Below are 118,883 nucleotides of genomic sequence, written 5' to 3' on the forward strand. Positions count from 1 at the left end.
ATATATATATATATATATATATATATATATATATATATATATATATATATATATAAAAACGTAAAAAAAACTAACATATTGTGTGAGAACTTATTGCGCTTGTTCACAGGGTATAAAAAAAACTAGACAGTACATAAGGAAACTAAATTTTAAAAGTGTGAATGTGTTTATATATATATATATATATATATATAGAGAGAGAGAGAGAGAGAGAGAGAGAGAGAGAGAGAGAGAGAGAGAGAGAGAGAGAGAGAGAGAGAGAGAGAGAGACGATATATATTGTCATCGTATCCTAAATTCTCATCTAGTATTTCATGAAAGACTGGTAAAGTAATGAGGCTTTTGAATGTTGTTGTGGACAATGGGAGTCAAATAAATATGCTACTCTGCAGTATTTTTTAATAACTGCTTGTTCCACACATACACACACCTGTTCTCTTTCTCGCGCTGACCCACAGCTGTGACAGTTATCCTGACGGAGCCTGAGAGTGAACCATTGCACCAATCACTCATGGGATGTGTTCCATTTAACAGGTGAAAGCAGCCTCTGAATGAGAAGACAGGAAACAAGTCAGGCCAACAAAAGCTTCAAAACCTGCTTGTGTACTTTCAAAACATCATGCTGGCTGTACAAACACACACTGTGTAATTAGGAAAAACAGAAATAGGGGAGGGAAGGGATGGGGATATATTTTCTATCACCGTTGAGTCGTAGGCTTTCGTATAAGTACTGATCTAAGGGCTAAACAAACACAGCCAAACTGAATCTATCAACGTCCACAAACACAGAGCGTCAGGACCAGCAGTGCGGCTTTTTGGAGCAAATCCAGCATATAGTCTACTGGAATGCAAACGACCTGACTGATACCGATTAAATGGGTTACGCAACATAATTCAACAAACTATAGAATAAGAAAAATATGTTAAACTAATCAACAATTGGTGAGACGGGACATAATGTAGGCCTATTATAAGTAGTTACCAATGTTGTTTTGAAATTTCACCCACCACATTATTTGTTGTCTCTGAATTCAGTTTCTAAACTCTCAAATACATGAGAAATTAAACACCCAGTTGGCAGACACAGAAGAGTCAATCAGTCATATTTATCACAATGCTTCAGTAGATGTTTAAGTGGCCAAATGTGTGTCGTGTGCTAACACAAACAGGCAGCACAGGGAGATAAGAGGCTATTTAGGCAGTAATTAGTAAGTGTGAGAGTGAAGCGGTGCTGCAGACAGCGGCAGCCCTGTGTGATATTTGCTGGTGTTGTGTTTAAAGGCAGCCTGAGTAAACAGTACAGGGAAGGTCAATATTATTACAAGGAGGTCTTGGAACAGTGGGACTATGGAGCGGAGGAAGAACTGACAGCTGTTTCCCTGTTCCCTGATCAAACATGACAGGATGTCAGTTCCTACATGTCATAAATAAGGACTTTGAAGATGAATTAGGACGTTAAGCACCCATTAAAACTGGAGTAAAGGATATCTTATATCGTCAATTTCTAACTTTTTTAAAATTAACTTTAACTTTTAATGATAGAGGAGTGTTAGAGATTCTCAATGCTAAAATAATTACACTAATAATTTACCAAACTGAATTTTGCTGTCTACAAGAGAACAAACGTTGTCCTATCCTGCCCTCTGCTGATGGCTATTCCTTATTACAAAGCCCCTGAAGTCAGATTAATCCTTAAAGGTGTACTATGTAGGATTTTTGCAGTCAAATATCCCAAAACCACCTGGCCAGTGTTATATATTTTGTTCAGTTAAGTTCCTAAAATATCCAAAATGTTTCCAACTATTTGTAAATTGTTGGAAAAATTGCTATTTAACTAAGGAGCCTGGACGTCTGATGGAGTCGTCTGTGAGTTGCATCATATCTGTGTTACTCTCGGGTTTTATTCTACAGAAGTGCTTTACTCTTAGCAATGTGCAAAAAGTGTCACAGCAGCTGCTGAGCGAATGCACAGAGTAACATCATAACATCATTTTAAACACACTTAAATGTATCTATGATAAACAGAACTCCGTTACCTCATACTGGAAAAGCAGGAAATGGTGCTGGCATGATAAAAGTCCTGCTGTTTGCGAGCCGTGTGTTACGTAACAATCATTCGCACCAGCTGCCTTGCTCAGCTCCTCAACATTCGGCCCTGCTCTGCTTCATACTACATTAACGTTAATAATCACATCCATGAACTTGATTTCTGCCTGAGTTCTATCCTGATTCTTTTCCACCAGCTGTGAGGTGAAAACCACATCCAAGATTCTGCGCTCAAACATTGCATCATCAAACTACACCTTTCTTTTGAATAATCGCCCTCCAGTGGACGGAAAAGTCACAAAGTGCATCTTTAAGGAAATTGTCTTGGTTAGTTTATAAACTATCAATATTCTCTGTCAAAGAAAAAAAATCACCCATTTTTTGAAATCAACTGTAATGTTTCCTACAGTATCACCAGCAAACCATTCACACCATTGTGTGGTTGAACAAAACAAACAAATACAACTGCAATGAAAAGATCTCAAGCTCTTATTTTATCAAGCTCTTTGAATGTGTGAAAGTGAGAACAGCAGTTAAATCTCCACCAACAAGCCGTTCTTAGTGGGGCACTAAAATATTGTCAAATGTGCTTGTGTGCTTTTGTCAGCCTGTGTGTTTGCGATTCACAATTTGTTTTGACATTTTTCATCTTCTGCCAACAAAGCAGAATGCTGAGCAAACAGCATCAGTCAGTCAGAGTGTGTGCACAGTAAACCATGTGACAAAAAAGAGGGAGGTGGAGGAGGTTAGGCACATGCATGCACACATAGGCCTACACAAAGGAAAGGGTAGATTCCCCATAATCATCTTTCATATTCAAAAGCAATCTGTCAAATTATAAACACATCTTAAAGCAAGTAGTTAAAGCTTGAAGCTAAACTGAGCCTTTAAACCAAGTAATAAATACACTAACTCTCAACACATTTTGTAACCATCTTGTAAATATGGACAAACTAATAAAAGGCAAACAGGCTTATTTAAATTATGAAAGACTTATTAATTATTCAGTTACTACATTTTGCAAAAAGATACCCTCTGGTCGCCACCTACTGATACAAGTAAAGAACATCCAATGAACAAACCATTAGTGCATCAAAATATTGAATTCACTTAGATTAATCTAAATCCCAAGCTCAACTGTATAATATGTAATAAAGATATGAAAATTAGAAATTACTTCTTACTATCCATGTCGCTACTGCCGATTATTACAATAATTGAATCGCATATTTGGTCGTCGTGCACCCTGTGCAATTTGTCAATATCCTTTGCGAATGTTGCTTCGCAATGGTATGGTAGCACAGATAGCCAAACAAAGAAAAAACTACAGCAGACTGTCAACAAAGCATCCAAGATCATAGGGAAACCACTGCCTTCAGTCGATTCACTCTACACATATCGGACTGTAAAGCGGGCAAAGGAAATCATCTCTGACACCTCACATCCAGCGAACCACCTTTTTCAGCTCCTTCCTTCAGAGGCGCTACAGGTCACTATCTACCAAGACCAAACGCTTCACAAACAGCTTTTTCCCCATAGCCATCAGGACTCTGAACTCCTCTCTTTAGTTTAGTTTTTTCCACTCATACACTACGCATGGTCATGTACCCACTGTATCTTGTATTATTACATGTTGTGAAGTGTATTGTCTATTTTTGTCTGTAATGTATGATGATGTAGAGCTTAAACATACTGTACCGAAAAAAAAATTCCACCTGCATTGTCGTGTGGCTAAAATAAACAATCTATATCTATCTATCTTGTCAGTCTGTATGAACATGATCGCCAATGTAAGCCATGTCACACTGTAAGATCTCAGTTGGCATTAATGTCAGACTGTACGATAGTTGAGGTGCGCTAAAAACGGACGCACGCAAGAAAACTCGTCTAACACGACGTGTTGAAGTGGTTTAGCTGTATATTTGTTTCTGATCATTACTATTTAGGCCTATGTGTTATTTTAAAAAATTATAAAAAATAAATACTGTCATGATCAAATGTTCAAAAAGTTTGCAGAGAAGGGGTCATGTTCGGGGAACCACAGCTATTTTTTGGCCTGTGAATTTAATGCACAAACCTGCGTGACCATATAGCAACTATTCAGAAATATACAGCTGAACCACTTCAACACGTCGTGTTGTTTTTGGTTTGTGTATTTTAAGGAATCAAACGAATGGACGAACTCTCTCATTACGACAGTGACTTGCTGCCACCTGCTGTTTGTTTTAGTTTCATATTAAAGATCATATTGCAGGTTAGAGCAGTGGTTCCCAAACCTGTCCTGGAGGACCCCCAGCCCTGGACATTTTGCATTTTTTCTTCATCAGACACACCTGATCCAACTCATCAGCTTATTAGTAGAGATGGCAAGACCTGATGAGGGAGACATACAAAATGTGCAGGGCTGGTGGTCCTCCAGGACAGGTTTGGGAACCACTGGGTTAGAGAGTCCAGTGAGTCAGTGTATAGAAAAATAATGTAGGACCTAGATTTTCTTTAAAATATACTTGTAAATACGCTAATAAGGCTTTTTGAGTCGTTTTTGTGGGAAAATTTTACTTCCGCATCTAAAAATGCACAAACCGGAAGTGACATAACGAGAGGGAGTGAGGTGACTTTCAACCAAAGGAAAACAATGGATCGCAATGGCAGTTCTGACGCTGTGGAAATTATAAATGCTTATTAATACTCATATGGCAGACCAAAGCCATGCAATTATGATACAATAAGGGACAGGCCAGGATTAGACAGAACAACGATCAGAGGAGATGATTTGAATTGTTGTGTGAGGAGAAACAGTGGAAAACAGAGCAGGTGAGAGAGTTGGATCATAACATTATATGCCAACACTGTGCTCAGATTATAATACTTTGCAGATAATTATCATGTATCAGGCAATCGCAAAGCTGGTATTGGTCATCTAGGACAGTGGTTCTCAAACCTGTCCTGGGGACCCCCAACCAGTACACATTTTGCATGTCTCCCTCATCAAACACACCTGATTCAAATCATCAGGCCATTAGTAGAGACTCTAAGATTTGAATTGGGTGTCTGATGAGGGAGACATGCAAAATGCGCAGTGGTGAGGGGTCCCCAGGACAGGTTTGAGAACCACTGATCTAGGAGTATTGATACCAATAACAGAAACTAATAATAAGTTCAGTGGGCAGATTAGATTTGCTGCCGCTAGGGTGCGTCTAGATTTCTAGGCTAGTTTACCAGCACTTTTTGGGTGAAACGTCCACCGGAGGCGCTAAGTGGTAATAATTTCTTCTCCATTCCCAAACTGATCTCATGAAATGCCGTATGTATGACACGCCAATTCGTATGCCATTTTGGTGTGTTATCAAGACGCATAATCGCTTTTTAGCGTGTTTATCAACGCCGTTACATTCTACCCCCCTACACTGCCCCTACCACTAAACCTACCCATCACACACACACACACACACACCCACACAGCCCCTAAACCTACCCATCACACACACACAGCCCCTAAACCTACCCATCACACACACACACACGCACACACACAGTCCCTAAACCTACCCATCACGCACACACACACAGCCCCTAAACCTACCCATCACGCACACACACACAGCCCCTAAACCTACCCATCACACACACACACATACTACAGCCCCTAAACCTACCCATCACAAGAAACATTCTGCATTTTTACATATTCAAAAAAACAATTTAGTATGTTTATAAATCCATTTACCTTGTGGACACACACACATATTCAGACACATAACTCGTAACTCAATCCCATCCCTAAACCTACCCATTTGTGTATTATAAAAAACAGGATATAACAGGCAGATACGACTGCCTGTATAATTTATTCAGAAAGTACATAAAACCCAAGTGTTCCGAGGCCAAACGATTGATGTGTGTGAAGAAAATCCCCAAAAGCGCTCAGAACGTCGAGTCCGCCAAAGATTAATAATACATTTCAAATATTGCCGCCGGAAGAAACGTCACGTCAGCTTTGACAGTATTGGCTGTCGTGTGTCTCGTGACCGATTGCGTCACTACGTCCGCTTTGATTGTAAAATGCCATTGGCTCTCGTGTGTCTCGTGATCGATTGCGTCATTCTATACTTGCCCTGTGTATCATTTGAATTAGAAATATGAATGAACTGTTCACGAAGGAGCGCGATCATCATTTCAACGATCAACAATCAACTCTGTTCTTCACATGAAGATATCGCATGACTTCAGAAGACCTAAAATGCAACATGAGTTAATACTTTTATACAGTTTTTTGGTCAGTTTTTGCAATAAATACATGTGACTGTACATTTATTTGCCTGTTATGTGTTTTATATTGTTGAGAGTTGGTTTAGGATAGGAGTGGAGTTAGTTACTCCAAAATATAAAATTAGACTATAAATATTCATTCTGTGAGATCAGGTTGGCGCGTATATGTTTACGTGAAGTCATGATGTCATGTTGCCCATCTGGAATGGAGAAAAAATATTACCACTTAGCGCCTCCGGTGGACGTTTCACCTAAAACGTGCAGGTAAACGTACCTGGAGGTAGGCTACATATTTCGGGTGTTGCAAAAATGTAGGCAGAGTCACGAATTTCCAATGAGCCTGGGTTGCAATGTATTGATTCCATCATGCCATATTTTTGGATCAACGCAACGTTCATACTTTTAATAAGGTTGCGCCTGGACATGATTTTATGGAAGTAGGCTAAAGACTACCACCACTTAATAGAAAAACATGATCTCGTTTCAAATGCATTGGTCAATATGCTTGCGTGGACTTCACTGTATATGTGCACTGCTTCCTTTCCATGAGAAAATATCAAGCACTTCCATTTCAGAGTCCCTGTAATCAGATCTGTTGAAGAAGCTGTTCATGTTTGTTAGATCAGGACATTTTACAACACAGTAGGCTAGTTAGGGTGATATGACTTAACCAAGGGGGTAATCTAGCACTCGGAAAGCGTTCCACCCATAGGGGCTGCCATTGCTAACCAAGCCATCACCTGCTGTTAGCATCCCATTGACTGCCATTCATTTTTGAGTCACTTTGACAGTGAAGAACTTTACATCTGAGACGTTTAAAGACTCCATTTGTCCATTGTTTATTTCTAAAGAAACACGACAATGCATAAAAGGCTCCATTACCTTTTGTATCTTACACTATCACCCCGCAGAAGCTGTTTTTGTAAAAATAGGCTAACTATTGCGTCATAACCAATGCGACTCTGTCGCACAGTTGATAAATTACCGTATAAGACCTGAGGAGATGCTCGCAGGCAATCTTTTACTGTCTATGAGACAGTCGGGGGGACGCGGAGACATGAAGTCTGATAAAGTCAAGGGAGAAGAATTGAGAGAAGCCCATAGTGAGCCAAAAGCAACGGGAGAACATATTTAAACAACGTGATTCAGATTTCACTTTCCACATCTACTAGAAGACCTACAGCTGTCAGACAGGAGGCTCACGTCACATCTAAGTCCTCAAGCTCAGTCTGAGCCTGCGCAGTTCTCTCAGCCATCAGGAAGTGAGTGCTCCTTTACTGACTTCACTTAACGCCGTAGAAGTCAATGGGATAGCTCTGTCCATTTCTTTTACTGTCTATGTACTTAACCTGTGATATAAGATTTTGGCCATATACATATCCAAGTCCTTCATCACAGACAGTATCAACATCATAGGCTATACTTATTGTATTTCGGCCAACCACAAGGTGTCACTGTGGCCTCAACGCTTCGTTCTCGCCTACTCTGAGCTCGATTGCTATGTCTGAGGTTAACCCCGCCCTCCTCATTACCCTACGCACGAATAAATGTAGGAAGAAATAAATGCATAAACAAATAAATGTAGAAATAATTAAATGTAGAAATAAATAAATGCATAAATAACTAAATATATAAATAAATAAATGTAGACATAAATAAAAAATAAATAAATAAATGTAGAAATATATAAAAGAATAAATAAAAATATATATGGAAATAAATAAATATGGAAATAAATGTATAAATAATAATATATATATTTTTTTGCATTTCTATGTATATTTATTTATACATTTATTTATTAATTTATATATTTATTCATTTATTTGTGCTTTTTTAAATTTCTGACAGTAGTCAGATAAATATGTATTTATTTATTTTTAATATTGGCAGCTTTGACATCCCATAACATCATATTAAACACACTTAAATGTATCTAATATAGAAATTATAAATAGAAATGAAAAGGCAACTGGCAATACATTTTAGGGGATTTATATTGATGAATATTTGAATTGGAAAATGCATATACATTTCATAAAGATGAAAATTGCTAAAACTATTGCTAGAATGTGTATTAAAAAAAAGTAAGTAAATCAGCGCTCATTATTTTTTACAGTACAATTCTCTCATTCTGCCATACCTTAGTTATTGTGTAGAAATTTGGGGGAATAATTACAAATCAAACATTAATCCAATCTATTTACTCCAAAAGAATGTCATTAGCATTGTAAATCAGGAACAATATATTCTGCACCAACAAATCTTTTATTTATATAATGAAATAGCTTGAAAATTCACGCCCTTGTTGACTTCACAGGCTACAGCAGTTGTGATTTACAAGGCATACAATCATCAGCTCCCTCAGTCTCCAGGAGATGTTCAAGCTCAGAGAGAGTCACTATAACCTCAGAGGAATAGGTATTTTTCACACACAAAAAAACAGTGAGAACAAATAAAGCAAGTAAATGTATTACTGTCAGAGGGGTACATTTGTGGAATAGTTTAGATGATAAATTAAAAGGGTGGTATATAGTAAAATTATTTAAAAAAATGTACAAATCTAGAATCATTGAAAAATATAAGGGATTAGAATTATAAAATAAATAAACAAATAAATGATTAATTAATAGGATTATTATTATAACAAAGGTGTGAACTAATGGGAAGATGATTACCCTTATTTAATTTCAGTTTTTGTTAATGTAAAGTATAGTATGTATGACTTTGTTTTCTTCTTGATATATTGTACTATGTTAAGAGGGTTAGGCATAATAAGTTCAGATTTCAGCCTTGACCCTTTCGGTCTTTGTCCTTATCTTTGAAATGTTGATTATATAATTTAATTTAAAATGCTTTGTTCTTTTTAATTTTTGTTTTGTTTTTTTGTTTTATTTTGTTTTTGTTTTCTCTTTGGATGAATGACCGAATAAACTAATAAACTATATTATAGTATATTATATTACTATATAAATAAATCTCTGTTACCTCACACTCATAACCAGAAAAGTGGAAATGGCGCCGGCGACTGTGTCCCTTCATGATTAAAAGTCTCATTGCTCGTGAGCCGTGTGTTCTGTAACAATCGCTCCAGCAGCTTTGTTCAGCTCCTTCAACATTCGGCCCTGCTCTGCTTCATACTACAATAGCATTAATAATCGCATCCATAAACTTGTTTTCTGCCCGAGTCCTATCCTGATACTTTTTCACCAGCTGTGGTGTGAAAACAACATGTTCACATTCTGCGCTCAAACCAGGCCTCATCAAACTACACCTTTCTTTTGAATAGGCGCCCTGTCAGGATGTCAGCACAGGCTTATCATATGGATTCGACATCACCGCCAAAAACAGTGAGTAACAGTGTTCATTAATGCCTGATCTGGGATCAGCGATTTCTGATGTGTAGCTAATCCTTAAAGTTCACACAGACTTTCGTTCTAAATCGTTTAATACTGTCAGTCCTGCCACTGGCCGTCTTGATGCATCAGTGAATCAAGCCAGTGACTAAAACCAGCAACTTCACGTCGTTTCTGTTAGAAGTATGAAAAAAATCTGTTGTTTAAATGATTAAACTACAGAGAGCGATCAAAGAACACTCTTTATAATGCTCGGATCTGTCAGTCACACTTGTCCAAACTGCCATGAAGTTGCTAAACAGAAGCTCTTACTGCATTCATGGCGATGTCGTGTTTGTTGTTAGTGTCGTGTCTTTTCCCTTTTTATAAAGACAGAGGACACTAAAGAAGAGTCAGAATCATAAAGTCAGGAACGGAAAAACTTGCATCTCTTTAATGCTCACATTGCACTCATACATTCTCTCGAGCGCACCTCGTCATCCCCATGACATCACATGACTCCACCCATTACTTATGTATTAATGTAACAATGCTTAATGCATAACACTCCTTCCCCCAAACACAGAATGTCCTCTTTTCTTTTCTTTTTTTCCCTTTTTTTCAGGAACAGGTTTACTTAGACATCTTAAGTCAATTGCTGAACTAAACTGAAATAAAGAACTTAAACTGTCAAATTTCATAGTCACATTTCCTTTTTTTCCCCTCTTTTTTTCTATAAATCAAGTCTTTTAGGTGGGCGTGTTTCCCTAGTGGGATAATGGCATTCTGCGTTTGACATGTTCTCTGAAACAGCTATGTTGGATCCTGGTTCTGATTGTTTTTCCAATTTTTGCATCAGCGGAATGTTTTCAGTCTCGGGTGTTACAGGGCCTTTTTCCGGTGTAAGTGGTGTGTCCAGTGACTTCTGGAATCACTGGAGAGTCTGAACAAACAGTTGGTGTTGCAGACTCCGCCTTAGTAGCAGATCCCAACAACAGCTGATCCAAGTGTGTTCTCCAGGTAAGCTTGTCAGCTGTTAGTACAGTATATGACACTGGTCCTGTTTGAGCTATCACTGTCGCTGGTACCCACTTTGGTCCTGAAGTATAGTTTCATGCCATAACATTTTGTCCTGGATGGAACAGTCTGCTTTTAGCCTTCCTGTCTCTCCTTTGAACTTGCTTCTGTTGCTGATGAGTTACCACCTCCTTGACAGTAAAGGTCTCAGTAAGTCAAATCCAGAGCGAAGTGGACGCTTCAACATCAGAGAAGCTGGAGAAACCTTTGTTGTACCATGGCTGGTGTTTCAGTCGGACAACAGGAAATCGTTCAGGCGATGCTTAAGGCTCCTTTTGATGTCTTTAAGGTGTGTTTGATGGTTTGAATTATCCTCTCTGCGAGACCAATTGTGGCTGGATGTCACCGGAGCCATTGTGACTTGCTCAAAGTAGAAAATGTCTTCCTGCTTGCTCTCGGGACATGTCACGGGTAATGGTAGTCTTGATAGACCATCTGCGTTTCCGTGTTGCTCTGCCTTCCTATATCTTATTTCATAGGTGTGTGCTGATAACAGCAGAGCCCATCTGTGCATTCAACTTGCTGCCAGAGAGGGAATACCCGTGTGTGGCCCAAGGATGGTGGATAAAGGCTGGTGTTCAGTTAGCAGTTTAAACTGCCTGCCATACAGATACTGGTGAAATTTATGAACAATAAAAATGATTCCCAAAGCTTCTCGCTCAATTTGTGCATACTTGCTTTCTGCTTTGTTTATTGTGTGTAAAGCAAAAGCTATTGGCCTTTCTTCTCCTGAAGGCATGATGTGGAAAATACCAGCTCCAACCTCATAAGGCGACGCATCACAGGCTAACTGCAGAGGGAGCTTTGGATTAAAATGGGTTAGCACACCGGACTTCACCAGAGCTTTCTTAGCTTCTTGGAAAAGTGGTGTCACATTGCCGTGTCCATTCCCATGACTATTTACTACACAGAAGTTGGTGTAGTGGTTTCAACAGTGTTGCTAAACCACTGATGAATCGTCTATAATAATTCAAGAGACCCATGAACGAGCGGAGCTGGGTGGTGTTCTGGGGTGCTGGAGCCTCTAGTACGGCTCTTAGTTTTGACGGTGCCTTGTGCAACCCATCAGCATCGATCAAATGACCAAGATATTCATCTGACTGCTTGAAAAACTCACACTTGTCTTTTCTCACTCTTAAGCCATATTGCTTTAGGCGCTGGAGTGTACCATCCAGATTACTCAGATGCTCCGCTTCAGTTTTTCCTGTTACCAATGTCGATGTCATCTAAGTAGCACTGCACCCCTGACAGGCCACTTAAAACCTGGTCCATGGCCCTCTGGAATAGCGAAGGGGCCGATGTGATACCAAAAGGAAGACGTTGGTATCTGAAAAGCCCCTTGTGTATAACAATTGTCAATAACTCCTTAGAGTTCTCATAGACTTTCATTTGTTGGTAGGCTTGACTCAAATCAAGTTTACTGAACCGCTTTCCCCCTGTCAAGCCAGCAAACAGATCATCAATGAGGGGGAGTGGATACTGGTCAGCAGACAGTACCGGGTTTACTGTAATTTTAAAATCACCACAAATTTGAATTGAACCATCCTTTATAAGCACGGGTACTATACGTGTAGCCCACTCACTGTTAATCACTGGTACAATGGTTACGAGATCTTCCACAGCGGCTTCAACTTCTGATCTGATAACATATGGCACAGAACGGGCTTTGCAATATCGAGCTTGGCTGTAATGTCCTTCATCATGCCCAGGTCATCCCTGAAAACATCAGCATATTTTTCTAGAATGTCCCTGAGCTCAGTGTTTTCCTTTGACACTATTCGCACTATCGGCTAGTCCAGTTTCATAGTTTCCAGCCACTCTCGTCCAAGTAAAGCTGGGTAGTTACCTTTTACCACATACAGTGGCAACGTTGCTGACTGACCATTTAATTCCACTTCCAAATCAATTAGCCCTCTTATAGTCACAGGCTCCCCCGTATATGATCTCAACACTATATTGGAGGACTTTAAGCAGACATGTCTGAGGGTTTTGTGGTACACATCATCTGATACGATAGAAACAGCAGCGCCAGTGTCAACTTCTCATTGTGTCAGGAACGTCTCTTTAATGCTCACATTGCACTCATACATTCTCTCGAGCGCACCTCGTCATCCCCATGGCATCACATGACTCCACCCATTACTTGTGTATTAATGTAACAATGCTTAATACATAACAGTTAGTTGTGGTGAAAGCATTTTGTGAAAGAAATAACGTTGCAAAGTTCACTTGTGTTTATTCAGAGCTCTCAAATACGCACGCGCGGGCATGCGCCCAGCAGATCAAGAAAGAATTTCTGCCGATGGGCATACGTTTTGGTCTGGTACAGACCCGGGACTAGTACTATTATATATAAAAAAGAAGTTTTACTCACACGAGTTTGTTGCACCATTCCTGTCGGATCCAATATACACTCTCAGAAAAAAAGGTACAGTGCTGTCACTGGGGCGGGACCCTAAGGTACAAAAGTGAAAAGGTACATCTTTGTACCTTACTCACCCCCAAATGGTACATATTAGTACCTTAAAAGGTACATATCAGTACTTTAAGAGTGCAAATTAGTACCTTAAAGGTACATAGTAGAACCTTAAAGGTACATATTAGTACCTTTCCGGGTTTGTACCTTAGGGTACCGCCCCAGTGACAGAAATGTACCTTTTTTTTCTGACAGTGTAGAAGGCACAACAATGTGTCTGCAAATCCAGACCTTGAGGCTAGTTTACAAATGATTCTGCAGTGAAATGAAGCGAACACACGTATGGTCTTCCCCAAGTCAGCTGGAACTTCATTAAAAATAAATTAAGTATCACACATTCCTAATATCAGGATCCAAAGGAAGCTTATGCAGCAACTGTTCTTCCCCAATACTATCCTCACATTGTTATTGCTGCTGATGATCCAAACAGCTCCATGAGTCGGTGGGCGGGGCTACTGAATTAAATGTTCTGTAGAGGTGTGTTTCGTAGCGCTATGACGTAAGAATGGAGCTCCACTTAATGAAACCACACTTAAATTGCTATGCATGCTGAATTTAGCAGCTAGGATCCTGACTGGAGTCATGATCTGCTAGTGTAAGCTACATATACTGAAGGGATGTTATTTGTCAAATGTGTCCCCCATTGATAAGCAAATATGACAAATGAGCGTGTCCTGGTAATGTGAAATGTGCTCCTGGTCAGATTCTATGTTGACTTTAAAATCTTTATACTTGCATATAAGGTATTGCATGGTTATCTGTCTGTCCTTTTAACTTTATACACTCCCAAACGCCAATTGCGCTCCTCCCAAACTGGTCTTTTGGCTGTCCCACATGCGTTTGCGATCTGTTGGGGACAGGGATTTCTCATCTTAGGCTCCTTGACTCTTCTCATAGTACAGAATCACAGAATTTATGCATTTTAAATCTTTTAATTTTTTTCTTTTTAAGATCAGCTTTTACTTGATTGTTTTAACTTTTTTGTATTACAGTTTATGTATGTTTTGTATTTTTTATTAATTCATGAAACACAATACATACATTGAGAAATAACAACAAAACACTATAGACAGATATAAGGGGGGATGGAAAAGAAACAAACACAACAAACAAACAAAAAGGTAATAATTACAAGAAAATAAAGAGCTTGTAATTCGAATATATCTTTAGGGAGTAGTTAGATGTTATTTTAAAGGGTATTCAGTACTCCCCCACTCAACAAACCGCCATCCAGCATACCTGTTGTACTCTCTCCTCTTTTTGTTGTTGCATATATTCTTTAACTTCTTTAATTCTTTAATAGATGTGAAAATGCCTTGGACTTTGTGGGGTAGACAGTAAGAATGTGTGTCCTTTTATGCTGGAGTCAGCTGGACTTGACTTGCTTTGTATTTTTATGTCTGTTCTATATGTTTTGAAAAGCGTTTTTAAAGATGCTATACAAAATAAAGCTTATTTTTATTTTTAATTAAGAAATAATGGACTTTAACCTAGTAAATATCAGGCATGTAATGAAGGGATGTTAATTGTCAAATTCCAATACACACACTTTACTGTCACCACTTCTCCATCTGACAACGGGGCATTTCGGGCTTTTAGTAGATGTATTCAGAAACTTATCCTGAGAAGTCTGTCATATATCTGAACTATATCTTGAACTCACAACTTTTCTATTGCTGCTTTCAGGCTGTAGAGGGCAGTGTATATGAAATAATCTGATCTGATCTCAATAAGGAATAAAAACAGGGCTAGGCTGTAAAGAAATAAATATTTTATTATAAAGATTCCTGGGAACAATAAATAGTTTCGGTTTGGTTTGGTTACACAAGGTGTGACCTGATGTTATGAAAATATGTAATACCACCCACACTCTTTTTTGTTGTTGTTGATACCACATACACTATTCTGCAGTTTCATAGAAAATAAAAAATAAGTATGATAAATCATGGTTGTCACTGTGGACTTTGGCAGACTCTGCATACAGGTCATTTATTTTTATTTTTTTAAACAAAAGTAAAATCAGTGCTAGTCCATTGTTTCTGTGATCTGAGTACAAGTGTTTGTCTGTGCATTATAAAATAATTAGGGCCAGGTTGAACGCACCTTCCCATTGGCTTAAAATACGCCCTGAGATTACAACCTAACCACACATGGTTGTTGAAAAAAAGTTGAAAAAAGCAAAACACACCCACCTAAATGGTGTCCTCTCTCTGATTCCTAAATCTGATTCATTGATTGACTCATTGTGAAATCGCTTCATTTCAAATGGTCCTCTCTTTCATATGCAGCTTATGGACGGACAATCCATTTAAATGACCTGATTCACAAAAATATTTATTTATTTACCATCTATTCCCATAGGTATTTTAATCATGTACATACAATTTGAATGTTTCTGTTGTATCTAGTCTACATTTACCTTTTCAAGCGTACTACTGTAAAACTAATCATGACTGTTCATTCATTCAGTGAGTGTGTTTCTATATACTATAAAAAATCTGACCAATATTATCTACATTGTCCTAAGATTCAGTGCCTTTTCTTGCTCTCCCCTGAGAAGTAGTGTTCATGCAGTTAACACATTCATTACTCTTTGCAATCTCAGGTTGCATAGCTTCAGAAACATACAAACCCCTCTTGGGGATTTTTTATCATGTAATAAACATATCTAGTAAGAGTGCTAGATATTTTTTTTATAATAACTTTGGTAACTTGTGCAAGACTGCAATCAATATTTCAAGAGACTCCTTGGAGCTTTTAGTGCTTGCATTTCTTTCCTTCGATCTTTGTTGGGTGTGTATCTGGGTGGCTGTACAGTAGAGGTAGAATATAAAGACATATGATCCCCAGACTGATGCAGACACAGACCAGACCTGCTCCAATTGTGTTGTTAAAGGTGATGGGTGGAGCACTGACCAGCAGCTGTGACTGTCTAAGCATCATGTCAGTTTCAATGGCCTTCATCTGGAAGTGTGTTCCGATTATTGCACACACGTGGAACAGCTGATGACTGTGGCCTATAGGGGTCAGAAGAGAGCCATTCGCATGAGAAACACTGAATGAACATATGATGAAGAAATACCTGTGGCTGTGGACCAGGGGTGCTTCTCAATATCCCTCCTCATTTCCTCGCTCCTCTCCTCCATTCTATATCCCGAACATCGATCGAGGTCAGCCATCTTGTAGGACTCAACTCTCTAATTGCACCCCGAGGAGGAGAGGAGTGAGGAGGCTTCATGAGGAGTCGTGAGCGAGGATACACCGGTGTATGCTTTGAGGAAGTGTTTTATCAACTAAACGTGACAATCCCCCAGCCCCCCTTCACATCTTGCCACAGTTTTTAATACATTTTTATTATTATAATTATCATTATTGTTTACACACTGTAAAAAAAAAATTTTTTTAGAAGAAAAGTAACCTGGTTGCCTTAAAATTTTGAGTTAATTGAAATTCAAATTTTGAGTTAATACAATGAACATTTTTTGAGATTCGACAACCTTTATTAAAATATTATTAAAAGATTTTGTAAGCATATTGGGTAATTGTGTGTGTTTTATTTCTGATGACGCAGGGACACATGCCAAATAGTGCTATTTTCATGATGTATCAAATTTTTTATGTGGTTCAGATACAATACTATTTTGAGTTTCTATTTATTAAACATATTTTCTTCATTGTATCAACTCAAATTGTTTTTTTCAATAAACTCAAAATTTTAAGGCAACCAGGTTACTTACTTTTTTAAGTTAAACCAACAAAGCAAAAACATTTTTTTACAGTGCATGTACAAGACGTAAATGTATGTCAAATTACAACAATTGTAATATGGCAGATGCAGAATTATATCAAAGCACAAGAAAATTAAACAAACTGTAATACTACACAACAAATAAAAAGCAGTTAATAACTGGAAATAATTCATTGTTAATTATAACTGGTAATATATGCTGTATTTTTTGGAGGTTGAAATTATTACAGTATAAATATTTATCTTTAATGTTCAAGAATCCCGACAAGCAAGCTAAATCCAGTGGTGTATCTAATCAATACTTATTTAATTGATGTATTTAAATAATGAATTGATGATGCTTTGAAGTGACGCTAAAAGGTTCAATTCCTTCAATTTTGAGGGAAGGAAACAAGGATGCACAAATAAGAATATAGAAGCACCCCTAGGAGATACAGCCGTTGCCAGATTGTACTACCAAGGCTTACCGGACATGCACACATCAGTACTGCATCAATTTTTTTAAACACTAAACACCACATATTTGCATTATTTTAAGGGTTGGGCTAGATGTAGATATTATTCAAACGCAAGCTGATGATAAGCAGCTCATTTAATTTATTGTCATTTTATGGCAAGATTTTGCATCACTTCTGACCAGTTCTAGCCCCAAACGTGGATCTGACAGAGTCATTTTCTTAAAGCTGCAGTATGTAACTTTTTTGTTTAAATAAATAACAAAAATCAACTATTGCGTAATTATATAAGACATCAGTGTGCACAACTGTCTCCCTATCTTCCCCTGAATCACAATGGTAAGCTTATAAAAATGATTTATAATGATTATAATTTGAGCGGGTGGGTCTGATTTCGCAGGAAATGTCAGCTTGAGGTCATTCACCTTTGCATGATTACGTCACATCTGTTTACAGAAAGAAGAAGACCTGGCTACAAAACATTGTAATTTTAGATGGCATCTAGAAATGTCTAAACGTCAATCATTGTTGACATCTGGGGAATCACCTGTTGTCAAAACCAAGAAACCAAGTAAATACTGGCATGGTTTTGGCAGGATTGTGACAACCAGGGCTGATCATTCTGACAGCTTGCAATTTCAACAAACACCATACAGCTTTAAGTATGGTTTTTGAATTTTCTTTGTAAACTTTGATACTAAGTTGACACCCATATTTCTGTGTATAAAAAAATACAGCACAGACATGCACTGTACATAATATTCATGTTGTCATTACTCACCTATGAAGTCAAAGCGTCCAGGTGCCAGTCTCTCAGGTAAGTGTGTTGCAAACAGGAAGCCAGTAAGAAATGCGAGCAATGTATGGTGAACGTGAAGGGAGTTTGCCTCATTATCAGTGCAACCCTCACCTACACACAGAAACAACTAGAAAGAGGCAAAACACAAATGATTACAGGTCACACTATGAAGTGTATTCACGTTAAACTAATTAACATACATATTTCTAGAAACTTGATAAAAAAACATTTTTTTTTACATTCCTTTGGATATTATATAATTTAACCTGATTGATTTTGTCTGAACAGACTTTGCATTTGTGTGGATGTATGTAAAGAATGCTGAAACTTACTCTGTAGAAGAGAGGAATGTTGTCAAACATGTAAGGGTAGGCAAAGGCAAGAATTCGCAGCACCTTACTCAGCTTCGGGCTCGTTTGCTCAGATAATCTAGGAAGTGAAAGACACATTTTATGTTCACTAATGATAACATCAGTTTCACTGTTGGTGGTGAGGTGTTATGTAACAAACAGAAGTGGTTGATTTTTTCATAGTCAGAATAACACACAACCACATTATTAACCCAATGAGGTGGAACTCCTTTCAATGAATAATATTATAGAGCATTTGTTTAGAAGTCATTTAAAGAAAGACATAGAAAACCTATTAGTGAGCATCAATTCTGACACATTATGTTTTTAAACTGTTACCTTTCCTCGATGTCATGGCTATAGTGTAGGAATGGTAGTCCAAGCCTTAGCAAAAAAGTGGAAATAAAAATAATATTGATCTATGAAGCTGCCATGCTGTATCATGTTTATAACAAGCCTGGTTTTCACACACTTACTGTAGCACAGACATAATACGTCATTATTTAAAATGTAGAGCATTTTCTATTTTGGGGGGAGTTACTACTAAAAAGTAGGGTATGCAACATTAACTGAATTTTCAGTAGCATGATAAAGCTATTTTCATAGTAGTTTAACTTTTTCCATTAACAACCTACTTTATCCAGCGCTACATTTCTAATATCTAATTTACTGAAGAAACAGTAAAACACACTCATATAATTAGTCCTCTTTCAGATCGATTCATTTTAAAGAATCAGTTCATCCCTAATAGTCTTGTCTTATATATAGGCTGCATTCGAATACTTCAGTAGGAGAACAAAATGTGTAAAGAGTAGTTTAAATCCACGTTCAATAAACGGTAAACAAACTACCTGGATGACCTACTACTTCCAGCGTGATTCTGCTGGTAGTAGGTCACACATGACAATCACAATGAATGTTTTACACATTCATACTATACTGAAGAACTGCTCAGAGAGTGAACACTATTTCAGACATAGCCATTACGCTTGAAAATTTATCTTTCTAGTGAATGGGTTGGTATTGACAACTCAATTAAATAAACAGATTGACAGAAATGATTCACCAATTATATTTCCTAATTCTTGCATTATATACTCACAGGCTTGTGAAAAATTCAGAATTGGCCTCCATTCAGTTCATGAATTGGAATTTAAATTGAATTGACTCTGCCCCACAGGAAGTAGAATTAAATTCATGACATTTCAAAGAAATTCCACAGTCACTCAACAGAAGAAATGTGTTGAGACTCACATACATTCAGTGTTAGGAAGGTTACTTTGGAAATGTAATTGCTTACCGTTATACAGCAAGTTACCCGTTATAGATGTGGTTTGGATTACTTTATCAATGCAAAGCAATTTCCTTTTAATATGATTAGTAACTAATTAAATTAGACATTTTACCTCAGTAATACAACAGTTACATTAATTTTGTAATTTAATAACACAATTTCATTACATGTATCTACACTGTAAAAATATTACACAGTATATCTACTTAAAAAAAATGATGGTAACAATATTACACATAATATTTAAGTAGTTGTTATGATGAATTAAAGTAGCCTAGAAATCTAGACGCACCCTAGCGGCAGCAAATTTAATCTGCCCGCAAGTGTCGTCTAGGAACTCTCAATACCCTTCTGAGCTGTGTTCCTCAAAATCTGGACGGCCCAATCACATCGTGTATAGAGTCGGCGGGCGGGGCCATAATGACAACGGCCGAGTTGCGTTTGCGTGCTTCTAGTAAACACAGAAACTGGCGAACAGCGGTCTTTCGAATCAGCTCTGACCGCGACTCTGGAAGACTTGGAGTTAAGCTTTTCTCTGAGAAAAGAACAAAGAGCGGCACTGAAGTCATTCTTAAAAAGGGAAGATGTGTTCGTAGTTTAGCCGACCGGATACGCCGAATGTTTAATCTATCAGCGGGCTCTGCTTCACCTTCATTGCTCTGGTTGGTGTAGCGCTATCCTATCGCGTGCAGAGGGAGTTTGAAAGACAACCGTTTATCGCGCCCCTCGGATTGAGCCCTGTCTATGGTGAGTTTCCAGACCAAACATCTTGATGTGGGTCTGGCTTGTCAGGCTAGAATTAAAGGGTTAATTCACCCAAAAATGAAATTGATGTCATTAATGACTCACCCGAATGTCGTTCCACACCCGTAAGACCTCTGTTCATCATCGGAACACAGTTTAAGATATTTTATATTTTAGTCCCAGAGCATATGCAGTCAATGCCCACTTTACTTTACATCATCAAAGTAGTCCATATGTGACATCAGTTAGTGAATTAGAATCTCTTGAAGCATTGAAAATACATTTTGGTCCAAAAATAACAAAAACTATGTATTTATATTTATTGTCCTCTCTTCCATGTTTCTCCAAAAAGATTCAAACGGTTAATGAATCAGTGAATCGATTAATGCTTCGGGTCCCCAATGTCACGTGACATTGGTCTTACGGGTGTGGAACGGCATTGGGGTGAGTCATTAATGACATCAATTTCATTTTTGGGTGAACTAACCCTTTAAATATTAGTGGAATTTGTTTGTTTTTATTTAAGTTGACTTTTATATTAATATTAATTAGAGTAAATGGAAATGACCTGTTTATATTTGACTTACAGTTATGTTATTCAATTAAAAGTCTGTTTGATGCTGGCACAAATAGAAAGAAACTTGTTATTGCACTAGCATTAGCAAAGTTATTACTCATTGAACAAAACAACATTATTCTTCATAATAATAAAAAAATAATAATGCTTGCGGTTCTTCACATCACAACCTAACCATAAGCTCTATTCTTCTGCACAATGGTAACGGTCAAGTCTTCAACATAACTGAAATGATTTCAAATGTCAAACATAACTGATCATTATACATTAACAGATGTTTCCCTTCACTCAAAAACACAATATTAATATTATTGTGTTTTAATATTCAATATTAATCTCCATTTCCAGCCATATGCAAAGCATGCTGGGAACTAACAATGGTGTCTCTAAATAAAACGGCACAATTAAGTAATCTTATTTTCCTTTATTTTATCAGCTTAATCAGTTCCTCAATTCAAGCCTCAAAATTGATTACATTTCCTTAAAAACTTTAGGAAAGTGTATCTCTTGGTTTTATTTATATAAAACACTGAACTACAATTTTCTTAAAAAAAAAAAAAAATATATATATATATATATATATATATATACACACACTATTTTTAATGATCAATATTTAAAAAAAAAATGTTGTGTGTGTGTAAAAAGTACAAGACCCATGATTAATTTTTTACAGTGTCACTCCTCAACCCTGCATACATTTTGTTCTAAAATACAGATAATGATCAATTTAAATAAATTAACCCCTCATTGTTGTTTAATTCATTTTGTTCCGATGATATTTCCATTTCAAAGTAATAAAATAACACAAAGTTGTTATCATTAATTCCAATGCAAAACTCACTGAGCTACACTGATGCGTCTAATTCTCAATCGCTCCTCAAATGTTTTATCATTGAGTCTGCAGCGTTCTGCTCTGAAGATCTTTCCTGGGACACTAAAGATTCTCTCAACAGGTGCAGAAGAAGCTGCTATGGCAAGATGGACATGTATATGAATTTCTTTGAATTTTTCTTTAAATTAAATTCTACTTCCTTTAATTCAAATTCGTATTGTAATTCTACATCCTGTTTTTGACATCAATTCAAATTCAACTCAAATTCAACATTTTGTTTTTTGACTTATGTGTATAAATTGTTTTATACAAATCAGGGTGTTTTTGTGGTATTTTGTATAAATGATGGGTCCACATACTCACATAGTTCTCAGCAGAACTATATGTAACCCACAATTATGTAAACTGCATTTATGTGATCAGTATGTTGGTGTGTTAGCAATGAGGATACATGGAATGAAATGCAGCTTTACCTTGAGTAGCAGGCCAAGCTGGTTGAGAGGATTGTGTTTAGTACAGCTACAGGAATGTAGTATGAATGAAAGGTGCTGTTCACCCATGCGTCAGGAAAAACATATGCAGAGTAGCTGATCGCTGAACCTGTGCATCAACATGCAATCAGTCACATACCGGTAAATACAACTCGTGCGTGGGGATGATGGTAATGATGTGTGAAACTGTGTCCAGTTGTAGTGTGATTGCATAAGATCTTTCTTGTTTATTAATACACACAAATATTAGTTATTAGTTAATAACCTCCAAATACTGTATCTAGGTACATTACATGTTGTCTGTATTGTATGCATGTATTTTATTGTGTATATGTATTACTCTGTCAAAATAATTAGAGAACAACTAAATATATACCATGGTTCCATACCAGATTTGGCTGATACTAGAGATTTTTTATTTTTTTCTCATTTTCTCATTTAGATTACCTTTGTCATCATCTAAAGCTTTAATTTAAATTAAACTTTAAAAATGTAACCTTAGTTCCCTGAATAGGGAGCGAGACGCTGCTTCACAGCTTTTGGGAATGCCTCTGCGTGATTCCGTTGTGACGTTATAGACCCGGAAGGTACAGAGCATACCGGCAAACAGACACCACTAGCTTCTGTAGAAAGGCTGAAGCAAGATGCAGGATGGTGGCAGGGTGATGCAGCGTTTCGATCCCTATTCAGGAAACTAAGGTTGCAGTCGTAACCGAGACGTTCCTTTTCAAGGGAACTCGTGCTGCGTCACTGCTTTGGGGTACCCACGTCCCCATGGGAGCCAGATGCCTGTCTGTGATATTGTCTATGCAATTATGAATTAACACAGAGCTGACAAAGTTACACACGTCGCTTGCTGAAGACAACATAAGCTAGCAGCGTCTGTTTGCCGGTATGCTTTGTACCTTCCAGGTCTAAGACGTCACCCGCCTATGACGTTCCGTCTCTCCGTTGGACTGATTACACACGTGCTTCACAACGCAATCACACAGAGGTGTTCCCAAAGCGGCAACGCAGCGCGAGTTCCCTTGAAAGGGAACAAATAATTTAATAACGCTGTTAAATGTAATCTTTAGCAAATCTCAAAATATTTTTTCCATACTGTAGATTAGAATGTTGTGATGCCCAAATTCAATTTCAAACATTTAAAATGGTTGATTTTAGTGTCTAGCATTTTATTTTTGATTTATCTACACAACACATAGAATTGTATTCATTTTATTAGTTTATAAAATGGTGGATTTTAGTTTCTAGCATTTTAATTTTTATTTATTTACACAAAACAGAATTTTCATATTAGTTATATGTATTAGTTATTAAACATTTAAGTAATTATTTGTTTTTTTAATTTTATTTGTAGGTTTTATTTGACCCAATTTATTTTCATAAATGAATGTACAGTATTGTGATGTACTTCGTGTTAACTGTATTTGCATAAATTGGTTCAAAAACCCATTGTGTCTTTTAAATATTGCTGTACAGAGTCTTGAAGCTTGAACGGTGTCTTTATTGCAATATTTTCTGTAACAAGCCAGGGAACTAATAGTGTGTAAGTGAATGTGTCTGTGTGTTCCTCTCTTACCGAGACTGTACAGACTGAGTGCTCCATAGTCAAAGAAGTAACAGATATGGCGAGAGCGGGTAGACATGGAACTGAAGGTGTGGGCACAGCTTGAGGCCAGTGGATACACACAGCAGGAGAACAAGAAGACCAGCAGAGGCCACGTGTACGAATCATACCACGCATCATCCATCAACAACACTGTCATCAACTTCCAAAGAAAATACCTGTGAGAGAGAGAGAGAGAGAAAGAGAGGTGGGATGATGACAGACAATGTTACAACAAACAAGTTATACAGTAGAACAATAATTCCATGAAGATTTCCGCAACTGGAATCAATGCATGAGATTTAAAAATATACGGTTTCAATCCTTTGATTTTTTTTTCTCTCTTTTACACAGTAATAATTTTGGAGACAATTCTTTGCATGGTTTCAGCACCAGATGGCTGAATCTACATCTTAGCAAGTGAATGTGTTATACTGTGGAAATGAGAGACAAAACAAAAGGATTAGGATGACAAAGCCTTGTTAGATTGTATTCAAATGTTTAACCTGCCCTGACTTGCTCACAGAGTTTTTTTTACTAGGAAAGTAGGTGGATGGAGAAACAAACAGTTATCAGTTTCTATAGGTCTGTTTAATCTCTAATCTCAAGTTGAGCACTGGTACAACTTGATTCTATACTATACACAATATGTACAGCTAAAACTTTAAAGTATAGATGGTAGAGTTTTGTGAAGACTTGCATTCAGTGTTCCCATCCCATTTAACCTTTGTCTTGCGGTCATTTGAGATAAAAATAATAATAATAAATACAATTAAAATATTGATTGCAGCCACAAATAGGATTTTTTAGAAAGATATATATATATATATATATATATATATCATGGCTCTTCTATCAGCCCTGCCCTAAACATTTTTTATATTACAAGGTGTCGTACTAAATCTAGTATTTAAATCTCAGAATTCTTAAGTGATGAATTTTACAGGTCTGATTTACTCTTGTTTGCCTTCGAGAGATCAGAGAGTTATATATAACCAAACATTACACAGAGTCAAGTTACAGATTCCAAGTTTTGTCCTATTGATTTACTGTCGGTTGGCTGTGTATTTAACCATTGTGTGGGATCAGAGGGTGTTAGCTTTGAGATATGGCTATGGCGTGCTTTAAATAGACAAGTAATGGAAATGTTCATAAGCTTTCGAATGATATATAGTTTGTCAACATTAGATCAGGATAAATATAGGATATAATTGTTTTAAACATGCAGTGGCAAATGGGCCAGTGACACTTAAGGGGTTAAGTAGATTTTTAATAACAATATATATATATATATATATATATATATATATATATATATATATATATATATATATATATATATATATATATATATATATATATATATATAGATAGATAGATAGATAGATAGATAGATAGATAGATAGATAGATAGATAGATAGATTGATAGATAGATAGATAGATAGATAGATAGATAGATAGATAGATAGATAGATAGATAGATAAATCATCTAATATTTTATTCTATATAGGTTTAAAGACTATTTTAATTAAAAAATATATATATATATTTATTAGAAAATGTGTTCCATTTATTATATGCCCAAGAAAAAGTTTGTATTTTCAAGTCTGTGACTTGGTTGTGTAGTTCTTGTAGTTCTTGTAGAGCACTGGTTAACATGAGGCGGGTTGAGACATATTACACAATGACTGAATGAGTGAATAAGGTTTTAAATTATCTCAGATCCATTCACAGACCTGGATGGGCATTCGTTGTCTGGAAAAATAAGCGGTGCAATGATAAAAGAATCAAAGTTGACATAAGCAACTCTCTAACATGTTTACATCTGGAGAAAGCTCTGGTGAGAATCACGCCAGGAGCTCACCACAGTGATGGTAAACCTTCTGTGTTCACCCAGCGAGGTGAACTCTCCTAGGAGCGGCTCAGCTGGGTTAACTCTCGCTGAGGGACGTGAGAATCCACTGTGGAGATTCTCATTTCAAACTGCTGTAATTCTCAGTACACCGCACACACATAGTCAATCTAAATACTGTTGCTATGGAACCCAGTGTTGTGTCACCGTAGTTGTGTAAGTTCATACTATTGTCTGTGAGTTATAGGATAACAAGGTTTACTGTAAAAGTCATACTGAGAAAGTGGCAAAGAGAGGGTAAATGCTTATATATAAGAGAAAGCAAGCACGAGAGATAACAGAGATTGCTTCACTGTACCAGGTTGGTAGGAAGTGTGTCCAGACATTGAGGGTCTCATTGGTCAGCTGAAAAAGACTCAATACACAGTCTGTGGCCGAACTACGAGGGTGTCGATATCCAGAGATAATACTGTCCTCATGAAATGCCTACCATGGGAAAATATTTCATTTGATTTCATTTAATATGATAAAGACAAGCCAACAAAATAATTCAAAGCATTATGATTATGATGATATGTTTGGCTACAGACCTTCAAACTGTTGCACATCAGGTTGCACAGTAATAAAAGAAAATACAAATCCAATGATTCTTCTGTTTATCTACTTCAAGAATACCTCAAACTAGTTAAAATCCCACAGTATCTGTTTGTTGTTTTGTGTTAAATGAATGAACTTACTTTGGGCACCTGGTGGACGGTGAAAACACGCTGTAGTTTGATCAGGCTGAACATGTTCCCCAGATGAATGGCCCTCAGTGCCTGATGCAGGAGAGAGGCAGATACATAAACGCACGGCCCGGTACAGAGGCAGACAAATGCATCACAGACACTCTTCCACTCTACCTGATCAGAGAGCGGCCCGGTTAGCCCTGCCCTTGTCATCACACCTACAGACATCAACACACACACACCTGCAGCACTGAATACACACCTGCCACAAACATACACACATACCTGACACACCGGCTAGGTCAGAATGTTCACAAGAGTTATTCAGGAGCACATTGTTTTAAAAGTCAAGATAGTTTAACTCCAAAAATGCACATAAAAACACTGAAAAGTCCTGCGTAGAAGTCCATTCCAAAGTTTGGGGTCAGTAAGATGTTTTGAAAGTAATGTATACTTGTATTTAGAAAAATATTTAAAAAAAAGACTTTTACATAAAAATAAAACTATTTTAAATCCACACAAATATAAAGCAACACAATGGTTTTCAACATTGATAATGTGTCTCGAGCGGCAAATCAGCATATTAGAATGATTTCTGAAGGATTAAAGACTATTTTTACCGAATAAATGAGAGACGTCATACAAAAACATACTGTGCAGGTTAAACAGGTTTCTCAGTGACTTTAATTTAAGTGTAATTGTCTGACTTAATCAAGCATAACTAACACAGAATAACAAAGATTTGCATTATTATATTTCAAACAAGTTCCCCACTCCCCGGGATTGCCAGTCCACATTGAAGAACGGGCTTGTTGTGACCCCACTTGCTCATTCTGGGTGGGGTGTTTTAGGCAGTTTCAGTCAGCGCAGGTGAGGTTGTGTATGAATGGAGGGTGTGAAAGAACTTATACAATGCTAATACATAACATGCTAAAACAGAGCAATCATCGTTCTTCTGTCTGTACGAAACCGATGACAATGCAGAAATGTTATTTCCAAGAACACATCTTAAGCAAACTGTAATGATGAGTAATGAATTATGACCTCTTGGCAGAAATTGGAAGTACTGGTACAGAATGACTGCTTAAAGGGACAGTTCACCCCAAAAATGAAAATTCTGTCATTTATTCAATCTCAAGTTGTTCCAAACCTGTACACATTTGTTATGTTGACCACATGGGAAGATACATTCTTACTATGGAAGTCAATGGTGCCCTCAAAGCGGCCTGGTTACAAACTTTCTTCAAAATATCTTCTTTTGTGTTCAGCAGAACGAAGAAACTCATACAGGTTTGGAACATGATGAGGACGAGTAAATGATGGCATAATACAATCGCCATTTTGGGGTGAGCTATCCCTTTAAAGTGTACCAAATAGACTTTAGAAATAAATAAAAGAATCAAATGTAACAATATAAAATGTGTTCTGTTGAGAGGTCACACTTGATCTCATGAGCAAGAGAGAGAAATTGCATTTAATAAACAGGATCAGTATTTTTTTAACATCCTAAATGTATTTCTATCTATTGTTGAGCGTGACATTTTTTGCTCCCTCCCAAGAATAATAGCACAATTACAACAAATTAATATATTGATATTTGGATAAATGTGATACACAATATACTATCAACCATATCCTGTGGAAATGTTTTCCCATTGAAAACATATCAACATCGCCGGCATGTTGTGATTTTGGTGTGCAGATTTTGAAATGAAACGGATTACTGTAGGCTAAAGCAGACGATGCACAATATGCTTTAATATTACAACAGAAGTGGCTTTCAGTGGTTATGCAACAGTTAAACGGTAACTCCAAATGTCACCCCATGATGGCAGCATTTTGTCATTTAAAATTATTAACCACGTCTCCCTCTATACGCATCGTTACATATTTGTCAAAATTCCAGTTGTCAGTTTTCATTTTAGTTGGAGTTATCTTTGAACGTCTCCCTGAACTCGCTTGCATGAAATAAATGTAACACAATGTAAACAAAAGTTAGAAACATTGAAATGCTGTAAATACTAATTAAATAACTATTAAATAAGACAGGAGGAGCAGAACTAATGCTAATTTGCTACTTTGATTTTTTAAAAAGAATGTTACCATTTATTGTATACAAGACCGTCTTGAACATAACAGGAGTTTGTCTTCTAAGAAGTGGGCTGCAAATGGATCAAGGTATTAAAGGCTATATTTAAGGAAGATATTCGCCATAACACTGGCACTTGTCCAGTCTTCCTAGATTAGCAGAGAAGGACATTTGCTTTATCACTGCAGCAACTCTCTGTCCCCCCTCACCCTCCTCCTCCCCTGTTCAGCTCAAACACTTTTCTTCTGCTTCATTAAGTGTGTCTGTGTGTTTATGTGTGTATCATCTGGAGGGCAAACATGAGAGGATGTTTGTGGGAGTAAGAAGGGCTGTGTGTGTGTGTGTGCGGCCTTGCTTGCTGCATAATTAAACATCAGCAGCAGCAGTGTGGAGGCCAGATGCAGACAGACCGAATCAAACAGGGCTGCAGAGGGCACGACCTATACGAACCCCCAGACTGGTACAATATGCTAGTGTCAACTCCTGCCTCCACATCTGTCTGTCTCTCTCTCTCTCTGCAGCGCTGATATTTTTGTCACCTTGAACACAGTAACAGTAGCATGGGTAAAATATATCAGGACATGTACCAGATGAGAAGAGTCTGAACTCTGCATAGCTGAGGTATTAGGTCATAAATGGGAAATGACACAAGTGTGTGTGGGAATCTCTCACGGACACAAAAGCACACATCACTCACTGCGTCCTGTTACAATGCCAACCCAAGCAGACATCGGGGAGGCAGACATGAGTTGAATGTAATGAAACACTCAAGAATAAACTGATATTTGACAGCTCAGTGTTAACCTGGGAATTGCTTTTTCCTGTGCATTGCAGGTTTGTGTGAGCGAGTGTATCTCTGAACAAGTGAAGTTTTAAAAAGACACTTTGTGGCAAGACACCGCAGGTAAAAAAATGAACAGATATCCCCATACTTCCACAGTCGACTGACCACCAATGATAATGAAGATAAATCATTTGTATTAGACGTTTCAATGTTTTTGAAATGTTCTGTTTAAATAAGCAAATGAGTCAAATGCACTAATGGGAATTTTCCAGGAGTTATATCAATTCTGAACGTTGGATAAAGCAAGTTTCTTTAATTTATTCTTTAATTTACCATATCATACTTTTTTATCACTTCATAAATTGGAATGATCCAGAAAAATCACCTTGTTTTACGTATATATATATATATATATATATATATATATATATATATATATATATATATATATATATATATATATATATATATATATATATATATATATATATATATATATATATACACATACATAATTATATATATATATATATATATATATATATATATATATATATATATATATATATATATATATATATATATATATATATATATATATATATATATATTAAACTATGGCTGTGCAAGTATAGTATCTCGCCTTAAAAGACTAAACTAGGGCTGGGGGAAAGATATCAGTTTTTCTTAATCTTGATTCTTAAAATCCAGATATTGATCTATACCGCTTCGGTGGTGCATGATCCCCGCTGCTGAAAATACAGACTTGCAGTAAAAGTCCAGCTCTTTTACCAGGGTTTGCAGTCCCATCAGAATTTGAGAAGACAAAAACAGCATTTAGCATTATATAATATTTCTTTTTAATTTCTGCAGGTTTGGTCACTCCAATACTTCACGTATATATTATTTTTCAAGTGTTCATGAGTTTAGGCTACAGTTTTATAAGCCTAATCAATTAACATTCTTATAACGCTTTTAATTTACAAAATAAATTATTATTTAAATAATGCCCCTTCAGAGTAGATTGTGTTGACTATACAGCATAGATGAACTGCATATTTTGGGCTCTGAGTTTGAAGTTAGATGGTTCTTTATAGTTGAAAGCACTACATGAAAATCTGAAAAAAAAAAAAAAAAAAAAAACTAGCTGCGTATAGACCATAGACCACAGACCACAAGCGTCAGCTGGCTGAGTCTGGGTAAAAACAGTGATAATCTGATCAGACATCATTAAAAGATGAGCTCCATGGGCGCCTTCACCCACAGTGTCTACCAGCGGTATGAGCTCAACTAATGCTGGCTAAAATAACATACAGGCTACTGAGAGAGACAGAGATAGGACAGAAGAATGAGAATGGAGTTTAATGTGCCGGATCAGACCCCAGGCTGCAGTTAGTAATTAAACCGCAGTGTCCATATGTGTGACTGAGATAGAGAGAATGTCGCAAGGATTATAGTGAACAGGGACATCCGAGATAAATGTTTTTGAAGGGCGATGCAGCAGACGCCTCAGGCAGTGTTCAACACTGGTCATTTCTGCTCAGCTAGTGAGGGAGTGTGTATGAGGGACCGGATTGGACTTATTGTTATAAATTAATCAAAATGAGTCATGGGACTAAATACAATTATAGCTGATTATAAACCACATCCTCTCTAAATAAAAGTCAAAAATGCTGCTTTATTAAAAGAAAGACAGACAAATGTATGTATAAAACGAAATGCCTTTATTTATACAACTTTAAAAAAGCAATTTAAAGCACAAAGACTTTAATAAACATTTGTCCTTCATAAAAAAATGATCGCACATTGTGCTTCCTTTGCAAAGTCTGTACAACCTCTGGGTGTGCAGCTGTTGCGATCCAGTTCAACCATTTATTGCATACACATGAAATACACCTCACATGTTAATTTATAACTCAAGAATAAAAGAAATAAAAAGTGACAAAAAAAGAAGAGGGAAAAAGATCAACCACATTTCTACCGTTTTACCATTCTAAACTGCAGCAGCTTGCCGAGGAAGGCTTTGCACATTGTCCAGACTGGGAAAAAATATATTAAAACAAAAGAGAGAGAGAGAGATGAGAATAAATTAATTCAAGAAACTATACTTGTGCTTTAACATTGCTTACTCAAAGGAGTTCACTCAAATGCAAACAACGTTTGGTAAACCCAACTCAAAAAGGAGGCTGCTTTGAAACAAGGCTTTCAAGATCAGAGACGCTGTTCCAAGTCTCTCTTTTCCCTTTCCAAATATGTAGCGCCGAGCGTTAGCTCAACATCGAGATTTGCACACATCCCCATAGATAGCAGTGATTAATTAAATTTCCCTGTTCCCTTCTACATCCACTCCATATTATACAAATCTAGACTGGAGGTGACAAAAAAAAAAACAGTATCAAAAGGCATTTCTTCAGAGGAGGAAGGCATGTACATTCCACCTCAAAATGTTCCATTAATCATACCATCTTTCCAAACTAAGAAACAAAACAAAAACAAGAAAAACTAGATAAACGATCCATGGTCTTTCGTATACCACAATACAAAAACTAAAGTTTCAGATAAAAATAACCCAAACTTTAAAGACTTTGGTACAGTATAAATGAAATGTAGCTTTTTGCCTCGCTCATCTCCCCTTTAAACATACTTCTGTAGACAAGTATGAAATGTGCATAGTAAAATCCATATCGGTGAAACTACAAGCAACCTGATTTTCAAACCAAAAAAGGTCAACACAAAGGTATGCCACCAGGCTTAAAGCACCCATAGCCTCTAAAAGCTATCTCTGCTAAACAAACCAGAAGCTTAGAAATAAAACATTTAGAAATGTCAGATTTTTCTTCTCTGACATTTATTTTCTGAAACTCTGAAGCCAAAAGCCCACGCTGGAATGTGAACATCTGTGCGAGATGGTTCTGAACAGCAGGTTGCCAGATAATGGGATGATATCTCGGCATCTTCTCGGCTGTAGTTAGGCGAGATAGAGATCGACAGGATTCAGCCAGGTGGAAGTTTTACTGTTGAGGTCAAGTGGCTGATCGCTCAGAGAAACATCAGGAAGTGCCGCAGCCAAAACTTCTCTGAACTCCAGAAAATATTTCCGTCTGCACTAGTCGGAGGACTGCTGAAATTATTATAGAGATGCGAGGAGACGCTTTTGGATAAAAACAGATGCTAGAGCCTTGCGTGCAAACAGAAGGACTGATCATCTTTTGCTTGGCTAATATGCTAATTATTGAAATGGATGTGAAGAACAAACAGACATGCTTTTGCTCTTTTTGACATTTAAAACAATAAAGGGCATTAGATGTTACCTAAAAAATAATATTACAAAAAAAATCTCCTTGTGAATAAAAATTGAGGAAATTGGTACAGCTACAATAACCTGGCACTCAGCAAACAAAAGGTAAAAATTCCCTTATAAAATGATTCACGGCCACCAAGGCATGAGTGAGAATAACTTGATTGATGTGAGAAATTAAGTCACAAGTCATCACATGGTTGTCTAAAGGCATCCTCACCACACATGCATGCCACACAAGTAAAGTGCATGACCAGTCTACATGTAGCACAATTCAACTGAGGTTTGACTTCTTATGGGGATGAACACAGGCTACACGACTGTTCAGACTCCCTCTGATTTCTCAAAAAGCAATCTAACTGTTCTAATCTAGGCTTTGTGTTAAATAAACTAGGACAGTGGTGTCTTAATACCATAGCAATGTTTCCTGAAATCTGTTGTAAACATGAAGCAAGTGACCTACGACCAACTCTCTAAAGCTATAAGTACATCATGGGCAGGAATGAGCCGCATTAGTGATAGCTCAATCAGATTGTGTCGAGGTTCTGACCGAGCGAAGGATCATGAAATGCAGACTGAAGGCTGGACAGTGGGTTGAACAAAAGGCGCTGCGTTTCTTTCGAATGTCAAACCAATCAAGTAAACCTTCACTACCCACTGAAATATAATAATGCTACACTTGAGGAGGACATTTTCAACGTTTTTCTCCGTAGCTTCTATGCATTAGCGTTCTGCTCGCAGGCTACGCACTTAAATGACTATTGCAGCTAAAGTTTGTTCTCTATGATTTATTTTCAATGTTTTTGCCTGTCTGCTGACTATTTTCTGAGCTTTACTTTTGGAAGAAGGTTCTGAAAGCTGCTTTGCAATCCCATATCTTGACTGAAGTGTGCCCAAATGTGGCAAATCTCAGCAGACTGGTTTCTCACTCAAAAAACCTGCAGATTTAGAGCTTTGAATATTAAATACATAAGCCCTCCCTCATCCAGACACATGCTGCAAGCAGCTGCGTTTGTACCTAATTAAAACCTCAGCACAGACACAAGAAGCACTGCAATTACTGTCTCAAACAGAAAAATCAGAGGGCAACCGAAGTGTTCGGCCAGTTTTCTCCACGCTAGACACGGCGGCCCTCACTGAGGCAGTCGGGATAAGGACGTGAGGTTCTAAAGAGATCTTAGAGGTGTGCTCCGCTCTAGTTGTGCTTGGCCCTCCCTCCTTTCAGGTAGCTTTTCCAGCGCTTGACGAAGTCCCTGAAGATGGGCGAGTTGTCAATAGTACCCAGCAGCTGGAGCTGGTTGATGTGCGTAGTATGATAGTCCCAACGGGCAAGGTTGGGCGCTGTGCCCAGTATAAAGTGACGCAAGTCATAGATGGTGCCCGACCCTGTGTCATACAGGGGCAGCATAACTTTTAGGGACTCTATTCCCTTGCTGTACAGCTGACCTGCATCCCGACCCAGTTTCTCACCTGCGGTTTGCGCCAGGTCATACAGGCCTATGAGGGAATAGATAAACCCGTTCAGAACGAAGGAGCTAGGGATTGTGGGATACTCCTCATACCAGTCATACTTATTCATGAACACGGCTTTGACGCCGTGCTGCTCCGACGGCAGTTTGAAAGGTCCGGTGGCACGCAGGGCAGCCTTTAGGTACATGTCATCTTTTGTCATCAGATAGGCACGCACTAGAGTGGACATGGCCTGCCCCTGCGCCATGGCTGAATACCAACCCGGCTCCAGTGCACGGAAGCCCTCCCCGAGCTTACGAGTCACCATGATTGGCCAACCGCCACGCTCGTCCTGGTTGCGTACCAACCAGTTGCTGGCGGCGAAAAAAGCCGCCATATGCGAAGTGGTGGAGATTGTGATATTGTCTATAGTCCCGTGGCCGTGCACCACTAACTTTACAACACGTCGGGGCATGGTCTTGGTGGCTCTGACCGCTTTGGTGTTGGAGAGGCCAATGCCTTTGCGGAGGTCAGTGAGAAGGTCACGGGTGACCATGGTCCATGCTGTCCGAGGGCCGATCCCATAGGTGATGTCACGGTCCTTGAAAGAAATGAGCTGGGTGGTGGTGACGTAGTGGATAACAAACGGTGGCCCTTTCTCTGTGGTCTCCAAAATGACGGAGATGCTACCATTAGATGTGAACTTCAGGTCAAAAGAGATGATGAAATCTTTTGTGTTGCCAAGAGGAAGTGAGACGCCCTCTGAGTTTTCTAAAACACAAGGAATAGAAAAAGGAAACATTACAACACAGTACTAGGGCTGGATTTATAGCTAAAATGTGGCTTTGGTAGAAGAACAACTCCTTTGATGCAATAAGAAACACATAATCAACCTTATATGACTATTTAGATGAAACTGCACATTTTTAACAGCACAGTAACCATAGTAAATACAAAGTTTGTTGCATGTTTAATATTAAGAACCCTTAAACTTGGCCCGCTGCCAAAATGGCGATGACCAGCTTTAGGTTTCAAAACTGCTCTTCAGAAACCTGCGCGTGACTTCATGGACACTATGTCCATAAACGTTTTACAGTCTATGATCTCACCTAGTCTCAGGCAAACGGACCATTGGCTGAACATCTGATGCATATGGTACACTTATATGTGCATTCCGCTTCCTCAATGTTTTCAACGCAATAATTTGCATTCCGTGTGAACAGCCGCTTAAGATATGATAGAGCTCTGACGCTCTGTTCATAGAGCGTCACATGAGAGTGGTTAATCATGTGGTTGAATCATTTTCTCTTAACTGTTATCATTGCTGTATTGTAACGTTTGCTAAAATTTTTGTTCAAAACCGCAATTTCTTGATTTAAAAATAATAAAATCACGGCAAAACATTACATTTGAATTAAAAGTAAAAAATTAAATAAAAACATCACCCAGCCCTAAACTCAACTTTACAAAAAAAGTATTCTAAAATGATTAGGGAATTGTTTAGCCCATTTGTTGATGAATGGCAGCCTGTGTGTAGCAGCCTGTGTGTAGCAGCCTGTGTGTAGCTGTTTGCAGACTGCTGCTGTTTGTTTTCGCCATTTTAGTTTTGCCTATATACAAAAATACCATATTTCACGTTATGACCATGTGCTGCACGTCACATTAAGTAAACTAAAAAAGTGTTGTCTGGTAAACATTTTTTGTGCAATTCTGATATCACATCATAAAAAATAAAAAAAAATCAATAATTATCATTATTAACATGTATACACTAGGGATGTCACAATACTCAATATAATATTGAACCGTTCGGTACGGCATTCACGGTTCAATACGCGCTGGTGAAGTGCGCTTTTTTCGGTTTTGCATTTAATTAATTATTTCCATTTCCCTCCGTTTGAAATATTCCTCTCAGTTTATTTTTCGGCTCTGTTTGAGTGTGCAATCATATCCAATCATATACACTAAAGTTAAGGGGTTTTAAAGCCTTGCCGGTGAAACATTTAATTTGCGTGCTTATAAGCCTACACTGTTTTGCACTGAGCGCGCGCACTAAACTTCCGTCAAACACACGTGATTACTGGACAGTCTTACTGCACTACTGTCAAATACACACAAGGTTAACATATTAACAGTCGGTTATGTCTAAAGTGCAAGTAAAATCGTGCGTCTTTATATGACATTTGACCAGGTCTTCAATTGACAGCAGCGCAGCCTTGTCCTTAAAGGGACAATTCACCTCTAAAATGATGTTATTATAAAAACAAAAGACCTTTAATACAGTAACTTTTAATCAATGTTGTATATGGAAGACTATGTAGTTTTAATTTTAGCTTACATTTATTCATTTAATTTCATACTTAAATGCTACTGTTCATCTCTTAGCTGCCTCTGTAAATCTTTATTTATTTTATATTATACAATACACTGGGAATGTGTATAAGGGTTTTTTAAGTACATTTTTAAGTTTAAGTAAGGGTTTTCTAGTCTTTTAAGTAAAATCAAGAAAGAGTATTGCAATAAAAACATTTCCTCCCTAACCTTTTTCTGTTCCTGTCGCCTAAGAATAGAATAGCAAAAAAAACGAACCAAACCGAAAAACCGTGGTTAAAAACCGAAGTATGTATTGATCAGTGGACTAACTGTATTGTTGCATCCCTATACACAAACGTTCTCCTACTTTCTCATATGAAAAGACACTTGTTTGTACAGATTGAAACAACAAGGTTTCATTTGTCATGTTCTCCTGGGGTTAATTAAACAGACATGTTGGCATCAGAGACGCAGAAAAGCTCAGACTGTGAAATAACTTTAAAACAATCTATCACATATTAGACAGTGCTAAACATTATTTCCCCTCCAAAGGACTGTTTGGTACACACTGCAGTGCAACTGCAAAGCGAGCAGATCAGTTTCCCAACTCTCAATCAAAGTACTTTATCTCTCTTTTTTACAGAAATGCACATTCAACACTTCATCCTAAAGTCATCTCTCATTGTTAGCGTCAAATCCCTCTTGCCGCCTCTGTCTGTGTTGCTTTCTGACAAGGTTATGCAGAACAAAAAAGAAACCTATTCATACCCTCTGAGAGATACTGAGAGAAGAAAAGGAGCCATGAAAGAGAAAGCGAAAAAGAATGAGGTTGAATATTTCAGCAAGAGAAAACACACAAGACATTTCAACAACATTAAAGCCACACAGAACACGGGACAGGGAGGGGGATAAAAGACAAAGGCAAATCTAAAGAAAAGAAGCAGCAGAGGACATTTTGGCTCAACCAGCCCCCCTATCACTATTTAATGCACTCATAAATCCATTACTTAAGGCAATGCAGAGACTAAGTGGATTTGTACTGTTCTGCTCTGATTACCCTCCCATCAATAGCAGAGAGGGAGGGGGGCAGCGCCCTGCTGGAGCCTTGGACCCAGTGTGTCCTAGTTGGCTCCGCTCTAATCAATGCTCTGGGTGATGACACCAATTACTGCCTGCCACCCCGACAGTCCTGCTAATTCTAATGGCTATTGATTAGCTTAATACTAAAAAGCAGCACGGTGTGTCCAAGACCTCAGAAATGCTGTCTTATCATGCAGTATCCTGAGGGAGGAACAGAATGTACTGTCTACTGTGATGCCTCCATCTGGTCGATTTCTGAAGGCAGCATAGATGTCTCCTTCATTATTTGGCAAAAAATGTTTAAAGAAAAAAGTTGTTTGATGAAAGAAGTTTTTTTTTAGCATATGATTCTATTTTTAAAGACAAATAAGCACTGCAATCATTAAATAGCCCCTTTGTTCGTTTCTAAAAGATGACAGTGGTGCTTGTATATATTTTGAAGTGGAATCTAAGCTGAATTTTTCAACATGACCCTTAAGAGATCATTCTAATGATCAACTTGAACGTTAGAATGGGTGCTAAAGAAACTTTTCTTTTCTTTGATGAATGGAGCATTTATCCCAAAAAGAAATATTGGTAACATTATAAATGCATTTACTGTCACTTTTGATCAATGGAATGCCTCCTTTCTGAATAAAAGTTTATAATTAAAATTCATACACACACAAACACACACCATGGACTGTCTGAATACTCGCATAGCTAGCTGTGCATTTACCAATTTTAAGGTATGATGTGGAGGCAAAGAACTGCCCGACACAAAGTGGAGCTGTCGATTATTCTACTTATTTAATGGTCATTTGCCAGCATTGACAACATAAAGCTGTTATTGAGAGAGAGAGAGAGAGAGAGAGAGAGAGAGAGAGAGAGAGAGAGAGAGAGAGAGAGAGAGAGAGAGAGAGAGAGAGAGAGAGAGAGAGAGAGAGAGAGAGCATACAATGGGTATAGAAAATAAATCACCCCCATTTAAAATAATCTTATTTTCTTGCTTTGCAGCCTAAAATGAGGAAAGACACAGTTTTGTTTTATTCAGCTGTATTTACTCAGTGCAGCGTATAACGTCCAAGTGATATAACACCAACAAGTCATAAAAAATAAATAAAAATTAAAAAACTGATTCACTGAGTTGGAAAAAGGATCACCCCCTAGTTTCAGTATTTTGTTGAACCACCTTTTGCTTTAATTTGGTCTGTTGGAATAAGTCTCTACTAACTTTGCACATCTAGATGTTGCAATATTTGACCACTCTTCTTTGCAGAAGTTCAAGTTCCGTTAAATTTGATGGTGACCGTTTGTGGACTGTCTTCAAGTCATTCTACTGATTTTCAACAGGGTTTAAGTCTGGGCTCTGACTAGGCCATGCAAGGACATTCACCTTTTTCTCCTTCTATCACTGTGTGGTCAGTTTTGCGGTGGGCTTTGGGTCATTGTCATGTTGGAAAGTAAATCTTCTTCCCATTGACAACTTTCTGGCAGAGGGCAGCAGATTTTCCTCAAGAATTTGACAGTATTTTGCCCCATCCATTTTTTCTTCTATCCTGACAAGTGCTCCAGTCCCTGCTGCAGAGGGAAAAAAACATGATATTACCGTGTCCTTCGGATGAGACGTTAAACCGAGGTCCTGACTCTCTCTGGTCATTAGAAATCCCAGGATGTCCTTCAGAAAAAGAGTAGGGGTGTAACCCTGGTATCCTGGCCAAATTTGCCCATTGGCCTCTGTCCATCATGGCCTCCTAATAATCCCCATATACTGATTAGCTTCATCACTGTCTCCTCTCCACCATAAGCTGGTGTGTGTGGTGGGCGTTCAGGCACAATATGGCTGCCGTCACATCATCCAGGTGGATGCTGCACATTGGTGGTTGAGGAGATTCCTTCCTTCCATGCAAAGCATTTTGAGGACCCAGACAAGCACTATATAAATGTAACCAATTATTATTATTATTATTATTATTATTATTATTATTATTATTATTATATTATCACTTCTATGCTTAACTGTAGGAATGGTGCTATTTGGATGATGAGCTGTATTAGATTTTCACCCGATATATCGTTTGGCGTTGAGGCCAAATAATTACATTTTAGTCTCATTTGACCATAACACCTTTTTCCACGTGGCATCATAATTTTCAAGGTGTGTTTTGGCAAAGCTCAGTCATGACTGCATGTGGACTTTCGTGAGGAGCGGCTTTTTTCTTGCTACCCTCCTATACAAGCCACATTTGTGACCACAACCACAATTGTTGTCACATGCACAAAATGACTAGCCTAGAAATCTAGACGCACCCTAGCGGCAGCAAATCTAATCTGCCAGCGAGTGTCGTCTAGCAACTCTCAATACACTTCTGAGCTGAAGTCACCCAACTCTTACCGGGCCAATCACATCGTGTATAGAGTTGGCGGGCGGGGCCATAATGACGACAGCCGAGTTGCGCTTGCGTGCTTCTAGTAAACACAGAAACTGGCGAACGGCGGACTTTCGAATCAGCTTTGACCACGACTCTGGAAGACTTGGAGTTAAGCTTTTCTCTGAAAAAAGAACAAAGAACGGCACTGAAGTCATTCTTAAAAAGGGAAGATGTGTTTGCCGACCGCATACAGGGAATATTTAATCTATCAACTACCTCTGCTTCACCTTCATTGCTCTGGTTGGTGTAGCGCTATCCTATCGCGTGCAGAGGGAGTTTGAAAGACAACCGTTTATCCCGCCCCTCGGATTGAGCCCTGTCTATGGTGAGTTTCCAGACCAAACATCTTGATGTGGGTCTGGCTTGTCAGGCTACAAAATGACCACTCTTTGTCAAGAATTCCTGCAACTGCTTCAGAGTTGCTGTAGGCCTCTCCTTGGTTGCTTCTCTGACCCGTTTCCTCCTGGCTCTTCAAAATGACCACAGCTGATCACAGTTGAAAGTCAAATGGCTTTGTGTGCTATTGAGAAGGTGATTAACTACACTTCATTGGGTTTACAAGTCCAACTTAGTTATTCTGTTTTTTAATTTCATGTTTTTTGATAAATTGGAATTATATCTTTCACTTGGATGTTATAAGTTGTAAATACAGCCAAATAAAACAAACTGCTTTTGTCCGTTTTCATTTTAGGCTGCAAAGTGACAAAATGTGATTATTTTAAAGGGGGTTGGTTCCTTTTTTTCGTTCTCTCTCACAGACAGGCACGCACGCACAGACACAAAGGTTCACACACACACACACACCCACCTCTCATCTCCCTGTACTACTAATACTGTACTAGTTTGATTTAATCAGACTAAAGCATTTACATAGCATTTTAAAAAGATACTGAAATTGAATTGTAAACATACTATAAACAAAAACCATAGTGCAAAGCAGGAGGACAGAGAATCCTACAGAAAAAAAGCAAAGAAACAAAAAAACAAAACAGAATGCAGTGTATGAAGAACAAAATAATACTAGATAAATTAAATGAATTGCAAGCATGTAGTTCAATATCCGTTTCTGTACCTGGAGCGCTGAACTGTCGTACTGATGTGGCTCTGGTCTTGTCGTAGACTCTAGAGAGAGAGCAGCCCTTAGGGACAGTCCACGAGCTAGACCTGCTATCTCTCTCCTCCGCTGTGTCATACACCTCCATGTGGGGCGGCCGCTCTGTCAGGTTCTTACTGTAATGACTCAGGCCATACTGAGCTATCTGGATAGCATAGAAATACCCTTGAGGGCCCCATTGCGTAGACAAAGGTACTCCTATAGGTAGAAAACATAAGAAGAGATATGAGAAACTGAAATGGAAGAGAATTAAATGTTATATATTTATTTATACACACACTTCCATTCAAAACTTTATACAGGAGCTACAGACAAACTCACATTGATAATGAAAAATTATCAATCAGTATCAGAACCAGAAGTGCCTAAAAGCTCCTTTAAAAAATATAGACCCAAATGTTCAATACATCATTGGACTCGTAATAATTTTTCCTGAGAAATACAGGTTTTTAGCCTTTTGACTTACTCTCGGTTGCCAGGCAACATAGTAAATTGCCGTAATAACATGATTTAACATTCCCAAGTGTAAATATACCAACAGTTTAGCTTGGCCATTTGTGTCTTAAGATGTTAACCACTTTATAATGTTAGCTTTACTGTCGAGTCTTTTGAATTGAACTTAAGTTTGATAATGTGATGTGAAGTAGTGGTTTCTACACTGATGCTATCTTCATTCATAATAAATAACCGTCTTGTTTCATGTCTTCCAAACAATTTAGTTTAGATACACAATCCAGAGTACTGTCAAGTGAAAACACATAAACCTTCAAATTACCCAGAGATAAACAAAAGAGCAGTGAGCACAGTGAGGACAAAGCCACTGAAGCAAACAGTCTTCGGTTAGTACCAGTTACATCGATCTCAAGTATGTTTTGCTATCGGCACTGAAACAAATGCTAAGAGTTATAGGTCAGCAGGCTTTCATTAACCTTCTCTCTATCCTTTTTTTCCATTTAACCACAGCTCATCTATTCTACAGCCTGGCGTGACAATAATCAAGCCACAGACAAAACACTGCAACTGTGCTGCTGGTTTATTGCTGGCTTTAAAGCGTCTATCCACAAACATACACATAAAAAACCACATGCAGGGTTAAACACAGACATAACAAGGCAATATAGATGACAAACACCAATGAGACTGCCTTCTGCTTTCCAAGGTGCACACACACTGGCTCTAAGTGGGACCTGTATCAGGAGGCATATGGGCACTGTGGAGGCGCTCTCTGGCCTAGATACTATTCAGAGCACTCTGATCCTCTGCTGTAGGAGACGCCATCCCTCAAACTGAAGGAGGAGGAAAAAGGAGCTCTCTTTCACTGTCACTCTCCGTACTCATCTCCTTTTCATTCCTTTTTATTCTCTCTCCCTCTCTCCTCCTTCGGTGGAGACTGATGAGTCTGTCCTCTGTCTCTGATAATAGGCTCTCTGCTCTAACACACTGCCGCAGGCTCATGTAGGTTATTACCTCGGAGCTCAACACACTGTTTTTGTGCCTCTGATGCCTGGGATGAGAACGAGGTGAACAGAACCTCTAATTAATCTTTGTTTTGTGCATTTGTAACACATTTATAAAAATGAACGTTTCATAACTACAGCAGATTAAATCTACTGAGATTAAAACCTCTTTCTGTTGGCGTAATAATTTAGTGCTGGAGACCAAGTTAAAAATCACTGAAGGTGAGATTACCTTAGCGAGATCCAACAATGACCTTCACTCCGGCATCACAACAAACCTTGAACACTGGATTTAAATGTTACACCTGTACTTTTGAGGCAGTGCTCGCTTTAATTTTCCATGGATACTGGAGGAGAATCAGAGGCAATGCTTCAAACCTCAGACGATTCCCTACAGGCACCTTCATTCCAACACAGTCATTACTGCTACAGAGCTTCTTTGTAGCATTGAGAACAGAGAGCGGCTCCATGTAAACAGCCTTTGAGTAATGGACAGGCTCTTGGTTATGGAGGAGAGGAGGTAAGAAAGGAAACAAAACTAGGGGACAAGTACAAACGCTATTGCTTTTGTGTCACCACAGACATCGAAGACATTTTGTTTCAACTCATAGACATCCCAATTTTTCCACCTGCCACAAAGGAATATGGTATGAATGCGCTTCTTTGCGGTGCTACAAAAAGGGTGTTCTTTGCATGTGCACGAGGCCCACGTGTTTTAAAAGGTTTAACCAGAAAAGGGTTGGAAGTGGTTTAATCCTGAATGCTGATCAATAACTGTAAAACATGAAAGCTTTTTCAGAGCAGCATGCCAGATGTGCTGCTCCGGATGTTTCAGCATTTTAATAGAGTACTGTAGAATGTTTTTTTGAGCATGTAAAAGTGTGCAATGGTTTGTTCACAAAATTGTCATTGGTTACACCAACATACCCTCACATGGAAACAGACTCAGTCTCCTTTGAATTCAATTCATTTTGAATTAATTTGAAAATTCTTTCACTTTGTATGCCATCCTGTCAAGCACTGCAAGAGATTTCACCGTCTTCAGTGAATATTAATGTTGTGGTTTGGAAGGCATTCTTTAGTCTCCAGTATTGATCAGACCGACCTCATTTTCAATACTTCCTTAAGTAGTGATTACTTCATTACCCAGTCTCATTATATAGGAACACAGAAGAGTGAAAGGCTCACTTTCTAAAGAGAATAGCATCACACACTTGGTGTTAATAGCTTTGATATGATGGTGGTGATAGCCTGATGGCCAGAGATCTGGGCTGTTAACACAAAGGGTGCGGGTTCAATGGTTCAATTCCAGGTAGGGTTTATCCAAGAAATGTAGTGAGACTAGAATCAGCTCTATCACTGTGGTGCCTCGAACAGAGCACTTAACCCCGTCTGCTGAAGGACGGTCCTTACGAAGAGATAGAAAGAAGAGTGAGCCAGCAGGAAATGGTTGAAAGTAATCTGTCAGGGTAGACAAACAGTGATGGATCACTGACACAGCGGAGAGACAAATGTGGTTCCTGGACAGTAAAACGCTTCTGAAGGACAAAATCTAGACCGCCATAATCAGCTTTGAAGGAGTGTCATCTCTCAGTTCATTTTGAAATGCTTGTCATTTAGGTTCTTTAATAAAAAAGGAAAACGATTCTGCTTTAATTTGGTTTTGCTTTTTCTCATTGACATTCACTAGAAGATGCATGGGAGTCTGAGTGCAAAATTATTCTCCATTACGTTTAAGGTCATCAAATCAGCTCTTGCGATTCAGTTCTTGGCTGAATCAATCCCACTTTCATTTGCTTAATGTATAGTCCATTGAGGGTGCATTACTCACTAGGAACCAGACGTAGATCATTTAAGCCTGGCTTCCAGGAAACTCCTCTTGGACTGCACTAAATGACTATTAATGGCCACTAACAAGTTGTGTTAGAAATGAGGCAGGTCGCCTTGCCTCTCACTTCTCCCAGTGTGCCACAATTAAGTGCTGCTTTAATGTGACATGCATTTAGGAGAATCTTGATGATGAGGGAGAGAGTAACTATGTGATTTTACTGAGACACATTAAGAGAGCCACTTATAGGTATGCCCAAGCAGAATCTGGTGACTTTTCTAACATTTCTGCACTGATTATGAAGGGGAAAACTAGCGGAATAGATATAAACATGGTAAAATGGTGGCGATGAGAATACCACACTTTAATTGGTAGCTGAATACATACTGATGACCGAAAGTATAGCCCAAACACCCTATGGAAAGCTATTCCATTGAATATCTGGCATTAGCATTCATCTCAGGCGATGTGATCACATGGGGACATTCTTAAACAATGCACCAAAATGAAAATAAAGTTTTAGTAATTACATTTGGGTAATTTAACTCATTACGCTGTTCAGGGTGTTGTTTTCTAACTTCCAACCAGTCATAAGTGAAGTTAAGGAACAAGCTACCTCTCTCATATATATATATATATATATTTGGTCTTGTTTTTACAATTTTTTTATTTGCTACTCTACCACAATTTCTGGTGAAGTGCAAAGTTCATATATGGGGCCACACTTTTGATGCATATCAATAAACACGTTAATACCAGGTACAATCCAACTAATTACTTGTGTTCTGACCATAATCATACAAGACCGATCATACGTGAAGAGGTATCACTTTTAACACAAAACTCACCTTCAACTCCACTAATGCACTTGACTCTGTCACGGACCTCCACGTTATACCCCTCAAAGGACATGAAGACTCCGTTTGGGTGGTACAGCTCTCTCTGGTTGTATACTTTGGAGTAACTGTGCGAAAACTCGAATCGATCATAGCCGTCGTACTGTACCACCTTGCCATACACCTCAAAGTACTTCTCCATCCAGCTGAAGGGCAGGTATACCTCGCTACCTTCTCGGCGGCCCTTAATAGTGACATCGTCGTTGATCAGGCAGTCGATCTCTTCGTAGCGTACTCCACCGACCACTGGTGGAGGTTCGGGGGGCTGGGGCTGCTGCGGATGGCTGTCTATTTTCGGGCTGGGAGGGGGCCGGGGGTGCCGGGGCAGGAAGCGCAGTGCTTTCTCACTAGTACACTTGTTCCACAGAACGACCGTGAGCAGAGAGAGGAGAGCGCAGATCACTATCAGGGTCTTGTAGTGAACACGGGCTGCCAGACAACGCATCATCACTGCTTACCTACAATGTAAACACAAACGTACATTAATGCACATTCTATGAAACACCTATTTCCCGAACTACAATAACAGGCAAACATGCACTTACACTCCCCACACTACACCAGTGACATTTCAGATTTAAGCTACTAAGTAATCAGTAATCCAGTCAGAGGAAATTTTATGCATACCTACATGGAATTAATCAGAGTTTAAAAGGTCCAATCAATATTTTTTCCCTCTGCATGAATAATCAAATGCAGCATTAGAGAAATTCAATATCTGTCTAGATGACTGTGTATACTGTTTACCATATTTCCTTTCTTTTTTATTTTCTCATTGCAGCAGGGGAAAAGCATTTATTTTTTGTTCTACTATACAGTCATGGTCAAAATTGTTGGTACCCCTGGTGAATTTGATCAAATATGGCAAAAAGTTTATTCTTTTGATCTTTTATTTAAAAATTTCACAAAAATCCAACCTTTCATTCAAGTAAAATAATTGACAATGGGGGGTAAATCACATTATGAAATAAATGATTTTCTCTAAAACACATTGGCCACAATTGTAGGTACCCCTAGAATTTTAAATGAGTAAAATATCTCTGAAATATATTTACATTAATATTTACATTTTTAAAACACCAAGGTGACAAAGAACATGAAATTGTCCAGCTAGGATGTCTCGTTTCACAGGAGTATAAATATAAGGAGGCATAAAAGCCAAATTCCCTTAATCATTTATCACAATGAGTGAAACCAAAAAACATAATTCTGATGTGCAGCAAAAGATTGTTGAGCTTCATAAAATAGAAAGAAGCTTTAGAAAAATAGCTAAAGCATTGAAAACCCCCATTTTCACCATCAGGGCAATAATTAAGAAGATCCATTTAACTAAAGATGTTACAAATCTGCCTGAAAGAGGATGTGTGTGTATATTGTCCTAATGCACGACGAGGAGGAACGTTTGAGTGCACAAAGACTCTCCAAGGATCACAGATGGAGAATCGCAGAGATTAGTTGAGTCTTGGGGTCAGAAAGCCTAAAAAATAAAAAAAATAAAAAACAACCCCTACATCACCACATGTTGTTTGGGAGGGATTCAAGAAAAATCCTCACTCATCCAGAAACAAACTCCAGCACATTCAGTTGTCAGACACGACTGGAAAGTCAAAAGGGACTGGGTTCTGTGGTCAGATGAAACTATAAAATAGCTTTTTGGCAGCAAATCTACCAGATGGGTTTGGTGCAAACAGGGATAAAAAGTACCCCATGCCCAGGGCTAAAAATACCACTGGATCTTTAATGTTGTGGGCCTATTTTTTTGCTGGAGGTCCTGAATATCTTGTGCAGACACATTGTATCATGGGTTTTAGCAAATACCAAAAGATAAAAAATCAAAACCTGATGGATTCTGCTAGAAATCTTATAATGGGCCGTGGTTGGATCTCCCATCAGGACAACGATCCAAAACAAACATCAAAATCAACACACAAATGTGCCACTGAGCACAAAATGATGCTTCTCCCATGACCATCCCAGTTTCCTGACATGAACCCTATAGAAGATGTGTGGCTGAACTGAAGAGAAGAAGCACCAGCAAGGATCTGTGAATCTGAAGGGTCTGGAGAGGTTCTGTATGGAGGAATGGTCTGTGATCTCTATTCAGGTGTTCTCCAAACTCACACAAGGCATTATAGAAGAAGACTCAGAGCTCTTATCTTGGGAAAAGGAGGTTGCAAAAAGTATTTAATAAAAGGGTACCAATAATTGTGGCCAACGTGTTTTGGAGAAAAGCATTAATTTCATAATGTGATTTAGCCCTCATTTTCAATTATTTTACTTTAATGAAAGGGTTAGATTTTTGTGATTTTTTTTTAATAAAAGATCAAAAGGGTAAACAATGCAGGTTAATTTTTTACAGCCATATTCTGTTTTTATATATCCATATTCTATTTATTTGATCATATTTACCAGGGGTACCAACAATTATGATAACCATATTCAAATAAACCAACAAATATGATATCCAATTATATATCCATATTCTATTAATTTGATCATATTTACCAGGGGTATCAACAATTATGACCACGACAGTATATATATTTTTTTGTTAAGGGTATAATGTGTAGCTTTCGAACAAAGAAACATGCATAATGGAGACTTTTTGAATTTATTGTGTGTCAGGAAAATTCACTTCAGTTGACAATGGTGACGGCAGTGTTTTTAAGAATTATTTATATACCATTATATAATTTTTCTATTTAGCTTTAATTGACTTTTTATTTCAGTTTTTAGTACTTTAACATTTAATTTAAATTATTTGACATGGCAGCATTTTTTAATTTTTGTTCAAGATTTGTAAGTTAGCGTTTTACATCTAATATTTATATTTTATTTTAGCAGTTATTTAAATTACCAAAAATCATTTAAAGTTTTGGTTAACAATAACAATCTAGCATTTCAGTCAAAAATGTTTCCATTCAAGACTAATTGAAATATCACAAAAATAATTTGTGAATAAAGTTTATGAAATGCTATACAATAATTCTGGTCTGATGATAATAATTATTTTTTAATTTCTGAATAAATTAATAATTCATATGACCTGTTGAGAAAAAGGAACAAGTCCTCTTTTAAAATGCAAAGCTAGTAACTTATAAACTAAAGTGGAAATAAAGTGGAGGTATTCATCTCAAGAAATCATTTTTGGATACTTTTCACATTTAATTTTCTCTATCCATCAGTTTTTATGTAATATGGGACGCAAACACAACTAGTAGTTTATTGTGACTACTGTTCTTGCAAATAGTGACAACAAGAAAGAAAGAATTCAATATTCTCTACACATCTTTCCTCTTTCCCAAATCATATTCTGCTCCTGCGGTTTCTGTACTAGGGAGAGAATCACATTAACTTTGTAAACGTAGCTCACAACGCAAATCATCAGCCTCTCACACATATCATCTCTTCTCTCTTTGGCATGTTATCTTCTTTGCAAAGAAAAAAAAAATCAATAAAGCAGAATAGCCCTGCTCTCACTACAGCAATGGACAACACGCCAATGCCATCATTAGCAGTCCACACACTGTGAAACTAAAGCTAAGACTAAGGTCAACGGAGAATAAAAACTCATCAATCCATCAACCTAAACGAAGTGCCACATAGTGCCACACACTCCATATTTAACAAACGGAGCCAAAAGGACCAATACGTGATGAATGGTAGCCGTACAAACAGCTTCAGCCTGGCCTACATACATTATATTGCCAAAAGTTTTGGTACGTCTGCCTTTACATGCACATCAACAATAATGACATCCCGTTCTTTATTTGTAAATTTAATATGGAGTTGGCCCACCCTTTGCAGCTATAACAGCTTAAACTCTCCTGGGAAGGCATTCTGCAACATTTAGTAGTTTTTATGGGAATACATTTTTGACCATTCTTCTAGAAGCACATTTGTGAGGACAGGCACTGATTTTGGACAAGAAGGCCTGGCTCACAGTCTCCACTCAAATTTTTCCCAAAGGTGTTCTATCGGGTAGGACTTTTTGCAGGCCAGTCAAGTTCCTCCACACCAAACTCACTCATCCATTTCTTTATGGACCTTGCTTTGTGCAATGGTGTGCAGTCATGTTGGAACAGGAAGGGGCCATTTTCAAAGGTTGGGAGCATGAAATTGTCCAAAATGTCTTGGTATGTTGAAGCATTAAAGGTGTCATGAACTGGAACCCATGAACCCCCATGAACTAAAAAAAGATTTAAAAAAAGAAAGTATACTGTTGTCTGAGGTCAACTAATGATGTTAGTGTAGTTTTTACATTCAAAAACATCATAACTAATAAGTAATAGGCTACTTTCTACACTGGTTTTGATGCTCTCTCCTGAACGCTGGGTTTTGATGGGCGTGCCGCACTGGAGACTTGGAAGTAAATACCCACGGGCTAGGATTGGATAAGATTCGCATATTTAATGAGCTTCAGCTCCCCTGTTCAGTTCAGTTCACATGAGGGTTGTTTTGAAAGTGGCAACTGGAATAAACGTCTTTATCAAACAAAAACAATGATTTATTTCTCATCCACCCGCAATTGATTGGACTATTATTTTTGTATTACATACAATACAAAATCTCTGCACGATCAGTCGATATAAGCGCGAACACACACACACACATTCGCACGCACATGCCCTTCAAATGTCAAGTCAAGAGACAGAACACCGCAGAACAAGAAAGGAATATTATGAGATTCATTGGCCTGCTGACGGGCTTCCGTTTTGATCTGCAAAACACATAGCCCCGAGATGTTGGGCTTTGCGAGCCCTGGCCCATACGTGTCTGAGTCCAGCGTGCTAAAGGTATGTTTCTGTTAGACCCGTACACATAGGCAAAACGATCCATAACAATGCAATACTATTACATATAAAAAACATGTTTTACTCACATAAGTGTGTTGCACCATTCCTGTCGTATCAAATATAGAAGAAACAACACTGTGTTTTAATCTCAAATGTTTGCAAATCCAGCATCGACCTGGGAATTGTTTACAAACAATTTGCAAACAATTCTGCAGTGAAATGAAGTGAACACCACTGTCTTCCCCACGTGAGCTGGAACTTCATTAAAAATAAAGTTCAACCACACATTCCTAATATTAGGAGCCGAAGGAAGCTTATGCAGCGACTGTTCTTCCACATAGCGCAATATCTTACTATATTCTTCGCAGCTCCATGAGTCGGTGAACTGGGCTACGGAATTAGATGTGCTGTAGAGGCGTGTTTTGTCGTGTGATGACACATGATCGTTTTCTGGGCCAGGTGTCTATAAAAGTTTTTCTTTGACTAACAAGGAAGTTTTCAGCTCTGAAACTTACAGGATATATTACCATGACCTTTTATATATCAAAATCTCAAGGGAAAGTTGATTTCTTAATTCATCACACCCTTAAGAGTTCCTTTCACTGGATATAAGGGGCTAAGCCCAACTCTTGAACATCCACCAAACTTTACACTTGGCTCAATGCAATCAGACAAGTACTGTTTTCCTGGCAACCACCAAATCCAGACTCGCCCATCGGCTTGCCAGACAGAGAAATGTGATTCGTGACTCCAGAGTACCAAGTGGTGTAATTGTACTGGGTGATGTAAGGCTTGGATGCAGCTCCTCAGCCATGGAAACCCATACCATAAAGCTCTCTATGCACTGTCCTTGAGTTATTCTTGAGCTACTGACTACTGACTGAAGTTATGGCTGAGATGCTGTTTTTCCTTTCCAAGGAAAATAATTGCTTTCACTTATATAGTACCACTAACAATTGACCATGGAAAATTTATTAGTGAGGAAATTTGATGAATGGACTTAATGAACAGGTGGCAACCTAACACAGTACCCCACTTGAATTCACTTGCCTAGGTGCTTGATTTGATACATCTGTGGCCATGGAAGTGATTGGAACACCTGAATTTAATGATTTGGAGGGGTGTCCCAATACTTTTGGCAATATGGTGTACGTATTAGGTGTAAACATGATTTCATATAGTTCTGAAATATTCAATGCTACAGAAGAACAGCGAAACTGAATCATTCTTTTTTTCCAATCTTCCCATTTAATCCTCTTTGCAGAGTTTGCACTTGTTTCACAGACCTGCACTCCGACTCTTTCTAATCTCTCCCCTCTTTACTTCATCTTCCCCACATCGACTCCGCACTTTCTGTTCAGAGCGTGCAGAGCAGCGTCTGACTGCACCGTGAAAGATAAGCAGCTCATCTCATTTGTCGAGGCTATAAATAATTTGATCTTTTTGGCTTTCACAGGCAGAGTTCACATGGCGTTACTTTGAGATTCAGGGACATGCTCAGAAAGTGCTGTCTGAATCCTAACGCAAAGCACCTGATCAAGCATCCCTGATGGAGCATCTGGATCAGGCGGCCCACCGCAGTGCAGGGTGCATCTGTGTACAAGGATAATTTGCATTCAAATCCACTAATATGCAGGAGATATGGCTGAGCTCTGTATAATCCAGAGATCAAACTAAAAACAGGAGGAACACGGTTGTAATCCCTTCTCTGAACAAGTGGCACAGTGGACTAAAAGGAAGAGTACACCACGTCCTAGAGAGCATCATACCACGCTAGATTTAAGAAAATAGCTTTTTGTAAAGGGGCTTACAGCTGGTATTAGGAGTCAGGGATGAATACGGTTTAAAATTGTGCCATCCCCATAGCTACAGCTGTGGCCGATCGGCTCCTTTGAGGAAAACAGAGCTGAGCTGACTTATTAAATGCAGTGCTCTCAAAAACTGAATTCAAAACAAGCACATCTATCACAGCAGAGCCGTTTCCATTAGAATGCGCTTAGCGTTGTCTCAGTCACAGAGATGACCTGACGTTGGTCACGCCCTTTCTGAATCCTCATCACATTGATTCATGAGTTGCTCTTTCATGTAATGCAGACTGCTATCGATTCTCTACATCTTCAGTTGTTTCCTGGCACCTGGATCAGGACCTCGACACACACAGTTGCCTGGTCATTTCAAAAACAGCAGTATATCTGTATCATGTCATTAAATCAACATAATGGTATTAATTTGTGCAAAAGTAGCTTCACATGATGTAGCATTTGAGATCCTATAAAACAAAATTGTTATATTAAGTAATATTTGTTAACCCTTAAAGACCTAGACATTTTTTGAGGCGCCTGACATGCCTCTACTTTTCTTTGTTTTTCTCACCCATTCTAGCAGTTAGCATCAAGTACCATATATAATTTTAAACAGGATAAACTTAAGTTTCCATCTAGCTCATTTGATGTCCCAATCTTACATTTATTTCTGAGAATGGATTAAATTAATGTAATTTTAAGAAAAATGGCAGCAAAAATGTGGTGTTTTTACCATGAACTCAAACAGAAATTCATGAAGTTTGGATTTTTTCCTTTAGAAAGTTAGACTTGGTTTTAGACTTCCAGATGACATAGTGTCTACATGTAACAATCCGTTAGCAAGTTATAGCCATTTATTAAAATATTATTTTCACTTGGTTTTTGAGTGAAAACGTGTATTTTGTTTACTGACAATGTAGATGTGTCATAAAAAGTTCAAAGAATAAAGTAAATCGAAGGATGGTTATATAATAACAACACTGAAACAAAACATGTTCTTCAGAGAAATATATTATAGTTTGAACACTAAAAAAAGAAATGTTGTGGTGACCAACAAACTGTTCAATAAAATATACAGATTAAATGAACAAACGAACGGTGCAAAGAATCTTCTCAAATACAAATTAAGGAAAATATACTGCCTGTCTCTCGTCTCGTCTGACAAAATTAACAATACCTGGTAAAAAAAAAAAAAATTCCGCTCCCGTCCCAGAAAGATAGCAAGATAGCTTATCTTAAAGAAACAGATAGCGAATTTAAGACCTATTTCTGAAATTTAAATGGTTAAATGGTATCCATTTGTTAATATTAATCACGTGATTCATAGTGATTTTATTAATCTTGCGGGATTCCTGAAAAAATGTCAGCCTCTTGTGACTTTACTAGAGTGCCGAATTGCAGAGCTTGTGCAAACAAATATATCCATGTTGGTAACTTGCTATGATGCTTTTCATTTGCTTTATTCAAATGCTTGCTGTTTTCACAGATTTTTTGAGTGTTTATTTTGTTATTGAGAGGAAAGTGGGCAGCTCATATTTACATATCTAAACACTGCTATCAGCAGTGTGGCGCCATTGGATGTTCGGTAACAGTATATCACTGCTCACGTATTTTGAACTTCGTTTTACCCCTATACGAAGAATGAAAAACAACTTCGCCATCAGAATATCGGGGCCTTTAGTAACAAACTCTTCCTTGTCTTGATCTACTTGGCACATCACACTATGTATTTCTACATTACTTTGTTTCTTGCTCATGTGTACAAAATATAAACCAGTCCAGTCCACTGATAATGTATCTACCACATAAAGAAAGACATGTCTATGGTCGTATGGTATATAAAGTTTTACCGCCCAGCCCTAGGCCAAACCATCCCAGGCTGATGTTCTCTGCAGGCACCTTGAGCCCAGGGAACAGTGGGAGGTATTGTTGACACATGAAAGGCCGTCAGTGAAGGGGGGGACAGGGCTGGCACAGGAGAGCTGGGTGCAATGAATACCAAGCTTTCGGTTCATTTGTCACCACAACCCACACAGACCTGCTCCTGAGACTGCACGCCTGTCCTCCCTACTCAGGCCTGCCACGGGCTGTTCATGCCACACCAGACAATGGAGAGAGGAGCTGGAGCCCTGATGACGATTTTTTTTTCTTCCATTTATGTTACAGGTTATAATGTGTATGTTATGGTAATCACAATCAATTCTACTAAAGATAATAAAATATTTAAATATTGGCATTAAATCTTAGAACAGCAAACAAAGTGACAAATCTAACCACAGGGTATTTACTAATGTGCATGTTTAATCCACTATGAAACTTCTGTCAAACCTAAAAGGTTCTGTGACAAGGGTTTGGCAGTGAAGGAAACGGATAGCGAATTTAAGACCTATTTCTGGAAACTTAATAAGGGTTAAATGGTATCCAACCGCATTTTGAAATGCCACTGGGAATACGATTTCCTGCTCTATTACACAATATATTAATCACAGAATACCTCAATTATGAGACATTGTGCTGGCTCGTACATCTCAAATCAAACACAGGAAAGAAATTACCTCAAGTCTAAGACTTTTACCATACACAATATGGCTACTGGAAAAGAAGAGCAAGACTCATAAGGGCTGTTAAGCCCATGTTTAAGTCTTTAGTCACTCACTGGCTGGTTGGAACTGTAGATTACAATTTGCCAACTGCACAGAACAGCTGCAAAAAATTATTAGCATAACAGAAATCCTTGGCTAAATTGACAGTCAGAATCCAGGCCTGGATCTTGGCAACTCAACTAGAGGTGAGCGCTTAAGTTCTTTCTTCAATTATTATGACTGAGAAGTAGAATATATTTTCTTTTGTATGCACAAACCATCACCTTTAAGACAACCCACATCTACATATTTATTGCATTTAGTATTAAACATTTTTTTACGCATTTGAGTAATTCATTTTGACAAAAGAATTATCGGGTTTTGTTTCATTTTTGCTAATTGTTGGTTAATGACGTCAACACATTAAGCGTAGTGAAGTTTGCTTACACTCTATTGTAAACTCTGCAATGTTTTTTTAATATTACCCTGCAAAATTTCCTTCACGGCACAATGGTCAGGATCAGGTGTTGGCATGCTCCTATTCGAGGACACAGTCTGATCTGCCAACAACAGCAGAAATAGTACAAGTCTAATGCCAAGGAAATGTGTTACCCTCTGCACAGCACTGAGAAGTGAATCATGTGTTTGAGCTCAGGTGTGTCAGATCTAACTAAACTCAGGACATTTCCTCTCCTCTGAACCGCTGATCAGCCTGGGGACGATTCAAGGGCAATCAGAAGCTTCAAAAGAAGCTTATTACTGATACCAGACCTGGCAACTAAAGAAAGGGTGAAAATATATAAAAGAAGCAAATCAATGAAACAAAAATACACCGATGGCCTCTGTTCCAGTGAGAAACAGCTACATTATTAGGCTCATTAGAGAAAAAAAATATTGCCAGAGGGACATCACAGGGATTCCCCCAATGTAACAGATGCAGCCCATAATAAGCACAGTTGACAGACTAATAATAATGCACTGGATGTAATTCAGTCTAATTTTGATTAAAAAGGGAGCATGAAAGAACTCCCGGCAGTTATAGAGGACATGCACACATAACTGCCAAAACAGCAGTTATAGAAGATCTGATATATAGATCTGATATTAGACAGAGGTACAGTGCCATTTACTCTCCTGCTATGGTGCAAATCCAGAGTTTATAGCTGGAAAGGCAAAATGATCAAAGAGCAGATGTTGCAAAGATCTCCCTCTGGGTGTGATTCATGATCTAATCAACACACCTGTTCGTCAGCACCATGAAAGCCTTAAGAAAAACAACTTTGGCTTCTACATGAATGCAATTAAGAGCAACACTAAAGACAGCTTGAAAGAGCTGAGGTGTGTGATTCATGAAGATACCTGACTGATAATATAGATAGATAGATAGATAGATAGATAGATAGATAGATAGATAGATAGATAGATAGATAGATAGATAGATAGATAGATAGATAGATAGATAGATAGATAGATAGATAGATAGATAGATAGATAGATAGATAGATAGATAGATAGATAGTGAGAGTGAGAGTGAGTTAGTCTGAGAAAAATATTACCATTTTTTTATTTTGAGCTAAATATCTTAAAATATGCAGCTTTTCTTGTGTTCCACATACTGTGAAATGTAGGCAACAGTCATGCAAAAGAACACTGCAAGGACTAAACTCCCGTTAATCCCTAGAGGAAGAGTAGTTTGTTACAGTGTCTCTGAGCACCCTAACCACTGGTATTTTTTACACTACAATTAAAAACTGAACGTGTCTGTTCAATATATTGTGATTTAGCCGCTGAGTGAGTGTCACAAACGCAGCAGGAGTAAGATTACACATCATGATGAGAGCTGAGGTAAACGTGTCCACGCTTGCGGCAGTAGTTCTTAGCGCGTGTTCAGTCTGGCTTGTTTTCAGTTCATGCCTTTGGAAACTTAAAGGACAGCGTTTGGCGCTCGACTAGTCGAGACTGTTTTCCAAGATGGCGCCTGACCGTAAACGTGTAATGCACTGTCTTTATAAAGTATCTTCTTATTAAACTGTTTGTACACTTACAAAGTTCTCAATGCTTCGGTTTGCATGTAGGGACCCTCATTATGCTACCGTGTTAGTGCGAGGCTATTTTGAGCTTTGTTAGTGGTATAAACCAGAGTCCTGCACGGGTCCATTTTTGGAGACCCGTCCCCGCCCGTACCCGCAAGGTTTAGCACCAGATCCGACCCGTGACCCGTGAAAATTTCAAAATTAAATCCGTACCCGCCCAGACCCGTTAATATTTGGCCCGTTACCCGACCCGTGCCCGCGATAAATCACACACGCGAAAAAATTCAAATTAAAATGCTTTATTTTTATCTCAACATCACCTATCTCTACATCAACAGCGTCATGAATGGGCTAATGAAACAGGCAAAAGTGCCTTTAAAGACTCATTGTCAACAATTTCATATAGCTACTCCACTCACCAGCTTTACTTTTACTTCATCCATTGCTACTCCTGCAACGCTCGCTCCTTCTGCGCTACGAGAGGCATCAACTAAAGTTTCAATGTCGCAGTGGTGGTGACGTGATGGGTCAAATGGTATATCATTGTTGCGTGTATGTGTAATGGTAATTTGGACATAGAAATTGTAATAGCCTACAATATGTTCGATGGGGGAAGAAGGAGGCGGGAACCGGCGAACATTTAAAAGACTTTAACCAAACAAAACGAAAGTAACGTGAGTAGCCCTTCATGGATATCTCCCATGCGCACACGCATAATAAAACACAAACACAACTCAACGTCAAATCCAGGTCTGGTGATCTCTCGTCCTTACATGCTTCCGAGCTCCCTCAGAGAACTCGAGACCGGTGTGGCTCGCAGGTGACGCTCATTCACAATCACGCCCTGGTCTCTCTCTCTCTCGCTCTCTCGTTCACTTTGCCACAGAAATATTGCACATATTTTTCATCCGCCCATCCGCGCTACTACCCGCCCGCACAGAGTTAATTATCCGCCCGCATCCCCGCCCGTGAATTTTATAAATGTCATAATCCACCCGTTTTAGCCACTTGACCCGTTGCAGGACTCTGGTATAAACTAGCGATTTAATTTCACGTACCCGTTGCCCCATAGACAAGCGTTATACGTTAATCTGTTTTTAGAGATAAAACTCTTTAAATTTGATTTACATGAAAACGCATCCCAGAGAACGATCTACTCGGTAACCATCTGTTAATTACCTCTGGGATCATTTCTCACCGGAGTTGTCCTTTAACTTTTAATAGGAATTCATTTGAGAAGTTAAAACACTCACTTTGCTCCGCCGGCTGCACAGTTTACATGAATGCCTGAGGCTGCAGCTGTGAGCTGAGCTGTGAGTGCGATCCCACTCCCCATGTGCGAGTGGAAATGGCTCCCTCTGCTGGCTGTAGTCTTTAGCCTCTGGCCAAATTTTTTACTGATGACGCAAATTGACGATATTATCAGATGCCTTTATTATCAGATTACGATCATTCGGATATACTCCAGGGTTTCTACTGATACAAAGCCATATGCTAATCACTGAAGTAACCCTTTAAAAACCCTAATGTCTTTCAACACCCGCAAGACCTCCGTTCATCTTCAGAACACAGTTTAAGATATTTTATATTTAGTCCAAGAGCGTATGCAAGTGTATGCACACTATACTGTCCATGTCCAGAAAGGGAATAAAAACATCAGCAAAGTAGTCCATATGTGTCATCAGTTAGTTAATTAGAATATTCTAGAAGCATCGGAAATACATTTTGGTCCAAAAATAACAAAAACTACGGCTTTATTCAACATGGTCTTCTCTTCCGCGTTTGTTTTCAATCCTCAAATAAAGATTAAAATGGTCATGAATCAGCGTATTGACTCATGATTCGGATCGCGTGTCAAACTGCTGAAATCAAGTGACATTGGCGATCTGAAAATGAATCAAAAAGAGACGTTTTGGATTTATAAACTTAAGACTTTTATATATCCAGGAACAAATGAGGACTTAGGTTTTGTTTTTGAGTATGGAAATTAGGGGTGACCCCGAATAGTAGAAGATTCGATGCATCGATATGCAGAGCCTGATTCGACCACCGATCTCACGGTCGAATCTTCGCGGGTGTTATGAAACGAGGATCATACCATTTTGGCAATATGGGGGTGATCAATATTTTAAAGACGTGTCGCGGCGCTGAGCTGAGCATCGGTGCAAGACCCCTTTAAGGGCACTGAGCTTTAAACCTTTAAAATTAGAACACGTTCAATGAGTGTACACACACCGTTCGGCAGCATTCAGCGCCTGTCCGCAGCCACTCAGGAAGTTGTTTAAAATCCTGCTGCACCAGAGCGCTTTCGTGCAGCTCATCTGTCAGTCAATTCAAAATTGAGCTCGCGTGTATATAATGTGCGAGTCAGGTGGCGGTGTGAGTGAGATCCTGAGGCGCGCGGGGCTGAGCTTCACGTGCGTCTTCCTTTAGGCAAAATCGGCATGTAAACGCACTCAAAGTGTTCTTTTCCTCTCTAGGCAGGTATTTTTTTTAGGTTTATTTATCAAAATGTTCTTTTATATATTTGTGTGATGTTCTGTATTTCGATCGCGGCTTTAAGATGTTATGAGAGAACGGTTTATTAATGTTTAGCCACCACATTACCTTTTAGGCGATTTAAACCTAAATAAGAAAACCATTGTCAGTTCGTCTGTCAGTTGGCAGGCAGTTTTGGTCGCTTTATTAAAATTTGTTGCTGTGTGCAGTGTGTAAAGGAAAATAAAAATAGTTTTACCCTTCTGCTGACAGTGTCGTGCCCCTCCCAACCCATTCACACACACAGATGATTCGACTATCAGTCGACCATAGAGAGATTCGACAATTCTGATTCGATTGTCTAAATCCTTAGTCGAGGACAGCCCTAATGGAAATAAAATGTATTGGTGAATGTTAAATGCTGTAAAGAGATGTTGGTCACATGACAACTGTTAACTGATCAGATGACTTGATGATTGGGTGCGTTTACATGCACGTTCTTAAGCCGATTATGTCTAATAAGCCGACAATGAACATGGTCATGTAAACTCAGTAACCCGTTTTCTTTTATCAGAGTAAGGTTATAAACGGTGTAAGCATAAACCGGTCGGGACAGGTAGTTTTTTGCCTCTTACCCCGATTTTGCGCTGCATGTAAACACATTAACCTGAAGTGTGCTTATTGAAGTGCGCATGTGTGATAGGTGACAAAAACGAAAACTTAGAGCAGATATAAATGCATCCAGACAGAGCTAGCTAGCGTTTTACATGAAATAAGGACATATATCACAAACGCAGACTCTTTTAAGACCCAGAAAATTGTAAAGATGCGTTCTTCTCATCTCATGCAGCAGAAGTAGAAGAGGTTCAGTCAAAACGCTGGATCTGGAACTGCATGAGGTATAATATGAGCCATAAATCTTCCGCTGACACGGTGCACGCTTTATTTAAAATCACAACTAACGTAACATTTAAAAACTCAGATACGGACATTATTTTTGACGTCACTACATGGAAATTGTTTATTAATAAAGTCATGCAAACGCGGTTTACTTGCATTGTCAGTTTACTGGTTTGCATGTAAACGCACCCAATGATACTGCTTTAACCTGTTGTTGAGTTTGTTGTGTTGCTCTCTCTGAGGAAGCCATCTGATAATAAAGGCTTTTTAATTAGAAAGAGTGCCATGGTCCTCATAAAGCTTTCTTTGATCACTATGCAATGGTCTTTAAACTAGTATTTGTGATAAACCAGTGTTTAAAGGCATATCTCTTATTGCAATGGGTGAACAGAGAAATTGCTTTGAAGGTAATGCCCCTCATCTAATTCATCAGCAGTCAGGGGATTAGAGCTGTTATATTACCAAAAAGCTTACGATCTTACGGCCAACGGGGGGATTAAACACACTTAAAAATGAAGACAGGAGAAGAAAACCATCTGACACACACAAACAGCACTAGCAAACAGACTGCAATCACTTTTAGGGGCTGTTCACACAGAACTTGTTTTTCCATTCCACTGCGCTACTTTTCAATTGTTTTTTAATGTAAATCTGCTAGACGGACGTCTTTAATCGTTGCACTCATGTCTTGTTAAAGGGGTACTTCAGCGCTGGGAAGATGAATCTGTATTTAAAGGTCCCGTTCTTCGCGATTCCATCTTTCAAACTTTAGTTAGTGTGAAATGTTAGTGCATAAATAATACCTGTAAACGTATAAAGCTCAAAGTTCAATGCCAAGCGAGATATTTTATTTAACAGAAGTTCCCTTTCAAAGCCTACAGCGAATGGCTGGTTTGGACTACACCCCTGCACTTCCTTCATGAGTGACGTCACTAGAACCGTCTGTTGACTAACCCTCCGCCCACAAAAACATTAAAAAAAGGGGGCGTGGTCTTGATGCTCTTCCACGTGGAGAAGAGCGCGCATTCAGCGCTTGCGACTCCCCGTTATGGTAAGAGGCGGGACCTTTCCGGGCAAAGTGCGCTAAGCTGCTGTCCAATCACAACACGGGAAGCGCTGGCCCAATCAGAACTCGTTACGTATTTCTGGAGGAGGGACTTTATAGAACAAGGACATCATCAGGCCGTTTTTAGGACAGAGGAAACAGAGCTGTGAAGATATGAGGCTTACATTTACATTAGACCACACCACATTTACAGTGCATCCGAAAAAAAGGATTCACAGCGCTTCACTTTTTCCACATTTCGTTATGTTACAGCATTTTTTCAAAATGAATTTTTTTTTCTAAATTCTACGAACAATACCCCATAATGACAATGTGAAAGACATTTGTTTGGAAAAAAAATTGAAAATGTATTAAAAATACAAAATAAAAATCACATGTACATAAGTATTTCGCAGCCTTTGCATAAGTATTCACAGCCTTTTTGACACTCAAAATTGAGCTCAAGTGCATCCTGTTTTACTGAGCATCCTTGAGATGTTACAGTTCACCTGATAAATTCAGCTGATTGAACATGATTTGGAAAGGCACACACCTATTTATATAAGGTCCCACAGTTAACATTGCATAGCAGAGCACAAACCAAGCCATGAAGTCCAAGGAATTGTCTGTACACCTCAGCGATAGGATTGTATCGAGGCACAGATCTGGGGAAGGGTACAGAAACATTTCTGCATTATTGAATAATGATGGCCTCTCCCACATCCGTAAATGGAAGAAGTTTGTAACCACCAGGACTCTTCCTAGAGCTGGCTGCCCGGTCAGACTGAGAGATCGAGGGACAAGGGCCTTAGTCTGGGAGGTGAGCAAGAACCTGATGGTCACTCTGACTGAGCTCCAGCGTTTCTTTGTGGAGAGAGGAAAACCTTTCAGAAGAACATCCATCACTGCAGCACTCAACCTGTATGGAAGAATGGCCAGATGGCACATGGCAGCCCATCTGGAGTTTGCCAAAAGGCACCTGAAGGACTCTCAGACCATGAGAAACAAAACACTCTAGTCTGATGAAACAAAGATTGAACTCTTTGGCCTGAATGGAATGGCAAGCGTCATGTCTGGAGGAAACCAGGCACAGTTCATCACCTGGCCAATACCATTCCTACAGTGAAGCATGGTGGTGGCAGCATCATGCTGTGGAGATGTTTTTCAGCAGCAGGAACTGGGAGACTAGTCAGGATTGAGGGAAAGATGAACAATACAGCAATCCTTGATGAAAAATCCTGCTCCAGAGCACTCTGGACATCTGACTGGGGCAAAGGTTAATCTGCCAACAGGACAAAGACCCTAAGCACACAGCCAAGAAATCAAAGGAGTGGTTACAGAAACACTCGAAGAATGTCCTTGAGTGGCCCAGTCAGAGCCCAGACTAGAACCCGATTGAACATCTCTTGAGGGATCTGAAAATGGCTGTGTACCAAAGAATGGGAGAAACGGGGTATTGTTTGCTGAATTGATGAAAAAAATTATGAACTGAATCCCTTTTGGTATAAGTCTGTAACATAACAAAATATGGAAAAAGTGCAGCGATGTCAATACTTTCCGGATGCACTGTACACACACAAGTGTCTGTTGTACTGACAGACAAAGTAATTGTCTTTTCACTGACACTTCTGCTTCATTTGTGCAAGGTACCTTGTTATGTAGCTTAGAGCTGTGATACGTTTAGTGTGGACGACAGATACTAAAGAGTGTGACTTGTGCCTGATGGTCAAAGCTTATTAGTTTGTTATTGGCAAGTATACTCCTAGATGACCAATACCAGCATTACTATTTCCTGATACTCTAATTGTTGTTCTGTCCGACCCTGGCCTTTCCCTAATTGTGTCATAATTGTATGGCTGTGGTCTGCCATATGAGTATTAATAAACATTTATAATTTCCTCAGCGTCTGAACTGTCATTGCGATCCATTGTTTTCCTATAGTTGAAATTCACTACACTCCCTCCCAATCCCATTAGGTAATTTCCGGTTTTGGAAATGTTCTCACAAAAACGACTCCAAAAGCCTTATTAGCGTATTTTTAAAGTATATTTTATAAGTATATACCCTAACCCTAACCCAGTACATTGACTTACTGCAGTCTCTAACCTGCAATATGCCCTTTAAGCTCTGTCATGAGTTTAGCATGTGGGCTTTGTCTATATTTAGAACAAAGCGTACAATAAAAAGTACAACACCATTCAAAAGTCTGGAGTCAGTACAAAAAGTTATTCAGCAAGTATGCATTAAATTAATTAAAACAATTAAAGACAGTAAATAAAATTATAATGTTACAAAAATTCTCCCATTTCAAATAAAAGCTGTTCTTTAAAACTTTCTATTTGAAGAATGCTGGAAAAAAAATCAGTTTATTAACTCTTTCCCCACCAGCATTAAAAAAAAATTGACCCATTTTGAAATGGTTTTTGACCATTTTCACAAATTTAATAGTCCATACAATATTTTGTTTTATGAATATCTGAGCATGCAAAATATCAAAAGAAAGAGTTGACCCTCTTCTTTTAAACAACAACAAAAACATTTTATTCTAGCTTCATGCATTCATTTTTTCTCAACACTTTAATATGGGTAAGTTTCATACAAAAGCAACATTTTGAACTAAAAGCTGTTTTTGTGAGAGAAAAAAAAAATCACGTTTTTGTGATAGACTGTATCCAGATCAGATTCAGAAGGATGATCACACACAGATGGAGTCCATCAACACCCCCAAATGCTTGCACAGTCCTGTAGCTCATTTCATTCAGTAACATTAGATAGTTTTGATTTGTAGCATATGAAGTTTAATGCTGATGATCATGTTATTGTTCATAAGCATCAGATTACACAAGATCGCTTGATTTACTCCATATTCCTTGCTTGTGTTCTGATCAGGAGATTCAGTATTCATTCAGAAGATGCGTAATACCGGAAAATGTTTTCTGACAAATAACGGAAAATGACATGTTTGGCGGGGAAAGTGATACAATCAAATAAATTGTAAAATATATTTAAATAGAAAAATATTATTTTAAATGGTTATGATATTTCACAATATTACTGTTTTTAACTGTATTTCTGTTCAAATAAATGGAGCCTTGCTGAGCATAGAAAACTTTAATCATTTTTTTTTTAAATGTACTGACTCCAAACTACTGAACAATAGTGTACTTAAATTATTTTGTTGTGTTGTTTGTACAGAGAATTCAACACATGGTAGTGTCTAGCAAACGTCAGTGTATAACAATAATGATTCAGGTGGTTACCAACATCAGGTTTGTAAATAACAATACTTGTTTCTTACCCAGCTCCAATCATCAGTGAACTTCTGACTGTGCCATCATTGTGCTCTATGCCAAAGTTAGGATACCCTGCTCCTGTTCATTTACAGATCTGCTTCACAGAATAGTTTGTCATACCTGAAACAGATTAAACGGAAACAGTAATGAGGTAACAGTAATTAGTATTTCCACTTAGGCATGATTACAACTGCAAAACGATGGAATGATTAAACAAAGAGAAAGGTTTGGCCCGACGGTGGAAAAGAGGCAAGCCTAATCCATGAAGGAATTCACTAAAACATTTTCTGCAACCTGAAGAGTTAATCAGTGTCCTAATCTATTCTGAGGTGATGGCCAATTTCAGATATCATCTATTACCACCAGCTAAGCCTGTTTATTGGTTGTCCGTTTGCATCGGTGACATATCCACTTCCTGGGAAATCATCTGATTGCAAACAGCTTCAAGTTATTCAAACATTAAATATACCATCAAATACTATCTGATGGTGTTGGCGGTTGTTTTAGTTGACTGTTTGGTGGAACAAATCAAACGGCAAAGCTAGCATTGTTGTAGAATGTTAAGATGAGATCAACTCTAAGCTAATTGGCCAGTTATCCATAAATTAAATCTGTTGAGAGTGAAAATGAAACTGGCACAGCACATTTGCACTAGGCGTTAAGTACACTTTCACGTCAAGGAACACGGACTTACAGTCTTTAAATAGACCATAAATGATGGAGGAGAAACAAATACATATTAGTAATTGCATTCATGATGAATTTACAGGCTTGTCGACAGTCCGGTCGTTAATGTAGTGACGATCCATCAGCCACAGTGTGTGGAGAGTGACTGCAACTCTTCACCCCACAATTAATCTCACCCATAACAGTCTTCCAGCACCCGAGGAGAGGCTTGTTAAATTAAAAACTGCAGTAAATCACACCATAAAGAGGGTATTGATCTTTTATAAAATGGGAATATTGACAAAGCACTTAAATCAGATATTTTCTAGTTTATAACATTCTGTTGGATACAAGGCTCATTGACAGGACTCCTATCCGTCACGATGTAACAATGTTATGGAATATAAAAAAAATAGATTTACCAGGAATGATTAGACGTGTAGGCAATTTATGACGATTCAAACAAGCAAGGTTTTAAAATGCTATGTAGGCAAAACAAATTTTCGAGGTAAAATGTATTTAATGCTTATCATTGCACATTACAGATGCTGATCTTCAGGTTGTCTGTCTTGGAGTCACAAAAGCAAAATCTCAGCATGTCAGTGCTAGTTAACACCTCATTTGCGTGCGGCCGCGGGGCATTGTCAGTTGTTACTATTAAAAGCCTCGTCTTTCATGCCTACTTTCTCACCTAAATCACAGAAGCTGAAAGATAAAATCCCAACAATTTAGAAATTCCTTAAGGTTATACTCTAATGGACTATAAAAGAAGGCCCATCAATAAGAACCTTACACAAAGCTCAATGTGCCAGGTCACTTCCTCCTGCTACTGATAGTAAATTTCTGAAATGCAATGTAATGTCCAATATGTGAAATGATCATTTTTTGTGAGCATGATCGGATAATCGGATCATGAAACTAACATTATTTATAGATATGCCAAAAAAGGTAGTGCAAATTTCATGGTTTTTAGTGAGTAAAAACTTTGATTTCATCCTGTTTCTCATAAAAAAAAGCTATCAAATGACTAGGGCTGCCCCTATTATTTCTAATTGACTAGTAGTCATTCATTTAAGCCATTAGTTGACTAAATCACATTTATATTAACTTAATTACTCAAATATATACCAAGACATAATTACATAAATAATCAGAGAGTATTTGTTTTCGATTCTAATTGGTTAGTTTCCATATAGACATATGTGTAATTTGTGAGGCAAGTAGCCAATACGCTGAGTTTTCGGTTCATTTATCTGACACGTTGCAGTTCAGGAAGATAGAGGCGGCAGAAAGCGTATTCTTTTTGTTTTCTTTATTTGACAAAAGCACAACATTTTGTTGTTATTGTGAGTGTACACCCCCTAGTTTGGAATGATGTATTATTCTTATCTGTATGACCAAAAATATTTAGTATTTTAAGTTGGAAAAAAATGCAAGCTCAGCTCCAACTCAAGGTTATCGAACTATGCCTTTGTTTTGATTAGGCGCCCTTTAGCGGACGGAAAAAAATGACAGTGTGCTTTAACAGGTCAAATTTAGGGTTAGTTAGGATTAGAGAGCGAGAGAGAGAGAGAGAGAGAGAGAGAGAGAGAGAGAGAGAGAGAGAGAGAGAGAGAGAGAGAGAGAGAGAGAGAGAGAGAGAGAGAGAGAGAGAGAGAGAGAGAGAGAGAAAGAGAGAAAGAGAGAGAGAGAATTAGTCTGAGACAAATCTCAAAAGAAGAGAGTGGAGTTTAAAAGACTACGGAGAGAGGAGGAGGTTTTGAAGAAGAGTTGAGATGTTGGAGGCGGGGGAAATCAAGAGTGTGAGATTGAAGAGTTTATTCTGAAGAATACACAAACTGAAAAAGCTTCGCTGAACAAAGATAGGAAAAACTATCATCAACATTCAGCTGCAATATCTGGAAAATTTCCCAAACATAGCATTACAGACTCAATCAGTGGCTCTCATAGAGAGTTAGACATGCATTGAATATGAAAACAAAAAAACTCCTACACACGTCTACTCTATAAAAGCAACGATGATGTTCTTGAGGACAAGGACATATTCAGGAGTCCTTGTCAAGTACGTTCACAATGTGCAGAAATGTGGAATCCATTTAGAGTGAGAGTAACGGGAGTCAGCGCATGGCCACATTCAGAGGAAATCATCTCACACTTCATCTCCCCAGCTCTGCGTAGACTGCGTTTGAGAGTAATGGAGGTTTCAGCTTCAGATGATAGAAAGAATGAAAACGGGAAAGGTGGGAGAGTGGTTGAAAAAAAGCTGAAAGAGGAGCAGTGGATAAAACATGGCCAGTTATCAGATGTGCACTTGAAAGCACACCTGAAAGCACCCCATTCTTAACTTACTGCAGGCTGGCAGATTCAGTGGCTGTGAAGATGAATTGGACAAGAATATCTTAATATCTGATGCGGAAAAATAAAAGAGAAACACTTTCAAAAGACAAATCAGAAAGTTGTCAAAGACAACAGTTAGAAACCATCCCCTCCTCGAAGACTGCACAGCATCCCTTTACTTCATCAGGCCCCATGTATACCACAGACAACATTAAAAACACTGAGAGAGCCAAAACAACAGAAACAAAAGCAACATCAAGTGTCTCAAAAAGGAGAAAGACCTCTTTGTTTGACCCTGTGGACACATATCCAAAGCCCCAGCACTTTTTTGTGGCCCTATAAATGGCCCGTGTGATCCAGCAGCCCCTCCTCCAGTCAGGCCCTCTCGCAGTGGAAATGCGACCCTCACCGTCACAGTGGATTATGGGAACAAAGAGAAGCTGGGAGTTTGAGTGTCGCAGTAGGGGAGATGTGTGGGGCCTGTCATAGTCTCTCAGGGATATGGTGCTCATCTGTAAAATTCCAATGGCTCTTGAAGAGGCTTTGCATATATTCTCCCGTTATCTCTGCACTGCCTCCTGGGATTCTCAGTCTCATCTCATCGTCTTTCTCAGGGTCCAAAATTAACTTTTCGCCACACGCTAACAGCAGGTAACTGGCTATGAATATTTCTTACCAACATTGCTTTAATTAACAATATATACTACAATTCAAGTGTGTGAGGTCAGTAAAAAATTGTTTAAAGACATTAACAGTGAGAACACAATTAATTAATTTTGGACTCTGGTCTTACTCTCTTACCATCTTTCCATATAAATGGAGAAGGGAGATCCTACTTTAGATCGTACGCCTGTGACACTTTAGCAGCTGCTTCATAAGTGCTTCCCTACAGAGCGTCTCAAGATATCTCATGACTTTCAGCAACTCTCTCTCACAACCTCCCCCTCTCCAAGCTTTCTCTGCTGTCTTTGTGGTAGATGTTATAACTTAGTTTCTCATAACTGCAATATCTCTTTCCTTCCATCATCTAATCACAGAGTCCTGTGAGAGTTAGGCATGGTAAATTAGGCAGCTTCAAGTGAAAAAAAAGGGTGGTATAGATGGTGGGAATGTATGTTCCCTTTCGTTTCTTGATATCTCGCACTAATGTCAGTAAACTTCAGCTGAAGTAAAAATTAAATCAAAGCAGAGTCATTCCATATTACAAGAGACCTTTTCCCCAGCACTAGCGTGAACTGAAGACCCAAGGCATTCTCCTGAAAGCTCTCGCCATGAACACAAGCCCATCCAAATAACACCCTTAAAGGAAATTCTCTTGGTGTGCTCAACTGCAGACATGGTTCAAAAGAAAGCTCAAAGGCTACTCACACCAAAGCAAACATGGATTGCTGACAACTCATAAGCAGCATTATCTACACAGTGTGCCAGCGCTCCTTGCCGAAAATGTCAGGGCACACCCTAAATCGACCTGCAACACAATTATTCACAGAGCTTTGAAGTGCATGGAAAAAGTTCTATGAAGCAATTGAAAGTTTTTGAAAAGTGCTTGAATTTCACTCTCAAACAGAAATGATTAATGTAAAAATATTTGATCATTGATCATTTCTGCCACAATACCATGGTTACATAGCCTAGAAATCTAGACGGACCCTAGCGGCAGCAAATTTAATTTGCCCGCAAGTGTGGTCTAGCAACTCTCAATTCCTATCTGAGCTGTATTCCTCAGAATCTGGACGACCCAATCACATCGTGTAGGTAGGCTATAGAGTCGGCGCCGCGGGCGGGGCCATAATGACGACGGCCGAGTTGCGTTTGCGTGCTTCTAGTAACACAGTCTTCTAGCAAACACAGAAACTGGCGAACGGCGGCGGTCTTTCGAATCAGCTCTGCCCGCGCCTCTGGAAGACTTGGAGTTAAGCTTTCCTCTGAGAAAAGAACAAAGAGCGGCACTGAAGTCATTCTTAAAAAGGGAAGATGTGTTTGGACTTTAGCCGACCGGATACGGCGAATGTTTAATCAGTCAGCGAGCTCCCCTTCACCGTCGTTGCTCCGGTTGGTGTACCGCTATCCTATCGCGTGCAGAGGGAGTTTGAAAGACAACCGTTTATCCCGCCCCTCGGACTGAGCCCTGTCTATGGTGAGTTTCCAGACCAAACATCTTGATGTGGGTCTGGCTTGTCAGGCTAATGGTTACAGATAGCATACATTACTACTACATTTACTATATGGTGAATGTTGATGATTTGGGGACTGGAGAGCGTTTTTTTTTTTTTAAGGGATAGTTCACTTTAAAATGAAAATTCTGTCATCCTTTACTCACCCTCAAGGTTGCTTCAAACCTGTATGAATTTCTTTCTTCAGCTGAACAAAAGGGAAGATTTTTTGAAGAATGTCAGTAACCAGACAGTTAACTGAAGCCATTGACTTCCATAGTATTTTTTTCCTACTATGGAAGTCAATGGCTTCAGTTAACTGTCTGGTTACTGACATTCTTCAAAAAATCTTCCCTTTTGTTCAGCTGAAGAAAGAAATTCATAAAGGTTGAAACAACCTTGAGGGTGAGTAAAGGATGACAGACTTTTCATTTTAAAAAGTGAACTTTCCCTTTAACAATTTAACAATCAGTTCTGTTTGATCTGATATGGTTTATTAAGAGGCTTGCTGCGATAGTCAGTGCTCCTGGTGTTACACAGTGTTTAGCCGCAACACCAGTTACACTACTTCGTTTAATGAAAAAAATGTGTCCGTCCCATAGACTGTAAAAAAATATGGATGTAATGTCCGTGACGTCACCCATAGGATTCCAATAAGCTGTTCTGAAGCGTAAAGTAGAGACGAGCTGGACGTTGCATTCTTGCCATGCCGTGTCACGCAGGGATAACAGAAAATGGACAAAGAGGCGGGATGTGGGCGGAGCTTAGGTGACGTGATGACTATAGACAGCAGATAAATGGCTATCCACCTGTCACTCAAAGTAACCATGCCCCTAATTATGCAGAACTTTGAGGCTTTATAAAAATTCACCCCCATCACAGTTGTCATGAAGGGCAAAATTAGCCGTATCAAAACCACAATTTGTTCCAGACTGTAAACATGTTTTTTTCTGCTGTAAAGTTGGGAATTTTAACATGGGGCTCAATGAGATTCTGCTCCTTTCTGGAGCCTGTCCCTAGTGGCCAGTCGAGGAATTACAGATTACATTACTTCCGTATTGGCTTCAAGAGAATACAGGCTGGGGGAGGTTGCTGCTTGGTCTGTCCTTAAATTAATTCAATTATACCAAAAAGTTTAGATTAAAGATAATGATGTAAACTATATAGGGAGCCATTACTTTAAATAATATTAACGGTTAAAAACAGAGCCTTAGCTACTAGCCTAAATTTAGTTGCTGTTCATTTTTGGATATAATAATCAACACTCAAATAACATATTGTATGCAAATGTTATTTGCAATTCAATTCGTTGTTATTTGCAATTCAATTTGTATCATTTCAATTAGTTCACTCTGCGGTTGATACACTGATTGAGGGATTACACAACATATGATATGTTTCAGTTGTAAAATATCCTCAACATAGGAAGAGCTGATCATGTTCACTCATGTGCCGCGCTACTGCTTGAACTGACGTGCCTATAGTGATCAGTCACGTCACATTAAAGAGTGTCAAAACTGCACATATAGTTTGATTTCGTGATAAAATGGACTGAATACTTATGTTCGTGTGGGAACTAAAATTGAAGTATGTTCCGTGCTTAAAACAAGCCAACTGTTAACTGTTGACTGCATTTGGAACCATTCGGTACATACGTGCAACAAACCGAAAGCCCTATAGCGAAACGGTTCGGTACGAATACATGTAGTGTAGGGCTGGGACAACGCGTCAACGTCATCGATGATGTCGACGCAAAAAATACGTCGACGCAAAATATGCACGTCGATTCGTCAGACTCAAAATAAAGATGGCGGCGCCGGAGAGTAGTAGCAACCATAGATGTACATAATAAAGTATATTATGTAATTAAGTATATTATTTATTATGTATATCTATGGTAGCAACACGAGTGGCTCCTCAGACTTTCAGAAGTGCAAGGCATGCGCGCACGCGTTTTGTTGTCACGGCTACATAAACAAATTTCTGCACACAGGAAGACAGATGTTTTGGTAATATTTGATGTATTTTAATCACAAAAACAAACGTTTGCATCAAGTGAAAGCATCAGACACATTGGCTACGTTACCTACATAATAAGCTGTTTTAAATTTAAAATGTTCAATGTCTAATCGCGCTGATGTGACCGAGGGTATCCATCCTCTAAGTGAGCAGTTTCATCCCAGGACTATTCCGGTTTTAAACGGAGTATTGGCGCCCGTAATGCACTCTACATGTAACTTTTTTCACTGTCATATGCCGCGGATGCGCGTGGCGTTTCTGTTGCGGGTCAGCCACGGGGCTGCGTGACGTTTTCTCTGCCTTTGCACACTAGAAGCGTGTCTGACGCGGCGCTGCTGCTGCTATTGATGCGGAGGGAAGCCCTATCCCTAATGTTAAACATAAATAGCCTACTGATACAGCAAAGACAACGTCGGGAGTAGCCACATATCTATGGTATTGACGGCAAAATAGGCTACAGAATATTTCGTTCTGTATTGACAGTTGCAATATTTCAAAATCGATAATTGACGTTTTTTATTATTACAATTAGGCCTGTTTATGTAAACCTACAGACTTTCAAACATGAAAATGTAATTTAATAATATGTATTCGTGTCAAAATGATATATAAACATCTTTTTGGCCCGGAGGAGACGCTCCCAACACACGTGAAAAATAGGCGCTCTTCTATTTCCAGCATGCACGCGTTTTCCGCGCGTCACAGGCAGTGTGCAAACTCCAACCTGTTAACATGTGAGCCGATACAAAAACGGACACGCCACACAGCCGAGACGATCACGCTTGCAGTGTGTCCCCGGATTTGATTAACCAACTTGTTGATATTTAATCGATGGGCATAGCCTGTAGGCTGAGTTGCATACATAGAAAAATCGTATAATATGTTTCTTTGTTGTAGGTTAATACTTATTTATTTGTGTGTGTGTGTGTGTGTGTGTGTGTGTGCGTGTGTGTGTGTGCGTGTGTGTGAGCCTGTTTATGTGGTTTATGAGGACACAAATTTGTATAACTACATGGGTATAACACTGGTATTACACTATAAATGTGGTTTATGAGGACATATCAAATGTCCTCATAATTCAAATGGCCTTAAAAACATACTAAATGATGTTTTTTTGAGAAAGTAAAAACACAGAATGTTTCCTGTGATGGGTAGGTTTAGGGGCAGGGGCAGTGTAAGGGGATAGAAAATACGGTTTGTACAGTATAAAAGTCATTACGCCTATGGAGAGTCTCTGTAAACCACATAGACCAACATGTGTGTGTGTGTGTGTGTGTGTGTGTGTGTGTGTGTGTAGCCTACTTTATGTTTTCAAGGTTTTATTGAATGCATTGCTCTTGTATAGTCTTACTTTGGAATTTTAAGAGCAATAAACATATATTGCAATGTTAAGGAATTCGTTTTTTCATTCAGATAATTAAATCAACATGTATAAATTGCTATTAGGCAATTAATGGGGAGATAATCGGTAATCGAATCGAATCGTAACCGAATCGGACAGGAAAAATTAATCGTTAGATTAATCGATGCATCGAAAAAATAATCGCTAGATTAATCGTTTAAAAAATAATCGTTTATCCCAGCCCTAATGTAGTGCTAGACCACTATTAAAAATGATTTAGTTCAGTTAGAGAACAGACGCTACAATTAAAGACTGAAAGTGTCTGCCTAATTCAGCATGAGCCGAACATGAGTTGTAGGACAAATCAGCAGCAGGAAGATCTCCTCACTTCATCCATTTCACTTCCCTCTGGACTGACAAGATGAGGGTGGAAGATTTAGTTTCAAAGCGACATGTCAAAGCGCCTATTCAAGGGAGTTTGTCATTGAACTGTTTTGTTGTTGTGTTTTTCATTAAGAATAATAATGAACATGCAATTGCCGCCCCCAAATTGCCACTTATTCAAAGTAAAAAGCCCACAGTCGAACAGGCATTTATAATGGTTTATGTCCACTGGCGTGGAGCGAGTGGAGGAGAGCGAGAGTTTTCAGTTCATTCCTTGCTTCACGCTTGAGCTCAACTTCCATAGGAATTAATTGAAAATGCTCGCCCTGCACTGCGTCAGTGGGCACGCACGTAAGCATTTTAAAAGTGAGGTGAAAAAAAGAGTGGAAAACTCCATCTGTATTGAAAACTTCAACTATATTGAAGAATATATCGGTTTTATTGTAATTTGTCTACTAACAATGTTCAGCAGTGGAGGTAATTCTGTCATTTTCATAATTTGTCTCTGAAAGTTTTACATAAGCCACATTACAGATTATGTATCTATTGAAGAAACACACCGCTTACCTTAAAGATAGCAAAACACTGAATGCTTATTCCTGAAAATCGGAAGGAAAGTCTGCAGCAAATTCAAGATCTGTATGAACTGGACTGTAAGGACAATCTGAGAGAGATTAGCTCCATCAGTCACCAAAGCCCCCAAGGCCAGCAAAAATAAAAAAAGAAATAAGTACCTTTTTAAGTCAAGGCTAGATGTGCTGCATCTCTTCCGATGCATAAACAACCTCGATCCCTCACATATTAAACAGCTGCACTGAGGCGGAGATTTCAAAGTTCTGCCGCTGGTTTAAAAGGAGACTGCTTCATCCTCTTTTTAAACCAAAGATGTGGGATTGCACAAACAAATCAAACAGACTTTCGGTCAGACGGCCGTGGGCTCGTGCCTGACTGCCGGGGTACGTGTATGATTATTCACTGATGACGAGTTCAGATGGGCTAATGCTTCAGTGATGGCACAGAGCAGGCCCACTCGCAACCCACCAGCCCAAGCAGAGTGTTACTCATGGCAGCCGTCTGCCGATTACAGAGATACAAACACGAAAACACACAAAGGCACAGGTGCATCTCGTGACCCCGGGCCCTCGTGTCAGTCCTGAGAGCGGAACTACGTCTTCCTGCTGTCAACGAAGAGATAAGCGCCGCATTCTTTCTGCACCTTGTTTGCTTATGAAAGGAACTTGCATGGAATATTTATCAGCTGATGCTTGAAATCAAAAGCTTTTGAGCGAAGAGTGCTTCAAAAAGCCAGGGCATATCACAGCATCTCTGTAAGGGTGATATGGGGGCAAGGACAAAATGCATTGCAACAGGAAAGAGCTTCTGAGGAGCAGACAGGAAGAGGGAGAGGATTATTCATCCATATCTGAACTTTGCATAAGCGCCAGGCATTATTTACTAATCAAAGGCTTGGTATTCATATCAGGATTTATAATTCATACTCCATGAGAAGAGACTGTCACAGTGGGGGGAAAAAATCAAAGAGTGAGAGAGCGAGAGAGCGAGAGAGAGAGAGAGAGCGAGAGAGAGAGAGAGAGAGAGAGAGAGAGAGAGAGAGAGAGAGAGAGAGAGAGAGAGACTAGGGGATGGAAGAAGCCGTTTCATAGATATAGAGGACGATGATGATCTTCAGCGAGCATCTGGAATCAAGTCTTCCCATCAGTCTCTCCTGAGGTCTTTTCAGTGCAGCAAATGGATGTTACCAAGCCTGGGGCTGACACCACACAAATCAAATGCTTGAAACAAAACCCCACAAGCGCAGAAGAACTGTCGAAAATTCCTATTCTTGTCATAGTGACAAAGCTTCTCTGCATAGAGGCTGCAAACGACAGCTGGAAGTGTTCTAGCATGTCTGCACTGTTTGCCGGTTTCTTAACGCTGTTTCTATGCCAAAGGCGGCACACACAGAGCTGGTGAGAAGGAAGTACAAGACAATCCACTATTTACAATCTAACCAGCATCAATAGCACCAGTACTTTGATCAATACCAAAACGTAAAATTACACAATGTCAAATTTAAAGCATACAAGAAACTAGGCGAAGAAAAACACAGAGGTTTTAGTAAGTGCCTTTATTTATATTATGTGTCGTTGTGAAGTCTATATGTATAACAAAGAATAACATAATATGCCTGTACAGTAAAAGAACAGAAAAGAAAATGTGCCATAGATTAAAATCTTACAAACTCTGAATAAAAAAAATAATCTTACTTGTGTTGACATTCAGGTAGGTCATAGAAATAATGTGGTCCTATAATCATGTGCATAAATCAATTTGATTAAATATAGTCCAACACTGATAACATTAAAAAGTCATATTAATCGAGCAATACTGATAGGACCTGTTCATTTTTAATTCCTGTATAATCCACAGAAAAAAGGCAAATGAACGAAGGTGGAAAGGAGCCCTAAGGCTGTTAACTGCACATTAAAGTGAGGTTAAGTATCCAAGAATTCACACATTCAGAGAAAATGCCGTATAATATTTTAATAATAGGTTCACTGTTTTTATAAATGTGCTCCTTCCTTCTAGAGACATTTAAATAATTGTATTTTACATTAATCCCAGAGATGAGATGAATGTGTCACTAAAAAATCCCTAATTCTCAACATAAAGCGATCAGATACAGGAAAATGAAATGGCAGCTCAGAGTTTGTAAACAGTATAGAATCAGGATTCAGAGACAGAAGCTCAGAGGACTGCCACGGCTTGAATAGCCAAGTTTATCTAAAAGCAACAACAAAGAACAAACAAAGAAAGTTCTTTCTGATGGATAAAATGAAGCGCGTGACAGAGGGTGACATTTAGGATTAACTTTAATCCATTCCCAATGCAGGGACTTGCAACACTATAGACGTTTCAGAGCCTTTTCCAGTGTTTTCAGAGCTTACTCAAACAAACATTATGACTAGTCAGAACCACTCAGAGGCATTAATTAGAGACGACAAACTACAGCAAACAAAACGGAATTAAACAGTGCTGACACATCAGAGAGCGAGTCTATATAAAGCCTTTGGTATGTGCTCAGACAGTAGCATATGGCAAGTTCTCACAGGGCAAACATGAGTGACTGAGACAGACACCACAAGCACAAATGCAAACATCCACGCATGGAGGCTAGATCTGCATTATACTTCCATCTCAAACCTTACCTGAAATGTATATAAGGTTTTCTGTATTTAAGATAAGTACACAAATAGAATGTAATTAATGGTTTAAATTCAATTCATAACAGGCCTTTATGGAAGACGCCTACATTTGACATGAAAAGCCTCTGATTACTTGCCATGCTAACATTATAAAAAATAACCTAAATTAAATAAATGTTTATTATTAGGGATGCCTAAGCTGATCACACGGATTCTTTAACCAAATTGTATCAGCTTCTATAAGACCGCTCCTTTGATTAGCCGTCAGCTGGCATGCCAGTGTCGAAGGAATGCCCCTTCAAGTGGGTTTGCCAACCGTCAACCACCATTAAAAGGAAAAGAAGAAGCTTCAAGCGTCAGATATAGCAAATTATATGCACACTTTTGTAAGGAATAATTTTTTTCAGCTGTTAGGCTATCTGAGACGTCGTTGCCATGATGCGTTGCTGTGGGTTGCATTCAAGGCCATTTCTCAATATGCGTTCTTGTCTGTACTTGTGTTCTCATGGACTTGTGAATCGTCATCACTGCCCAAGTACTTTTCCATTTCAAAGTTCACATCTAACCAACAAGTACAGTTCAAATCCCCGGATGTTTTCTTGATCCGACCCTTTTATCGAGGATGGATAGAGAGGTGACGTGTGCACTTCAGACAGACCGGTCTCGCACCAACCAACAAGCGTCAGTACTGGATGAGACAACCCACCAAACGTAATAATACTCCTGTTATTGCGCCACGAAATGCAATTTTAAGACTTTTTCAGGCAAGAATGTACATGTTTAAAGCTCAAATCTGTGGTTTATTTAGAAAGAGAATGCTTATTTGAAATTTTGATTCGGAGTTGTGAGATCCACTCGACCACCGGGGCAGCGGGGCTCATTAACTCATTAACCCCACCGAGAGCAGCCTTTGGTCGGCTAGTCCTTCTGACATTTGCCGCTGCCTCTGGTGTCTCTGTAGTGGTTAAACATGAGATATAATTCGTCTTGTGAATATCTAACGGGTGATCTTTGTTCTCATGAATCTATAATTTGTTCCCTGGCTATTTGTTTTGTCTGAGGGCAAAGTGAAGTTTCATTTATTTCTTTGATCATTAAAACGGACTGACGTTTATTAAAAAAAAGACTGGGATGTATTTTATGTCATATTTAATTTTATTACGGTAAAGACAATCATATATGCACACTTATGCGTGAGCCACATATTAATATTTTTAATTTAAAAAAAATTAAACGAAAAGAGGCAGGGTTGTGTTTTATATTTTGTCAGGTTATAAATATATGCAGTAAAGATAATCAAGGTACACATTGCCTGAACTACATTTGTGTGGCTATTAAATAATAAATAGAGATGTCCCGATAAATATTATATACTCATATGTTTAAAATGATTTATTTGTAATTTGCAAAAACCTACTTCACACTCATAACAGTAACTCCATGACAGCTATAGATTTAAATACTTTACTGGAAAACTCATTTATTATATTAATGAAAAATTACCCATTTATTTATAATAATACTGATACTATAAAACTGATACTTCCATTTCACAAGTCATTATCATACTGAACAAAAAATTATGACAGTCTGTATTGTTAACTTTTTACAACAAAACGTTTTTTTTTAATTGTTCAACGCATCACAGAAAGCCAGATGTTTCAGATATCAAGGAATAAAACACAGTAAATGGTTAACAAACACTGGAACATAAGAATGCAGGTACCGTGAGTTACAGCTTATGTATGACTGGCCCCTGGTCTGAAAGTTGATATTGGTTATGATATTACCAGAGATGCTATAAAACAGCCATGAATATCATAAAACAGTACGCAGATTTTTTCTTTCTGTTTGTCTCTGGAGCAGCGATGAGATAAACAGCAATAAAAGGTGATCTGAGGAAGCCGCTTGACTCTTTTCCACCATGCTCGTCTTATAAACCTTCTGAAAGCCCCTGAAACTCTTGGAGTCAACAGGGAGAAAATCCTCTTACTGAACATGTGAACAACTATATGTTCCCCAGTGAGAAAGCCCATGCTGGGCTCCCCACCCCCCATCCTCCAAACAGGCTGAGATATTCCACATAGGGCTGTGGGGAGAGATACAACTAACTAGGTGCATGGGTTTCGAGCGTGTGTGTACCTGCAGTACAGCACAATATAAGGGGAGCAAAGTGAAGAATTTTAGTGCATGACTGAGGCCCTGTCCACACGAACCCAGCGCTTTCCCAACCCTATCTTTTTTTCCCCTCGTTTCAAGAAATATCTGCGTCCACACGAGATTACAAAAACGGACTAAAAACGATGTAGTTTGCATGCCAGGCCAGTGTGTGGCGCTGTAATTCTGCCACAGTAATACACTAAAAACGGAGAAGAAGAGTTGTGGCTAGGCAGGGGTATAGCAGTGGTCGGAGGTGAGGCAAAATCTCACAATAAAATAACAATAAATACATGTGCTACTTAACAGATGTGTTTTATTAATGCCTACACCTACCCCAACCCAAAACATACCCTTACAACAATGCAGATACGTTAATTAAATGACACGATATTGATGTGCGCATGCCCAGTGCCCGTAGTTGTATCCCCTCTTTCACCGTGCTGGACGTAGTGTGATGACATCACCGTTTCAGAAAATATACGGATTCGCTGTACACACGAAAATGGAAGATGATCGTTTTCAGATTTATTCGCTTTGGGAACCGGTTTCGAAAAATATCGGATGCATGCTTCTAAAACGCAGAATCCGTGTGGACGAAACGCTGATACGATACAAAATTTATACGTATACAGCTAAACGCGTTTCCGTGTGGACGGGGCCTGAAATACCATGCTAACGAGGGTCATTTTGAGGTGAACGTGCTTCAGCCTGTCTGAACCAGGGATGTTGAAAAAAAAATGTAAAAAGCAAAACTTCACATAACTGTAAATTAGAAAGACAGTGCCAATATAACGGTCTATTGATTAAAACAATTCTGACATGATAAACTCTAAATCTGAAAAATCTCAGCTGGATTTTAAGGGCACTTAACAGGAGCGCACACAAACACAGCAGAGCAAAGTAAACATCCACCAATGAGTCATATCAACCTGCGTCCACAGAGAGCTTTTTCCAGATTTCAGAGCGTTCTTTGATGTACACTGCTGGAACTGAATCTAACTTCCTGCCTTCTGTGGAAATGACATGTTTCAGTCAGAGGGCTTTCAGGGCACTCGCCACATTAACAGATATCTAAGCCGTTGCTTCTCTTCAAAGAGAGCACAAAAACGTATTTGAAAGGTTTATGATTTCCATACCCTTGTATATGAGTGTTTCTCTGTAAAATATCTGAAGACAGGGTGCACAGCAGGGTTTATTTCAAGACTGTGTGCTTGGAAAACACTTCCTGGTGAAAACCCTCAGTTTTCTCAACAGCTCTGTTTCTCGCCAAAGAAAAAGACAACAGGCTTATTTTGAAAGCAATCATCAAATAGAGACAATACCGTTTCCGTTCATTAAAATCACAGCTAGTAACTTTCGCAATTTGTTTGAGAGTTGTTAGTTTTTTAGGAAGAGGTCATATAGGATGTTTTCCCTCAAACTTGAAAGTTCCGTTCCTTTATAAGTAGGGACTTTGTTTTTATTACACACACTGTTCCATGGCTTGCCTCGCATCTAATTTTGATTCACTTGCTGTGACAGGGCCTCACTTAATTTTCTTCTCTTTTTTGTGGATTATGATGATGAATAATTTAAGGAGTGTCAAAAAAAATTGTTTTAAATAATTTATTTCGTTAATTAATTATTTTATTTATTTTTATATCGTTTAGCACCCTAAATAATGATTACCAGCACAAGTGCTGTTGTTTGGTAGCCTGGTCTTACCAGACTCTCTTACATTTCATTTGTACATAGAGTCTGGCAACTCTCCATTGAGAAACGGTGAAGGCGGGCACTCTGTTGAAGTTTAAAACTATTGGATCTGCCCAGAGCCACTCTGGATCTGCAATAACCAATCGCTAACGTATGTCATGCGCCCTTCGCCTGTTTCACACATAGAAATCCGTAAAAATAAATGTGCAGGCCACCTCGGTGACAAAACCTAAAACTCGTGCATTCGGAGACGGGAGAGTTTTGTGATCGGGAACGCGCTGCTCACGTGGTCCAACATGATTGTATGCTGTAAATAAAACGTCATATGCTTGTTACGATGATAAATGATGCTTTAAATAATAGACCGATTCAAATGTTGCATGCTTTTATTTTCATTTGTTTGAGCGGTGATGAAATGTATTGCTCTTGTAAATACTTGCCAGCATTAAAGAAATAGAAATGCATTCAAATAATAGCAAAGCGCAACCGTACAGTGCTCTGCAATGGTCAAAAAGGATTTTAAACAGTGAATTTAAGTGATATATTCTTGAAAACTCAGGATTGGATGTGGATTCGGATAGCTACATCACCACACAACCTTGTTGTTTGTCGAAAGCAGTAGGGGAATGCGGCCGGGGATTTTTACGCGGACGGTGGGATACGGACGGCTATAAAATCACTGACAAGCCCCTGTAACTTAAATGATGGCAATACCTTCCGACGCCTCGAGAAACAATTACCATCCGAATAGGGCTTCAGCTAACTCCTCCATCACTAACGGAGAGAGCTGGAAAATCAAACTTTTCCCGAATTCACACTGTTGGGGAGGAGGACCACAACATCATGGCCACCACCAACAAACCCCAGCAAAGATTGATCTTGCTCCAGCTTTAACTTCTGAAAATTTGGCAGAGGTACCGCAACAGAATGAATGGTTTCATTTGCATATTTCTCTGCTGCGATTACCGAACTACAACACAAACTAGCGCACGACAACAATGTCATCATTCTCAGCCACTCCCTCTGTTCGCTGATTGGACCGGTAAAAATGTGTTCGGAGAAAACCTAAGAATACACCACAGTCCCAGACGAAATACTGAAGGAAAATGAAAATTGAGCTGAAGTACGTAGGAGGGCAGAGCCAGGCTAGTTGTTTGGCATCAATAAAATACATATTGTTTTGTTTTCTAAAGATAAAAGATAAAATAAGAGCATTAAAATAGAAGAAACTTTAAATATAGCGGAAAATTAGATTAAAATAAGAGTTTTTTTCTCCTTGGTTTTGCATTCAAAACCAGAAGCGAAGTTTCTACACTGTAAAAAATTTGTGGTGTTTTTTGTTGGTTTAACTTAAAAAAGTAAGTAACCTGGTTGCCTTAAAATTTTGAGTTTATTGAAATTAAAAATTTGAGTTGATACAATGAAGGAAATTAGTTTAATAAATAGAAACTCTATTTCTTTCTTCTAGAAAATAGAAGCAAACCATACCACAGACTTACAATAAGCTATACTCAGACCACTGCTTGAAATGGTCTCCGTTTGGATGCCTTTTAATTTTGTTTTAAGCATTTAGGTAGCTGGTGATATGGCAAAATTTCGATTTCAAGTTTTTTAATGTTTAACTAGTCAACTTAGAAACGTAACTATATGATTGAGGTAACGTTCGCTTTATTAACCATCTGCTCACAAATAAAAGTTATATTCCAAGTGCAAACACTTGAAATGATCAACATGGTGTAAATGTAAAACAAATGACTTGAAATTTGTTAAATATCTTTGCAGAAAATATGCAGGCCAATATTGGTAACTCTATCCTATATACTCAGAAATAATAATAATAAAAAATAACAAAAAAGTTAAACATTTCTTAGCCAAAAAGCAATAGCAATTAATAGACCCTTTTCACAGACACTATGTTTTCATCCAAAGCTGCAAATGTAACGTATTTATAAGCAAAATTGCAATATCGCATAAAACATTTAATAGCGAATAAAGCACAGTTTCCATCGAGTGAGTCCAAGAGAACATAATCATCACTTCCTGATAACTTAAACTACCGCTAAAAAGATCACACAAAAAAACATATATAATAATTATCATGTATATAATAAATGTTTTGCGTCTCCGAGAAATTTGTTAGTCTCAATAAACTTTTTTTTATGAGCATTGAGGAATTTATTCAATAAATGCATTTCCATCATAGTTTATTCACATGTTTTGTATCGAATAGAAAAATCGATCCAGCTCAAATAAGTGCATACATTTTTTATGTATTTTATGTATATTTTACTTTACAAACGAGGGTCAGTAATAAGCAAGCTGCTCCTAAAAAAAGGATGGGTATCAATATATTTGTGTTCCTGCTGCACCTCCAGACGAAGTGAGTGTAACGTTTTATTAACCTTTATATTAATCTTTGCAAATCGCTTGCACGCTTCACACTGAATGCGGCTAAAGTTTACAAGGTAACTTCCATTACGGCATGGTATAACATTCTCAATATAATTCATAATCCCATGTTTATAATGAACAATGCATTATGGTTATTGGGTTATTACAAACCGTGTAGTAACACTAAGCTTACTTTTAGTAGATTTATAACAGTGTCTGTTACTTATTAAGATGTAAAGAAAAGAACAGTAGTTATTACACTGCATAGATAATGTCACACATCACTGACAAGCCAACTGACAAGCCAAAAAAGTTTTTCATGCCTTTTAGCTGTAACATCAATCTGTCAATGAACTACATCAGTAAACACATTGCACTCGTATCTCACTACACTAACGTTTTCCTGCCAGCACATACAAAAGTAGATCAAAGTGACATTAAGTTAACCAACCATTAAAACATTTCGTGTTCAAGCCTTAATTGCCGAGCCTTTAATTGTCAAACTTTGTCGTAAAATGTGTACGAATTTCCGTGAGATTGGGTTGGGTGAGCAGCAAAGCTCATTATCATTTAAAGTCGCACTGAAATGGCTTGCTGAAATCAGAGCTGTTTTTGACCAGGTAAAATTTGTGTTCTTACAATACTAATGATAATTTTTAATTAAAGTATATAACAAAGTTTTCATTTAGACACTAAAGTTATCTAATCATTATAATAACTTTTTTTTTAACAAAAATGGGATTATTTGACCCCTTTAAAGTCACTCTTTAAATGAGATGACAAGTGTTTGTATTGTGTTCACACTTTCCTCCATTGTGTTTGCTTTTGTCAGTTCTGGGGGGTTTCTCATGCGCTGAGCTAAGCTGAACAGCCAATCAGAGTGATCCCTCTATCCAACAAACTCTACCGCCGATTCATCAGACTAGAACCAATAGCGCATAACCCGTCAAAACGACACAGGCCGATGACCGATGCTTAAAAATGGTCTGACATCTCCCGATGGCCGACCATCGGATTGGTGTGCCCAGGGCTTCAATTGACTGTTCCTTACAGCCAACTTCTCTGCAACAAACTGAAGGCTTGCAAGCAGACCGATCTCAAAAACCAGGACTTTCTTTTAGGCAGGCTCATTTTGAGAAGAATCCATTTAAACTTCAAATGCTGGCTAAATGTGCTTTTCAAGAACTCTCCTATAAGTTTCACTGAAGAATGCCTGATAAATAGTGGTTCTCTTGACCTCAAAGCACTCCATCAGCCAGAAGAGCCAAAGCAGCACAAAGAACGCTTAAAAAAAAGAGCCATTATGCATACAGAGAGATGGGCAAATAAAAGCAGACGATTGAGCAGTACACTTTCAAGGGATTTTTCAGACAGCCCCCATGAAGCACAGTAAAAAAGCATTACTTCCCCCTATGGAAAAAGTGTGTTTTTAATTGCCAAACTTTATAAATAGAAGTTTAGAAACAAGGACATATGAAAGCATTATCATAAGATGGTATTTTTGCAGACACTGGCAGACTCCGGAAATAATAAATAGCTTTTTGCTATATAAAATGTGTCCTTATGTCTATTCAATGCACTAATATCTTGGATAATGTCAGGACAACGCTATCAGTTTATGGTTAAATAGAGGTTGAATAATTTGCCTGTTAAACTATTATGTACAATGGAAAGGATTTTCAAAAAATATATAATAAAATAAAAAAATAAAAAACATTGAAAATGACTAAAAATGAACCGGTTCAAGATTATGTTTGTGAAATGATCTAAACAGTGCGTGGAGCTACTTAATCTACGTTCTGCATCCCTACTAGGGATGTAAATATATTAAGTGATGATTGATTCATTGTCGATAAGACATTTAATCTGTAAAACGTATTGATCATTGATTAATCAGGTTCATGTGCCTGCTCAACCGCGAAACACAGGAGGAAAAATGAAGCGAGCCTATTATGTTTAGGACCATTTTACAGCTGGAGTTACAGCATCATGACTAAGTTTGCGTGTGCATTTACAGTCTTTGGTTTTGTGCAAATGTTGGTTAAGAATTAAAGTGGTAAAGCTCGCTGATGATCATCTTTGCTTCAGCACTTATGCAGCACTTAACAGCAATGCACAACTTATAATAACTACGATCAGGACTGTCATATTACATTAATGAGAACACTATTGTAATAAAACATTGTGATTGTAAATTATTTTTGTTTAGTTGCCTGTTTCAGTGCTTTGTTCCAGGAAGAGTGTGTGCACAACACAAGTCATGAATCCTGACTCGCACGTGACTAAGTTCAAGTTCACTTGTATATTTGCGTCATTTTGTCCAGATATTACGTTTATTTTGTGTGTGTGAATATTATATATATATATATATATATATATATATATATATATATATATATATATATATATATATATATATATATATATATATATATATATATATATATATATATATATATATATATATATATATTAGTCGTACACATTGGCGACATATTAGAGTACACATTGGCGATGTCACGTGATTTCAGCAGGGAACTGCTGAAATCACGTGACATTGGCGACCCGAATCTTTGATCGATTCACTGATTCATTATCCGTTTGATTCTTTTTGGAGGCACATGGAGGAGAAGACTATGCAGAGTTTTTGATATTTTTGGACCAAAATGTATTTTAAATCCTTCAAGAGACTCTAATCAACCGACTGATGTCACATATGGACTACTTTGATGATGTTTTTATTCCCTTTCTGGACATGGACAGTAAAGTGGGCATTGACTGCATATGCTCTGGGACTAAAATGTAAAATATCTTAAACTGTGTTTCGATGATGAACAGAGGTCTTACGGGTGTGGAACGACATTAGGGTGAGTCATTAATGACATCAATTTCATTTTTGGGTGAACTAACCCTTTAACCCTTTCCCCGCCAGTGTTTTTAAAAAAAGTTGCCAGCCACCGCCAGGGTTATTGACAATTTTCACAAAAATGTAATAGCCCATAGAATATTTTGTTTAATGAATATCTGAGCATGCAATATATCAAAATAAAGAGCCGGCCCTCTTCTTTAAAAAAAAAAAAAAAAATTCTTCATGCATTCCTTTTTCATCAACACTTGAATATGGGTAGGTTTCATAAAAAAAGCAAAATTTTGAACAAAAAGCTGAGAAAATCACATTTTTGTAAAAGACTGTTTCCAGATCAGATTCAGAGCGACGATCAAACGCAGATGGAGGAGATTGAGTCCATCAACACCCCTAATGCTTGCACAGTCATGAAGCTCGTCCTGGGTCCACATTTCATTCAGTAACATTAGGCAGTTTTGATTCATATGCTGTTTATTGACGATGATCACGTTATTTTTCATATGCATATGATTACATGCAATCGTTCGTTTCACTGCGTCTAATGGGTCCTGCACACTGTGCGATTTTTCAAAAGCCTTTGCGAATGTCCCTTGTCAGACTGTACGAACATGATCCCCGATGTAAGCCGTGTCACACTGTAAGATCTCAGTTGTCAGACTGCACGATAGTTAAGGCGCGCTAAAAACGGACGCGCGCAAGAAATCTCACCCGGAGCTTTATCATCAATGAATGACGGGTTCAGTGACGGTGAGCTGCATTACGCGCGGGACTGAAATGCTGGCTACAAATAAATCTCTAGCTCTCGTTTTGGTCATAGTTTGTCTTGAAAAACGGATATATTTGACTGTCGTCGTAGGAGAAGTCACACTGCAGGATTGTGTGCCAAATCTTCTGACACTGCCAGAATTTCGTCTGAGGTAAAATTTGATCGCAGCGCTCATTAATCGGCTGCCGGTGAACATGTCAAACTACACTCTAAAAAAATGCTGGGTTAAAAACAACCCAAGTTGGGTTGAAAATGCACCGACCCAACAATTGAGTTGTTTTAACCCAATGGTTGAGTTGTTTTAAACCAGTGGTTGAGTTGTTTCAACCCAGTGGTTGGGTTAAATGTTGCTTAAGACAACCCAATTGCTGGGTAAGAACAACTCAACCATTGGGTTAAAACAACCCAATTGTTGGGTCGGTGCATTTTCAACCCAACTTGGGTTGTTTTTAACCCAGCATTTTTTAAAGTGTAACGACCAAAGACGTCAGATTTTAGCCTAGGGTCTGAGGAATCTTTTAGGATTTCCTAAATTTGTCTCCGACGGCCAAATTGTGGGCAAAATCGCACAGTGTGCACCTGGCTTTACTCGCGTGTGTTTTGATTAGGAGATTCAGTACTCACATTCAGAAGATGCGCAATAGCAACTCCTAGCATCCGACAGTGAAAACAAGGAAACCAGAAAAATTCCGTTATTGGCCTGGAAGCGTTGTCTCACAAATAACGGAAATTTCCGTGTTTGGCGGGGAAAGAGTTAATACATGTTTGGTATTTGCGTTATCTTGGATTGGTTTAAAATTCTAACGTGATTACATATTACATAGTGTTCACCAAAACCACGTGTTGTATTGATTTACCATCTAACGAAGTTATCATAGTTGGTTAAATGAAGTCGGTGTGCCAACTACAGTCCTTTTGGGTAAAGTGTAGGTTGACAAAGAACATGCAAAATGGCCATAATTACATTACCATTTTTGATAGAATAATTGTGATTAATAATCGTGATTATAAATGAGCAAAATAATTGTGATTATCAGTTCAACCATTATCATGCAGCCCTAATACGGTTCTTTGAAATAAATAACGTGCTAGCAAAGAGCTTGTTTCCAAATGTTAATTCAGCACTTCAGCACACACTGCTCAAATTGCACTACTAATAATAACTATGATTGGACTGTTGCTATTACATAACATTAATGAGAATACTATTTTAATAAATGGGTGTGGATTCAATGGGTTTAGTTGCCGAAGCATGCTGTTTCAGGATAACAGATTGGTTATATTTGAAATAAATAATTTAATTAAATGATCAATCATATAGCCCTTTATTTATATTAAACCCTTCTCATTCATTTGATGAGGAACATGGTCTTTTGTGCAGCATTTGCACACCCTGCCATGCTGTTGACTATATGCCACTGCCATAGACATATTTCAGTATTAAGGCTTAACGATAAATCAATTAATTGATTGTTAATTTAAATGACGATCGATCATGGAAATTTGTGTAAATTGACATCCTTAATCTTTACAATAACACTATCAAAGCTATAGACTTCAAAGCTCCGTCCAGTACTCTTAATTGCCATAGTCTGTTAATTAGGCTAGAACTATAAAAGGACACATAAGTATCAACCAGAGGATAGATAATAAGAAGGAAGGGAGTTCCTTACTACTATCACTGGGGATTTAAAGAATTGATCTTTCTAAAGCTGCTTTCAGAAAACATGTATTGTGAAAGGTGCCATAAAATTGAACTGACAATGCCCAACGATGCCTGGGAAGAACTGTCCTTTTTAAAAAACACAGCCTATTCAGTCAAAACAGGCCAACATCAAAATTGCATTACAGATTTGTGAAACTTTCTTTATATTAGCTGAAATCAAAGAGTTCATGCTTGTCATGAGACACCGAAGCTCTCAAGTGACAAGCCTTTGATGGATTTTAAGAAGCTTCAAGATAATCACCAGCACAATATTTGCAGAAGATCAAGGCAAAGCTCTACCGTTGCACCTTGTCTTTCACAGACATTCACATTCTTATTCTCTTCACACCTGAAAACCATTAAGAGGCGACATGGCGTGAAAGTAGATCCTTGTAGGAGGTCCGAGAGCAACATATCTTGAAAAATCTTCTGAAAATTGGAAAACTAAAAGGGAAAAAGTACAACGTTTTCTATTGAAAAAAAACCCCTCAAATCTGCAGGACTCTTTTAAGTGATACATTTTGGTTTCAAAATATAACATTTTTACAAAAACAACAGCTGTGCAGAAGTGTGACAGCAACTCAAAGATCGACTCAACTGTCAGTGATGCCTTGTCTAGCTCGATCAGGCATACGCTACTGAAAACTCACAAGGGCTAAAGAGAGTGAAAAATCTGGAACTTGGGAAGGGTCCAGCCCCTTGCATCTGATCTCAGCTGGGCGGTGGAGCAGAGCAGGTGGGGTGTGACATGTCCAACAGTCATGTCAATAGCTTGACAGCTTATTGGACAGCAGGAAACATAGCAGGCCAACGTGAGCTCCTCAATCAAAACCCAGTGTGTGCAGTCTGATCGCTTCCATAACTCTGACAACGTCACAAAGCTGGCACGCACTTATAAAGTCTGGCTTGTGGCTAATTCGCCAAATAATAACTGCTAGACTAGACCCCCAGACACCACCTCCTCTTGCTTTGTTCGTTCGGCAGCTAAAACAATAGATAAGCAAAAGAACAACACCAGCTGTATTGTTAGTAAAATACTGTTTTTCTTGATGCCGAGTAGACAGGGCCCAAATTCTTTGTTGCATGGCTGGTGGGATTTGGACTACTAAGAGGTTGGACAGCCAGGCATTACTGAAATATGAATGGGTGCGCTTGTGAAGCGAACTGGGCTGGAGGTGCCCCGGGTGACACAGCAGTGGCTCAACTGCCAGGATAAACAAAACCCCTCGATGATCCCCATGGACCAAGAATGACACTTACTTATGTACTGTAGCACAGCAGATGAGAGGTCTACAATCCCTCAGCGAGTTCAGCTCATAGCACACAAACTTTTTGTTATTCTTTTTTTAGGTTAAAAAGCAGAAAATCAAAAGAAAAACTTGCGGAACATGTTTATTTTAAAATAAACACTAAGGGAAAAAAATGACTTTTTCAACACTTGAGCAGCAATTTAGTCAGGAATCTAACAACCAATTTGTGGTCTACAGAAGACAGCATTTCAAAGAGAAGCAAACCAGACCTGGAAAAAAACAAGGCAGCCCGCACTAAAACAGCTTCATTAAAGGCCTCTGACATACCCATCTTAAAAGACTTTTAAAAGCAGACCTTAGAGTATAAAATGAATGTAATTTACCAAACAGGCAGACATTATCCAACAGTGACTGCAAACTATGCACACTGGCTGAGTGGCTGTAGAGAAAAAAGACTGGAAGACAGCCCAAGATGCACCAAACAAGCAGAAATGCTAAGATCAAGGTTTGTCAATGGATATTTGAAAAGGGGATTTGAAAGTGCTAGGCAAAAAGAAGATTATTTTTCTTGCTGACCAGTGTAAGAGAAGAAATGAAACCCAGTTCCCCCAGTGACTGACAAGTGAGCAAGTTCAATTAAGCAACAACGTTGTTCTGTATACATTCCACATTGTGTCTAAGCTCACAATGACAAGGCCGACCGATTAATGCATGCCTGATGAAACCAAACTACAGACCCATTATTGATCTCATATTTCAAATTTGCAAAAATAAAAATAAATAAACATAAAGGATTTCGGTCCGACTGTAGGCTGAAATAGACTAAATGACTTTTTTTACATTGACTTAGTGTGAAATAGAACACACTAAACATCATACACTTGCAGACTTTGTAAATTGTTCAAGAGAAACCGGCATCATACACTAAATTTTCCGCCTCACTACTATGGGGAGCAGAGCTTTCAGCCGCTCTGCTCCCCGACTTTGGAATTCACTACCACTGCAATTCAGAAACATCGATTCATTCTCTCACTTCAAATCACACCTCAAAACATATCTGTTTAAAATTGCCTATTCTACTTAATTGTCACATGTTTTTCAGTTACTCTTTCTTATCTACTTATTTATATTTTATTTTTATCTTACTGTTTTTTAAATGTATTATTGTATCTTCGTACGGTGTACTTGAGTGCCGAGAAAGGCGCCTCTAAATAAAAATGTATTATTAAATGACTGAGGATCACACGGATTTTCCAAATGTAGAACTTTCAAGAAACCTATGCTTGGACAAGATGCATGCGAACGAAAACAATGTGTTCTAAAACTGTATTGAAATATTAAACATATTCGATATCGTCCAACTGGATGGAAACCTGTCTGTGCTAGAGGTCTTCATGGGTCCAAAAATTTGTACCCGAAGAGACCCGCAATGTTCCATACAGAACCGACCCGGACCTGTCTACAGTTTCAAATGCTGGACCCGGAACCGTGCAGATCAGAGAAATGCCAAAAATATAGTACCCGCCCTGGAACCGACATAGACCCGTCTATTATTTGATAGCTGGAACCGAACCTGGTGAGACAACACAGACCCGACTATCTCATATTCCACTATAAACTGCTTTTAACAAGTCAATAAACAAGCTGCGAAAAATAACTTTGTCTCAGCCTACCTAACATTATAGCCGTCATCTTCCTTCCTTTTACTTGACTGTGTATTACAATATTTCTCTTGTTGTTCCAAGCATGCTTGATTCACTCGTCATTTCAGCTGTAAAATAAGGGGCGTGCCAAAAATTCGATTCACAGAAGAATCTAGATTCTCATTTGCAACAATTCCGAATCGATCTGAAATGTCCAAGAATCATTTAATAAATTAATAAAATCAGCTGGCTGTTTGCCTGCATTTTGTAACTAGCCTATACGCAACGTAGAGTCCTGCAACGGCATAAAAGTGGCTAAAACTAGTGGATTCCACTGGATTGTGATATTTATAAAAATCACGGGCAGGGATGAGGGCGGATAATTAACTCTGTGCGGGTGGGTAGTAGTGTGGATGAAAAATATGTGCAATATTTCTGTGGCGAGGTGCATGTGCGAGAGAGCGAGCGAGACTGGGGCGTGATTGTAAATGAGCGTCATCTGCGAGCCACTCTGGTCTCGAGTCCTCTGAGAGAGCTTGAGGCATATAAGGACGAGAGATCACTAGACCTGGATATGGCGTTGAGTTGTGTTTACGTATTATTATGCGTGTGCACGCATAGACATAACATACGTAGACGCCTCATGACGTGCTGGAGCATGATCATATGGAGCACGCCTCATGACGTGCTGGAGCGTGACCCAACCGCCATATTAGTTGGGTCTCTCCACTCAACGCTAGCATTCAGAGTCAATCGGAGTCAACAGAGAGCGAGCAATTATGCCCGTATTTTGTGCAGCTTACGGTTGCAATAACGCAATATTGATACCAGATCACATGGGATTACATTTCACAAGTAAGATTGAAAGATTGAAGATGCAATAATTTAGGTTATTTTACAATTTACACATTTTTTTTCAATGTCCCAGTTGCAAGCCTGACAGGGTAATGTAAGATGCTGGAATGACCTGGAATTATAACATTTACTTTAGGCCTTTAAAAAAAATAATTCTGAGCTGATACAGCATATATAAGAGCTTGTATGTATATGTGTCACAGAAGGTGAGTGTGTGTGTGTGTGTGTGTGTGTGTGTGTGTGTGTGTGTGTGTGTGTGTGTGTGTGTGTGTGTGTGTGTGTGTGTGTGTGTGTGTGTGTTCGGGTTGCCATAGAAACATGACACAAGCTTGAGACTGCACTCGCGCGTTAGCTGGAGCAACCTGAAATATGAGCATTTTTTACGCTATTTAAAGTGTGACGGTTCACCTGAGGTCTCGTTGCTGATTTGAAATATATTGTTGACATTATTACCATGTGCTTGCATTAAACCTGCCCGCTTTCTAAACGGCTGAGAGAGTGCAAGCGAAAGAGAGCTTGTGATTTTTTTATATTTCTAAACCTTATTTCCCGGCTCACACTTTTCTTATCCTAATTTAGCAATTTGCAAGTTCCACAAAACACACAAGCCGTGCTGACTATCACGGCCAGGTGTTCTCTTAGTTCTATCGACGTATTACATAGACTACAACGTTAAACAGACCCGGGACCCGAAGTAATAGATTGGGACCCGACCAACCATTTCAAATATAGACTCGAACCTGTACGGGGGTCCTGGGTCGGATCCCCAGTCCACGGGTCTCGGGTGCCCCGAGAAGACCTCTAGTCTGTGCCCATAAAACTCTATGCTATTTTCTGTGAAATCTGGTACTGGACTGCCATAAATCTGCAGACTGGCTCTAACTTTCAGCAAATAGTGGCAACTTGTCCAGACTATAAGAATCTGAGCAAAAGTTGTGTACTGTTCCAGCCTTATATCGTTTGAATCTCAAAAAGACAAATTACTTTAGTCTGACAGAAATTTAACTTTTAAAGTCTTAACACAGTACAAACTGGTGCACAAGTTATCTCACTATGTACACACACAACCACACACAATCTGTAGCAAATGAAAAAGCTATTAAGTGAATTCATCTTTTAAAAAGAGCAGCCCCTATTTCAAAATACACAAACTGTGTAAAAAAAATTATGAAACACAGTAAACAGACAGAAGAACATGAACAATGCTGAAGTACAACCTTCTATTCCTCAAATGAAAAAAAAGTCAATTTCAAAGCCAGCGACACAGTTAGCATATTGGTTACACAAGAAAGCCATAAACCTTTTTTGTCTTCTGGTGTTATTGATCTCGGATGCCCGAAATCCATTAGCGCACTTTATATACACAGTGTTTTCTGTCCCAGACAGTTCGGTAGAGCAAGTTTTCGCTCGAGTTTCCTTTAAACCTTCCTGTGTGGGGGGAGAGAGCAGCAGCGGTGGATTAGCGATGCTGGCTGAAGGCCTGTGCCAGCACTACTCCTTGGCCAGCTCTCCAGTCATCAAGAGCATCCGAGTGATCCAAATTACGAGTGGCCCCTGTGTCCAAGGGCTCAGGAAGTGTCCAGCCAAGGGCCAAGTGAGACCGACTTCCCACATTTGACTGTTATTAGTCCCCACAGGAGGCCTTGGCCATGTGCTTACAACAGTATCACAGAGAACCATCCATTACAACAGACTCTGTCAGCTCAAGTATGGCACACAATGCCTTCCAAATCAACATATACTACTTCTTTTATAACAGGTGAATAGTCTTTTCATGTTGAGACCTGAATACTACTAATAGTAGTGAATAGTAGCCTGAAAGCATTCTCTGCAGTGACTTTATGTAGACACTTCCCCACATGATGACTATGACAGTGCTTTATTGTTAAGAACAGCTGAAGGTCTTCTACCTCCACCCACATAACAATGCAGCCACAGAAGCTGAACACCAACAAACTCTCAGCGGCTTTTCGAAAACCAGGACTCATAATGAGTTCGAGCTCTTGCCAATTTACTTGTCCTCTTTTCTTACTACACTCTTTTGTGCTCCAAATTTCCCCCTTGGCCAAAATCAAGTAGAATTCCCCCATGCACCTTCCGCTATAATTAGTGTGACAAAATATCATATACCTCTTAATCAAACTGAGCTATGGGGTTTGAAGTAATCCCGTTAAGTTGTGATAAAAGGTCGATAAAAAGACAAGTAAGGCAATAGAACACGAAAACTGAAGGTGGTGTTTTGTTATCAGAGTTATCAGATGTGTTATGCTTTTGTGAGTCAATGGATTTAGATTGTTTTAATTCATTTCTTTAAAGTGCAAATGAGATGAAACCGCAAGTGATAAAGCCGATCAGAGACAGCGGAACGTGACAGAGCCATTGAGAATTGCTCGCCTCACTTACAGGGCAGATAGTTAATGGGTATAAAAGGCACATTATCAAAGTCAGGACTCAGAGACAATCTGCCTCCCTATTAGTGTTGCATTAATCTAAATAAAAACAAAATCGTGATATGACTTAGTGCTTTTTTCTCAGAGCGACTCCATTTTTGAATCAGCTCTGAGTTTGCGTTGCTTTAATGTGCAATTGGAACACAACTTGCTCCAATCTCTTTTGCCATATTGTGCAGCCCTGCAAGCAAACACAGCAAACCTCAAGCTTGTTTTATTATTATTCTAGAGAAACATTTTAAAGTTCTTTGAAAAACCCATTACCAATTAACCACCCCAACGTTTTACATCACATACTTGTGAAACGAAGACTTTACCTACCTTTTACTGCCCCATTGACACCCAAGTGGTGACTACAGACTTGAAGAAGAGCAGCACAGAATATCTATTAATTTCTTTCTGGTGACAGCAGAGCTGGCACAACATAGAACTTTAAAAAAAATGTTCCACAAATCTTGCCTCAGTGGTGTTTTTTTTCTACAAGTGAAGCTATCAGATGGACAGTTTGCCAATTTCACACAGCTCAAAAATGATGACTCCGCTCTGTCCAGTTTGAACATCTGATCCCTGAAACTATAACCGACTCATGTAGCCATTTCAGATAGCACTTAGCAAATGTAAAGCCCATACCACAGCCAATTTGTTACTGGTCCCGGTGTCTGCCATGCACAAATGATAGTGTTAGACCAGCGTGCATACTCAAAATTGGGTGCTGCTATTTAAGTGGCAATCTGAAATGATAAACATTCATAACATTCTTGCTTTTGCTATAAAAGTCCTTCACTACAACATCTAACTCCTCACCTGATTTCTTTTGCACTTAATGGACCATTTTCAGATTGAAACACTTAAGAACTACAGGACAGTTAATTCTAAACTTAAATAGATTTACAATGAAGACCATACCAAATATTAATATTTCAATTTCACCCAACAACAACAAAATAAATAAATAAATAAATCACATAAAATCACTATTGCATATCCTTGGAAGGAAATTATACAGAGAGATGGATTATGCCCATGAGAAGAGAGGAAGATGCCAAATTTACAGTCATTCCTTCAGCAGCTGTTTTACAAACCACACTGCAGCAGTGCTTAATGCCAGAGTAATAGAACACAAAGTATTTGACTTTTTTTGTGACAATATTTTTTTAAGTTGGCAGATTTTGGAAATGCATTAAATTAAAGTATAAATATAGTGTATGTATTATATATATACGATTTTATTGTATTTATAATGCACTTTTCATTCCGGACATATATATTTATATGTACGCACACAATTGAGCAGTTACAGTTTACCTGGATGAGTAGACCATGAACGACAGCGAATATTGTAAAATAGCTGACTGCTTTTGACCAATCAGAACCAAGTATTCCACAGAGTCATGTAATATTATTACTGTTTTTGCTATTACTTATTATTGTGATTATTTTATCTTATCGATGGTAGCTGGTAATGTGATGTCGAATGCATGTTGACTAAAATATGGGGGGGGGGGGGTGTTTTTTGTTAAAGAATGATCTAGAGTTTAGGTCTAAAGTCTTCATCCCATATGTAAGTGGAATTAATTATATTTATTGTCTTAAAAAATGTATTTATAAATATCATTTTCAGGTACGTGCTCATTAAAATGTAGTAATTTCTGCACTATGCCAAGGACCAATTCAGCTGATAAAAGAACAAATAACTGCTGTCATCTCAGTGAAAAGCAGACAGTCAAACAAAACGTGCCTATCAATGCATCTTAACTATCTTGTAAACAAAACCATATATGCCAAAAGGAGGCGATCCTGCAAAGATTCATTATCAGTAAGAGACCTGCTGTCCGATCACTGATAGTAGAGCACAAGCCACGTCCACGCAAGACAGACAATGTAGCTAGAGATAGAAGATCTCATTTCTGTGGTTCTGGTAATGTTAAAGAACTGTCATCACACAAATGTGAGTTTTAACTCTGTTTATTCCACACTAGCACTGATTAGCAATGGTAAGTTATAGGAACTTCTTAATATTACCCGACAGTAGCAAGGACATGCTGCCAAAGGGACGTGTACGGTGATGTTGCTATGGGAACAAGAGTTGATCTTTTATTGATTTTCAGCAATTAAGAGTTAAACGAACTAGAAAGACTGAGACTAGCTGCTAGCAGTCCTGGTGCTCAATTGAAAGGCACTGCACTGTCGACATGTTAGCACTGCAAATAAATGAGCAAAAGCACTTCTATTCGCTTAGAAGCAGAGAAACAGTATTCACTCACCTTCGAAACGTTCAAGCACACTGTTCCTGTGGCCCTTTAACAGTTCAAAGGCAATGTAAACAGCCTCAATACCTCAGGTTGCAGTTCGCTTGAGAGAGAGAGACGGTGGCTCCACTGGCAGCCAAGCACCCACACTCAGCCCGCTACAGCGCTGCAGCGAGAGAACATATGCCTAAAATATCGCGATATCACAACACGACTGACGGCGCTGAACTGACCAATCATACTCAAGAAACTTCGTCCAATAAGACAGAGGAGGGCAAGACATCTTTGGCATTATTGGTCAGTTCACGGTGATTGACATCCTCGACCTCGAGTAGAGAGTAACTGATGGAGCTCAATCTATCTATTTGTTTACAGGATTAAGGAGATTCTAAAGTGTGAGATTTTTATTTTTAGCCAGATAAACTTCGTATACTGTATATAAACTACAAAAATGTACGTATTATTAATTAGACAACAATTATTATATATTTAATATACTAATTATTAATTAGTATTAATACACAAACCAAACAAAAACAACTTAACATATAAAAACATGCCAGTGTTTAAACCCTATTTAAACCCTTGATCCCTTAATAAAAAAAACATATTAATTCGTTCTCTGTCCACATCTTTTACTTTTAACAGATGTTAAATAAATAAAGTTTTAACCCACTTTCAGAACATTGGCCTTGGTGTGTTTCAAAGGGCCTAATAAATTAAGGTATTGAAGAAAGCTGTGCAATATTCCATACTACGGCGATATTTACTTCTTTTTAGGAATTTTACAAGTTCAAAACAACATTCAACAAATAAGTAGCATTTGTGGCAATTTAAACCAGAAAATCAACAACATATTTCTGTTATTATTTCTATGCTTCAAATCAGTAATTGTTATTTTTTTAAATGGCTGCCTATGGATAGTTTGACCCAAGAGACCCATTAATTTTTACAGACATCTCTCTTAACTTAACTGTGTGTGTGTGTGTGTGTGTGTGTGTGTGTGTGTGTGTGTGTGTGTGTGTGTGTGTGTGTGTGTGTGTGTGTGTGTGCGTGCGTGCGTGCGTGCGTGCGTGCGTGCGTGCGCGCGGTGGAGATTAACACAATGAGTCAGTATGCCGAATGAAGGAGCATGACAATGATCATGTAAACTGTCACTGTACTGCATCACTACCCACGATCCTTCTGGAAGCAGTCCTATGAGCAGCCCCATGACCCTCATGAGTTCCCCAGCAAAAGCATATCAAGCTGTGCCAACAGTCACAAAAATGGTTGTGATTATGCACCCACACACTGTTCCATTGCTGTGATGTTGAGTTAACTATCTCCTTTTAAAATATGCTAAAGTTAAGAAACAAAAGCCTTTAGAACAACTTTAAAAGCCTAATCTTTTATTTTGACAGCTCTCTTGGGGGAAGTGTGGGAGTCTTTTTAGGCTTTTTATATTTGTGTTCAGCTATATTAGTTAGACACGACATGTCATCCTAACTACTACAAATAAATGCCATATAGGCTATAGTACTATTTCTTTTATTCCATTTTTCTAAAATATTATTTCTATAATATTTAAAATATTATTTTTTTATTTATTTTTATTACTATAAAATAACACACACACACACACACACACACACACACACACACACACACACACACACGTGTCTCATATATATATATATATATATATATATATATATATATATATATATATATATATATATATATATATATATATATATATATATATATATGGCATAACATTATGTTTATAACATTAATAACATTATTAATACCGTTTCGATGAAAGGGTCTACATGGTCTGCAACAATGCTTAGATAGATGGTACGTGTCAAAGTAACATCCACGTGGATGGCAGAACCCAAGGTTTCAGCAGAACATTGCCCAAAGCATCACACTGCCTCTGCTGGCTTGCCTTCCTCCCATAGTGCATCTTGGTGCCATGTGTTCCCCAGGTAAGCAACACAAATGCACCAGCCCGGCCACCTTCTTTTATTGCACCCTGGACAAGTTTTGATGCTCACGTGCCCACTCTTGGTGCTTTGCCGGTGGACAGGAGTCAGCATGGGTGCCTTGACTGGTCTGTGGCTGTGCAGCCCCATACGCAACAAACTGTGATGTACTGTGTATTCTTATTCTATCAGAACCAGCATTAACTTCTTGAGCAATTTGAGCTACAGTAGCTTGTGTGTTTGGAATCATGGGCCAGCTGCAAATTGTGTTTTCTGAAAGTGGATATAATTTATATGAAATCTGTTTCCCTCTATTAATCTGTTGAATGCCAAAACAGTCTTAAAGAAATGGCAGTCTTGGTTCTGTAAAATGGTCCATTTAGTTCTTGAGTCACCACAGTCAGTATAATTATCAGGGTCTGCAGTGTCTTTGCTCCTCCACAGCTGCAGAAGAATTACAAGTGAAAGGAAAAAGCAGTTTGGAAATGCTCAAACAAAGATGGCTGATGTTATCTCACAGTGTGTTTGTTTGTGTGTGTGTGTGTGTGTGTGTGTGTGTGTGTGTGTGTGTGTGTGTGTGTGTGTGTGTGTGTGTGTGTGTGTGTGTGTGTGTGTGTGTGTGTGTGTGTGTGTGTGTGTGTGTGTGTGTGTGTTTGTGTGTGTCGCCCTGAGCCACTAAGAGGAAAAGAGTAGTGCATAGTTCTTGACGTATTTTCAGTAATTCAACAAAGAATGACAGAGATAAGATAGACCCTGGATATTTATAGTCCACTTTATAGTTTCTCATTTCCTCCAGAAAATGAAGATGCTCCGATGTCCTTTTGTGATCATCACCATAATGGAGAAAAAACAAGAAAAAACAACAACAACATACAAAGAGAGGGCTGTGGATATAAATGATTTAAGACAATAAACCCAATAACAATCAAACACATCTAGAAGAGAATGAGACATTTCCAGAATATTGTATAAACTGTAATTCTCTGTAATTCAACAGGATAGTCTGCCCTTCCCCTTCCCCTTCCCCTTCCCTCACCCTCACACACACACACACACATGTCTGGTTCACTATCTTTGTGGGGACTCTCCATAGACATAACGGTTTTTATACCATACAAACATATTTTCAATCCCCCTACACTGTCCCTGCCTCTAAACCTACCCATCACAGGAAACATTCTGTATTTTTACTTTCTCAAAAAAACTCATCCTGTATGATTCCTGCATTTTAAAAAGTGGGGACCGCTGTCTGGTTCCCACAATGTAGGTAATCTCAGGTTTTACTATCCTTATGGGGACATTTGTTCCCCACAATGTAATATAAACAAGGGCACACACACACACACACACACACACACACACACACACACACACACACACACACACACACACACACACACACACACACAACAATTACCATTGACTTCCATTATATGGACAAAAAAACATGAAAACATTTCTTCTATATGTTTCACAGAATAAATAAAGTCATAGGTTTTGAACAATACTGGAGTGATTTTGGGGTGAACTATCCTTTTAATAAATGCTTTATGAATAATACAGTAGTGACCAAAAGTGAAAGCAAAATCCTACCATTTATTCAAATATTATTAAATATTTGTTAAACATTTTGTAAGCATATTGCGTAGTTGTGTTCGGAGTCAGGTGTGTTATTTGTTATATAACATGAAACATGCCAAATTTGAAATATACAAATCCTCTGTTGGCCATATAATAACATTGACTTTAGGGGGACGTTCCATTTAGGTTTTTCTATGATCATATAGCAACAATAAAAATAGGACATTTGGGAAATGAACAGAACGTTTCCACAAGTCCGCTGTTGGTCATATAATAACGCTGCTGATACGACTTTAGGGGGGGGATGTATGGAGCTAGAAATATGACTAAATGATCTGAATTTGAATTGTATAAATCTGAATTATTGACAAGTGTAATCTAACAAGACTGAATATTATGTTGCATTTTACATAGTTCTGAATTTGAATTTTTTAAAATTTTGAATATAGAACCTTTGAAATTGAACACATTTGAAATGTTTTTGTGTCGAAATTGTTTAGACATGTATTTTCAAACAGCAGATATTTTGTTCTGAATTAATAGCCTGGAAATATTCAGTTTTTAAAAAATACAGATTCAAGATTTCAGATGAAAAAGAAATTCAGATCATCAAATTCAATATTCTAAAATTCAGATCATCAAATTCAATATTCTAAAATTCAGATCATCAAATTCAATATTCTAAAATTCAGATCATCAAATTCAATATTCTAAAATTCAGATCATCAAATTCAATGTTCTAAAATTCAGATCGCAGAAATTCAGATCTTACAGAAAGTAGGCCAGAGGTCATCAGGGAAGAGTAAAGGATGTCAGAAAAATCCAACGGAGCACCATATCTGATCATTTCATTTACTATTTGTAATGGAAGAAAGAGAAAAGATCAAACAACCCCTTTATACTTTTTTGTTTATTTTAGATTAATGCACAGAAAAAGAGATTTCGGCTAGATTTCTCATTTTTCGTGCGTGATTTACAAATCGCTGATTAGTGAAGAAAATCTAAGCGTTTGACGTCATCTGTCGTTCTCCAGGGTTGAATCCAAAATCGCCCCCTAAACCCTCACTATTCCCTACTTCAGTCCACTAATACAGTTAACTCGAAAAAGTGAATGAATGTAGATGAATGAGTTTTCTTTTGGGGGTGGGGGGTGAAGTTGTTAACAATAATAATGGGAAATGCTCTAATGATGCGTGACCTATTTTTTAACAGTCTCTGTTATGGCGTGACAGTCACAGATCACTGTAGCCCTCGGTTCAAACAAACGGCAGCGCTCATGACATGAACCAATCACCTCCGCTTTACAGCACGAGAGAAATCATGAATGAACACACAGGGCTGACTGTAAGGGCTCCACATTATCTTTGTCTGGGACAAATCAAAGAGGGTTTTACTTTCCCGACAGGACAAATAAAACATTAAAATAACCAGATAATTTATTTATTATTATATTCAATGTAAACAGCGACTGATAATGGAGTGGATCTCTGGTAACAAAGTCGCGTTGAGGCTGGCGCTGCCCATCTCTTTGTGAGACATTCGTGGAGAAATCAAAACAAGTGAGCAGCAATCTAAACGATTTCAAATAGCTACATTGCAATCGTGAATTGTGTAGCATAATTCATTATTAGGTACTTACATTTTAGACTCAAAAAACTTTTTTTTTTCTATTTCAACTATGATTTCACCAACGAATATAGTTCCAAAGGAACAACACTCAGCGCGGTGTTTTGAACTGAATGAATCAGCGTTTTGAATGAATCATTTGAATGAACGACTCAATGACTCACTCATTAAGACGATCACTTGCTGCCACCTATTGGCGGTTTAGTTTCATGTTTAAAAGTATCATTGCATTTTTTTATTTGTATATTCAAACATTTAGAACATCAATCTCATAACATTATTCATTGCTGTTTTATTTTTGCAGTTTAAATTAATTAATTTGATTGGTAAAAGCCCTAGTGTCTTACTAATATAACTGCATTTATTAATCAAATGTAAGAATTGAGCATGAAATGCATACATTTAATAAGATTTTAAAAAATGGCCTTTATAAAATGACATAACGCCCTGGGGTAAATATCACAAATATGCAGATTTAATTAGGCCTATGTAAAAGCTGATAGAACACTGATGAGAATATTACTACAAAATCAATATATTTATACCACCAAAAATCCCCCCAATACACTGTACAGTACATACAATTTACTCTGTACTCTACCTGATAGGCCGGATTTTGAAACTTGTTTGCAGGTATTGAGGGTATAGGGGGCGATTTCAGATTCAGCCCAGGTCTGTTCAGCAAAATAGTAGTCTTATAGCAGTAGAAGACTACCGCTTCTTAAACTGTACTGGGCAGGTCCTAGATCAGGCAACTTTTCTGTGCAACTTAACCCGTTTCACAGAAAAAAATGTTTATCTGATATATAAAATATTAATCAGTACCCAACCTTATTTAATTGTGCGGTAAACCACACGAAAAATGAAAAATCTAGCCGAAATCTCTTTTTCTGTGCATTAATCTAAAATAAACAAAAAAGTATAAAGGGGTTGTTTGATCTTTTCTCTTTCTTCCATTACAAATAGGAAATGAAATGATCAGATATGGTGCTCCGTTGGATTTTTCTGACATCCTTTACTCTTCCCTGATGACCTCTGGCCTACTTTCTGTAAGATCTGAATTTCTGCGATCTGAATTTTAGAACATTGAATTTGATGATCTGAATTTTAGAATATTGAATTTGATGATCTGAATTTTAGAATATTGAATTTGATGATCTGAATTTTAGAATATTGAATTTGATGATCTGAATTTTAGAATATTGAATTTGATGATCTGAATTTCTTTTTCATCTGAAATCTTGAATCTGTATTTTTTAAAAACTGAATATTTCTAGGCTATTAATTCAGAACAAAATATCTGCTGTTTGAAAATACATGTCTAAACAATTTCGACACAAAAACATTTCAAATGTGTTCAATTTCAAAGGTTCTATATTCAACATTTTAAAAAATTCAAATTCAGAACTATGTAAAATGCAACATAATATTCAGTTTTGTTAGATTACACTTGTCAATAATTCAGATTTATACAATTCAAATTCAGATCATTTAGTCATATTTCTAGCTCCATAGGGATGTTCTATTTTTGTTTTTCTATGGTCACACAGCAACATTACAAAGAGGATATTTGGGACGTTAATGTTCCCTGTCAGTCAGATGGGGAGGTTTTGCTGGACTGTACTGCAACATATCTTGTTCAGTGCAGGACCTTTATGGTAGCAACTATTTAGGTCCTTCCATCACGTTTACTGAATGCTTTCAGAAAATGTTTGTGTGAATCAATGTACACTGATGGGCTGCTTTTTCAAATGAGGGTGAGTAAAACATGGGACTTGCATAAAAGCTGGTTCTCAAAGATGGATCAATACCAACTGTTTGTCCAACTTTATATTCAAAACATGTAATTATACTGCAAGTTATATTTTGGGAATGTACGCAAATCGCCTTTGTGAATGTGCTTGTTAGCACGCTGATGGATAATAATTGCGTCTAACTGTACACAAAAAGTGAATGTGTTGAATGAAATGTGTTCATATGCCAAAACTTCTACTTTGATTTAAGTGATTGAATTATTTTGTTTACTTTCAGAACACATTTGTTGCTCTACACAAGATGTTTTCAGATGTTACAGAGCTGGGTTTCAGATTGTTTGATATATCCTGTTGGTCTGCAGAGAGTGAGGGGACTGACAGATGATTGATTTCAGGGTTGCTGTGTGTGCTTGCTGCAATCCTTTGTTGTCTTTTATTGTCATTGACCTCCAAGCATATAAAAGATTCATGCAGACTGCTTACTGTGTTTGTTAATGTACTTCAATTCGCCGCATCACCAAGCCAGAGAGCATCAGCAGCCCCTTCATAAATATTTACTACGCCTGGCCTCTTCTTCCTTTTCTTTCCTCTTCTCTGTATTTCTTTGCTTATTGCTGTCACACTCTTTCTGAGATCTCGCTGCCATGAATAGGCCAGAGTGACACTGGCTGACAACATGGCATTCTGAAAGGATGTAATGATGACAGAATGGAAAGAATTTCAGATTATTTTAGGTATTGTTGGGTATTTCTCATAATAAGGTTAGAGGTGTGATCCATTGCAAAGCGTAATGCAGTTAATTACACCCAGCATGCTTATTTGTCAGTGAGAAAAAATAGACACGTTTATATACATGTCTGGTTCACTATCTATCCCGGGACTCTTCATAGATGTAATGGTTTTTATACTGTATAAACTTTATATTATAGCCTCTTACAATTTCCTTACCCCTATACCTGCCCATCAAAAAAAAAAAACTTTTTACATTTTACGTTTTTAAACAAACTCATCATTGCGTATGGTTTATAAGCTGTGTTCCTCATGGGGACCAAAAAATGAAAAGGATGTTGGATATTGCCATCTTTGTAAGGACATTTTGTTTTGGTTTACCAGGACCACACATTCACACACAAACACTCGCACACGCACACGCAAACGCACACGCACACACATGTATGTTTGTTTTTGTGACATATGGGGACATTCCATAGGCGTAATGGCAAACCGTATTTTCTATCCCTTTACACTGCCCCTAACCCTAAACCTACCCATCACAGGAAACATTCTGCATTTTTACTTTCTAAAAAAAATCATCGTGTATGATTTATAAGCATTTTGAAAAGTGGGGACATGGCCAATGTCCTCATATTTCACCCTCTCCTTGTAATACCTATGTCATACCCATGTCATTATACACATTTGTGTCCTCATATGCCACAAAAACATACCCACAAAGACACACAGACACACACGCGCACACACACACACACACACACACACACACACACACACACACACACACACACACACACACACACACACACACACACACACACACACACACACACACACACACTTTAACAATTTATTTAAGTCCACTTTAAAATAAGTGATTTACAGGGACATAAACATTATAGGTGCAGTGGTGGCATACACAGAACTTCACAAAAGCACATCTCTCAGGTGTTATGGGTATAGCAGCGTCTCCTCCATATTTCGCGGCTGCCTACAGACAGACAGGGCAGGGCAGGGCAGGGCAGGGCAGGGCACAATACACACACACACACACACACACACACACACACACACACACACACACACACACACACACACACACACACACACACACACACACACACACACACACACTGTTTGCAAAACTAAAGGAAAGTGAGCAGGTAAAACAGCTGCAGGTCACTGCATGAGATGCTTGTTAAACTCTATAGGCAAGCTGTCACATCTGCTTAAACAAGACATCACCATGACACCGGCAACTACAGACCGAGCACTTCATGTTTCTTTAGTTTGTTATTACATTCACCACTGGTTTTATTAAGGCATGTCATTCAGTGGATGTTGACAGATCGTTTAAAACATATAATGCACAATAGTTTATATATTTTCCACACAATAAACAATTCATTTTAATTAATGCAAAGTGAAAAAGTAGAAAGAAAAAAAAAGATTCTACAATATTTGTCAAATAATTCAAATATAAGCCAATAATATGCAGTGATAAACAGTAAACCATTTCCTATGTCAGTAAACACTTCTGTCACTACTACATGAAAATAAAAGAAACTGAGCAAAATACATATGGCAGAGCCTTATGTAACATTAGGCTACTTGAAATAAAAATGAAAATTGCCTAGGCAAAAATATACAAACAGATGCATTATTTTATGGCAGGTTAGAACTGCAAACAATGACAAACAATAACACAGTAAAATAATCAGCTAAGAAAAACCAATTATCTGCCCTAAACATGAAAAAATATTTCATCAAACCTTTAGCCTACTCAGTAGAGCTGGATTCTTTGTGGTGCGTGTCGCTTTTTTTTTTTTTTAAATAGCATATTCTACTTCATCATTAAAATCCATTTTCACATTCATCTTGACTAAGGGGGCAGAATAGTCCGGGTGGAGGGGAAGATTCCTTCCAGCCATGCCTGAAGCATTGTCAGTTTTACGGTGAATTCAGAATGTTCTCTAGCCTACATTTAACAGGATCATTTTAACAGGGAATGCAAACAGTTTATCAATTCAGACCCCTTCTATAAAACAGAAATGCATCCAAGGGTGTATGCAATATGCCTCCTTGGAGCAAAATCCATCCTCACCCACTTTCATAGAGTCTCTTTCTTAATATCACTGAGTGTGTATATGTATATGTGGTTGTTTATATCTGCTGCATGTTAAGCAGATGTGCATTCCTCTCCTGGGTGATGCACAGAAGGGTTGAGAGAAAAGAGAAAAAGAGAGGTTTGGGGACGAGGGAGCTTGCGAAGACGGTGGCAACAGGACCGCTGTTACTGCTCATCAAATCTCCATCTTTCTCTCATTCCCTCCCCCTACATGCACATACTCATTAAATCCTCTCCTCAGTGTCTATATGTCTGACAGCCAGACTGTCTATCTATTCTACTTTCTTACTCTCATCATGAGCTCCCCTCCCAAGCCTTTTCACAAATCCATCTATTATATTTCTCAGTCTGCCAAATCTCTGTTTCTTTCTTCTTTCGGCGTCTCAAAGACTGTCTCCTCGTGCAGGATACGATGAACGACAAATTCTCTGCTTATATACAACATTCAAATGCACAGTTCATCTCCAAAGGTGTCATATAACCTCTAAATGGGTAGAAAAAAACAGCGGTGTATGTCTCTAAACCTCAGAAGTATTCATTTAACATTTTGTGGATAGAAAATAATTTATTTACAATATTAGTTGTGAAATATTACTAGAAGTAGCCCAATAATCTGCATATTGTGTCTGTTTTCAGTTTTTAAATAACAATATTAATATTAAGAAACTATTAGTTCTTATTTAAAATAGCCAAGTTAATCTGCAAAAGTCACAGTCACAAATTTTTGTGGCTCATTATTTCTTTCTAAACAAGCAAAAGTGTGACACTTGCTTAACAAATTATAAGTTAAGACATTTTATGACATGTACTATAAGTTGCTTCACTAGGTAGTGCACATTTTTTTTATTTTAAAAGACAATACAAGTAGTTTTACTGTAAACTCTAAAGACTCATTTTAGACTCATTTTTTCTAAACCGTGCATGCGCTTCTAAACAGCAGAAGCTTTTTGTTAATAAATAGGACCCTTTTTATAAAGTTCCATAAAAAACCATACTAATAAAAGGGCTATAGAACCATACTGGTGTTAGAACCTTTTTAATAATAGTTTTGTTTCATTCATATTATATAATTAATTGGGTTTCTGTGATTAATTAATCATTCTTAACAGTAACATTTATAAATACATTTACACAGTGAATCGCCAATTCAACATATCAACATAAAGGTATTTTAAATAATATTTGATTAATGGTATCTATTCACTAAATACTATCTATGCTATCTTAGTTAAATTGGTATACAACTTAAAAAAAAAATTAAATTATAGCTGGAGTCGAGAGCAAATAGTTTCAGCATTTAACCAGAGATTTTGCTATTACATAAAGAAGTTCATTCATAATTATTGCGTTATTTTAATGCCGTGTGTTAGACTGATAGTATTTCGTAGTTTGCTTTTGGCAGGACAGTGTTCAAGGACACCATGACTATCACTGTAAGTAAATCAGTTGGCCTTATCATGAATCGTGAATCACACTTTCATGATAGTGAAGCAGGATAGACAGAGGACATGGGAGCAATTGGAGAGAAGCCAGGTTGTAAACCTGGGAGAAAAAATAAGTTTGAGCCCTCTGCATGCAGGGAGAAACTTTACTACACTTTAAAAGGACAGTGCTGATTTATTACAGGGCGTGATGGATTTAACTCTTGTACTCTAAAATCACCATTTCTTTTGTTTTCCATAATTGTGTTCAGTCTTGGGATATCCTCTCAAAAAGCTTCTGCTGGCCTCTGTTTAAATGTGAAATTGTTCGATTTAAAAAAGGTGCTTCCTCAATAAAAAGCAGTCTATCATCGTTACCATTTGATAGCAAGAGCCACGCATACAATATCTCACACCATCTGGCAGATTTCCATTTACAGAGCCAAAAGTTACTGTCTGTCTGGTTCATGTCCTTCTGGCACCAGTGCGGCGTATTGCAGACAGTAAATATACAATTACAAATCCACTGCTGTGCTACAATGTGATTATATACAAGCTGGAGGATGGAGTCCTACATATAATGTGGATAAAGAGAGAGAGAGAGAGAGAGAGAGAGAGAGAGAGAGAGAGAGAGAGAGAGAGAGAGAGAGAGAGAGAGAGAGAGAGAGAGAGCAGAGCAGAGCAAAAGGGAGAAGACAGATAAAATTGAGATTTTAAAATAAGGATTTGGTCGCCGGGGCAGTGGTGGGGGGGTGGGGGGTGTCTTTATTATCTTTTTGTTAAATACACATAGACAGGAAGTAGGTCTAATATAATGCACCATGGTAATGTTAGCAGACATAGATGCTGTGGAATACAAAATATTGCACAAGCAATCTGAGTGAGAGAGCTGTTGTGTAGATCAGTCTTACAGCCGTCACAGCTCTCTCCTCCAGTATGTATAGCATCAGATGAATGACAACGTTTGTCAATAGATCATAGTGGCTTGGTTAAGTGACTGGAAAAAGTGGATACAGTTGAAGTCTTGAGTTCTAAACAAGGAGCAGACCACTTTTATCAATGGGTTGCAAGTTGCAACACACACACATATATATATGTGTGTGTGTGTGTGTGTGTGTGTGTGTGTGTGTGTGTGTGTGTGTGTGTGTGTGTGTGTGTGTGTGTGTGTGTGTGTGTGTGTGTGTGTGTGTGTGTGAGAGAGAGTGGCAATTAGGCACCATCAAGAGAAACAAATCTGCAAAAAACAAGAAGGTGTGAGAGTGTATTTTGTTTGTTCATCAGGCCATTGCTCTTCCTTATTAGCTTCAAAAGAAACACTCCAGAAACACTGTTTGAACATAGAGTTAAACAGTTTAACCATTTTTAATCCATTCAGCCGATCTCTGTATCTGGCGGTAGCACTTTTAGCATAGCTTAGCATACATCGTTGAATGTTATTAGACCATTAGCATCGAGATCAAAAATTACCTAATACTTTATTTTTTCAAATATAATATTATTCCTATTTTAAACTTGACTATTCTGTAGTTACATTGTGTACACTCTAAAAACTAATACTATGATTTACTCAATTTTTTTGGTGAAACATTTTTACACTAAAAAAATTGAGTAAATTTTAAAGCAGTGAAATCAATTATAGACACCATATGATCTGAGTAAATGTAAGTAAAAAAATTAAGTAGATCTGAGTAACTGCATTTGTTACATTAACAAATTCAATTGAGTAGAAAAAAATGGGTAAAAGGCATTTTAAAAAACAATATTTATGACTAATATGAACTGTTTTTATTTATGAGTATTACTAACTTGTATAGTATAACTTTAATTTCCTCTAAACCTTTGTAAAATACTCCACAGTCCACACAAACACACTTATACATGACATGGCCTTTATTGTCGAGTAACTGTTACAGCAATAACGTTACAGCATATATTACTCTTTTGACATGTAAAGAATAACAGTTATTTTACAACATTTAAACTCATGTGACAAACATTTTAGAAGTAAAAATTAAACATTTAAAAGTAATTCAAGTGTAATCAACCGGTCTGTTATCCCATTTCCACCGTATCAGCGCTGTTTCTCAAACCTGAGATGGACTAACGTTACGGTCTGCGGGTGGACTTAGAACTTGAGACCGCTGTCCTGCGTTTCATTCGTAGCTGAAAGATGCTGCGAGGCGCCAGACTCCATAACCTGACAATTAACAAACAGTGCCCAGTTTTAATAAGATTTTATCATCCAAATTCATAATATTCATTATCTTTAGGAATAAAGTTGTGTGTTTTGAGCAACACAGCAGGCGTTTCAAAGACCAACGCCACACATTAACTTAAGGTGACTCACACTGTCCCTGTATGTTGTTTTGAATTAAATAAAATGCCTTTAAGCACAGTAATGATTATATAGATAATAAAAAAAAAATACAAACCTGAATTTAACAGAGGAAATGCCCCAATTCTGCGACGCTGAGAAGAAGAAACTGCTCTGGTGACTGAGGAGAATTCAAATATCCGCACTCACTCAACCGTCGAGCTGTCGCTTCAGAGGGTGGGGGAGGGGCGCATTGTTTTAATCGAGTAAACTTACTCAATTTCTTCAGTGTGTGTTAAATATTAATAATCTTGATTTTAATTAAGTAATATTTGTGGTTCTTTAAACAGATCGGTTTAATTCTCCATTCTCAAATATTTTGAAATAAATTTCGCAAATGTATTAAGTATATTTAAAATAAATAATTGGTTATTTGAATACTAAATTATTTTAGTGAAAAAAACTTAAATATAACTATACAGTTTAGACAAAATTAACTGTTGGATTTTTAGTCAATTATTTTGGTATGTTTAACTAAAACCATCAAGTTAATGATATTGAGAGATTTTATTAAGTTAATAAAGTTAATTATTACTGTGATATTTACTAAGCCACTGAATTATTTTTTAGAGTGTACTAAGACCAATGGAAAATTAAAAGTTTAGATTTTTAGACCGATATAGCTAGGAACTATTTGCTCATTTCTGTGTAATAATCACGAAACTGTGCAGCCGTACCATAGGTTCAGCGGCAAAATATCTGAAAGTAGTCTGCAGATAGGTAACTTCCAATGCAACCGGCAGATAATGCAGAGTTGCAGTTGGCAAATTATGTAGTGGATTTATCTGTGCGCTTAGCCATCTCTGTGTGTTGTAAAGGGCTGTCGACGGTGTATTCTACCATCATGTTTCACAGAATTCCAGTGAAAAACAAGTAATGAAAGAATCAGTGGTTGTCGGCTCTGAACCATAGCTATCATTGTTAATGCAATTATATGTATTATGTGATGTGTATATATAGATGTATATGTAGGTGTCTAAATGTACTGTAATTGTGCAAATGTAAAGCGACCTTGAGCTACAGAATGGCGCTATATAAATAAAACTTCTTCTTCTTCTATCAAAACAGAGGTAGATTCAAAGAAACTGTGTTTGCTCAACGCATTTGCATCAGATGACTATTTGGAAAACATGCAGTGTTAGAGTCTAAAGAATATGGCCAGACAGGGCGAAGTGTACCATCCCCATGGTTGCCTGTAAGTATTACATTATTATTTTTAGTTAGCTTGAACGACCGGGGGTGTATTCCAGAAAGTTAACTTACCGTCACATATACCTTGAACTCTCGGTTGATTAACCCAAACCTTGCTTACTCGAGGTATGCTGGTTTTAAAAACGTGTCAGGGAGTAAGTTCAGACAACTCAGAGGATGTTCCCGGTTAACACCCAAGACATTCTCAACAGAGTGACGAATCGATGAATCACTATGGAAACAGACGCTAAGAAAAAGCACACCATTCTACTTCCTTTTCTTTTTTTTGTTTAATGCCGATTTACATAACATACTTAATGCACATCAACACCTTTTGTGTGGCTGTGAATTTTTTTTTAAATAAGTTATCTTTATTCACTGAGAATAAGGATTGTATTTTTTACTTAATACTAATTGTAAGATGACAATAAAATAAATAATAAATATATTTAAATTGCCTAAACATATTAACTTATTTTTTATTAATTAAAATTCTTTAGAATAAATATATAATACTGTATGTTATATAACAAAAACTAATTTGGTTACATTAATAACTTTATTAATTATATAACCTGCTCCAGAGCAGGTTATGTTCAGAGAGTGAGTTGCTATGGTTACTTACATACCCTGAATGTTACCTCTGTTTTTGGAACCTAAAGTTGAAGTTAACCACTAACTTACTCTTAAAAATACCCGGGTATGTCACATAACCTGCTTTCTGGAATACACCCCAGATTAAAAAAAGCACAGCTGTTGTCTTTAGCTAAAGTTTGTGTGGGGTTGAGTGTGGGGATTTGGTTATGTTAGTAGTTTTGCTGTAGACTTCTGGTGAAGTAGTGTATGGTTTGATTTAAATAGAATGTGGAATTATCAGTATTGTTTATTTACACAGTTTATATGGTACAAAAATACTACGTTAGTGATGTTACGTTCTGGGCAGAGGCTTCGGAGCGGTCTCCTGCATTGAAAATTATTTGGAGGCCGCCAAAAACTTTTTTGTCCCGTCAAAACCTTATTTGATCTGTTATTGTGATTTATGAGTGATGTAGATGAGGGCACATGTTAACTGAGTGACAGAGAGAAACAATGAAGCGAGCACATTCTCTCTGTCTTTTTAATAAGCAGTCTTAGCATATTATTACGTTAGTCAAAATCAAAAGGCCGGGAGACCGAATCCAATTTTGACTCTTCTCTGACTCACCAGTTCGAATCTGCTCTCCTCGTCCCTTCTGCCTCAGTCTGTTCAGTCACACTTTCTCTTCAGTGTATTCCGGTTTAAATAGATACATTTCAGGATCTGCACAAAAGTAAATATCTTCTGAATCGTCTCTCACAACCTTCTCCATGGTTGCAAGGCACGCTCTCTGTGCAAGCAGATTGTCACCTTGGTTATGTTGCCGGAAGTTTGCGTATTTTCAGGCGCTGTGTAATATCATTGCTGCACCCATGACGGCCGCAAAGTCCTGTGATTCTTACCCAGTAATGAGAAAGTAGTTCCTAGCTATATCGGTCTAAAAAGAATTAAACTTTTAATTTTTCGTTTGTCTTAGTACACAATGTAAGTACAGAAGAGTCAAGTTTTAACTAGATAAAATATTTAAAATCTTTGGTAATTTTTTTCAAAGCGCAATGCTAATGGTCTAATTTGATTCAACGATGTATGCTAAGCTATGCTAAAAGTGCTAACGCCAGATACAGAGATCGGCTGAATGGATTCAAAAACGGTAAAACTCAACTGTTTAACTCTAAGGTAAAAAGTGAAATGTTCCTTTAAAGGTGCTCAAGAATGATTTGAAACAATATGTTAAATTGTTCTCTGATATCTACATATAGGGTATGTGGCTTAATTAAGGGAACAAATTGTCCAGATACAGTTTTACAGGTCCATTTACAACCCTAGAAATTGTGCAATGCTCTGTCTTTGTCTTATTTGGAAGAGTCATGAATATTAATGTTGAGCTCTGCTCTGATTGGCTTATTTCAGCAGCTCACAGCTCACAGCAGTTCAGTAAAGCGATTCGTGAGTCCTGAAAGAACACAGACTGACTGAATGACACTTTAAGCAGAACATCTCAAATGTTCAGCCTACATTTTAGACTTTAGTCAACGATATGGCATGTTTATATAACGTTAGTCACAATGTAGGCTAACGTTACGCAGTGACTGTGATGTAGCCTAATCTGAAATACAAATAGGCAAAAACATCATAGGAAACACCATACATCAGATCTCAAAAATATAAATATATAATATTTGTACAAAATGAATAGCCTTGTCAAATGACTATCGTTTTAACTTATATGGTGGAAAAGGTGACGTTTGCTAGAAGGATCGAGTGAACGATCTGTAAGTATCTACGGTTGTATTTTGTAATACAAAATAATATTACCCTTTGTCATTAGACACACTATTTAGTTTTGTATGGTACTTGGAGTATCCTATTGTTACTGTACTAGCATCTTGCGTTATCTAGACAAATACTGTCTCTCTAAGAAACTTTCAATTTAATCAGAAATTGTTTAAACAGTCAATAAGTGGATAAACCGCTACTTACTGCTTGCAGGAATATAGTTGTAATTGTCCCTTACTTCAGTTTAAGACGCTGAGCGAAGTTTGCTTGAAATGGGCCGAACAAATAAACGATCTTGAATTAAATTGTTGTGGTATCGGATTATAAACATCAACCATGACTGTTGACATTTTTTTATCAGTGGGAAGGGTCGACAAGTCTCCTGAACTGCCTGGAACATGAAGTGTGTCCATGCGAGCAGCTTGTTTACCTGATGATTCGGCTCCGTCATTTCCGCCTGACAATGTTTGGACCAGGGTATTCTCACAAAAATGCATATAAATAGTAAGAGTGTGCAATGTCGTGGAATATATATGCCAAAACTCATTTTGGCGTGTCTATGGCACGCTGTTTTTCGCGTGCATAGGAGACGCATTTTATGGCGTATTATACATACGAACCCCCCACCCCACCACCCTAAACCTACCCAAGAGCGTATCATATATACGCCCCACCACCCTAAACAAGAGCGTGTCATATATACGCCATAAAGTGCGTATCATATGCACGCGAAAAACAGCGTATCATATGCACGCCAAACTGAGTTTTGGCATATACACTCCATGACATTGCACACTCGTACTATTTATACGCATTTATGTGTGATCGGGTTTGGTTTGGACAGATGCAAATGTTGGGGGTGTAATGATCCCCAACGCTTGCGTCACAGTTGGGTTTATGTTGAGAATCAAATATATTTTTCCGTGGTGTTTTTCATGCACGATATTTACATAAGAAGTAGGGGGCAATGGTGTTTGAGACTCACAGTATGTGATGTCCATGTACTGAATTCTTATTATTTCACTATGGCAAGGTACCTTATAATGTATTTTCTTTGCTTTTATCTCTTACTTTTTATGATTTAATGTCTAATTTAAATCATTTTATATTTCTTTTGTAATTAACTTTAAATCTGTATCATTTTCCTAACTTATTTATATTGTTGTGCCTTATTCTTGTTGTTGCTTTGTATGTAGCTTTGTTAGTTGCAACAGTTTTGGCAATACAAATGTGCAATTATGTCATGACAATAAAGCACTGAAAATGTAGACTGTCAGAGAAGTAACATTTCAAAAATTGTGGGGGAGGAAGACAGGACAGCTGAAGCAAATGACATTTTTATGATTCTGTTGGACAGAGGAATCTTCATGAATGTTTGAGAAGATGGGCTGAGAACTGCATTGTTAATGATACAGAACACAACTCTACAGCTACACTCTTTCTTTTTACTCATCCAGCCTTTTCTAGTACTTTATTATGGCCATCTGTTTCTTTTTTATTTTAAAACTTATTATTCGTCCACCACATAATCACACATTTTTTGTGTGGAAATTAATTAATTTGCTTAAAACTCAGAAAAAATATGTGGCCATGTTCATGTCGCCCATGTGAGTGAATCATAGAAAGTTTCTGAATCATTGCACTGCAAATGTTATGTTTGTTCCACTGAGCATGTGGTGTTAAACTGTGTCATTATTTACTCATCGGCATGTCATTCTAAACCCTTATGGTGATATTTAGTCCATGGAAGGAACACAAAAGAAGAATGTTTTTATTCAAGCAGGTAATTTTGCACTAATGTTTTGGGTAATGTGGATTTCAACCCTCAGTTGCATCATAGTGGTCGTGTAATTCCTAAAATCGGAATAACGGCCCTTCTAAGGAAAACTATGAATATGAAACTATATTAGCCACATGTAATACTATTAGACAACATAATTTGATTCGGCCTCTGCTTTCGTACAGCAGGATATCCATACCCACTCTCTAAGTGGCTATCATATTACAATCTCTGTCTTAGATCTGATTCTAAGAGTCAATTAACATTAATAATGAATGCAGGGGTTTATTTCAGTTTGTTTCATCTGACAAGCCCCCATATTTGGCCACCACTCCTTCTGGATGTTGTCAGAAAGGCATTGTTCATGCCAAAATAACTGGATTTTCAAAAGATGATTAGCAAAGATGATTGGTTTTGAAATCCAAGACCATCAGTGGAAGTAATGCTATTTTGCACTCTTTTCTAGTTTTATACAACAGTTATTTATTACAAATGATATATATATCATTGACAATAACATTAATAAATGTTTAACCAAACTAGAGACATACCTTCCAAAGCAGCAGAAACTCTTAAGATAGGACCCTTGACTATTACACACTTCCTAAAGTGTTCAGTCACATAATTGTTTTCTTAGATTGCCCTCTTGTGGTCAATATATTTCATTGCAACGGTGACCCAAGAAAGTATACACATAGCCTATAAAAAGGATATTTATAAGGTTTACGGTCGTAGCCTACTCTTCTGTATATATATATATATATATATATATATATATATATATATATATATATATATATATATATATATATATATATATATATATATATATATATATATATATATTTGCTGTATGATTTAACAGCAAATTTTTCATAATGTCAATGACTGTAATTGTTTAAATGGTAAGACGTATCATGCCTATGGGAATTTCTTATTAAAAGGGGAAAGGAACAACTGTGTACATCACCTGCTAAGGTAATCGATGTGGATGTTTAGCTTTCATGAACTAAAACAGCGGCAAAAAGGATATTGATTATTTGTCTGCTATGTATAACTAACTAACTAACAGCAGAAATGGCAGCAAAATGCCATCGGTCTATCACGGGCTTGTTGCGAAAGAAATAAAGACGACAATTTTTTGAAAAATATGTCGGCCTTGAAGTTATTGATCGTGAAAGATTATAGGCTAGCCTACTCGAATGGTCACTGAAAGGATTTTTTTTTTTTTAGATTAAACCTCAAAAAGGGCCTAATAATAGTGCCTAGTGCTTGGCGGCGGCATCTATAGCCTATTTTGTGTAATATAATGAAAATAGGTTATAGGAACAATGAATAATAGAAAATCAATTTATTTTGATGGCTCATTTAAAAGTCATAAAAAACAGAAATTGTAGTAGGCCTATATAGCCTAGGTAGTATAAGCAACTTTATATTTTATCTCTACCCGATAGTGGTCAAATCGACACATTTTATCGGCTGATACATTTTCAATTATCTCTAATGGAGTTTGAAACGTTTGTAAAATACTCTGTAGCGTTTTGGGTTCGCAAAGCTGTTTTCATCCGATGGAAGACTGTCATCTTGTGGTGTTTCAGCAGAATGCACCGTTCAGCCATAGTTAGGGTCTAGCCTATACAGATAATTATACAACCCACACCACGGGTCAACATTTAGGTCACTGTATTTCACCCATATTCTTCTGAATAACTGTGGACACTAATTAAATAAACAAAGTGACCCTCAACAGCACACTTCAAAAATCGACTAGTCAGATTAGCCTGCTGTTTGTGAGGTATCATCTGTATCTAAAACAGCTGTGTTGTTGTATAGGATGTATTTACTTATGCATAGCTCATCATATTTCATTATCTTGTGATATAGATAAATATTTAATCAAGTTCTTTAAGGCCAGTAGTATACCTCCACCATGAGAACACCTTCAAAAAGTGTAAAACAGGATCTTCCCCATTCAGATACACCAATTTGGCAAGCATTTTCATAGCACTATAGTACAACTATAGATGTCAGCTGCCCTCTATCTATCAAAGCCCTGCATGACACAAAAGAGATAAATGAAGGATTAGGCTACTGCCAAAACCTTCCATCCAGAAAATCTGAAAGATGCTTCAGGTCACAAAACAACTCCAATCAAGTACAAAATCTCTTGCGTCTGCTTAGCACTGCTGTCCGTAGCTTTTTTGTGTTCAAGATTTACAAAAATATATATAATGAGAATGTACAACATGAATCCATTTTCTAAACCGTGTTTTTGTCTTACCCTGAACCATTATGGTACACTTATAATAAGTGTTTATATTGGGACTATTTCAGGCCAGACGGGTAGGTACCGCTGCGGAGGTGCACGGTCCTTGCGTGACTCGCCATATAAGTAGCTCCGGCTACAAGTTCTTTCGCAAGACGCATGCAGTTCTGTTTATTAACCGCTAGAGAGCAAAAAGTTAGGGATTGCAGCTTTACAACTGCAGTTTTAGCACAAAACATAAGTTGCGATAGCCTTTTCTTTCCTATGTTGTATCTTCCCTATATATCTGTTATATTCCCTCTATACAGCTGTGCTCAAAATTATCCCCATGGTAAATATGACCGAAGAAGACAATTAATCTGAATTGTTTATCCTTTTGACCTTTTGTTTTAAAAATTTATTTAAAAAAAAATCTAACATTTCCTCGGATAATAATAGGCCTACTTTTAAATGGGGGAAATTTTTCATCTTGAAATAAATGTTTTTCTTTAATACACATTGCTCACAATTAATCATACCCTTTTATTCAATACTTTTTGCAACCTCCTTTTACCAAGATAACAGCTTTGAGTCTTCTCCTAATGCCAGATGAATTTGGAGAACATCTGACAAGAGATAAGAGACAATTTCTTCATACAGAATCTCTCCAGATCCTTTAGATTCCCAGCTCTTCTCTTCAGTTCAGCCCACTCATTTTAGTGTTCAGGCAGGGAACTGGGATGCCCAAAGCAGAAGCTTAGTTTTGTACTCAGTGACTAATATTTTGTTTTGTTTTGTTATTTTTTTTTTTTTTTTTGGATCACTGTCCTGTTGGAAGATCCAACCTTGGATCTTTATATGATTTCTAGTTGGGACAGTCAGGTTTAAATTGTCTATCTGTTGGTATTTAATATAATCTATGATGCCACGTGTCTGAACAAGATATCCAGGATCCCAGGAAGAAAAATAGGCCCACAACATTAAAGATGCAGCCGTATATTAAACAGTGGGCATGGGCACTTTTGTATCCGTTATTTTATGGGAAGTTATGTTGATTAAAGATTACAAAGGTACATTAATTTTAGTGTATATATAGACACACATTACTGTGCAAAAATTGTCACCCCCCCAAAAATTTTTTTTGTTTTAAGCCACTTATTCATATATTTTGTAACAGTGTGTCAGTCCATCAAAATCTATCTATATATATATATATATATATATATATATATATATATATATATATATATATATAT

At 38.0% G+C, this 118,883-nt stretch overlaps 2 protein-coding genes across 5 annotated transcripts; both read right to left on the reverse strand.

Moving 5' to 3' along the window:
• Positions 1–14,790: 14,790 nt before the first annotated feature.
• paqr5b (progestin and adipoQ receptor family member Vb) lies at positions 14,791–26,877 on the reverse strand. 3 transcript variants are annotated; one of them, XM_067450844.1, is made up of 9 exons: positions 26,862–26,877; positions 26,697–26,777; positions 26,318–26,445; positions 24,079–24,284; positions 22,479–22,605; positions 18,895–18,939; positions 18,538–18,634; positions 18,188–18,332; positions 14,791–16,220 (listed from the first exon to the last, which is right to left on the reverse strand). In XM_067450844.1, exons 2-9 carry the CDS (start codon positions 26,748–26,750, stop codon positions 15,961–15,963), a joined length of 1,062 nt encoding a protein of 353 aa, XP_067306945.1. In that variant the 5' UTR covers positions 26,751–26,777; positions 26,862–26,877; the 3' UTR covers positions 14,791–15,960. The 3 variants fall into 3 exon arrangements, with proteins under 3 accessions (XP_067306945.1, XP_067306938.1, XP_067306952.1); XM_067450837.1 differs by lacking the exon at positions 26,862–26,877 and having other exon boundaries at positions 26,697–26,821; XM_067450851.1 differs by lacking the exons at positions 18,895–18,939; positions 26,862–26,877 and having other exon boundaries at positions 26,697–26,821.
• Positions 26,878–31,269: 4,392 nt separating this feature from the next.
• glceb (glucuronic acid epimerase b) lies at positions 31,270–96,618 on the reverse strand. Of its 2 annotated transcripts, none has more exons than XM_067440663.1 (5): positions 96,485–96,618; positions 64,341–64,455; positions 45,359–45,864; positions 41,184–41,423; positions 31,270–35,078 (listed from the first exon to the last, which is right to left on the reverse strand). In XM_067440663.1, exons 3-5 carry the CDS (start codon positions 45,852–45,854, stop codon positions 34,054–34,056), a joined length of 1,761 nt encoding a protein of 586 aa, XP_067296764.1. In that variant the 5' UTR covers positions 45,855–45,864; positions 64,341–64,455; positions 96,485–96,618; the 3' UTR covers positions 31,270–34,053. The 2 variants fall into 2 exon arrangements, with proteins under 2 accessions (XP_067296764.1, XP_067296769.1); XM_067440668.1 differs by lacking the exon at positions 31,270–35,078 and adding an exon at positions 38,639–39,614.
• Between the last annotated feature and the right edge of the window lie 22,265 nt (positions 96,619–118,883).

This window comes from Pseudorasbora parva, chromosome 1, assembly GCF_024679245.1.
Source record: "Pseudorasbora parva isolate DD20220531a chromosome 1, ASM2467924v1, whole genome shotgun sequence".
NCBI lineage: Eukaryota > Metazoa > Chordata > Actinopteri > Cypriniformes > Gobionidae > Pseudorasbora > Pseudorasbora parva.

Coding starts and splice junctions, on each gene's coding strand:
- paqr5b (XM_067450844.1), bottom strand. CDS start 26,750: ATGTTCAGCCTGATCAAACTACAGCGTGTTTTCACCGTCCACCAGGTG. Junction 26,446..26,696: donor CCGTCCACCAGGTGCCCAAA/GTAAGTTCATTC, acceptor TTCCCATGGTAG/GCATTTCATGAGGACAGTAT. Junction 16,221..18,187: donor TGGACGCTTTGACTTCATAG/GTGAGTAATGAC, acceptor TGACCCCTATAG/GCCACAGTCATCAGCTGTTC.
- glceb (XM_067440663.1), bottom strand. CDS start 45,854: ATGATGCGTTGTCTGGCAGCCCGTGTTCACTACAAGACCCTGATAGTG. Junction 41,424..45,358: donor GTGCATTAGTGGAGTTGAAG/GTGAGTTTTGTG, acceptor TTCTACCTATAG/GAGTACCTTTGTCTACGCAA. Junction 35,079..41,183: donor ACGACAGTTCAGCGCTCCAG/GTACAGAAACGG, acceptor CTTGTGTTTTAG/AAAACTCAGAGGGCGTCTCA.